A 144179-nucleotide genomic window follows, 5' to 3' on the forward strand; every position below is an offset into this window, starting at 1 on the left:
CCAAGAAAAACACAAGGAGAAAACCGCGACTCAAATTTAGTAGTTTCATAATCTCTAAGATGCGGAAAACATAAGCATCAAAAAGTCCGGAGAGACAAAAACACCCGAACTATATTAAACAACAACTCATATGGAAATTTAGCACCTGTAGTATAAGGATCCTCAAGCACGTCAACGCTATTAGACTCGTCCAGAGACGAATTAACCGCGAATAACTTGATTAATTAAATATGAATAATAATTAATAAATATAATATAATAATAATTTGGAAATGAAATTAGTACCACTAGATATATATCCATAAGTTACACGAAATGGACTACTAGAACGCGTTGGTCGGACATTGGAAGAGGGAGAAACGATGATCGGCAAATTTGAGTTTCGAAGTCGGACTAAGTCAAACTTCCATTGACCCGACTTTCGTTGACCTGACCCTCTTCTTTGAATGGACCTCTTTATAGTGAAAAGTTATCTCTTAGAGCATGCACAGTGGGCGAGTATAACCAAAAATTTGGGATGAGATCGTAACACAGTGGGACGGAGTAAAGATCAAATTCCAACCAAAGATCAAATTCCAGACCAAATATGGTCGCGACCAAATCCCAAATTCTAATATAGTCGGGCGTAAATTTAAAGTACGCTTGTTGCTGGGCGTAAATTTAAAGTACGCTTGTTAACGGGCGGAGATTTAAATTACGACCGATGAAATTTTAATTAAATAAAAAAAAAAGAATGAGACGGACTTTTAAAGTCCGCCTGATGAAAGTTACAAAGAATGGGGCGGATTTTTAAAGTCCGCCTGATGAAATTTTAATGGGGCGGACTTTTAAAGTCCGCCTGATGAAATTTACAAAAAATGGGGCGGATTTTTAAAGTCCGCCTGATGGAATTTTACAAAAAAAATGGGGCGGACTTTTAAAGTCCGCCTGATGAAATTTTAATCATGTACCGTTGCGTCACAACACGGACTAAACCCAAATTTTGGTCTTTTTTTTGATCTTTGATCTTTGGTTTTGATCGCACCACTGCAGTTGCTCTTAGTGATGTTCTAGATATTAAATAGTGTAACCCTTATTAGAGTTGAATTTTTAATATAAGTCTTTATGTATATCTTTTCTCCTTAAACTGAGTAGCTCGGTGGTGTTTTGGTAAAACAAGGTGGTACGTGTGTTTGTGGTAAAAATCAGAGGAAATGAAAGGCAAGTGTGTTGGTATAATAATGAAAAGAAAAGAGAAACAAGGAGAGGCAAGAATATGAGTTTTAGAATTATAGAAAAGAGAGTTGGAGTCGGAGAAGTTTGGTGTTTTTAATGAGAAGTGGATGATGATTTGGAGGTTTATAGAATAGAGCAGAGAGAGTGATTTGTAAGTAAGGAGAGTGATAGAATCAATAAAAGTTTAGATATAAATTGGAAGGATTCTTAGAAAAGAAAGGAATATAAGGAAAGGATGGGTTTGATGTTGATATTAATTAAGTTGATGAGTATCATGACCATATGATGATAGAAAACCATCTAATGATTAAGTAACCTTTGAAAACGATTTTATTATATGCTAATCATGATTTTATATGAAGATTGTATGTCTCTGCCCCATGTTCTCGCATGATTAAGATTGATTTAAGTATTATTTAGACGTGGTTTATAGCATGATAATATAGATTATCCTATCACCTTTTTATAGAGCCTGAGTTTGCTCAATTTGGAACATCGTGGAATTAGTGACGAATTTTCAAAGATCACCCATTGTAACCGAAAACCTTGACACAGCGGTGAGTCAGTATGTTAGTGGACTTTTATAGGTATGTTCGGATAGGAATTGGTTTCTGGTCATAATTACAAAGTCACAGAGGAGGTTCCCTTATTTCTAATATAGAGGAGGTTCCCTTATTTCTAAAGAGCTGTTGGGTGTTCAATTTGGATGAAAATTGAGTGATTTGTGAACCCCGAAACTTTGACCCTAGTGCTGTGAACAAGTAGAAAAACTTAAAAATGTCTACTATCTGTTTGTGTAATTGACTGAGTCAAATCAGTAAGTTAGTGAGTCAAACCTAGTTGGCCGTGTTGACTTGGTGAGTCAGATTAGCTGACTTGTTTTTCAGATCGAGTTAGTTGGACAGGATTAGTGGGCCGTTCCGATTCAGGCCAATGGGCCTGGTCTCAGTGACAAAAACCTTGGTTTGGATTTTTGGACTAGAACTGACAAACAAGCCAAAACCCGCGGGTTAGCCCGTGCCCGACACCGTGAAAATACGAACCCTGTGAGTAAACGGGTTAACCCGTCCCGACCCGTGAACCCGCGGGTACAACCCGTAAACCCGTCTACCTTATTAATAAGTCATATAACACTAATAATAGACCTTGTTCTTCTTTTACTCGAACTCCTTCCTGCCATGATTCTTCTGATCAGCTCAATGATCCATCTCGAGTCATTCACAACAGTCCATACTAGAGAAACAACTATTCCATCATCATTAATTCACTATCACGAGCATCTTCTTCAAAGCAAACTCCATCACCTTTTGATGATGGCAGCAACACAACTCCATAACCCATCGATGCACTGACTCTATCTCACGCTATTGCTGTCATCAGCTCGAGTAACAATAGCTCTCTTCTTGTTCTCTATGGAAGGAGAAGCTATTGATATTTATTGGTATGCTCGGTTTTCTATGGGAGTTTGGGAAGAACATTGGGTTTCTGTCGGAGTTGGAAGACTGGATTGGAGTTACTGTCGTCGATCAACATCAGTGAAGATGGGAGTAGTGTTGGCAGTAGTCACGAGAAGGAACTAATGGCTGTAGTGTATGACGGAAGTTGGTTGTTGCTTCCATTGAACTGAAGGATGGACGTCTCTGTGATGCTGTTGATGATCGTACATAGCTGTGACGGTTGGCAGAGATGATGAGATGTGGATGGAGATGAGAATGAAGATGTATAGAGTTTGGTTTGTTGCCAGTATATCTCGACAGGATGATGATGCAAGGATAACTTCAGCCCGAGTTCAACTAAGAATACATGCTCGCTGCCATGCATGTAAGTGTGTTATTGAGTCTCGGATGATTGATGGCAGTTGATGTTCTCGGTGATTTTATGAATCAAGCCATGGTAGATTATGATAGAGAAAGTTCGAATGAAACAAGAAATCAGAGAAGAGAGCTCGACTAGCAGTGATGAATGATGGTGGAGTATGAGAAAGTGAATAGAGATGTTGCAGTAATGGTGAAACTTGCAGCTAGGATGAAACTGGCTGGCAAATGGGCGGGCTAACCCGTGAACCCGCAAGTTAAACCCGTTATGGGCACGGGTTGAAAAAATGATAACCCGTGTAAAATTTCAACCCGCGGGTTTCAACTCGTATTAACCCGAACCCGTGGAACCCGCAACGGGCAATCCCCGGCCCGCCCGTTTGCCAGCTCTATTTTGGACCCCTTATGATCCGAATTAGCTTTCGGTTCCTTCTGCAAAGTTGTAGGGTTTTTTGAGGATTTCCAATGATACCCAATATGATCCCATTTGGATAAGTAGATAATTATTTATTCCCAAATTATTTATTACCAGGTTATTGAATCATTAAGAGAATTAGATACCATTAGTTATTTCACTTAACCTATAACTAGTGACTTGTATGATATTATGTTATGGGCCTTGTATGAGCCTATTGGCTAAATTCTTAGAGTGATTGTGTGATTAACAATTAGTCTATATTAATAACGATCGATTCAAAGGATGAACCAGTGGATTGAGCATTACAAGGTAGGCGTGGCTTGTCATCAAACTAGGTGGGAACTCTTGTAACCTTCTTGTAATCATTAAGTTAATTTCATCTGCGAGCATGTTGTGTAAGCATATTGGTTGTAATTCAATGGGTATGTTGTGTGATATGCATTTTGTGGTTTCTCCGCGAAGAGTGTTTGTGTATCCCCATAGCTTTTGACTAAGTTTAATAGGGCAATGCTATGTTGTTTGAATATTATTTTAGTAGGTCGGCTTTACCCCGGTTGAATATTATTTAGTAGTACGGCTTTACCCCGGTTGAATATTATATATAATTTATATTTTTGGGAAGTCACTATGTGCATATCATACTTGATTGTTCAGTCTTAGTAGTATGACTGGGTTACTATGACCTTGACTTAAGAAGAAATTCTAGGTTCATGACTGGAGATGGTCATTATTTGGAGACTCCGGTGTATCAATAATGATTGGGCCTTTTGTGAGCCTATTGTGCGGGGTCAGATCATAGTAATCAAAACCTTGTAATATTTTAAACTTAGATGCTGGCATTGGAATTTATGAGGTGTACGCATTCCACAATAATATCTTACGGTACCTGAATTCATGCTATCATTTGAGAGTGGAGTTATCCCTAACATCTTCTTCTCCATTTAGTGAGATGAGGTTAGGATAACTTATGTTTAGGTTGTTTAATTCAATTCTCGTAGATCCATCCAGTATTGGATCTTTCATGGATATTTCCAAGATGGACACAATATCTGGGGAAAAAAGTTGAAGCAATCTTCTATTTCGTGTTGTGTGTAAAAGGTGTTATTTGTTTTCTCCTATTGTTCTGTTTAAGTTTCATTTTCTTTTAGAACTGTGAAGCATGTTAGTGATTACCTGAAAGTTATATGGTTCCATTGGGAACCCCTTTGGGATGATGTGCTCACTTGTTCCCACTTCAGTTTCAGTTCTCAGAAGAAATGATGCGCGCGATGATATGACGTTTTTTTCTTTGCCTTAAAGCTTTATCGATTCGAAAGATGTTGAGTTATCTTTTATATGTATTCTTTGTTAATCTGTGAAAAACACATTATTATATTCATATCACTCGAGAGATTTACTTTAAAATAATATCAGAGTTTATTTTGATTCTTAAGACCTTCAATCTAGCTTTGATGCTTCAATTAGTTTGTAATCCTATTAGCTAAGCAGGTCTAAGAGTTGGGGGGTCACATGTAGGAACTGAGGGAACAGAAAAAGCATAAGAAAAGTGGAAGTAGAAAAAACATCATACCAGAAACGAGGCGGAACAGAAGCCATGAATAGGAGTATTAAGCCAGTTTTAACTATGTGACGGTATCGTCTTTCTACAAGACCATTTTGAGAAGATGTACAAGGACAAATAAGGAGATGTTGGGTACCATTATGTTGCATAATTTTATTAAATTTCTTATATTCAGTGTCATTATCAGTTTGGAAAATTTTAATCACTCGACCTAAGAGAGTTTGCACTTGGCGATAAAAGACATCAAAGATACCAATGACATTGGATTTTGTATGCATAGGGAAAATCCAAGTGAAACGACTAAAAATATCAATAAAAAGAATATAGTACCGAAAACCTTTATTAGATAAAAATGGAGCAGGACCCCAAATATTTGAAATAATAAGATCCAAAGGATGTTCATAAACTGTGGTACTAACTGGAAAACTAAGCTTATGAATTTTATAAGCTAAACACGACTGACACAAAAAAAATTGAAAAGAAGAAACAGGCAAGCTATGCTTCGAGACAATGGCTTTGACTATTTTGAGCATTGGATGACCCAAACGAGAGTGCCATGTTTGTAAATAAGTATGTTCACCAACAAGAGCAGAAACTGGTGAAATAGGAAGAAGAGGATAAAAACCTTCCTTATTAAGCATTCCTCAAAGTACTACTCCTCAGTTGGGAGATCCTTCATAAGACATAAAGAGTCATAAATTAAAAGAAGACATTAGTATCAAGGCAAAATTTAGAGAAAAACAAAAGAATTTTTGGAGAGATGTGGAACATGAAGAACATTAGAAAGAATAAACTTACGAGTATGAGTAGCAAGAATACCATCACCAGTATTAGAAATTGGTAAGGGTGAACCTCCAACAGTTCGAATATGATCAGGTCCATTGTATTCATAATGAGTGTGTAGGTTGCTGAGATCATTGGTCATATGATTCGTCGCACCACTATCGGGAAGCCAATCATAAGCATAAAAAAAAATTGTGAAACACAACATAAGCAGCTGGAGCATTAGAAGACGGTCGTCTCCTTTAGTAGCATTATTCTTGGACTGTGGGCGTTTGTCACGAGAAGGATAAGTCATTGTATCCAACCTCTTGTGGCAATCACGAGTATTATCAAAGGTTTTAATACAAATTTGACAAATAACAACTGTTTTTTCATCTCGTGTAAGTGGAACATCCTCAGTGCGATTCACAGAGGTAACATTAGCGAGTGGTGAAGAGATAGCTACCTGTTTTTGTGTAGTGACACGAAGATCATAAGAGAGAAGCATGGATTCAAATTCATTAGTTGTGACAACATCCATTGTGGTGATTAAAGAGCTAACAATTGATTCATATGATGAATCAAGACCCTTAAAAAGATAATGGAAAAAAAAATCTTTGTTAGAGACTTCAACACCACTAGAAGCAAGAGAATCAACTATATTCTTCACGGTCTGAATGCAATCAGACATAGTTGAGCTTCCTTTCTTGATGGATGAAAGCGACTCCTTAAGATGAATAAGATGTGCATCTGTTTTAGATGCAAAGAGAGCATCGAGTTTTGTCCAGATAGAGAAAGAAGTATCACATGCCTTAACTTTGGCTAGGATAGGAGCACTAAGAGACGACATAATCCAGCCGAGAAGTAATTTATCTATACGCCTTCAAGACAGAAACAGTGGGTTAGGAAGTCCATTAATAAGGGCCGGTGGAGATGCAAGAGAACTATCAACAAATTTTTCCAAATCATATCCCTGTAAATACATTGTGAGCTGAGCTTTCCATAGCAAGTAATTACAACCAGTCATTTTTTTCAGAAATAGCACCATGAAGTCGTTCAAAAGGTGCTTGATCCATTGACACAGAAGATGTAGCAAAAAAAGACTCTGAATATTGAGAAGATTATTGAGAAAAGATAATAGCCATGTTAAAATAGATGAAAGTAGGATAGGAGAAAAAAAAAACCCTAATAATAGGTCGGACGATGGAGCAACCTTTCTGATACCAAGACGGATTTTAGAATAAGGTAGGTTTCTCAACGTGAGGAAATCCAATATAAAATATTGTTTATATATATGTATTGATTACGTAACTTGCAATGCAGGGAATATAGCATTGACTTGGCTTACAAGACATAACAAACTAAACTAGAGTTATATACGGAAAAACAGTATTTTAATAGGAAATAAAAACGAAAACATCCTATTATCTAACGGTACTATTTTGATAGATTAACCTTTTTTTTGTACTTAGCCACACTCACGAGTGACACAAGTGGTTTACTAAGTTGTTGGGAATCGTAACGACTTGAAGCAGATGTAAGTTTTCCAAACCGTAGCAGGTCTATTTTCCTCGGTCGTAAATTCACGAGAGGCATAAGCTGTTATGAAAATTTGTTGTTATATGCCTATATCCAGTATATAGTGAATGGTAATGGTATTGCTTGATAAAAAATATTTTTATTTTTCTCGTCTAAGTGTGCTCTTGCTGTGCAGTTACTTTTCCAGGAATCCATGTTTCACTTAATAATTATAGGCTAAACATTGTCACTGGTGGCCCTTGGAAAGAGTCACAATTATATAACCTGCAAGTGCACAGGGTCTAGTATATAGAACAGGGCAAGCAGGGTCGAATCACAGAGATTTGAGTGTGTGTGAAGCTTCCTAAGCTATTTCTCTAAGTAACAGTGACAGGGCAGTGAACAAAGAAGTTACAGTGACCTAAGGCAAAGGCAGTGAGTAATGAAAGAGTGATACTAAGGTGGCAATGCAATAACCAAAGCTATAAGCTAAGGGCAGAGGAGGGCAATGCACTACATACAGTGCACAGCAGACTAGGGGTTGCACAAATTCAACCAACAATGAACAAACACTTAAAATGGCAGTAAACAAAATAGAGAGAGAGTTACAAAAAGTGACTGTAAAATGAGATTGGAGTTACTAAGGCAGCTGAGTTCACCAAGTGCCTATATCAAACAATGCAGTCAAAGTTGAGATGGAATTCCTAAGCATGCAACTAGAATGAGATGAAGAACAGCTTGCTTCTGATATGCCCCTAGAATTGATTGTCTTTTGACAGAACAATCAATCACAAGCATGCCAATGCACTGAGCACTTCTCATTGCTCAAATAAAATTGCTAGAAGATTTCTATCCTAACCATGCATTATCTAACATTACACTAGGCTTCATCAGAGCCCTAGTTCAATGCAATTTAGCTCATATCCAACACTTTACTAACAACATACAAATGTAATGCACACATAATTTCCATAAAAATCAACTGATAAGCAATTGCACACATGCACTGTTGCCAAACTGAAAATTTGGAATTAATGTAATCAAAATGTCCTGGCTAGCCAGAGCGCTTCTCTACCACACACCCATTCTACATTTATAGTGTTTACATGGAAGTTATAATTCTACAAACCCTAATTGGGATAATCCCCAAATTTGAAAATTAGGGTTTTTAAAATTAATGAAAATCACTCACCCTCTGATGCAATTGGGCTCAACCCATGCCTTGTCTTGCTTCTGCCACTCCATCTCCTGCTCCAATTGTCCTTAATCGACTGTGGTGAAACCCTAGTTTTATCTCTCTCTTGATTGTAGCACCTAGTGTGTGGGGGTGCTAAGAACGAGAAAGAGAGGCAACTAGGGAATGGGTTTATGGTGTCTGTGGTGAGGGTGGCGCAGGCGGCGGTGGCAAGGACTGGTAGTGATGGTGGTGGCAGGGAGAGGTGGTTGCAGAGCTCTCTGCACACGGTCGGGAGAAGAAGAAGGTGGGTTCGATGGCTAGGGAGTGTTTGTTTTGTGGGATATAAACTTAGGTGCTAGGGTGTTGAGCGAGGATAAGGATTTTTGATGTTTGGCGAATCTCGACCGTGGGGTGTGGAGATGAAAGATCAATCTGACGGTGAGATGAAGTGGATCCTGCAGAGACCGTTGGATTATACACTACAACAAAATTAACGACACCAGATGGAGTTAGGTACTATGATGTTAGACATGAACTTCAAAGCTAGATGTACTCTGATGAAGCGACCGTTAGATGATGGAATGGATCCAATCTGACGGTTAAGAAGGGAAACGGGTTTGGGTTTTGAATTTAGGCTTAGGAAATGGATTTGAGTTTGGGAAATGAGTTTGGGCTTGGGATAAGCTGAGCCCACTTCTTCTTTAAGAACAAGTTCTTCCTTTTTAAGCCCATTTTTATCCTTGAGTCTTCCATAACACATTCTTCACTTCTTTTCCGCTAGAGTTTCCACCGGCTTTCTCCCGTGTCTTTGCTCTTTTGGCTCCGTAACTCATCTAGTCTTTATTTATTACCTAAAAATGCAAAATTAATTAATAAAAATATTTATTCTTGAAAACAATGAAAATACAGAATATGGGATAAAATGTAGAATTAATGCAAAAAGATGAGTTAAATGCCAACAAAAAGGGATAAATATATACAATATTTGGCACTCATCAAATACCCCCAAACCTGAATTTTACTTGTCCTCAAGTAAAACAAAACTAAGGAAATCCTAACTATACCACTGTCGCTGGTCTCTCGAATGCATTTAGCGTATGCACTAAGCCTTTTAAACCACTAAGTGTCCCTAGTGGACGAGTTGAAGTCTCGTGAAGGTTTGCTTAGAACGTACCTACAAAGTTCTAGGTCAAAATATAAGCTCAGATTCCATCAAATGTGACATGTGCAAAACAGTTTAAGCTCACAGCAAAATGGAGATGTCAATCTAGCTATCAAGGCACAATCCTAGCACTGATAACAAAAAAGACATGTGATAAGAGTGTAAAGTGTATCTACACATGTGTAAAGAAAGATCTGAAGTTATGACTACTAATCACCAAGAGATAGTTTCTCAGGCTAAGAACTGAGGTCGAAATCTAGCTAGCTGTCCGGACTTTACGAGAATTGTGAATGAGTTGGAGGTATTTCACAATTACTCGCGTTGTACATCAATGGCATACACCCTCCTTGCTTATTACAAAAGAAACAACAAAAGATGACTATTTACATGACTCTTATTTACATTGACATCTCTTTTTTTTTTGGAACAAGAGATGATGGAATTGATAAATACTTGATTTTTTTGTATTTTTCTGATATTTTTTTTCTGAATATACATCGTTTTTTTTTTTTTTTTTTTTTTTTTTTTTTTGATACATAACAACAAGAAACAAAATTACATGACACTTTGCAAGAGGTAGCCCTTTTTGATGCACCCAGTTAAATTCGATGGTTGTCTTTCTTAATGTAACCTCCACCTTCTATCCCAACCAACCAAAGAACAAGCTAGTCAAGTTTCGTTCAGTATTCTAAAGTGATTGGCAATCGTAACTTCCTATCAACACCTTGAAGATCGAGGCCATACATGTATTGGTAGATCGTGCGCGTGCAAATTTCTTATCACTATGTGAATTGTGCTAGAATCAGGGTGCCTAAATATCTAGACTAAGACTCCTAATAAAATACATATTTGCACAAGAGTCAACATTTCAAGGTAAATGAGCTCCATTTTTATGATTTTTATTTTTTTTTTTTTTTTTTTTTTTTTTTTTTTCAAAAAAGATGGAGTTCGTTTTCAATTATGGCAATTATCATGGTATCTACTCTATACCCCCAAACCTAAACTAAACATTGTCCTCAATGTTTCAAAAATGGAAAGAATTATAAAACAATATATGAAGAGGAACATGCTGAGTAGAGTAAAAGGAGAGAGAATACCCGATTGTACGGCGAAGCTCGATTAAAACTCCGTTATTCAAGGCAAAAATCCATCATATTAGGAGTCACAATGGATGAGCACAAAATATATACAAAAGGAAATTTAACTAACACATTATCTACAAGAAAATTTGGTTTTTAATGGGATTGGACTTTTTGGAAAAATTTGGTTTTGTCGGGAGACATTTGGTTTGATGGGGGAAAAAGAAAAATTTTGGTTTTTAGGGAAAACATTTGGAAAACTTTTTGGTTATTTAGGGAAAGAGTGGACCAGTTTAGTCCACATAGACTGGGTCCTCCAGGTTGGTTGTTTCAATGTCGGGTGGAAATGGCTCAAGGAATGGCTTTAATCTCTGCCCGTTGACTTTGAAAACGTTCTTGTTGGAGACATCCTCCAGCTCTACAGCTCCATGAGGAAAAACTGTGCGTACTAGGTACGGACCCTTCCATCTGGAACGCAGTTTTCCTGGAAAAAGATGTAATCGGGAGTCATACAGCAAGACTTTCTGACCAGGAGTGAAGGATTTGCGTAGAATACGCTTGTCATGAAACATCTTCATCTTCTGCTTGTACAGCTTGGCACTGTCATAAGCCTCATTTCTCAATTCTTCCAACTCGTTGAGTTGAAGTTTTTTTGAATTCCAGCTTCGTCCAGAGAAAAGTTCAGCTCTTGATTGCCCAGTAGGCACGATGTTCTAATTCCACAGGTAGATGGCACGGCTTTCCATACACTAGACGATAGGGGGACATGCCAATTGGTGTCTTATAAGCTGTTCTATAGGCCCACAAAGCATCATTCAATCTTAATGACCAATCTTTCCTGACGGGTTACCGTCTTCTCCAGAATGTGCTTAATTTCCCTATTAGAAACTTCTACTTGTCCACTAGTCTGAGGGTGGTACGGAGTAGCAACCTTGTGAGTTATGCCATACTTGCGTACTAAAGACTCAAAGTACTTGTTACGAAAATGTGAACCGCCGTCACTGATGATAGCTCTAGGGGTACCAAAACGTGCAAATATGTTTTCCTTTAGAAATGAAAGTACCACCTTGTGGTCATTTGTTCTGGTTGCTATGGCTTCTACCCACTTAGAAACGTAATCAACTGCGACTAGGATGTACAATCTACTCAGAATGGGAATGGACCCATGAAGTCGATCCCCCAAACATCAAAAATCTCCACAATCAAATGGGGTTCAATGGCATCATGTTTCTCCTCGAAATGCTTCCTAGCTTTTGACAGCGTTCACAAGCAACACAATAATCATGGCAATCCTTGAACAATGATGGCCAATAGAATCCACACTGCAAGATCTTTGCAGCGGTTTTCTTGGCACTGAAATGGCCTCCACATGCTGGTCATGACAGAAAGATATCACATCTTTCTGTTCAGTGTTGGGGACACATCTCCTAATGATTTGGTCTGGCAGTACTTAAACAAATATGGGTCATCCCAAAGGAAGTGTTTCAGCCAAATTAGAGCGGTCTTGTCTCGACCAATGAGGGCATCCTACCTGCAGCAGGTAGTTAACATATCAGCAAACCAAGGAAGGTCTGAGATAGACATCAGCTGTTCATCTGGGAATGATTCTCTAATCAGCTCAATTCATCAATAGACTCTAAAGTTAATCTAGACAAATGATCAGCAACCACATTCTCACAACCTTTCTTATCACGGATTTCGAGATCGAATTCCTGTAATAAGAGTATCCATCGAATAAGGCGAGCTTTAGCATCCTTCTTGGAAAGAAGATACTTCAAAGCCGCATGGTCTGTGTATATGATGATCTTAGACCCTATCAGATAAGATCTAAACTTGTCTAATGCGAAAACGACGGCAAGCAATTCCTTCTCGGTAGTTGAATAATTGAGTTGGGCATCATTAAGGGTTTTGCTAGCATAGTATATCACATATGGTAGTCTATCAACTCGCTGTCCTAAAACAGCACCAACAGCATAATCAGAGGCATCACACATGTTCGAACGGAAGCTTCCAATCGGGTGGTCGGACTATAGGAGCGGTGGTGAGAAGGGTTTTTAATTCCTCCCATGCCTTCACACAAGCAGCATCGAAATTGAAGGCAACATCTTTGGAGAGAAGACTGCACAGAGGTCTGGAGATTTTGCTGAAATCTTTGATGAATCGCCGGTAAAAACCAGCATGACCTAGAAATGATCTGATCTCCTTCACAGAGCAAGGTTGTGGTAGATGTTGAATGAGGTCAACTTTAGCTTTATCCACTTCAATTCCTTTTTCTGAGATGATGTGTCCTAGAACTATTCCTGAATTCACCATAAAATGGCATTTTTCCCAATTTAGAACAAGGTTCTTTTCTTTACATCTGGATATCACGAGGGCAAGATGCTTCAAACATTCGTCAAACGAGGAACCAAAAACAGAGAAATCATCCATAAAGATCTCGAGAAAACTATCTATCATGTCAGAAAAAATGCTCATCATGCAACGCTGAAAAGTAGCAGGTGCATTACACAACCCGAAGGGCATACGTCTATAAGCAAACGTCCCAAATGGACACGTGAATGTAGTTTTTTCCTGATCTTCTGGAGCAATGTGATTTGGTTATAACCGGAAAAGCCATCTAGAAAACAGTAGTGACTGTGTCCAGACACACGTTCTAGCATTTGGTCAATGAAAGGGAGCGGGAAGTGATCCTTCCTTGTTACTGTGTTCAACTTCCTGTAGTCGATGCATACTCGCCATCCTGTGGTTGTACGAGTAGGGACTAATTCATTCTTGTCGTTCTGAACAACAGTAATGCCTGACTTCTTAGGCACAACTTGAATGGGACTAACCCATTTGCTATCGGGAATTGGGTATATGATACCCGCATCAAGTAGTTTCAGGATCTCTCCTTTGACTACATCTCTCATGTTAGGATTAAGTCTCCTTTGCATTTCCCTAGATGGTTTGGCATTCTCTTCAGGTTAATGTGGTGCATGCAAATGGTGGGACTAATTCCTTTGAGATCTGAGATGGTCCATCCTAAGGCCTCTTTGTGTTCCTTAAGTACTTCTAAAAGCTTACTTTCCTGTTCCGTGTCTAAACATGATGAAATAATGACAGGTAAGTATCAGAAGAACCTAGGAATGCGTACTTCAACGTACTAGGCAATGTTTTCAATTCAAGCTTGGGTGGCTCAACAATGGATGGAATGCTTGGAATCAGAGAGTAAGGGTGGTTCCACTTCATATTTCCTTTCAGTGACGTCCATTTGAGGTACAGATTCGAGCAGAGATAGGACGTCACTACAGTATGCATCATCATAGGAATCTGAGTTAAAGTTCTCCATACATGCTTGAAAGGGGTCGACGGATAGAATGTTAGTCAACGAATCTTGCATTAATCCTTCAATCATATTAACTTCATGCATCATCATCATCAAGATTCACAGGTTGTTGACTAATATCGAACACATTCAATTCTACCGTCATGTTGCCAAAAGACAGTTTCAACACTCCATTACGACAATTAATGATCGCGTTGGACGTAGCCAAGAAAGGACGTCCTAAGATGACAGGAATGTGACAGTCTGGGTTTTGTACAGGTTGAGTGTCTAAGACAATGAAGTCTACGGGAAAATAGAATTTGTCAACCTTGATCAAAACGTCTTCGACCACTCCACGAGGAATCTTGACAGATCGGTCTGCCAGTTGTAGAGTGATAGATGTTGGTTTCAACTCCCCAAGACCTAACTGCTCATAAACAGAATATGGCAGTAGGTTAACACTTGCACCTAGGTCTAATAACGCTTTATTGACCGTGTGTTCTCCTATAGTGCAAGAAATTGTTGGACATCCTGGATCCCTAAACTTGGGTGGAGTTTTGTTCAGAATGATGGAACTCACCTGCTCAGCTAAGAAAGCACGTTTTTGCACATTGAGCTTGCGCTTTTGAGTGCACAAGTCTTTGAGGAATTTGGCATAAGCAGGGATTTGCTATTGCTTCAAGAAAAGGAATGTTGATGTTGACTCTCTTGAACAGATCTAACATCTCATTGTAATGGGTACTTTTCTGTTGATAGATCAATCTTTGAGGAAATGGGGCAACAGGAGAATGAGTTGGCAAAGGGACATTCGCAGTAGAATTGTCAGATTTCCAACTTGCTCAGATTCTTTGGTTTTCTGGGGTTGTGGAGACAACGTGGAATTTGTATCAGATCATTAGGTTCGCCCACGTTGTTCTCGATGACTTTACCACTTCGGAGGGTGGTAATGGCATGGACTTGATCGGGTGAGGTTTCAGTGCAGGATGTTGTGCCTGTTTGAAATATCCTCTTTGGATTTTGTTGGGGTTGGCTCGGAAGTTTACCCTTTTCTCTCTCACATATTTGATCCATCTTTTGATCTAGATTTTTCTGACTTTGCATCAAACTCTGGAACATCCTCTAGGTGGATAATCTCTTGTCGGTATTGTGTTGAGGATATGATTGTTGAGAGTTTGATTGTTGTTGAGGGTTTCCGGGTGTTGATAACCTTGATTGTTCTGATATCCCTGATTGTTTTGATAGCTCTGATTGGGTTGAGATGGTCCTCCCTGAGTGGGTCCTTTGACCATGAAAAGTTAGGGTGGTTTCTCCATCCTGGATTGTAGGTCTGTGAATAGGGTTATGCTCTGTTTTTGAAACATGGCATGTGCCTGTTCAAGCCTAGATTCCTGGACTGCAAGCAAATCGGGACAATTTTGGAATTGATGGTTGGGATCGTTACAAGCGGCACAACAGACGAAGCGACATGTTCTCGGAGAGTAGTGGTGGAAGGTTTTGAATTTTTATGTAGTTCTAACTCTTCTAATCTCCTAACTATTGATGCCATGTTTGCTCTTCCCTCAAAATCCGCTTCAATCCTAAAAGCCTGCTTCGGATGTAGTCTTTCTGGTTCACGGATGGATTCCCACTGTTGCGTCTTTTCAGCTACTTCAATCAAGAAGTCCCAAGACGCTCAGCAGTTTTGTCTACGAATAGACCATTACACATCGACTCAACCGTTGTTCGGGTGGACACATCTAGACCTCATACAAAATTTGCACAAGTCTCCATTTTTCAAAACCATGATGGGGACATTGGAGCAATAATTCATTGAATCTCTCCAGGTATCTAGCTAAGGTCTCACCCTCTAATTGCACAAAGCTATTCAGACTTTGACGAATTGTCGCAGTCTTGTTCGGGAAAAACTTTTTGAAAAACTCCTTTATGAGGTCATCCCATGTCATGATGGATTGAGGCTGTAAAGCATACAGCCAGGCCTTTGCCTTATCTTTCAGGGAGAAAGGAAAAGCCTTAACTTTAGGGTTTCGTCGGACATTTGAGTGAAACGCAGAGTTCCACAAATTTCCTCGAATTCTCTCACGTGGTGGTACGGGTTTTCATTCTCAACACCTCTAAAAATAGGAGCATCTGTATTGTGCTATTTCAGCTCATAATGGCCATTAGCCTCGGGTAGCACAATACAAGAAGGTTGACTGGCTCTAGTTGGGTACATATAATCCTTGAGGGTACGGGGTTCTCCCATTGTTTCGATTGGTCCGGTGTGTCCTCAGAACTTGTGGGTATGTCAATTGGGTCTTTGGGTTACTCTAACAGTCTGTTTGTTGGTCTCTAGGTCACAATCATATCCTATAGAAATAACAACCACATAAGAAGAAACAGGCCCATAAGGGTTTGGTTTTGAAAGGGTTAGTGAATTTGGTTTTAAGGAGTGGTTTTGGTTTTAAAAGGGATTTTGTTTTTGGTTTAAAATTGGGCTTTGGAAAATTTTTGAACTAAACCTAGCATACATTAGCACAACCCATAAAAGAAAATAAAAACAATTATAATAATTACAAGCCCATGAAAGAAAAATAAAAGAAAATAAAAGAAAAAGAAAATACAAAAAAAAAGAAATAAAAACAAAAATAATTATTACAATCCCAAAATAAAAAATAAAATAAAAATAAAAGTAAATTAATTATTACAAACCCAATTTGAATATTTAATGAGGCCCAAGTGGGTCACTCATGGTTTTAGGCTTACTTGGTTAAGGAGGGAAGCCTAGTTAGGCTTTTGTTCCCTTTTAGTTGCACAGCCCAGTTGGGCTTTAGGATCGTCCTACACAGCTCCCGCACAAGCCCAGCAGCAGAAGGCAGGACCAGTGGTGAAGCCCAGTTGAGTTGGGTTCAGCTTAGTAGCAAGAGACCAGAAGCCCACCAGAAGTTGGCAGAGCCCAGCAGCAGAAGATGGTGAAGCCCAACTCAGAGGAGTGCAAGCCCACCAGAGTTAAATACAAGCCCAGCAGCTTCACTTCAGTTGGCAGCCCAGCTTCACTTCAGTTGGCAGCAGCAGCAGCCTTGGCAGCCCAGCAGCAGCAGCAACCACAGCACAGCAACAGCAACAGCAGCTTTGGCAGCACCTTGGCAGCAACAGCAGAGCTTGGCAGCAGAGAAGGCACCAGCAACAGGTGAGCTGCAGCAGCAAGAGGAGCAAGGCAGGAAGATAGAACAACAGAATATGCAAGATGCAAGATGCTACAGAATGCAAGATGCAGCAAGATGTTAAGTGAACTTCAAGGCAGCAGGATGCAAGATGCTACAGAATATAGAATCAGCTCAGTAATAGAATCAAGGCAGGAAGCTACAGCAGCAAGATGCAAGAATATAGAGTTAAGTGAACTTCAAAAAAAAAAAAAACAGCACAGCCAAATCCCCGGCAGCGGCGCCAAAAACTTGGTGGCCCTTGGAAAGAGTCACAATTATATAACCTGCAAGTGCACAGGGTCTAGTATATAGAACAGGGCAAGCAGGGTCGAACCACAGAGATTTGAGTGTGTGTGAAGCTTCCTAAGCTATTTCTCTAAGTAACAGTGACAGGGCAGTGAACAAAGAAGTTACAGTGACCTAAGGCAAAGGCAGTGAGTAATGAAAGAGTGATACTAAGGTGGCAATGCAATAACCAAAGCTATAAGCTAAGGGCAGAGGAGGGCAATGCACTACATACAGTGCACAGCAGACTAGGGGTTGCACAAATTCAACCAACAATGAACAAACACTTAAAATGGCAGTAAACAAAATAGAGAGAGAGTTACAAAAAGTGACTGTAAAATGAGATTGGAGTTACTAAGGCAGCTGAGTTCACCAAGTGCCTATATCAAACAATGCAGTCAAAGTTGAGATGGAATTCCTAAGCATGCAACTAGAATGAGATGAAGAACAGCTTGCTTCTGATATGCCCCTAGAATTGATTGTCTTTTGACAGAACAATCAATCACAAGCATGCCAATGCACTGAGCACTTCTCATTGCTCAAATAAAATTGCTAGAAGATTTCTATCCTAACCATGCATTATCTAACATTACACTAGGCTTCATCAGAGCCCTAGTTCAATGCAATTTAGCTCATATCCAACACTTTACTAACAACATACAAATGTAATGCACACATAATTTCCATAAAAATCAACTGATAAGCAATTGCACACATGCACTGTTGCCAAACTGAAAATTTGGAATTAATGTAATCAAAATGTCCTGGCTAGCCAGAGCGCTTCTCTACCACACACCCATTCTACATTTATAGTGTTTACATGGAAGTTATAATTCTACAAACCCTAATTGGGATAATCCCCAAATTTGAAAATTAGGGTTTTTAAAATTAATGAAAATCACTCACCCTCTGATGCAATTGGGCTCAACCCATGCCTTGTCTTGCTTCTGCCACTCCATCTCCTGCTCCAATTGTCCTTAATCGACTGTGGTGAAACCCTAGTTTTATCTCTCTCTTGATTGTAGCACCTAGTGTGTGGGGGTGCTAAGAACGAGAAAGAGAGGCAACTAGGGAATGGGTTTATGGTGTCTGTGGTGAGGGTGGCGCAGGCGGCGGTGGCAAGGACTGGTAGTGATGGTGGTGGCAGGGAGAGGTGGTTGCAGAGCTCTCTGCACACGGTCGGGAGAAGAAGAAGGTGGGTTCGATGGCTAGGGAGTGTTTGTTTTGTGGGATATAAACTTAGGTGCTAGGGTGTTGAGCGAGGATAAGGATTTTTGATGTTTGGCGAATCTCGACCGTGGGGTGTGGAGATGAAAGATCAATCTGACGGTGAGATGAAGTGGATCCTGCAGAGACCGTTGGATTATACACTACAACAAAATTAACGACACCAGATGGAGTTAGGTACTATGATGTTAGACATGAACTTCAAAGCTCGATGTACTCTGATGAAGCGACCGTTAGATGATGGAATGGATCCAATCTGACGGTTAAGAAGGGAAACGGGTTTGGGTTTTGAATTTAGGCTTAGGAAATGGATTTGAGTTTGGGAAATGAGTTTGGGCTTGGGATAAGCTGAGCCCACTTCTTCTTTAAGAACAAGTTCTTCCTTTTTAAGCCCATTTTTATCCTTGAGTCTTCCATAACACATTCTTCACTTCTTTTCCGCTAGAGTTTCCACCGGCTTTCTCCCGTGTCTTTGCTCTTTTGGCTCCGTAACTCATCTAGTCTTTATTTATTACCTAAAAATGCAAAATTAATTAGTAAAAATATTTATTCTTGAAAACAATGAAAATACAGAATATGGGATAAAATGTAGAATTAATGCATAAAAGATGAGTTAAAATGCCAACAAAAAGGGATAAATATATACAATATTTGGCACTCATCAGTCACCAACAATCTTATTATTATTCAACATAAACATTTTGCAATACAAACAAAGACCAGCTAATTCAGTTTGGTAAAATAACCAGCAATTCGTAAGAAATACAATTACAAACAGATAATAAAAGATAAACAATTGATCAGAGAAAGAAATGATCAAAAGTGAAACAATAAAGCAGACAACGCGTTCGTAGAACTTACTATTACAAAGAAGCAAACAAGTGAGTGTGATACATGATTGGTGGTGCCATGCTGATTGCCGGTGAAAGTTGCCTTTTTATATCGTTCCCGCTTACCGGCAACATAAGCACACATTAGTATTAAATGTTGGAAAAACGATTAAAAAAAATACTTTTTAAAGATTTTAATTTAATGTTTTTTTTTGTGAAGGAAAAACTTATTAGTCCCACATAGTGGAGTTTCCACTCTTTAGTTGTTTTAAGAGACTATATAAGATTTTTAGTCCCACATCGGCGAGTAGCTCTTCTTAAGTTGTATTTGTCAATTATATAAACAAATTCACTACTTTTTGTAAAAGCTATGGAAAAAAGGGTTTCTCTATATTTTAGAGAGACCCCCAAGGGAAAATATTTTATATTGCTTTCTCAATTTTCCTTAATGTTTTTTCGGAGTTTCCAAGCTCAAGTTGAGCATCTACTACATATTCTAGTAGTAGGTGTATTAGGATGTTTTATCCTGGAGATATCCGTCCTGTGAGGGCTATAGCATCACTCTTGAGTGTAGCCAGGCGCTAATGTCTTAAGGACAGCGTGTTGAACACGTGACTCACTCTATATTTCAAAGTTTTGCCTTGTTGCTATTGCAGATATATGTGGAGCTTGTTCGTTTCGTCAACGCAATCACTTTCATTATAAAGGATCTAAGTATCAATAACTTTTGCTTATTTGATTTTTTCTTTATTTTGATTATTGCACCCAAGAATCTTAAGACATTAGTATTTGTAATAATCGAAAATGGTTGGTTTTGTGAATCATGGATGTTAATTGTGGAGTGAAAAACAAAAAAGATTTTTTGGTCAGCTGTAGAGTTTCCAGTGTATCTCTTAACCTAGAAGGAATTTCGGAGAGCCCTTTTGACCAAATGTAATATGCATTCTGATAGTTACCCACGTAAAATTTTAGAACTTGTGGAGTTGTAAAAGTATTTTTTTGATATTTTACAAAACAGAGAAATGTTTCTGAAAAATTCTGACGAGCAGAAATTTGTTATTGACAAAATTATTATTTATGGGGTAACCATGAGTTTTTTGAAATGGTGATGCAAACGAAGTTTGTAAATTTAGATGTTATCTTCAAAACTCATATTTTGCTTTCCGGTTCGTAATTGTGGTTTGTGAATAAAGGTGTCTTCTGCAAGGGACATGGATAATAGGCGCATGTGGCTGAACACAAGTCTTCCAAAATTGACAAAGGCGACAACATCAAACAATTCTAAGCGTAGTCTTGAGAAGAAATGTATGTTTCGTAAAACTGAATCCGGCATTACTTTTAATTAAAGGTGATTGTCATGTTTGTAAAATTCCTGGCCACGCGGTAGTAAATTGTAGACAACATAAAAACCTTAATTAGTAGAAAGTTAATGCTAATTTAGTATAAACAAACTAGAACGAGTTTAGTGGCATGATATCGGAAGTTATTTTGATAACCAATGTGAGATATTGATGGGTGGACTTTGGAGCCACTAAGCATGTTTGCTGAAACAGAGACCTGTTCACCTCCTATTAGAGGATATGGGATGTCGAGAAACTCTTATAGAGTAACTCATCTGCAATAGAGGTTGCATAAAAGGAAAAGGTCGAGCAAAAGCTCATATCTGTAATATTATCACATTGAACGAAGTTTTCATGTTCCGATCATATGCGAAAATCTTGTATCTTGTTCTGTTGTAGATGGAAAAAGATTTAAGATCTTAATTGAATCTGTAAAACTTGTTGTAACTAGGCATTGATTTTTTAAGCAAGAGTTTTAGGACTTTGGGTATATATAAGCTTAACGGAAAAACTAATGATGTGAACATAGCTGATTCTTGTGTTTCTTTGTGTGATTGGTTGTTTTACGTGGTAGACTTGGAACCGTAAACTTTTAAGTCAATGCTTAACTGGATAGCATAGGCTGCGTACCCAAATTTAGTTTGGATTTTGAACACAAAAGTTAAATCTGTGAAGAATCAAAATATGCTATAAAACCTTTTAGCACAAATGTTCAGAGTAATTCTAAGCCTTTAGAATTAATTCAGCTAGGTCTAGTTGACATGAGTTCAACCCAATACCATTGTGGTAAAGATGGTTATAACTTCCGCAGATGATTGTACAAGGTACTATCTTGTATACATGCTTAGGGATAAGGATGACGCCTTAGAAGCCTTAAGATGTAAAAACTTGAAGTTGGAAACCAATTAGAAGCCTTGAACATAATAACCGTATCCTGAATAAAGTACCATTTTAAGGATCAGATGAAACTCCATATGGTTTATGAAAATGTAGATTACCTTCTTATGAATGCGTCAAAGTGTGGGGGTGTTTGACTAAAATTGTAATTCCTCTTCCTAAAAGAACTAGATTGTAACCAAAAATGTTGATTGCGTTTTCGTATAGGGTATGCTAAATATACTTCTACAAATAGATTTTTGGTTGTGTTTTCAGATTTTTTCTAACTTTTGTGTGAATATTATTACGAAATCTAAGGATGCTGAGTTCTTTGAACATGTTTATTCTAAACCTGTACCTCATTAGAGATGTGTTGTTGATCCCCTATTTATTTTCAAATAGTCAAAACTTATTTTAAAGGAAGATGAAGTTGATGTTGAGCCTAAGACAAGTAAAATAGTTAGACTTGAGACTTCTTATGAAACCGACTTAATAACATGCCTAGCTTAGTCTGAGCCCCATACTTGTAAAGAAGCTTTGATATCTACTGAAACCCCATTCTGGTAAGAAGCTTCATTTAGTGAAATGAACTCAGTCTGTCGAAATCAGACTTGGGAGCTTGCTAGTTTACCTCCAGTGAGTAAGACAATGGGATGTAAATGAGTCTTTAAAAGGAAACGATAGGTAGATGGAACTGTGGAAAAATATTAAGCTAAGTTGGTATCTAAAGGCTATAAATTAAAAGAAGGTGTAGATTTCCTTGATTCTTATTCACTTGTGACGATAATTACTTCCGTTGAGATGCTAATTGTTATTACTGTCATAAAAAACTTAGAGATACATTAGATGGATGTTAATACAAATTTTATAAAACCGTGAATTAGATAAAGAAATTTACATAAAACAACCTGAGGACTTTGTAGTGAAAGGTTTTGAAGACAAAGTTTGTAAGTTGAACAAATCTTTGTACTGTTTTAAAATAAGCACGTAAACAGTGACATGAAAATTTGATCATGTGATAATGAGTAGTGGATTTAAGGTAATGAATCTGACAAGTATATTTGCAAGTAACTTGTTAAGGATGTCTCTGTGATTGTATGCTTGTATGTTGATGATATGCTTATACTTGATACAAACTTAGATATAATTAATTCCACTAAAACATACACTGAATGAGAACGTTGACTTGAAAGACTTAGGCCTTATTGATGTAATCATAAGGATGAGGATTAGAAGATAATCTAACATTTATAGTGTTAGTCATTCTCATTGTGTTGAATTTGTGCTTATGAGATACAATCAGTCTTATTGTAAGCATGCCTGTACTCCGTACGATTCTTCTTGTAGACTCGAGAAAAATAAGGGTAATGGAATATCTTAACTTGAATACTCAAGAGTTATAGGATGTCTGATGAATTTAATGAACTGTAAGAGTCCATACATTGCCTATATTGTGAGTAAGTTAAGTATATATACTAGTAGTCCAGAACAAGAGCATTGGAATGCGCTTAGTAGAGTATTATGGTACCTAAAATACTCTATTACCTTTTGTTTTATTTATGAAAGGTATCTTCTTGTCCTTGAGGGACTTTGTGATGCAAACTGGATAGTTGACTCAGATGAGTCTAAATCTACAAGTGGATATGTTTTCACTCTAGCAAGAGGGTTTGTTTTTGGAAGATTTTCAGACAAACATATATTGCTCAATTCATTATGGAATCTAAGAGTATTGCGTTAGATAAAGCACGATAGGGGGCCGAGTGCCTAAGATGCTTTTCAGAAGACATTCCTCTCTGGCATAGGCCTGTGCCAGCTATATCTGTACATTGTGTTATCCATGCTATTATAGTTAAAGCTAAGAAATAACTAATCTCAATCGTCGTTATTTCCATTGATTGGATAAAGTCCAAGGAGAATTTCGCGTAACCTTTGACGAAAGGTTTGTACAAAGAGATATTTAAAAATGCATCGAGGGGGTTGGGCTTAAGCTCATATATTAAACTTGCCATGAAGGATACTCAACCTTGCTGACTGGAGATCCCATGATCAAGGTTTCGAATGATACAACTAATTTGTGGTGGGTAAAGGTAAAAACTATCAGAGATTTTCATTCTCTGTCCCTTTCGTATGGTGTAGACGTGATAGTGTGACTGCATGTGGAGGATGACTTTTTAATAAGTCTTAATGAGTTCTATAGTTTCAGTTTAAGATTGAAGTGGGGTGTAGCAGTAAACACTCTTGATGGAGTTCAACTATCTGAATGAGGAAGCAGGTCGCTTCCTATGAGAATATGAGCTGATTCTCTAGAGCATTTAGAGAAACATGATACGTCCAGGGCCAAAACAGACACAACGACACGAGCTTGGCAGCAACCTTGGAGATATCATTGCGTGGTTGTTATCGCGAATTACATCAAACGCTAGCAGTTCAAGACATAGTTCACTGTCTCTATCAAGTAACTCCGGTAACATCTCACTAAGCAAAGGTTCAAGACCTCATGGACACCTCTGCCTAAAATGGTATATCCTACGTTTTTATGTGTTTTTGTTTTTTATCAAAAATTAATTCATTTTGAGAAAATAAGTTTCATGTTGTTTTGGTATTAATGGAACTTAGGACCTAACGGTCGCTAAGGGTTCACTAGATCATTCATTTTCACTTTGGTGAAAGAAACCTTTAGTCTCACCTGTGAGAAACTAAAGATGAAAGCTCTCTATACTATTATGATTGTTTGCAATCCATAGTATGACCCTGGAGTCAACACACTGTTGTGTGAGGGAGAGGACGTTGAAATGTCTAGTATGACTTCAACATGCACGATCTGTCTGTCTGTTCAGTCATTTCGGGTCGTGAGATTGGGTTGTTGATTTACCAAGATTTATCTGTGTTTTTCACGTTTTATTGAGTTTTCATTCATGTGGGGGATTGTTGGGAAAAAGATTAATAAAATACTTTTTAAATATTTTAATTTAATGTTTCTTTTGTGAATTAAAAATTTATTAGTCCCACATAGTGGAGTTTCCACTCTTTATTTGTTTTAAGAGACTATATAAGATTTTTAGTCCCACATCGGGGAGTAGCTCTTCTTGAGTTGTATTTGTCAATTATATAAACAAATTCATTACTTTTGTAAAAGCTACGTAAAAAAGGGTTTCTCTATATTTTAGAGAGACCCCCAAGAGAAAATATTTTATATTGCTTTCTTTAGCATTCGCAATTTTCCTTAATGTTTTTCGGAGTTGCCAAGCTCAATTTGAGCATCTACTACATATGCTAGTAGTAGGTGTATTAGGATGTTTTATCCTGGAAATATCCATCCTGTGAGGGCTATAGCATCACTCTTGAGTGTCGCCAGGCGCTAATGTCTTAAGGACAGCGTGTTGAACACGTGACTCACTCTGTATTTCAAAGTTTTGCCTTGTTGCTGTTGTAAATATATGTGGAGCTTGTTCGTTTCGCCAAAGCAATCACATCCATTTTAAAGGAGCTAAGTATCAATAACTTTTGCTTATTTGATTTTTTCTTTATTTTAATTATTACACCCAACATTAAATGGACCAACACTCCATTTATTATGACCGATTATAAAATTGCTATGAAATCTACAAAGACTAACACAATTACTTCTTGCACACGACTTCACCACCACTGAATTTCCCCTATCACATTCACCACAGACGTATCTGCATGCCATTAGAAGTAGACGGATGTTCATATTAGCGTTTCAAATATCATCAGAAAAGAAGAAGAAAAATAACACAAGAAAATAAAGAACCGTACAGCTGACAGTAACTTACGCTGTATTTGCAACGACCAAAACCAAGAGAAATCCAATGAGAAAATTAGGAGATAAACCTAAATGAGCAGCTTTAGCCATGATTTCGATTTGTTGGATTGATCTTATGGAGACACATCTCTTCTATTTATAGCAGCTGCGCACCTTTGTTTCCCTGTTACAACCAATAATAATTCATAAATATCTTCTCCCGATTTATCCATCCATGCCCACTTGCATAGTTAGCGGGTTGCAGATTCCACATAATTTCTTCATTTTAGCCTATTCATTCTCTTCTCCCAAGATATATCTGTAGGGACGCATAACACCCCAAGGGCGGGGCCGGGACACCTATTTGGTGTGTGAACGGCTTTTGTCTAGTACACATTCACGGTTCCTATAGAATTACTCCACCCCAAAACAAACAACAAGTTGCTTAAATGACCTAAAAACAAATAACAACTAGCCAAACTATCCTGTTACGTACGTTAATTCGCCTCTTGAAATGAACTGCATAGACTATAAGATATGTTAGTAAAAATATTCTATTACATAATCATTCAGACAAGTGAAATAGAGATTCACATGCCTTGATATTAAAAAAAAATTATCTTGCGAAAAAGGCTGTCAAAGATAAGCGCAATTAAATCTGGGTTCAGTGTCCGTCTTGTTTGAATTCTCTTTTGTATCATGACATAATGGGGAGAGCTCTCCCTCGCTTTGTGAGGCCCGGATAGTCTTTGTACAGGACATCCAGAGGTGTAAAACATGCCGGTCCGGCACAACTCAGTCCACGAAACCACGTGCATAGCGTGTTATATGCCAAGTTGTGCTGTGCCGGAGATTATGACGTGCCGTGTTGTGTTAGAAGGCGTGTTGGGCTAGGTTGTTCCAAAAAAATAAACGTGTTGTCCAGTGCCGGGCACATTTATTTTATATATTTTCTAATATAGTATTTTTCCAAATATTTAAGTATTATACGTGTTATTATGAAAATAAGTCAACATAACGATAGTAAAATGTCAAAGATATGTATTGTACATCTATATTACCAAAAAACATAAAAAACAAATAAATATTTATTTTTTTTTTGATTCAAAAAATGATTTATATTAATTTGAGGTAGTGCTTACATGATAATCATGGTCTACCCAAGATTGTACTTCTTGAGGAAGATCACTTGAGAATTCAAAATTGGCTCCGAGAATTCTAGCTTTCTTAGCCAAATTATCTGCAGCACTATTAACATCTCTTTTAACTGAGATACATCTCCAATAACTAATCTTACTTAACAGAAATATAATGTCAAGAACTAATGCCCGATTCCTCCAATGAACATGCTGTGATTGCTCATTGATGGATTTTATTAAGACTTCACTATCAGACTCAAACACAACTCTACTGAGATTCTTTGAAACAGCTCAAGATGAAGCGTCTTTCATGGCCCTGCACTCCATCTCTTCCACTTCCACTTCCAGTCCTTCTATCATTCCTCCATTAAAGTATTTCCCTTGAGCACCAATGCATTGTTCAAAAAAATCTTTTACAGTTAGTCCAATACCACCCTGTAAAGTTTCTAACAGAAATGATGCATCAAGATTAATTTTCAGATAACCAATATCTGGTGGTTTCCATCTCAACTCCTGCAAAGAATTGTTATTAGTAGTAATATTATTAGGAACTGGTGCAGTAAGTCTATGAATATTCTCTAAAGACAACAATCTGTTGGGATTGATGTTCTGAAAAACTTTAGAACACCTATCCTTCCAGATAGTCCAAATTGTCACCATAAGAAGCTTGTTTGATTCATGTCTAGTAATACCTGATCCAAAAATAATATTGTTTCCCGCAGAAAAACCAAGATATAACCCAATTCCTAAAGGAACCATGCAGCGACATAATATTACTCACATTAACATTTAAAGCCAACCAAACTGATCTAGCATATGGACAATCAATAAGAATATGATCAATAGACTCATTAGGGTGATTGCAGAGACTGCAATGAAGTTCTATGTTTGGTTTGTATCTAGAAAGTTTATCTCTAGTTGGAACTATATCCCTAATGCATTTCCAGGAAAAAAGCTTGACTTTATGAGGCAATTTAACCTTCCAAACAGCCTTCCAAACCTGAACTGGAACAACAAGAGCACCTGCATTAGCATTAGAGGAACCAGATAAAACATTATAAGCACTATTCACAGAGAATTGTCCCTTCCTATATGGAAACCAAATAAGTATGTTAGAACCTATTGCAGGTGTAGTCATAGCTAGAATTTTACCTGCAGATTCAGGGGCAAACAAATAATGAACCAAATGCACATTCCAGTATCTAGTTCCATACACAAACAGATCATAAACATAAACATAAACATATGAGACTATGTTAATGAATCCTTCTGCTGATAAAGGAGGGTGATCTAATCCAATAACCCATCAATCTAGACAAATTTTAGTTCTAGTTCCACACCTAACAGCCCACAGACTATTACTCTTAATAGTAGCAATGCACCTACTTACACCTCTCCAGATCCAAGAACAATTATCATTAAGCTTTTGCATACGGAGTATACTACTGTTATGAGAGTAATTAGCACTCAATATTTGCACCCAAAGCTTATATTTCTCAGTAATAATTTTCCAAACCAACTTACATATAAGAGCAATGTTGAAAGTTATAGGATTCCTAAAGCCTAAACCCCCTAGTTCCTTAGGTATGTTTATGCTGTCCCATCCAATGAATTTTATGCTTTTACCAATCTTATGACACCACCAAAAATTTCATTGCAGAGAGTCAGGCTTGCTAATCAGAGTAGTAGGAATTTTAAAGCATCCCATTTGATAAGTGGGTAGAGAATTCAAAACTGTCTTAATAAAGGTGGATCTACCTGCTTGATTGAGAGTAGTACCAATATAATTTTTGAGTCTATTTTCAAAAGGTTGTGCAATTGGATCAAAAAACTTAACCTTGGATTGTCCAAGAAGTAAAGGGGCTCCAAGATATTTCTCATAATCAGACATTAAAGTCATGCTTAAAGCGTGTGCAATACTAGTACAATCATTAGGACTGAGATTGTTACTAAAATACGCACAAGATTTATAAAAGTTAAGCATATGACCTGAGAGTTTTCGAAATTCCTGAAGAGTGTGTAAAATATGATCAACATGTTGTATATTGGCTTGACCAAAAATAAGAATATCCTCAGCAAAACGTAAATGAGATAAAGGTGGAGCTTTCCTATAAAATTTAATGCCAGTAAATAAATATTTGATTCAACTATTAACAAAGATATAAATAAATATTCCATAGCCAGAATAAATAAATAAGGGGAAAGAGAGTCCCCTTGTCTGACACCTCTAGCTGGCTTAAATTGGTCACAAGGTGAGCCATTGAGAAAAACACTAATAATAGTTGTAAATCACATTGCATTATGAGATTTCAAAAATACTTATTGAAACCAAAGCTACAAGAACTTTAATCAGAAAGTTCCATTCAAGTTTGTCAAAAGCTTTTAACAAATCCAATTTAAGAGCCATAGTACCACTTAAACCTTCTTTGTGTTTCATAGAATGAATTACTTCATGTGCAATAATAATATTGTCATGAATAGATCTCCCTGGAACAAAAGCAGCTTGATAAGGTGAGATTAGTTTCTTAAGAAAAGGTTTTATTCTATTTGCTAAAATTTTACACACAATTTTAGAAGAAACATTACATAAGCCAATTGGTCTAAATTCATAGGGTTTCTCAGGGCCTTTACATTAGGGATAAAAGTAATATAAGTTCTGTTTAGACTTCTTGGCATATGGCCACTATGAAAAAATCTTTGAACAACATCTATGATATCCTTACCAACAAGTTGCCATTGTGTCTGGTAAAAACCTGCTTGAAATCCATCAGGTCCAGGTGCACTCCAAGCAGGCATATGTTTAACAACATTCTCAATTTCATGCTCATTATGAACAACAATCAACACAACATTATCAGCATCAGAAATAATTCTAGGTAATATATCAAAATCATTATCAGGAAATACAAGATTACAAGTACTAGCCACATCACTAAAATGTTTAGTAAGAAAAGTACTAATATCATTTCTATCCCTAAGCTAATTACCCTTAGAATCACAAAGAGCATTTATATTACTAGTGTGCAATCTTTTATTGACTATGGAATGAAAATACCTAGTATTATTATCCATTTCAAAAACAGATTTATCTCTAGATTTTTCTTTATAAAAGTCAGATTGAATTTTATACCAATTTTCCAGCTCACTAACAATTGACTTAACTCTAACATGTTGATCAACAGAACTAGTATCATTTTGAGAAGATTCTAAATCCTATTGCAGCTTATTGATATTCATTTGAATATCTCCAAACTTCATTCTATTCCATTGAGATAAGGTCAATCTAGAACTGTGTTGCTTTTGATATAACCTATGAGAAGGACTTCCACGTGTCTCTAAGTTCCAAGATCTTTCAAGAGTATTCTTAAAATTTCAATGATCTATCCAAGTTCTAAAAAACTTGAATGTTCTCCATAAATGTTTAGGAATAGGGTCTGCAATGAGTAAAACATGACAATGATCAGAGTCAATGAAATTTAAATGCAATATCTTAGCAGTGGATAAGTTTAATAACCAATCATTATTGCCAAGAGCCATATCAATCCTAGCTTTCCTAGTCCATGTTCCATAGGAGTTACTAGTCCAAGTTAAATCCCTGCCTTCATAACCAATATCTAACAAACCAGCATCATTAACTCTATTTTGAACCCAATTATCAGAGATTTATTATTCATATCCAAATGAAAGTTTAGATCACCTAAGATTAACCAAGGATGTTGAACATCATTACTAAACTGTCAAGAAGTTCAATTATGTTTTCTTAGGTTCAGTATAAGTTGAGCCATACATGAAGGAAATAAGAACTTGAGGTTTAGTTGGATCAAGTTTAATAAGATCATGAATGATATTATTATCACAACCAATTATCTCAATATCAATTCCATCTTTCCATATTAGGATTAAACCTCTAGCTTTGCCTACCCTATCAATGCACACATAATTATGATAGTGAACTGATTGAGCAATATAGATCATTTTAACTTCATCTATTTTAGTTTCACAAAGAAAGATGAAATCAGGTTTTTGAGTATGGACAAAATTTTGAAATTGTTGTTTAATAAAGTTATTGGCTATACCTCGCACATTCCCTTGAAATCATTTTCATTTTGAACTTAAAAGAAATTATGCAAAAAAAAAGGTTTAAATAGAATCATAAGTACCTTAGCTTCCTTTTTGTTGCAGTTTTGATTATCCCTTAGTGTGACAATTTGAGTTGTCTGCATGTTCACATGATTGTCAGAGCTTGAAGCATCATGTTCAAAAAAAAATACTTTCTGGAGCGTTATTTTTAATCCACCAGTTTCATTTCCATCATCAATGTTGGCTGCATTTACATATCCATCCTTTGGAGGCACAAATACACTTGTTTTAGCAGCATTCTTTTGATTAAATTTTGGGACTTGATCCCCCCGTTTGATAACAATCTGCTTCTTCTTTCCTTTCCTGGTTTCACCAAAAAAATGAGGATTTGCATGAGCCTTAGAAAGATAATAAGTAGTAGCTTTGCAGGCACCTTCAGTGTCATTAAGAATGAAACAATTGGGACAAATCTTGTGAGGATGCTTCTCCTATAAAAACTTAATCCACCTGGTAGACCCTGCATTAGTAATTGCCATCACACCCCTCCTCGTAGGAAAATTAACATCAACTTGTACACAAACTTTGACATAATCTCCTGCTACTGGGACTGCATCCTCAGAATCAACTTTAATGACCTCCCCCATAATATTTCCAATCTTAGTTACTGCCTTCACATTCATATGCTCAGGAAGAATCCTTTTCATCTGAATCCATAAACATTGTATCCCCCAGTCTAAATCTTGAAAAATAATTTCAAAATTGTAAAAATAAAGAATCACAAGTTGACCATTGATACTCCAAGGTAGAGTATCAAAGACTTTCTTACGAGTATCTTGATCCTTGAATCAAAATTCCATCACATTGTTATCCAGTTCAAAAACTTTTAGACCACCTTCTGGAATAAAATCCTATTTTAAAGCAATAAACTTTTCCACTGTCTTCAAACCTATCCTCCCTTTAATAATTATCTTACCAACTAAACTGATTTTCTCACTTTCTTCATCCTTATTTTCCGTATTGTCAGATTGATGATACTCCACTTCTTCAACATCTCCAAGTTCTAGTGCATCTTTCATAAATTTTGGTGCCAAGTCTGAAACTGATTTTTCATTATCCTCCGCCATTAGTTTGATTGAATTTGACATCTGAGAATCTTGATAAGTATTAAGTAAATGAGGAATGGGAAATTGAATAATTCTTTTATTATGTCTCAACCCTAGATAATCATGGGATTAACTTGAATTGAAAAAAGATATTCATCCGAGATTTTTGATTAACTGAGTATAACATTTCAGAAGGAAAGTTTGTTCAGCAAGGAAACATCACAGCTTCATAGAACACCGATAATTACGAGAGGAATTAATGGTCTCTGTTTGTAAAGAACTTTTTGAAATTTGAATTTCACTGAGGTGCGACTTTTATGTAACCCCTGAGTCACTATATCAACTCGGAAATGGAAAATCTCCAGAAAATCAAGCTTAACAATCTGTGAACACACAACTTTTGCAAACGCCTGAATCACAATTGTAAACAAGGTAAACATCATTTGGGATAATACCAACTGCACACACATTTGGAAGAAAAAATATTAGTTGAACATAATACATAGAATTTCAACAAAAGTTTGAATAACAATAAATCAATTTTATGAATTTAAAAAACTTATAAGAAAAGCAAAATTAAACTGATTAGAGAAGAAAAAGATAAAAGTAGATTAAAATCTGATCAAAATCATAAGAGAATAGATGAAGTTAGAAGACTGAGTTGACTCGGCAAATTCGCCTGATCCTCAAAGCCCCCTTCCTCCTTATGTTATGATTAACAACTGTTGCTAGTTTATAGGTTCTAGAAACTTAATTGATATTTGAAAAGTTCCATGGATTCTTAATCTTCTAGGATTCAAGCCATCCAAGCCTCTTAATTCTTATATCCAAGTCTCTAAGGTAACAACGTCATAGCAATGATCACAAACATCCGCATGAAATCACTTCATGTGGTTTGGATTAATATTTCAAAAGATACTTATTCACTAAAACCATCATCATCAAATAAAGAATTAATTACCCTCGAATTGTTAGCAGGTTGAAATTGCTGTTGATATTAATAATTTTTTAAATTCGGTAGATATTAGTACTAAGTTAGTTAAATAGGGGCTTCAAAGGAAACTTAGCAGAAAAATATTATTAAAAAAAATGTCTGAAAATTAAAATCCATAAATAATATTTAAAAGCTGCAGTAATGGGATCAAATCTTGTTCTCATGGGATTACATTGTACTAGAAATATTTTGATTAAGTAATCGACGGAGATTTACTTTGATTTGGATTATGTGACCATAATTAATGGTGTATAAATATTATTCAATTGAGATTCACTTTGATTCTCTTCTTTTGTTTTTGTTTTTCTCGAAAAAGACCTCGTAACATTATATTAGATAGTTCTGTAATTTCCACAAAGGGGGTCTCGATAACAGTTACAGATTCATTCAAAGTTTGAATGTTCAAATATATTAATAAAGCACCTAGTCTAAAGTATTTCCATGTATGTTGTAGTGCATACTTATTACAAAAAAATGAAATATTTGCTGCCCATATTACGTCAATATGCATAGCTAAAATGAAATGCTTGGCTCTAAAGTTTATTGGAAACTTGGTCTTATTTCCAAAATGTGCACTTATACGTTATCTTTGTTCCCTTGTTGATGTATACTTTTCAATCAGCAACAATAAAATAGGTTCAGACTTGCTTCTAAACGAGATAGTATGTCCACGCTTTTCTGTGGCCCATCGGAATGCCGCTTCAACCCCTTTCATCTCTAGTTGTTCCCATGTTGTACAATCTGTAGCGAGGTGTCACGAAAAAAAAAAGAAAAGATACCAAACTCGAGGTGTTCAGTACTCGTCCAAAGGGGAGGAATTTTTTTTTTTTACCATCACTAAAAAAAAAACCCGCCAAGTGTTATAGTGCCTATGGTCCATCAGAAGACTAGGGTTTTCCCCTTTTATTGTATAAATAGAATGCTATACCTATGTAATTGGGTTCCCTCTCCGGTTAATAGAAAGTTGTTCTCTGTTTCCTACTATTAGTCCAAACGTTATCAAGCACGAAGCTTCACCGCCGATCTAAAGTTGGGTTTTGTTCATTCTTCTTATTTCTTTGGATCGCAAGGAAGGAGCTCTTCCCCTTCACACGGTTCTTCAATTTATTTTATTTTTTGGATCTTTTTGTTTTTGGTCAAATACGACACATTAAGCGGAATGTGATCCTCAAAAGAGATTGAGTGCGTAGCTGATAGTGGCACCACACACACTATTTTAAGAAATAGGAAATTATTTGTTGACTTAATTCCTTATAAATCCTCTGTGACTACGATGATTGGATCATCAAAAGTGATCATCGAGCATGGTAATGCTTAAGCTTGTTGCAAAATGGCATAATGATTAAAGTCATTGAAGCTCTATATGCACCAGGAGCTAACCGTACCTTGTTGAGCTTCAAAGATATCCGTGAAAATGGTTATCATTTGGAAACTCACTGTGAAAATGGAATTGAATATATAAATGTTATATCTAATACATGTAAAATAAAATACATTTTAGAGAAGTTAATGAGTCACTCTAGTGGTTTCTACACTAATACTATTCGCATTATCGAATCACATGTTGTTACCAACGATGAACTGTTGAAAAGTGACTTATACAAGATTTGGAACGACCGATTGGGGCACCCAGGTCGTGATATGATAATCCGTGTTTTAAAAAATTAATATAGACAACCTTTATTTCGAGTGAAAAGTAAACTGAGACAAAAGATGGTTACAGTACACAGTAACAACGTCTGCCAGCCACTTCCATATAAAGAAACTCATGTGCAACATCTCTCGCATTCTACTTTGTGGAATTTGTCAAAAACACACCACTCATTTTGCAAAGCTTGTTCTTTAGCAAAGACAGGTGCGAGATCATCCTATGCTAAAGATATAAAATAAAACACTCCATATTTACAAACAATACAAGGTGATGAACCTATACATCCATAATGCGGACCATTCAGTAGTTTATGGTTTTGGTAGATGCTTTGACATGTTGGTCACACGTCGCATTATTTTCCACAAGAAATGATGCATTCACAAATCTCCTAGCACAATTTATACGTTTGAGGGATCACTACCCCGATTCCCCAATCAAGTATATCAGACTTGATAATGCTGGAGAATTTACATCTAAAGGATTTGATGATTTCTATATGTCTATCGGAATTGACGTAGAGCACCATGTACCCCACGTACATACTCAAAATGGTCTCGCATAATCTACCATTAAAAGGTTACAGATTATAGTTAGGATATTGGTTATGCGTTCCAACCTGCTTATTACTGCTTGGGGGTATGCCATATTGCATGTAATATTACTTATTCGCTTTAGACCTACTATAAGCCAACCATTTTCTGCGTATCATTTGGTAACTGAATATGAGACTGATATTTCACATTTATGCATATTTGGTTGTGATGTATACATGCCTATTATATCCCTACAGCGTACTAAGATGGATCCCCGAAGACGATTAAGTATTTATGTTGGATATGAATCCCCAACAATTATCCTCTATTTGGAACTTTTGACATGCGATCTCTTTACCGCTAGATTTTTGGACTGCCACTTTGATGAGACAACTTTCCCTTCTTTAGGGGAGGTATGGAAAAGGATGTCCAATGGGAAAGATAGGAATTGTGGTGATGTGTTCCCACTTTGTCTCATCTTGATCCCAGCACCTCACAATGTGAAAGCACCATTCGATTTCTTTAAAAGCACCATTCGATTTCTTTAAAAGCACCACCAAATCTCATCAACTACAAAAACCCAAGTGAAAATCAGCTCAATCTACTGAAAAATCAGTTTAATATACTTAAATTAAAAATCTCCAGTAGAAGAAATAAAAGAACCGCCAGCCGAAAAAAGATAAAAGATTCTGAAAAGCCATTTCAATAAACTTAAAATTACTAATCTCCAGTAAAAGAAGTAGAAGAACCGCTAGCCAAAAAAATCTTGAAAATTCGAAGAAAAAAGTACTATTACTAGATTACTGCTCGACAGTGGGGAAAAATTCGGTCGTCTAACGAAGAAGAACATCCGTTGATAGTAGTTTGCATATTGCAAGGAAAATATTGAGCAACTCATGTACCCGTTATTAATACGCAACACATGATCAATTTTGGTTTAATTTGAAGCAATTGAGGGTGAAATCGGTCGGGTTGATCCAGTTTGATGGGGTTTAATTAATATAATTGAGGACCCTAATTTTTCGATTATCAAATCAATTTTGGAAAAAGGATGATAAATACAACCGAATCTGAACAAAATTTTGTGAAATTCAAAAAAACTGTTGCGAATTGTATTTGGCACAGTTTTTTTCATGATTTTTAGGCCGTAACAACCGATAATCAATTCGAGTTTTGATCGATTTATGACGCTTACAATACTTCGAGGATGATAACTCTTTGATCATCCAACCAATTTTGGAGAAAAACTGACTAATTCCTATAAAATTGAATCGATCAAAAACAAAAACAAAAAATATCGCGTGCAATTATATTTTTAGCCCCCATAGTGAGCGTATAAAAGGACTCTCTTCCGCCTCTAATGATAGATTTACCATTTTATTTTACTTAGACACACTCACATGAGTGGCACATGTGGTTGACTAAGCTGTTGCAAGTCGCAACAACTTGAAGCAGTTGCAACTTTTGCAACTGTAGTGGTTATTGATACCGTTTTAGTCGCAAATTTATAACGGGCATTCATTGCTATATCCCATATATGCATAAGTGTTTCTTCGAGTATTATCACAATAACCCACTATATGTAAGATGGATGGTCGTGATATTAACATATTGCTAGATAAAAAATGCTCGAATAATACAAAAAAATTACATTTTCTCCATTTTCAAAAGGGTCGAATCTCAGAGGGCATGTTAACTGTATTGAGATGATGGCCATTAGACTATAGCGTCTAGTGTGCTCTCGTGGTGAAGTTTCTTTTAACCAATGTTTAATTTAATAATTATTGGCTAAACACTGTCACCAACAATCTTACTATTATACAACATAAACATTTTGCAATACAAATAAAGACCAGTGAAATCAGTTTGGTAAAATAACCAGCAATTCGTAAGAACTACAATTACAAACAGATAATAATAGATAAACAATAGATCCGAGAACGAAATGATTAAACTGATACAATTAAGCAAATAACGCGTTCATGGAACTTACTACTACAAAGAAGCAAACAAGTGAGTGTGATACATGATTGGTGCCATGCCGATTGCCGACGAAAGTTGCCTTTTTATATCGTTACCGGCAACATAAGCACATATTAGTTTGAAATGGACCAACTGTGCATTCAGTATGACCGACTACAAAATTGCTATGAAATCTACAAAGACTATCACAATTACTTCTTGGACACGACTTCACCCACACTGAATTTCCCACAACACATTCACCACGGACGTATCTGTATGCAATTAGAAGTAGACGGATGATCATATTAACGTCTCAAATATCATTCAAGGAAAAATAAAATAAAAAGTATATAAAAATAAAAAACCGTACAGATAATAGTAACTTACACTGTGTTTGCAACGATCAAAACCAAGAGAAACCCAATGAGAAAACTCGGAGACGAACTTAGATGAGCAGCTTTAGCCATGATTTCAATTTGTTGGATTGAGTTGTTGATATCTTATGGAGATACATCTCTTCTATTTATAGCAGCTGAGCACCGTTGTTTACTTGTTACAACAATTAATAATTCATTAATATCTTCTCATATCAAAAATAAAATAAAAAATCATTAATATCTTCCCCTAATTTATTCATTATTCATCCATGCCCCCTTGCATAATCGGTGGGTTGAAGATTCCAGGCAATTTCTTCATTTTAGCCTGTTTATTCTGTTCTCCCAGTCCCAAGATATATCTGCAGGGATGCATGCATAACACCCAAAACAAACAACAAGTTGCTTGAATGACCTAAAAACAAACAACTAGCCAAGCCTATCCTGTTACGTACATCAATTTGCCTCTAGAATCAACTGCCAAGACTATAAGTCACATGCCTTGATATTAAAAATAGATATCTCAAGTTCTCAACAGGTGCAGAGTTGAGATCAGTCCTAAGCTAGTTAAATAGGAACTTGTATGCTCCAAAACAAAATATAGGGACTTGAAAGAAAACTCAGCAGGAAAAATAATATTAGAAAATGTCAACTGAAAAATAAAATCAATATAAATAATATTTAAAAATGGAAGTAATGGAATCAAATCCTGTTCTCACGGGATCACAATGTACTAGAGATGCTTCAAAAAAAAAAAAAAAAAAAACAATGTACTAGAGATAATTTGAATACAAATTGATGGAGATTTACTTTGATCTGGATCATGTGACCATAATTAATGGTATATATAAATATTATTCAATGTCGATTTACTTCAGTTCTATCATGTGGTATTAATAGTGCTCTGGAAATTGGGCGTAATCTTTATCAACGTCTTAATTGGGCGTAATCTTTATCTACGCTCCACAATCAAACGAACATTATACGTTCGCTCGACTAAATATAATCGTCTACCACTACGCTACACGACGTCCTAAACTCAAATTTGATCTTTTTTTAGTCTTTGGTCTTTGGTTATTCTCGCACCACTGTGGTCGCACTGTGGTCGCTCTTATGGGGTAGAGTGTTCGTAGGTCCGTGCGGCTAAATCAACGCTCCACTCTTTGAATATCTCATTGACCAACACTTCCCTTCTTCATCCAATGCGTTCGTATCTATCTCAGTTCCATTCATTTTAATATCCCTTTCGAGATGTTGACATCAGAGATGACGTTTCTAGCCTATCTGTTTGTAATCACACTCCAATTTCTTTTGCTTTGCTTATGAGGGGAACCTCATAAGCAAGGAATGATCTTCTTCGATGACAGCTTGCAAATTGTGGATGTGGATTGATCAACTCATAATTATTGCAATCTATATATGTATTTTGCTCGTCCAATATGGACTTTGATTGAAGAAACATTGAGATACTGTCCTTTTGTTGTCAAGTCGAGATCATGGAAGCAGACTAATTAATCTTTTGTACTACAATTTATTATAGTATTGACACTATTGGATTAATTACTCTAACCAAATGAAAGCGTCAAGCTGGCGTAAACCAAACAAAACTAAAGTGTCGTGCTATGGTGATGCCACTTGCATTACTACGTGCGTTAAGGTAACTTATATCTCCGATATATATACGCAGGGCAAATTTTAAATCCAACTGTCAAAGTATCTCCACGTCATATCGTGTCAAACCACAGATTAGTCATCTAACAAGGAATGTAAAAGTACAGTAATTTAAGTTGACTAATTTACAGGCCTCTATAAATGAAACTCATGTCTAATATGTTTTTATCATCATCTCATCTTCTTTTCAAATCCCATGGCTACTTCTTTATCTTCTTCTCTTGTTCATTTTCTTCTTCTTCTTCCGTTCATCATTATCTCTTTCTCTAGTGCTCAAACACCTAAAAACGCTGGAATAATCTTCGATCTTGAAAGAGATCCATCAACTCTCCAATATATGGTCACAATCAACCAAGGAACTCCTCGACGCGAAGTAAAACTAGTTGTCGATCTTGGAGGAAAATTACCATGGTTTGCTTTTGTATGGACAATCTAAGATCCTGCGGTTTATAATTGTTTAGGGTCTATCCATTCATTGTCAATTGATTTTGAGTTTGATGCCCGTATTCTAACATGGTATCATAGCCAGGTTATATTTGTGACGAGTCATTGACCGCGTCTTATTCCGCGTCACCCGATTTATTATCCACGTGTTAGACCCAACGAGGCTACACGTGAAGGGGCGTGTTGAGATTATTAATCCCACATTGTATGGGCAATCTAAGACCCTGCGGTTTATAATCTCTTAGGACCTCTCCACTCATTCCTAATTGATTTTGAGTTGGACGCCCTATTCTAACAGATACAATTCATCATCATACCGACCAATCGGTTGCGCGTCGTCTCAATGCTCTAAGGCAGAAAACCAGTCAACACATGTCCCAACCCTTATAAAAAACATGTAGCATTTACATAAAAAACCCAGTAACTCGGTCTGTTGGCAAAGGTGAGCTCATTTCAGATATCGTGACTGTTAAACCTAACCCTGACAGCCAAGAGACACCAGTTCCTTCAAATCGCAGATTTACATTCGCTTGCGCAGCTGCAAGTAATATCTTGAGTGGACTTGCTAAGGCTTCTAAAGGAGTGGCTGGTCTTGGGCGTTCATCGGCTCTTTCTCTACCTTCACAATTTGATGCTGGTTTTCGGTTCCCAAACATATTTGCTGTGAATTTACACGACAGTATTACAGATGAAAAAGTACTTGAAACAAAAGGTAAGATTTATTTTGGAGGCGGACCTTACGGGTATTTCGGATTTAGCTGATAGAGTTTTAACTTACACTCCACTCTTGGTTAACCCAAAAAGTAAGGATGAATATTTCGTCAACCTAAAATCGATCAAGGTACATGGTGAAACTGTACCGATAAAGAAAAAATTGCTGTCCATCAACAAGATAACTGGAATTGGTGGAACAAAAATCGACATTCGAATTCCTTTTACTACTCTGCAGACATCAATCTACAAGGCCTTTATTAAGGCTCATACCGAATGGGTCGATCGCTTGAACACTGCTAATGCTGTGTTGATGGATTTCCCCAACATTACCATGGTTGCACCGGTTGCACCTTTTACCACCTGTTATGACGCGGCCACCATTATTCTTGGAGGGCCATCTGTTGTAAATAATGTTGCACCTAGTGTGTCTTTCGTTCTTCCCACGAGTGTATGGAACATCTCCTTTTTCGATCTTGTCATAGCTAAGGAGGGTGTCGCCTGTGTGGCCTTTGTTGATGGTGGCTTAAATCCTAAGACTTCCATTGTTATTGGTGCAAGGCAGATAGGATTCCTAGAGTTTGATATTTCAGGATCCAGATTGGGGTTTGAAGAACCAAATCTTAAAGAATCTGTAAACGGTTGATTGTTATCTTTACTTCCTTTGTTGTTTTGTTCACTTACGGTAATAAAATCTGTATTGATTAGTATTGTCTGCATCAATAAAACCATGGTTAACACTTTCACATCCCATTTACTAAAAACTTCTGGGTTGCTGGGCCTTCGCATGAAAGGCGACATGTGTGGTTATGAGAAGCTGGATTCTGTAGTATATCAAGTTTAGGAAGTTGAATGCAATTAAAGCAAATAGTTCAAATTTTCATTAAAGAAATTTTGTTTAGGTACACAAAGGAAAACAATCCATGCTGAATGTGTCGTGTGGATCCCTGCCATAATGACCATATTTATGTTTCCATCTGGTCGCCTCGCAATGCAGCAAAATTAAGCATAGTTGAACATGAGCGATACGAATATCCAAGGAAAAGAAGCTCTAGAATGAAACAGTATTGCTACGGAAGACATGACAATAAGCTGTTGAATACTTTTGGCTAATTCATCGAGGAGTATTTGGTTTTCTACATGCTACAATTAAAGTGAAAATGGGAATTCAGAATGTCCAGCACTAGTGGTTTAGTGGTAGAATAGTACCCTGCCACCCTACAGACAGGGGTTCGGTTCGCGGCTGGTGCAGCTTTGTTTTTTCATTTTCATTTCTATGGTGATTTCTATGTGATTTCATTTTCATTTGTCCACCATAGTATGGGTTGTGCGATGCAAGCGTAAAATCTATGTCCAACATTTATGAGTTTTTCTCTAGTATGGGTTGTGCGACGCAAGACAGGCCGGCCGGCGTAAAATCTATGTCAAACATTTATGAGATTTTTCTCTAGTCTACCCGGTATTTGCTACCGGAGAAAAACTTTGGTTTTGGTTTGGTGATTTCTCTGTGATGTCATAGGGATAGGTTTTGGTTTGGTGATTTGTCTGTGATGTAATAGGGATAAGGTAGTAGAGTGTAGCGCAATGTACGTGCGGCTAAATCAACGTTCCATTCTTTGAATATCTCATTCATGATCAACGTTCCCATCTCCATATATACATATCTCAATTCCATTCATTTTAATATCCCTTTCTCGTGGTTGACATAACAGATGTCGTTTCTAATCTATCTGTTCAAAAAAGAAAAAAATGATCTATCTTTTACAATAGATTGTTTTTCGTCAACAATACGCAGATTCTGATCCGCATCTTATGTGGACTTCTTTAGAAGTAAAATCAAGGTTTCCCTTTTGTTGTCCAATCTATTGTACTGATCAATGTACTGAGCCATGCTATGGTGGACACTACTTGTGTTACGACTTGCATCCAGATAACCTAAATATCGGGGATATATAGGGGCAAATCATTGGGTGCATGATTACCAGGAGTCACCACGTTCAGAAGAGGCAAACAACATACGTGAAGTGGCCTCTTTACAATTATTTTTAAAAACTAAAAGTCGAAATCAATCAACGACACCCATTAGTCATTCATAGCTAGATTGCTTGTTCTGATTTTTTATTCTAGAATCAAGAAAAAAAAAAGGACAAAATTTTAAGTTGACTAATTACTTAGAAGCCAGCCATCTATAAATAAAATCCATGTCTAGTTACAGAATATAATATAATCTTCTTCTCTTCAAATCCCATGGCTGCTCCGTTATCTTCTCCTGTTGTTCATTTTCTTCTTCATCTGTTCGTCTTTATTTCTTTCTCGAATGCTCAGACACCTACAAACGCCGGTATAATCATCGACCTTGAGAGAGATCCAGCAACACTTCAATATATTGTCAAAGTCAACCTAGGAACTCCACAAGTGGAAGTAAAACTAGTAGTCGATCTTGCTGGGGAATTACCCTGGTTTAATTGTCATGAGGGATACGATTCATCATCTGTTGAGCCAATTATCTGCACCTCACCCATCTGCTCCCAAGCAGAAAAACCAGTTGGTACATGTGCTGAGCCTGAGAGCGAAACATGTAGCATTAATTTAAGAAACCCCGTAACTCGGTCTATAGGACAAGGTGAGCTCATTTCAGATATTGTGTCTGTTACATCAAATCCTGATAGCCAGGCGACACCGGTTCTTTCAAGTCGTAGTTTTGCATTTGGTTGTGCAGCTAATAGTAATATCTTAAGTGGATTTGCTACATCCTCTAAAGGAGCTGCTGGTCTTGGGCGTTCATCGGCTCTTTCTCTACCTTCACAATTTGCTGATGGTTTTCAATTCCCAAATATATTTGCTGTGGATTTACATGATGGTATTACTGATGAAAAAGTACTTGAAAGAAGCGGTAAGATTTATTTTGGAGGCGGACCTTACATTCATTATTTATGGGGCATTTCGGATTTGGCTGATAGAGTTTTAACTTACACACCACTCTTGATTAACCCAAAAAGAAAGGATGAATATTTCGTCGATGTTAAATCGATCCAGGTACATGGTGAAACTGTACCAATAGACGAAAATTTGTTGTCCATTGACGACACAACTGGGATGGGAGGAACGAAAATCGACATTGGAGTTCCTTATACTACTTTGGAGACGTCAATCTACAAGGCCTTCATTAAAGCTCATACTGAATGGGTTGATCGCCTGAATATTGCTAATGCTGAATTGATGGATTTTCCCAACATTACTATTGTTGCTCCGGTTGCGCCTTTTACTGTGTGTTATGACTCATCAACCATTATTATTCGAGGGCCATCTGTTGTAAATAATGTGGCACCTAGTGTATCTTTCGTCTTTCCCACAAGTGTTTGGAACATCTCTTTTTTCGATCTAGTCATAGCTGAGGAGGGTGTTGCATGTGTAGCCTTTGTTGATGGTGGTTTAAATCCTATCACTTCCATTGTTATAGGTGCACGTCAGATAGGATTCCTAGAGTTTGATATTTCAAGATCGAGATTGGGGTTCGAGGAACCAAATCTTAAAGAATGTGTTGGTTGTTAATTGGTACTTTTTCTTTCTGTATTTGCTGTTCTGTTTACTTTCATGTAATAAAATCTAATACTGTATGGTTTGTATTGTTTTGCATCAATATCCCGTTTACTTTTTTTTGATGGAAGAAGAATATATACAAAAGCGGGAGTCACATTTACAGGAAATATATGCCAACGCCAACAAGAAAACCAAAAGAAAGAAAGTATATCCTATCGGCACGGTATTCTTTAGTATATTGGCACGGTATTCTTTAGTAAAAGGAGAAAGAATAGTTCAATTTGCGCTTACCGCACGGCTGTGTGGATCATTTGCTAAGCTGAATTGCTAGCTATACACAACATTTTTTGTGTATTGTTTTTCATCATGTCCTATGTAGGTCGACTAATTCTTTACACTGCAACTCAGATTTAAATGGAAATTACTAGTGATGGCAATTTCATTCAGGACTTGCCTACTAAAGGAGGAATAATTAATGGGCTTCCAAGCTTACAACGTTTACTCAATTATGTCTCTAAGGGAATGGCCTTCCTAATGTAACAACACTTTGAACAGTTCAATTGGGTAGTGCCACAGAAACATGTACCCTCCCTGGAACAAGTAATGACCATAGACACTCTCCCTCAATGGGGAGCTCTTAGGAGAGCACCTCTCTTAACTGTGCAATGGAGGTCGCTAACCTAAGCCAATGGACCTTCGGATCATCCATAGACCAGTCTCGGTAAGTATGGTTCTATTGTATCCTGTGTCGATTAACAGATGTGAGAACTTGGTTGTTGGTTTCTTTGTTGGTCAAAGATTATCCTTCTCAGCGGTTCAAGTTGCTGTGAGCAAACTTTGGAAATTCAAAAAGAAGGTAAGTATTTGCATGGAGATTCTTCTTTCATATTTGAATTCTTAGATGATGAAGATAGGAACTTAGTTCTGGAGACTAGATCATTTCAAATCTCAAAGAAACTCTTCTATTTGAGACACTGGACCCAGTTCATTGAAAAATCCCTCACTCACATTAAATAAGTGCCAATCTGGGTAATAATTAATGGTGTTCCACTGCACATGTGGGATTTAGAAGGTCTAACCTTAATTGCAAGTTATCTAGGTAAACCCTTGCTAGCAGATGACTGCACTATCAAACAAACTAGACTAGCTTATGCTAGAATTTGTGTAGAGATTGATGTTGATTTTACTTATCCCTCTAGCATTCCACTAGTAATTGATGGAAGGATTCAATGGATATCCCTATTGAGTATCAGTGGAAACCATCCAAATGCACTAGTTGTTTGGTTTTTGGTCCTTCGAATAAGGAGTGCACTAGAAAACGGAAGGCTAGATGGACACCCAAGAAAGTGATTAAAGGAAAGGATGATGGGGAGCAGAATTCTGAGAGAATTGTTGAGTCTATGAAATTGGTTTGTAATAGTGTCAACAATAATTTCAAGGTAGATGAAATTTTGTTGATAGAGAGTGTTATTGGGGAAAAGGGGAAAAGAACAGTGAGTGGTGCTGATTTAAAGTCTACTGCTGCAAAGGACTCCTCAGGTGTTGAGCTATCAGCACCGGATAAGGGGACAAATGTCAAGTGTTGCTTTGAGAAGAAGTCCAAAGTTACAAGTGCGGGTTTTAAGAAGTTAGAAGTGGTTGCAAAAGCATCAGTTTCTCATTCCTCTAAGTCTCTGGGGAAACAAGGAAATGGAAATGGCAATTGTAAAAGGAGTTATGATGCAACAATGCAAAAGGTGAAGTGCTCAGCTTCAGCTTCTGCAACAAAATCTCCTGGAAAAGCTCCTTCCGAGCCAGCTGTAGTGCAGAAGGTAGAGAAAGAGGTAAAGCACAACCATTTCATAATGCTCAGTGATTTTCTTTTCAAATCTTAAAGTCGATTTCCAATAGATAGTAGAAAGGTTTCTGCTGGGAACAATAGTGTGAAGGATAACAGCTCCAAGATCTCTGTTCCAGATGAAAACACAACTTGGAATGTTGTAAAAAGCAAGAACAATGTTTCTAGGATCAGTGATAATTTTGCCAAGGTGAATACTAATAACACCTTCATATTGGTGAGCAATGCGAATGATCCCACCACTCATGATAAATATCAATTTACTGTTGAATAGTGTGAGGATGATAGTGATGGGTTCTCAGATATAAAACCTGACAAGGATACTCATTACATGGCTATTGAAGAGAAAGCGAGCAAAAGAACTGAGAAAAAGCTCTTAAAGCTCCCAATGGAATGGAAATCTTCCTAATGAGAATATGGGTAAAGGTCAAAGATATGCTTGAAGGAAGCATAAGTAGTTTAAACTTGTAGATCTTGGTGTGTCTGCAAAAGTTGGGTTGTTGATTATAACTTTCTGTTGTTTGGATTGTTTTGGGTATTGGCTTTTCCACCCTCTGGTTTGCTTTCGTTGTTTTTTGGTGCTTCGACTTCCAAATTGACAGTGTGTCAACAACGTATGTTGGTCCACCCTGACTTGTCAACAATACTTGTTGATCCATGCACTGTGTCAACAATACTTGTTGACCCACGAACCAAATCACCATATCTTGGTTTAACTTTCCAACAATTTCTCCATCTATTAATTAGAAACTATCGTCTTTACAAATGATCTACAAGGCGATCAACGAGGCAAGACGTAATAGAAGTTCAGTCAGCATCCGGAGTAGTAATCTGCATTGCACCGGCACTTGTATAAATCAAACCAATGCCCAGTTAGTAATTTTCATCAGCATAGTACCACAATTCGTGATCTTCTTATTCTTCGTCTATTATTCAGTTTCTTGTTCTTTTGTTCTTTGTTTCTAAATTACCTTCCATTTCTTCTTACTCATCAACCCTCCAATATTGGATCAAATTAAACCGTTACAGGAACCATAAGTACAATAAAAATTTTCCTCTATTGAGAATGGTGATTCTATCTCAACAACAGACTCATTACTATGTGCTGCTGAGAAGCAGTACAAACTAGGAACCGAGTACCTGGGGACATGGCTTGTTGTTAAAAGTGTCATAAACTTATTGTTTTCAATGGCATGATTAAGATGCAATTTAACAAACTTAGGGTCTTTGAATAAACTATTACACCAGGTTTGCATACACACCTGAATCTTAAGATCGATTTTACGGGTAACATTGGAAGAATATGAACTATGATTTCTTCTGGAAGCCTTGACATGATGAAGGACACTTCTTTTCGAGGAGCTTTGTTCAGCATCATCTTTAACATTTGTCGAGGACGCTTATTCAACATCTTTTAGGTAATCGAGGTTGTTTTCCTTTTGCATCTTTAACATTTGTCGAGACTAATTTTTTAAACATTCACAATGAAAAACAATTAAGAGAGCTTGTTCACAATAAATATTTGAATAAAAAACTTGTTTCTCCATGATAAAGGTATTAATAAAAAATCTTCTCTTTTTCAAGTAGTAGAACTCTTGGCGTCTACTCTCTCGTTCAAACTTACCATCATCTGACCAACCGAGAGACAAGATTACCGCCGTGTGACGCGGTGTCTCTCTAGTAAATTTGGAGCAAGGTGATAAGGCCATGCAGCAGAGAAGAGCGTAGATTACCAGCAAGAATTGATAATTATTACAAGTAATGCAATTTTTGTAGGGCTCGCATGTGTTGTTTCCATCAACCAATCAGCACATTGTCCACTCTTTGATTACCAATCCAAGTGGGTGTCTCCATTGTTCAAAAACACAGATCCATTCTCTACTCAACCATTAACATTTAACAACACCCATTTGCAATACCTTGCTTGTTCAGACTTTTTTTTTCCTGATCGGTCAAACTTTGAAATCTGACTTACCGGCACCGGGCACTCTATAAATAAAATCCATGTCAAGTTACAATTATTATCGACATCTTCATTCCAAATAATCCCAATGGATACTTATTAAGACCCATATAGCTGGTCTTTTCAATAGGATCCATGTGAGCAGTCCAGTATCTTGAGACCCGAATAGTTTCTGAGACCCATTAGGTCGGTTTCCTATCTTGAGACCTGAATCGTTTGTCTCAAGTCTGTCTTAGGAAAGAGTTTTATTTTCTTGAGCCCAAGTATTGGTCTTGTATAAATATATGTTTGATCAATGAGAACAACACGTCAAATTATTATACCAAATTTAACATGGCATCAAGAGCGAGTTGAAAACCTAAAACCTAAACTCGTTCAAACCCTAAAAAGATGGGTGATGAAGAATCATCTAAAGGGAAAAAGGTGGAGTATGATATGCAGAAGAAGAACCCAGTATATCATCTGGGATCTAGTGATGGTCCGGGAATCATCATTACACCAATTGTTCTAAAAGAAACTAATTATGATGAATGGGCTAGAGCCATGAGGAGGTCGTTGATAGCCAAGAGAAAGTTTGGTTTTTTTGATGGAACCATCAAAGAACCCGTAGAACCAGATCAGTTGGAAGAGTGGATTGCGGTTCACTCAATGCTTGTTTCTTGGATTAGTAATACGTTAGAATCAGCGGTTAGATCAACTTTGGGAGATTATGATAATGCAAGTTTGTTGTGGACACACTTGAAGAGAAGGTTCTGTGTTGTGAGTGAAACAAGGATATGCCAGCTAAAAGCGTCACTGAGTGATTGCAAACAAAAGAAAACGGAGGGAGTTGCTGTGTATTATGGAAGATTGAACAAAATATGGGATGAGATGGTGACCTATATGAAGATACTCTAGTGCAAGTGCGGACAGTGCACTTGTAATATTGCAACTCAGGTAAGTACGTTAAGAGAAGAAGATTTCTTGCATTATTTTTTGATTGGCCTGGATTCTGTATACAGTTCTTTGCGTGAACAACTACTAGCTAGGGATCCACTTCTGTCAATAGATGTGGCATATCAAACAATTGTCAACTCAGAACGTCTGAGAATTGGATATGGAGGTGTGTCTACAGATGTACAAGAAAATATAATGACATTCAAAGTGCAATCTGATCAACGTCAGCTCAACAGCGCTTATGATCTTACCAAATACTGCAAACATTGCAGCAGACAAGGGCACTCCGACGAGGGCTTTTTTAAGATTATTGGATACCTTGAATGGTGGGGAGAAAGAACAAAGAATAGAACAAGATATGGCAGAGGAGGTAGGAAAGGTGGGAGAGGCAGTGCTGGTGCCGGGTCTACAAACGGAAGAGGAGGCAGAGGAAAAGGTAGCAACACTATCCATGCACACAACCTGCATGTATCATCAGCGAACCAGTTTAGTAGCGCGTCTTCAGCTGATGCTTCAGGCCTAGTGGGAGTTACAGCAGCACAGGTTCAACAGGTGCTTGAATTTTTGAATTCAAGAAAGTCCAGTTCTCATCTACAAGGTAACAAGAATAAAATATCCTGGATTGTAGACACAGGAGCAACTAATCATGTCACGTGTAAAATATGCGCATGTTCAGTTGGACTTCCGGATGGCAAATATGCGCACTCTGAGAAAATATGAAATGTTATTCTTCCTGGTGGTTTGAAACTGGATAACGTGCTTTATGTACCTCAGATAACCTGTAACTTAATTTCAGTTACACAACTTATTGATGAGATGAGATGTAATATACAATGTACTAACAATTTATGTCTTATACAGGACCGGTTGACGAGGAAGATGATTGGAGTGGATGCGAGACAAGGTGGACTATATATTTTCTGTGGTGTGCCTCAAGTTGAAGTTATGGCAGTAGGTGACAATACATATGAGCTGTGGCATCGACGTAAGGGACATCCTTTAGAGAAAGTTTTACAAAAGTTACAAGGTGTGAGTAGGTTAATAAAGAAGAATAATTATGCTTGTGATATTTTTCCGCGAGCAAAACATCATAGAAGTAGTTTTGCTAATAGTTTGAGTAAATCAAATTGTATTTTTGAGTTGGTTCATATAGATTTATGGGGTCCTTATAATATACATTCCTCCTGTGGAGCTCAATATTTTCTGACAATAGTAGATGATTTTTCAAGAGGTGTGTGGATTTATTTGCTTCAAAGCAAAACTGAGGTTGAATCAATATTTCGTAACTTTGTTGCTCTAATAATACGTCAGTTCAACAAAGAAATCAAAATTGTTAGAAGTGATAATGGAACTGAGTTTAATGCATTGCGTGGCTATTTTAATACTGATGGGATAGTTTTTGAGACATTGTGTGTGGGTACACCTCAACAGAATGGAAGAGTTGAGAGAAAACACCAACATATAATGAATGTGGCAAGAGCTTTGAGATTTCAAGCAAGTTTGCCAATACGGTTTTGGGGAGAATGTGCACTGACTGCAGCATACTTGATTAATCGTACGCCTACACCGATTCTAAACAATAAACTCCATATGAAATTCTGTTTGGGAAGTATCCTTCATATAATCAGTTGAAAGTGTTTGGATGTTTATGCTATGCACATAATCAAAGTAGTAAAGGAGATAAGTTCACAAGTAGAGGTAGGAGGTGTGTATTCCTTGGAAATCCTTTTGGTAAGAAGGCGTGGAAAGTATATGATTTAGACACAAAACAGTTTTTGGTGTCAAGGGATGTATAATTTTATGAGCATCAGTTCCCTTATAGAACTAGTATATCTGATAAGTCAGTTGAAAGTGTTCATCCAAGTAATGATGTGTGTTGGAGTGATGATGAAGAAAGGGAAGAAGAAGAACTAGTGCCGAGAAATGATGAATCACTAGATGAGACTGCTTGTGAAATTGAAGAATTACAAGAAGTCGCTCAAGAACATCCTAAAGAGAATGTGGCTGCAAGTAATGATGCCATGGCTGAAGTGGGATCAAAAGATGATCTTGGTGAGATGGGTAAAGGAAAGCGTCAGAAGATTCCTTCTAGCAGGCTCAAGGATTTTGTGAGGCACACAGTAAGAAAAAATCGTCCACCCCACACTCAATCTGCACAATCATCTTCCTCAGGTACACCTTATCCTTTGACATATTATGTTAGTTGTCATAGGTTTTCTACAGTGCATAAAAATTATCTTGCAGCTATAACTGCGAAGTCGGAGCCTAGCAGTTTCAGAGAAGCAATGAAGCATCCAGGATTGAGGAAAGCAATGGCGGAAGAAATAAGAGCCCTAGAAGAACAAGGAACGTGGAAATTAAGAGAATTTCCACCGGGAAAGAAGGCACTAGGAAGCAAGTGGATTTACACAGAAAAGTATGATGAAAATGGATAGTTGGTACGACTAAAGGAAAGACTAGTAATCTTTGGAAATCATCAAGTTGAAGGATTGGATTACAATGAGACGTTTGCACCTGTGGCAAAGATGACAATTGTTCGTATGTTTCTAGTTGTTGCAGCAATTAAACAGTGGGAAGTGCATCAGATGGATGTACATAATGCATTTCTTCATGGACATTTGGAGGAAGAGGTGTATATGAAGATACCACCGGTTTTTTCCAAGGGTAACCCTAATATGGTGTGTAGGATGAAGAAATCATTGTATGGTCTAAAACAAGCTCCTCGATGTTGGTTTGCAAAATTGTCAGCAGCGTTGAAGAATTATGGTTTTCGTCAATCATACTCAGACTATTCTCTCTTTACTATGATCAAGGGTAAGATGCAACTTAATGTGTTGGTGTATGTTGATGATTTGATTATTGCAGGTAATGATCTAGTTGCGCTTAAAAATTTTAAGACATACTTGGGTCAATGCTTTAAGATGAAAGATTTGGGAAGATTAAAATACTTTCTAGGTTTGGAAGTGGCTCGTAGTAAACGTGGTTTCTACATATGCCAGAGGAAATATGCGTTGGATATTATCATGGAAACAAGTTTATTAGGTGCAAAACCTGCAGAGTTTCCAATGGAAACGAATCATCGTCTTTCTTTGGCAAAAGGTGATTTACTCAATGATGTGGAGGAATATAGGAGACTAGTTGGTCGTCTGATTTATTTTTCAGTCACCAGACCAGATCTTGCTTACTTAGTGCATACTTTGTCCCAGTTTATGCAACGACCAAGACTGCAGCATTGGGAAGCAGCTCTTTGAGTGGTTAGATATTTGAAGAAGAATCCTGGACAAGGAATTTTGTTGCGCTCTGATATTAGTCTAAGTTTAAAAGGTTGGTGTGACTCAGATTGGGCAAGTTGTCCTTTAACTAGGCGTTCTCTGACAGGATGGTTTGTTCTTCTTGGAGATTCGCCGGTGTCTTGGAAGACTAAGAAGCAACATACTGTTACTCGTAGCTCAGCTGAAGCAGAGTAAAGGTCCATACCGGCAGCTACGTGTGAATTAAAATGGTTAAAACAATTACTTGGAGATTTGGGAGTTCATCATACACAAGGAATGAATCTTCTTTGTGATAGCCAATCAACATTATATATTGCTCAGAATCCAGTTTTCCATGAACGCACCAAGTATATAGAGGTGGACTGTCATCTGGTCAGGGATGCTATAATAAGGAAGATTATATCACCCTCTTACACTCCTACAACAGTGGAATTGGCGGATATTTTTACCAAATCCTTAGGGAAAGCTCAGTTTCATGGTCTTTTGTCCAAGATGGGCATTGGTGACCTACATGCTCCGTCTTGAGGGAGGGTATTAAGACCCATATAGCTGGTCTTTTCTTTAGGATCCATGTGGACAGTCCAGTATCTTGAGACCAGAATAGTTAGTTGCTATTCTGAGACCCATTAGGTTGTTTTCCTATCTTGAGACTTGAATCGCTGGTCTCAAGTCAGTCTTAGGAAAGAGTTTTATTTTCTTGAGTCCCAAGTATTGGTCTTGTATAAATATATGTTTGATCAATGAGAACAACACGTCAAATTATTATACCAAATTTAACAATACTCCCTTTTCTTCTTGGGTTTTTCAGTTTATTCTTCTTCATCTTATGTTGGTCTTTTTTTCTTTCTCTAATGCTCAGACACCTCAACGTGCCGGTGTAGTATCTGATCAAAATGAACCAAGGAACTCCTCTAGCCGACATAAAACTAGTTCTCGATCTTGGAGGAATATTACTCTGGTTTCCTTGTCGTAAGGGATACTACAACTCATCATCGATTCAACTAGTCAGTTGCTATTCTCACATATGTGTTAATACCAGAGCATGCGGAACTTCCACAAGTAACCCTGTATCTGGGTTTGTCGCCAGTGGTGATGTCGTATCAGATCTTGTGACACTTACATCTAACCCAGACAGCTTCGGAATGGCACAGGTTCCTTCGCCAAGCCGCTTAGCATTTGGATTTACAAATTCTAACTCCTTGAGTGGACTTGCTGAAGGTGCTAAAGGAGTGTCTGGTCTTGGACGTTCATCTGTTCTTTCTCTAGTTTAACAATTCACACTTCAATTTCGACACGCTTGCATATTTGCGATCGAATTATATGGAGGGAGTAGTACTAGAATTTATTTAGGTGGTCGTCCTTACATTCACTATGACATTTCGGATGAGGTTATGGAACATAGAGTTTTAACATACACCCCACTATTGATTAACCCAAAGAGCAGAGAAGAATATTTTATTGATCTAAAATCGAAATCGATCGTGGTACACGGAGAAACTGTACCGATAGATGCCAAGTTGCTCTCCATCAACAAGGAAACAGGAAGCGGAGGAACGAAAATCGACATTCAAACTCCTTATACTACTCTGGATACGTCGATCTACAAAGCTGTTGTTGAAGTTTATAATGAATTGGCTAAAACCTGGAATGCTACTATGGTTTCTGCGGTTGCGCCTTTTAGTGCCTGTTATAAGTCATCCACTCTGCCGTCTTGGATTGATTGGAAAAATCCTATATCACCACCAAGTCTCACTTTCGTCTTTCCCGAGATTCAATGGGATATCGCCTGGTGGGATATATACCAAGTTAATGACGTTGCACACTGTGTGCAGTTTCTCGACGGAGGTTCAAACCTTAAGACTTCCCTTGTTATTGGTGCTCGTCAGATTGAATTTGTAGAATTTGATCTTGTAAGATCACGGGTTGGGTTCGTGCAACCAAACTTTTGGGATCCGGAGTCATAGATTTAATCTGTTTTCAGTTGGCTAATTATTGTAATGTTAAAATTATGTGATCACTAGGGTGTGAACCTTTCGGAGAATACTTATTCGTACAATGTCTAGACGTAGGTCATATGAACGAGAAATTGGTTGCGTGAACGGCGAACCAAACATGTCATATGTATGGAAAGTTAAATTAACTAACAATGCCCATTTCTCGTCTACTATACATCAAATTAATTGGGCCCACCGACCAGAGGGCCCAAAAGGTCTGAAGGGAGGTTGTCCAAGAACGGTTTTTTTTTCTTTTTTTATTTTTGCACCACACCTTTTTGGGAGGCGATAACAATTTTATTTGAGGTAAAAACAATAACTTCTCACCAGTTTGTGCAAGTCTCATGTGTCATAGTTTTTTTCTTCTCGGCAAATGTACTCTCGATGTGTTAAGAAATTGACACATCCACCGAGTTATACTCCCATTCATGTAGTACAAACAATGATCAAGCTTTCCCTTCATGATTACTGGGGATTACCTTTAGAACACGATTTTCAGTGATTAATTTGGATCTCTTGGCTTCTATATTTTTGAGTGAAATCAGATTCTTCTTTATGGCAGGTACATATATTACATCCTTCATCTCTCTAACCACACCATCATGCACCTTGATACGAACACTACCAATGATAATTACCCTATATTTATAATTTTCTATCCTACGTACTTATGTATCAATATCTTCAAAGTTTGAGAACCAATCCCAATATGAAATTATATGATATATGTTGCTCCGCTATCTAACACCAGGTACCATCTGTCATGACATAAGTTGATGGTGCAACAATTAGTGAGAAATTAGATGCCTCATATGATTCTTCACTTGTTGTTGAAATGTTCACCTCCGTCTTACTGTCATCTCTTTCTCCCGTCTTAGTCTTGTTACTATCCTTATCCGAATGTCCCATGTAATGGCACCAAACACACCCATTCTTCTGTAGACGCATTCTACTCCTAAAATGTATCTACCTTTACCAAGATCATCAGTCTTTTTTATATTGTATGTCGACTGACCTCTTGCAAGAATCATATCATTGTTAACTTCACTTGAAAAGTCTTCACGGTTCATCTTTTTGAACTCCTCACTACTCATTGATACGATGAACCTAAGTGGAACTCAACTTACCCATGTCATGCATTAACCACGGATTCATACCTTGAAGGAAGATAGTTTATCCAACACAAAGCTTGTTCCTTATCCTTCATTAACCAATTTAGTAAGAAGTTTAATATATGAACCTAGGAGCTCTATCAAAGTTTCCACTTTCTTCATGTTATAGAAATACAAACGTTTCTTAATATATGTCATTGTCCACATTCTTCATCAAGTATTCCTTCTCTAACATTTTCCGGATCTCCTTAAATGAGTCTTGTGGTTAAAATTAACTCATATTAGCGCATTTAAACACCTGCGAGCAAAATAATTTATTCATATTGTTCCACTTTTTATTAGACACCTCCACTGGCCGACCTTCTAGAGCTTCCTTTGGGTCAATATGAACAAGAGCATCCATGACATTTATTCTCCACAAACCAAAGTTACTGGTTCTCGTAAACTTATTATCTTAAGTTGTGATCTATGTTAGTGAAGTATTTCTTTTTTTGTTTATTTATCTATACTTGCGGACTTTGCTGGACCTATAAGAACATTTGGTTTATCAATATGAACCATTGTTCACGAACAAACAAATATAGATAAAAAATACAAAACCTTTGAGATCGGAATTATCTCGAGCAATCTTCGGAAATATAACTTCACTTCTATTGCAATATGAATACACGTATCCAAGAGATTCTCCTTGCTCTGGAACAAATTGTTGCGCCAAAATCTGGGGAATCGTTGATCCTGCACAGCTACGATGGTACTCCAACGTTTCCAAGAGCACAATCAAACATGCACACTAGAAGAACAGGTATTTAACGAGATTGAAATCTCGAGAAGGAATAAGCAATTTTATATGTTACCGTATAGGATGGAACAATATACGAAGCCGTTAGAAGAGTAAAAAAGACTGTTGATGTGTTTCTACTAGGTATTTTATATGACCATTTATACACATTGTTATGACCGGATACATTCCAAGACAATGGTTACTTTTTTACAAATGCAGGGTTTCCTAACTTTAACTTTAGAAGACATACCTCTAAAATTGCCCGACCTTCAGATCATCTCTAAATTAGTGCGTCAAGTTGTATCCACCTACAACAGATCCATTCTTTTCAAGAACATTAAATAGTGGGGATTACTGGATTATATAAACCCACATGTAATTTTCGAATTTAAAATAAACAAAAAATCAAACTGATATCAGGAAATAATGCCCACTAGAGATAAATTCGCAATCGAGCTCACAGATATCCAAGTCACCCATGTGCTTCGAATTTCTTCTCTTCAAAATTGAGAAATTACTAATTATATATATATAGGAGTAGTATAAAAGTTGCGAAAGTGGTAAGTTGATGCGGTCACATACAGTGCACACTATTGATTCTCCCTGTTCAACTTCACTTCACGTTCTCCGTCTTTAAATGCTACCTCAAGTGGAAACTGACTTCAATTAAGAAGTGTTGTTCGCAACAAACACCGGCACTGGTCTATAAATAACAACGGATATATGCTTGCTTATCATAACCAAAATCAGATACGATCATCTCCGTATAAATATCATGGCTTACACTTGGTCTATTATTCAAATTCTTTTTCTTATCTTCTTTGTTTCTCAGCTTCCATGTTCTACCTGTCGACCTGCTAGTATATACTTCGATCTAGAGAGAGATCAATCAACACAACAATATATGATCAAAATCAACCAAGGAACTCCTCAATCTACACTGAGACTAGTTCTTGATTTCGGGGGAAAACTACCCTGGATCCAATGCCTTAAAGACTACAATTCATCATCCATCCGATCCATCAAATGCACGTCATCTATATGCTCTCTTGCCAGCAAACCAGTCAATACATGTATTCCCAAAAAAGCTTGCAGCATTTACACAAGCAACCCAGTTACTCAGTCTGTTGGCGAAGGTGAGCTCGTGTCAGATCTTGTAGCTGTTAGATCTAACTTCAAGGATGAGGATGGGATACCAGTTGGTTCACCTCGCAGGTTTACATTCGGTTGTGCAACTACTGCTAATATCTCAGGTGGGATTTCTGACGATGCTGACGGAGTAGCTGGTCTTGGGCGTTCATCTGCTCTTTCTCTAGTTTCACAATTTACAGTTGGACTTCGATTACCTCGCATATTTGCTCTTGAATTTTCAGGATGGTTTACACATCATATTTATTTTGGCGGTGGTCCTTACATTAATTTTGAATTTTCAACGAAGATTGATAAAAATCCTAGAGTTTTAGGTTACACTCCATTTTTGGTTAACCCAAAAAATAAGGAAGACTATTTCGTTGATCTTAAATCGATCCAGATACACGGTAAAACTGTACCGATAGACAAAAAGTTGCTGTCCATCAACAAGGAAACTGGAACTGGAGGAACCAAAATCGACATTCAAACTCCATATACTACTTTGGAGTCATCAATCTATAAAGCGTTTGTTAAGGTTCACACTGAATGGGCTCATGGCCAGAATATTAGCAAGGCTGCTGCGGTTGCGCCTTTTAGCACTTGTTATACAGCAGGTACTGTACCTGCTTGGCTGGACTGGGGAATCCGAATATCACCACAAACTCTCGTTTTCGTGTTTCCTAAGATTCGATGGGATATTGTTAAGACGGATCTGATTAAAGTTTTTATAAAGAATCAATCGGATTATGTCGTCTGTTTGGCTTTTCTTGATGGAGGTTCAAACCCTTCGACTTCTATTGTTATCGGTGCTCATCAGATGGGTTTCGCAGAGTTTGATCTTTCAAGATCAAGGTTTGGATTCATGCAACCACAATATATTCCTGAGTTCTAGATTTCGTTTTTCTTTTCATTCCAATCCTAGTTTCAGATAATCTGTCTGCCTTATATATTGGGTTGTAATGTTTCATGCATTTTCTTTGATAAGCAAATGCAAGCGGCACGCAGAAATTATCCATCTTTGGACCATGATGTTTCTTTCTCCATAAGTGAAGAGTACCAAGTATCTTCGTAAATGTTAAATATTACTAGTAATTATTACTGCCTTCCGAGTCCAATTTTGTGCACCCAAAAAATAAATAATCTCCTTGGCCTCTTCTCCCTCCTACGCACCTTCTATTTTAAAGATGCCTTCATCTTGATCCGATATGTCACTATTATTGATCAATTAAATCAAACTTTTTTATATAATGATAGGGCCATATCATTACACCATTCGACCATCAAGCTGAAAGAACTGAGACATTCTTTCATATATACCTTTAATGGAGAGCAGAGTGTCTTCTCTAATAGTTCATAGCCTATGTATTAGGAAATAATATATGAGAATCTATATTTAGGAGATATGCACATTAAGTTGTGAGAGTTATATTAGGAAATGTCTATGTTTAGAGTTTGATCTTAGTTAGGAAAGTACCTTGAGTGGTCGTCAAGTTTGTGAACAATATAAATAGGCTGTTGAGCCATGAAAGTTGACACACCAAGATTATTATCAATGTAGTCTTTTATGCTTCCGCGTTTATACTCTCCTCTCTCTTGCTCGATCCTTAACATGGTATCAGAGCATCATCGTATTGATCATAGTCAATCGACACAAACCCTAGTTTCACCGTCTGGTTCCACCTTGGACAAAAATTCCACGAACTTGACCTCAACCAATCAACGGAATATGACAGCAACCACCGATTTCTATTCTTCTGTTCCTCAACTTGTGACCATCTTGGCTGCAGGTTTAGGGCAGCAATATGGTACGTCAACAGCACACGAACACGACTTGACAGGAAGCAAGTTACGGAGCAGCGGAATTTCGCACAAGACGAATGTAACATCATGACTTGCGAAACCTTCAAGTTTATCGGACCTCTTCAAGCTTTTGAGAAACTCCAACGTGATCAACAATTTTTTTTTTTTTTTTTTTTTTTTTTTTTTTTTTTTTTTTTTTTTTTTTTTTTTTAAACGCGCCTTGTGACCATCTAGGGCAGTAATGGTACGTCCCTGGTCTTGACCACAGACTCCTTCTCTGTTTGAAACTCTAGCAGCTACGAACTTAGTTCGTGTTTCTACATTGATAAGGATCACTCAAGGTACTTTCCTAACTAAGATCAAACTCTAAACATAGACACTTTCCTAATATAACTCTCACAACTTAATATGCATATCTCCTAAATATAGACTCTCATATATTATTTCCTAATACTATGGCATGTAAATAATAAATTCAAGCTTATATCCCCTCGGTACTGGATAATCCAACAAGGTTTCCAAGTCAGAACAAGGTTTTCAAGTCCTAATAATTTAGTTTGATCATTATAAATTAATAAAAATGAAAGATTAAAGGGAAAGATTACTGAAGTTTGGATATTCGTTTGATGTGAACATGATAATTGTTGAATATTTAATTTTATCAGAAATGAAATTGAATCAAAACCTAGATTCAAAAATTTAAAACAAGATGAAAACCCCAAGATTAAGTTTTGGAATTGTTAATGGTACATGAGTTGATTATAATTGCCAGTAACGAAATTTCATAAGGCTCACATGCATGTGTTATTTGCATTTAATGTGCATCAACGAATTAGAAAATTGTCCTATGGCTGATTATTAGTGCATCAACCAATTAGAACATAGTCCACTCTTTGATTATCAACCCAAGTGGTGTCTGCATTACTGCATAAGTCAAATACACAGATCCGTTCTCTACTCGAACAGTTAATTAACAACATCCATTTGCTATAAAAAAAATCTCGCTTATTCATGAAATTTTAATTACTAAAAATAACCAAGTTATAAACCAAGATTACAATTCAAATGGAACCTAAAAATGGACAACCATCGCACGTCGCAATAGCAGCATGATACTTATTCATCCTCGATTTTTGTTACTTCAGCTTTTTTAGATAGACACCGGAGAATGAGCGAGCGACTTTCAACAGAAACTTAAACAAATGGAAATTAAACTGAACAATAAAAACTTACACAAACCTAAATAGCTTATACAAGGTCATTCTAGTTGATAAGAAGGTCTGACATAGTAACAAATAGATCGACCATTATCCAACGTGCTACCATAATTCATCAGCTTCTCATTCAATACAACTTGATGGACTCAAGGTAAAGGGTTCAATTGGTAATTCATCAGATGATTCATCTGTTCATAAGTCATCAAATGATTCCTCGAGTTCAGAAACACATCAAGTTTTGGCTTCATCAACACCTTGGATAGGGCTGCATCAACACCATTGAATTAAAAATTCAAGTGGGACAGCTTTTCTAAGTACGGCTAGCCATAATTTAAAATCATTGAATCATTTACGAGTTGTAGGAGTAAAATATCGCACATTCATCATGTATGCGAAGCAATGATCATCTAATATGAACGAAGATCATCGCGTATAGCCAAATTAAGATGACGTATTTGATGATGTCAGCATAGTCACGAGTAAAGTGTGAAGATCTGTGCGAAGTGTACAGTGTGCGAAGATGAAGGAATGAACATGAGCGATTGTATCGCACGAAGATTCCGAAAATAAAGGATCTATTAGCTGTCATCCACTATTCAGTACCCTATATAAAGGTAACGGCTATCATATAATGGAGAGATCTCTTTAGTGCGTGCTAGACAAGAAATTTAGGAGAGAAAAAGATTATTTGGAGAGTAACATAGGATTTTCTGGTTACTTTGTAGTCAATTGGAGAATCTTAATGAATTTTCTTGTAATTCCTATATAATGGCGCTAGAAACAGGGACTTGATATATTATGTTGGTGAATTTGTTGAGAAATCAAGTTTACATAATTTTAGATCTACTCTTTTTGTTTAAACAATCGATATTTTAATCATTTGAACCTTTCAATTCTTCTTAAAGTAGTCTTTCATTCGTTAATACAAAAAAGTGATAATGGTACGAATCAGATCTACTGCTGAACAAACGGCGACAGTTAGGAGGAGTAAAAGAATTGCTGAAAGAAGAATATGTGAAATTCCTGAACTACCGGAGATAGGAGAAAGAGAAAATCAAAGAAATACAACTCCAATTAGACCTCAGCGTATATAAGAGCAGAATAATGATATTGATTATGATCGAGTGAGTATCCATATTGCACGAATGAATTCAACCGAAGAAGAGGAACAAAGAACTGGAGATGCAGGAAGCATTAAAAGAAATGAAGAAAATATGACAATTGCATACCTTAGAAAAAGATTGATTGCACAACAACGAAGAAGGAGGAAGAGAAGACAACTTCATATTACAAGAACATAGATCAAGAAGCGCCAAAACGATCAAGATCTAGGACAAGCAGAAGTTCATCAAGACGAAGTCAATCTAATCAAAGAGGTGTTAGGCGAGAACAACCATTAGAAAATATTGATGAGGAATTACAGGTAGGTGATAATTTACAAGATCAACACGAGAATAGACGCATGGAAGAGCAACCGCGTGAGCATCATCACCGACAAGAAGGTCAAAGGAACAACAGACGTCAAAATCTAGGCGAACGACATTGCGCACGCTATGAGTCAGATAATGATGAAAAAAATTATCCAGAACAAAGGATAATTCTATTGCATGATAGAGAAATATTGAGAGATGAATATGCACGCGAAGAAGAGGATGAAAGAAATAATGTTATTCGTGAACGTATGAGAGATGAAAGAGAAAGGCATGGGCGAAGAAGAGAAAAAGCTGAAGAAAGAGAGATCCAAGAAGCCATGTGACAGAATAATCATGAGAATAGGTTGAGGCAAGTGATATTAAAAAGACCAATGCGACAGGATTTAGATCAAACTATGAGTGAAGAAATTCTCAGAGCAATGGAAGAGTTAAGAGAAATGATGACTGCGCGAAGGAATGGTGGAAGGAGACAGCTAGAAGAAGCAGTGGAGGAAGCTGGGAAAACACCCTTTTCGAGGCAAATTCAAAGTGCAATAATACCACCTAAATGAAATTGACCATTATTCACAAGTATATTTGATGGAATTACATGTGCAGTACAACACATCTAAGCTTACAGTCGATCTCTATTGCAATGGGAAGAAAATGATGCAATGTTGTCTAAGTATTTCCCTGCCATCTTGACAGAGGTAGCCTTGCTATGGTTTGAAGGGTTTCCATTATGAACCATTAGATCATTTCGTCATTTACAAACCGTATTTTTGGGACAATATATCAGTAATAATATGTCAAGACCCGGGATTGAGACAGCCTTTTGACTTCGCAGAAGGATCAATAAGAGTTTACGACATCTAACTACACGTTGGAGAACTATGTGTAGTGAAATGGAAAGAAGGTTAGATGAAATATATCTTATACTAGCTTTTATCAATGAACTTTTTCCTACAAATTTATTATATACACAGATCTTCAGGATAAAATACACTATAACGATGTCAGAGCTGCGCGAATTTCAAGAAGAATATATAGCAGTTGAGGAGAATCAAAGAGATATGGAGTCTTACCCGGTTGAGATACCCAATGTGAATAATGGTAACGCAAATTTACTCCCAATAATGACAAATATGATTGCGAGTACATCACAAGGAAGACAAGGAAAGAACGTTAACGAAGTAGAACAAAAGCTGGTGAAAATATCTAGAACAGATCAAGAAGAATTCGAAAGAGAATACAAAGGAAAGCAATTTCAAGATTGTGGAGGAAATAATAAGATTCAAAGAGTGGACAATCTACTGGAAGGTTACGGAGGCCAACAACCATATTACAATAAAAGACAAGGAACTGGAAAGGTGGTCTGGGTACAGATAAACTTGCCAAAGATGAATACTACAGTAGACAAAATCTGGGAAGCTGTTATATTAATGGAAGAAATTCCTGAACCACATAATGTAGGAGATGAGCCACCATCTGGGAGAAGGAGCAAAGAATTCTGTGTATATCATCACTTTCATGGTCACACGACAAGTAATTGTAGAAATGTGAGGAAAATCATACTGCGAATGATTAAACAAGGAAAACTGGATCATTTCTTAGCAAAGCAGTCACAGCATTTACCACCAACACTATCAGGAGGAAATGCATATGGTACATAGAAAGGAAAGAATACGTATGTAATTGAAGTTGGTGCGAAATATATTGTAATTCGATTACACATTCGTTCAAAAATATAGCAGACTTTCATGATAATATTTAAGTCGGGTGCATGCGAGAGACAATGATGGAAGGGAAATCTTTAACCTTGAGAAGGTATCACCATTAAAAGATTGGAAAAAGTAGACTATTTCGTTCAGTGCGGAAGAAACTCCAGGAGCAGGAGAACCACATGAATGTCCACTAGTGGTGAGGTTAGGGATTAATCCGAAGGCTAAAGAAGAGGATGACGAAGAAGATGAAGCTAATACTTGGGATATACACAAAATACTCATTGAACCTAGGAGTTCTGTCGATATCCTTTTTTATCATACATACAAGACTATGGGAGGGAGAGATGATGAATTAATTCCTTTAACTTATAAAATTTACGGCTTTAATGGCGCTGCGAACAAACCTAAAGGAGAAGTGATAATGCGAATTCCTCCACAAAATCTTTCAACATAAATTTTATTTTGTGTTGTTGATGTTGAGTCACCTTATGATGCTCTGATTGGGAGACCATGGCTTCATAGTATCTTGGGTGTGGCTTCGACATTTCATCAGTGCATAAAGTTCCCTTTACCTCGAGGTCTTGGCATAATAAGAGGAGATACTAATGAAGGTATAAATTGTTTGGAAATCGATATTGACAAGTGTGAAGAGCGAGAATACAACGAAGAAATTGGAAGAAGAATGCTAAAGATAGTCAAAGAGGTGAAAGATTAATGGTCGATGTAGTGTTTACAATTGGAAAAGCAGATAAGCAGGGTACTGAGCCAGAGCCTTCAGCGATTAATAATACTAAACGATCCATAAAGATTATTTCTAAAGAAGGAGAACGAATGCAGAGGCATAAGTTATGTTCTCAAGAAATGCGTGAAGTTCTTCGCACAGTGGAGATCGATAAAGTCATGCGAAGTAATGTTATGAGGAGTATTTGTGAACTTAAAGAGATGCAAAAGGTGAATGAAGAAAATGAATAGAGTGAACAAAGAAAATGTTTTTCTCCATGAGTGAGAAGTTAATAAGAATTATGCGTACTAAAGTTGCATAACTCAAGAATAATAATGGAATGAAAAATTCTATTTTCATATGATGATACCATATCAAGAGAAGGCAAAAGTAAAACCTTGAAGTGAGACCTTAATAGAAGGCAACAGAAATAAAAACTCTAATTAGGGAGGCTAGGCATCCAAATGTGGCGTGCAACCTAGTTCGCATATATGCAAGAGGCAAAAAGTAAAACCTATCGCACGTCATAGTAGGGAAAAACCTGGTAAAGCATGACTCAAGGGATATCTACATCGACCCTGGAACTTGAGTCATGGAGATTTGGGGTGAGAAAAACGAATATGCCCATCCAGGAAAGACACCTAAATCGAAAGATTGGGGTAATAAAATCTTTCCTATGGAGTGCAGAAACTCGATCACGGCGCCGAGGTACACGGTTGAGTCAAAAGTGCCTGGGGCGTACCTTTCCACTCTTGACAAGTCCTGACTATGATGCACTCGGTCCGAAGATACCCCACTTAGGGTGCAGTCTCGTAACCATAAACCTTATCGGCGGAGGGATAAGGGACTGCGAAATCAACTGGTTGTTGTATTACCGGATGGGAGGAGCCAACCTTAACCCGATAGAGGTAAGCTTCCTTGAAGGGGAAACCAGGGAGAAGATAAGGACGACACCCTCCATTAGGGAGATGAATTGTATCAAAAGACGTAAATGTCATGAGGCTTTTTACTCATGGGAGTATTAAGGCTTGTCATATTTATGCACATAAAAAACCTGAAGAGTTCATAATACAAGAAAAGATAAGGCGATATCAATGGGTCGATACATTACAGTGTAAAGACTTCCTGCGATTTCGTCGCATAAGAGCAAAGAAAATTTTGGGAAAAATAAGACCTTTAATTAGGAAGGCAAAATAAGACCTCATGAGAGAAATAAAATATATGCTAACTTTTTTTTGCAGGAAAATAAGTGTGCTGCGAATAATTTCGCATAATCTGAAACAAAATTAAGTCAAAATTCGACATTATGTTCATCAGCCTATCAATTTGTGACAACTAACAGAGGCAAGAATGGGAATGCAAACATAAGAGGAATGACATTTTTCCCCATTTGTTAGTCTCATGCATGTGCGAGAAAGAATGACATTTTGCTATGTACGAATACAAGTATAAATCAAAGGGAACATATATTAAAAGAACAAAGGTTAATACTTAAAAGATGTTCATTCCAAAAAACATGAAGATATAAAAGGGGCAGAAAAAAAATTTACAGCAAGCAAAAAATGATTAATTATTTTCATCATTTTGCTCAGCTACAGAATCACCTATTTCTTCTTCGTATTCTTCATATTCTCCCTCATTGTCCTCAATATCAGGAACATCTTCGTCGGGGGGAATGTCTGCGAATATGTACTTTGAGAGAGGAATATCATTATCAATACAAACCTTCTTAACAGCAGCATCACGAGCACGAGTGGCATCTTTGCCATTTTTTGAAACAGTGACGATATAGTTCTTCTTTAACTGCTGATACTTGGCATTGTGAGCAGATAATTGTGTCTTTAATTCTTCAATATCCACAAGATAATTTTTATCCTTCTCTGCGAAGAAAAAAATAAGCATATTAGAGTTAAAAAAGATATCATCCTCAAAAAATGACAAGTACGACAGAGCAACAAGTGGCCTTCATGATTGGAAATAATGTCTTTGACCAGTGCGGAATGTTCAGATTCAAGGCTCATGTTAATGGCTAAACCTTTCCTAGCATCATTCAGAACCCTAGCAGCCCAACTAAATTCAGCTTCACTTTCTATAAGAAGTTGAGAGCGAATTAAATTTCTTTCCTCAATAAGATCGTTATTTTCGTTCAAACCTAAATCACATTCAATTTGAACGTTAAGGATGGCTTCTTGGAATTTTTATAGTGCCTTCGCATCCTTGAGAGCAACCTCATCTTTTTCACTAATGAGTTTATTCTTCTTTGCCTCCAAAATTTGAATTGTTTCTTTATTCTCATGAAGACGACGTTTGAAGTTATTGAGTGTAGTCAATAGAGGTCTATGATCTACTCTATGACCAGTGTACTTCAGTCTTAATTCTTCCAAACTAAGATTCTATATTTCTTTGGTAGGGAAATTGTTTAAAGACGAATTGATATGTTCTAAAAGAATTTCCTCGTCGGGAAAAATAAATGCCTCCTCAGAAAGGTTATAAATGTCTGCGAACATAGAAAAATAAGAAGTGCAAATTATCATATAAAGAAAATAAAATGGAAATGATAAAAATTACATACCAATGAGTTCATCATTTCTTTCTTGGAGTTCACGAATACTTAGAGTTGGAAGTATTTTCAGCTTTAAGTTTGGTATTTTCTTCTTTCAACTTGAGAAGTTTCCTTTGGTAGTGTGAAAAAACCACATAAGATAAGCGAGATACCTGCGAAAATATAAGGAAAGCATTATATAACGAAGAGAAATAATAGAAGTAATATTAAAGAGAGTGGAAGATGTAAATATTACCGTAGAACCAAGTGTATATTGGAAACTTGGGTTTATTACAGAAGCAGCTCCGCGAAGAGATGGATCATCCAAAATGGGAGCATCGCAGACTTGAGAGACCATTCCAAAGTTGAGTTGTAATTCATCATTATTAATAGTAGACATCGAGTCAGAGAAAAGAGCGGACAAATCTTTCATGGAAGAGGCGATCGATGGATCTTCAGAAGCAAGAATATCATCATCTTCGGATTCAGGACTTGAAGAAGGGTCAACTTCCTTATGCTTCTTGGATGAAGATTTAGATACAGGTTTCTTGGGTTGATTCTTAGCTTTAACCATAGTTTTAACACCAGAAGTTTCAACCTGCGCGAATAACCAAGATAAATAACAAAGGAAACAATATTGTTAAAACAAGAGAAAGAATGTTCCTTACTTCGATATTCTGTGAAGATGACACATCGTGCGAAATCTTGGCCCTCTTAGCCGTGGTCTTTTACCTAACAACCTAGAATTTAAGGAGTGGAAAAATAAGAAATAAAGAAAATAAACCTATGTGAAGTTTATATTTATTCTGCGAAGATTTCATACCGCTTTTTTATTCTCATCTACGGACAGAGACAATTTCCAAGGATGATAAGCAGCAAATTTCTCAGGCAGTGGAAGGTCACAACCATCAGCATCTTTGCCCGACACATTTAAACCTTCTAAGATTATATGGCAGTTAAGCCAACATATGTCATTAGATCTGTGAGCAATAATATTTGATTTGTCGTTCCAATCTACGTATCGCATAATCTTCTGATCTTCAGCAATACCATCTTTTCTTCTCAAGCGAACGGCCCACTTGGTTGATTCGTTCTTCATGATCCCAACATAGTAATGTTTGAAGAAATTATCAAGAGTATAATCAGCAGGGTTGATAGCTTTGTCACGGTACAATTCATTTCGCTCCTCATAAGCATAAAAAGTTCCTAATCCTGCTGCGCGACGCAAATACTCCAAAATTATTCTAATAGCATTACCACTTAGCTGAAATATTCCCCGTTCGAACTGATCATCATACAGTGGGATAAGAAGATTATTCAGAAGTTGTCCTATTGCTACGACAATCTTCTGATTAGTTCATTGTTCGGAATTAACTCAAGATTGAGTTTGGACGATTAATTAGAATCATAAGGAAGGGAAGTGAATAACCTCTGGTATCAAATTCTTTCTTGAATCTGGTGAATTCTATTTCCATCTTTTTGCCAGCAGGAGCCACTGAAGGAATGGGAATGGCGAGTTTAAAAGTAGAAAATTCTTGATCAAGATCAAATCAGTAAAAGTGTGATCAAATTAGTGAAATTGAGATTAAGCTAGGAAGAAAAGGGGAAAAAATGGAGAATCATAAAGAGGATGGGGAAGAAACGATAGACTGTAAAAAAAAAGGTGATGAAGAAAGTTGCAGTAACAGGTGAAAAGGAAAGAAGAAGTAAAAAAAAGAAAGAAGAATACGAAGGAAGATATGTAAGGAGATTACGAAGAATAAACAGATAGGAAGAAGCGGTTATAAGGACGTGTCAGATAATGAATGGTCAAGAAAACACGCGTAAACGATGAAAACTCAAATTCCGGAAGTATGTCGGCAAAGCAGAATACGAAAAGTTGAACATGCGCGATACTTTAGGATGGGGATTTCTCATATCGTTCACTCTATGAAGAGAACGAAATGAGAAGAGGCAAAATGTAGGAGTGAAAGCACATTCATCATGTATGCGAAGAAATGATCATCTAATATGAGGGAAGGTCATCAAGTATAGCCAAATTAAGATGACGTATTTGATGATGTCAACATAGTCACGAGTAAAGTGTGAAGATCTGTGCGAATTTTAAAGTGTGCGAAGGTGAAGGAATGAACATGAGCGATTGTATCGCACGAAGATTCCGAAAATAAATGATCTATTAGCTGTCATCCACTATTCAATACCCTATATAAAGGGAAAGGTTATCATGTAATAGAGAGATCTCTTTAGTGTGTGTTAGACAAGAAATTTAGGAAAGAGAAGGATTATTTGGAGAGTAACTTAGGATTTTCTCATTACTTTGTATTCAATTGGAGAATCTTAATGAATGTTCTTCTAATTTCTATGATGTTTACTTAGATTGTGCAGTAGATTACTTTAAGGGTGTAGTTGTAGGATTTCCTGCACCTACACCAGATCTGCTCTATCAGACAAACGAGATGGATAATTTGGTTCAGCAACAAATTAATTTCTATAAAAGCTTGGGGATGATTTTGATAGCAAAATCTCAAAAGTTTTGTGTAGAGATACGTTAATGAAATTTAAGAAAGCATATTTGATGAATCGGGAAGAAAAACTTAAACATGATAAGCTAGATAAGTTTGATGAGGAATCTGAATTTGAAGATTTGGTGGCAAAAGAAGCTAGAGGTACACTTAGTAACCAGAGTATGAGGGTTTCGTCAAAGTAAACTATTTATGTTAAGATTATTAGTTCCATATTGTCTGGGCAATATAAAATCCCGCGGTTTACAACTATTAGGGCCTCTCCGCTCATTGCCAATTTGTTTTGAGTTGGATGCGCGTCTGTAACATGGTATTAGAGCAGGCTATTTGTTCCGAGTCATTTAACCGAACCTTTGCTCTGCATCACTCGATTTATTGTCCACGTCTTAGACCCAACGAGGCTACACGTGAGGGGACGTGTTAAGACTATTAGTCCCACATTGTATGGGCAATCTAAGATCATGCAGTTTATAATCCTTAGGGGCTCTCCACTCATTGACAATTGGTTTTGAGATTTATCGTCCAAGTGTTAGACCCAACGAGGCTATTGAGGGGGCATGTTGAAATTATTAGTCCCACATTGTTGGGTTATCTAAGATTCTGTGGTTTATAATATCTTAAGGCATCTCCACTCATTGCCAATTGTTTTGAGTTAGATGTTCATATTCTAACATGGTATCAGAGCCCATGTTCTCAACAATTTGTCTCCAATTGTTTAATAAAATCGTCCCTCGGAACATCAGAGGTTTAGGTTATGACTAAAAAATAACTGCAGTTCACAATGCTACTCGAAGAAAAAAAGATACTATAATTTCGATTCAGGAAACTAAAAATCATAAAATCATCCCTTGAAACATCATAGGTTTAGGTGATGACTAAAAAATAACTGCAGTTCCCAATGCTATTCGAAGAAAAAAGATACTATAATTTCGATTCAGGAAACTAAAAAGGAGTTCATTGAGGATGTGGTCATAAGAAGATTGTGGGATAATAATGATTATGATTCCATTTTTCTTTGATCAGAAATTAATTCAGGAGGAATTTTTATTATGTGGAACCTAATAAGGTTGGGAAAGATAGTTTAATGATAATTTAATGGGAGCTTTTTCAGTGTCTATAAGGTTGGGAAATGTCAATGATAATCCCATTTAAATTTTTACTTTGTTTATGGTGCAACTGATCCAAAGGATTATGTAAAATTTTGGCAAGAATTTCATACATGTAAGATTGATTATGGAGGGGCCTTGGCTATTAGGTGGTGATTGGAATTTCGTGCTTTATCAATCATAGATAGGGGTGTAAATAATACCCGAAAATACTCGGCCTGCTTGTATCCGTCCGAGCCCGCCTGTACCCGAAGTAGCTCAAAGCCGGTTATGGCCTGTCATGGACCACCCGGCCTGGCCTGGATTAATTTATTGGGCGGTCTCGGGCTTTGCGATTAATTATGATGCCCGGCCTGAAAGCCTTCTATGTGCCATTAATCATTTAATATCCTCTTAAAAGACTTAAAAGTTACAATTTTATAATTATCAATTTTGTTTCAAGAAAAATAAAATATATAATTGCTTTTTTACTTATAATTAACCTTTTCAAAACATTAATGGTAATATATTTTCTTATTAGAAAGTTTATTATACTCTAATTAATTATTTATTATAGGCTAAAATTAAATATTTGTCAGTGTAATTTAAATATAAAATAATACTATCACTTATGATATGCGATGTTGGAAAGGAAAGGATATTGGATTTAATACCGTTCATTTGAAAATTTAAACTTAAAAAAAAATCAAAATAGTGGCCTGTCCGGCCCGATCTGGCCTGCCCGTATAAAAAACGGGCTTTGGGCGGTCTTTGGATAGAAAATTATCTACTTGTGCCCGACCTGTCCGGCCTGAATTTGTTTACGGGCTCACAAATATTAAGCCTGACCTGCCCGGCCTGTCTTAGTTTTTGGGTCGGGCGGCCCGGCCTGCCCGAATTTACACCCCTAATCATAGAGGAATAGAGCTGGTGGTTGTCTGGCAAATAGAAGAAATTTCAGTATGTTTAAAAATGCAAATAATTTAGTAGATATAACTATGGTTGGAGAAGGGCCGGTTCTTAAGGGGAGCAAGGTGTGCTCTTGCACAAGGCATACCATTTGTGAAGGCGTGTTTTTATGCAGTGTTCAGTATTAGGCCCAACTGATTCACTATCATTTTTGGTTGGAATCGAACTAAAAAAATGTCAATTTTAGATTCTCTAGAAGCCAAAATCAACAGGCATCTCAGTCAAAATAAAATTGAAGCCGAGAGACAAGAGAAAATTAAGTCCAACAGGTTAGTTGCTTCCCTTCGTTCATGATTTAACGTGTTCGTTCTTCAATTTTAATTGTGATCTGAAAATTCTCAAAAATCCTCAAAATCTGGTAAGGTTGGATAGGAAGCATATTTCAGATCATGCAAATAAATGCAGATTAAGGTCTATTTCAGATCATTCTCCTATACTGGTCGACGGTAATACTAGTAGTTTTTCTGTGCCTTCTTTCAAATTTGAAATTCTTATTTAGATCATCCTGATTTTTTAGAGCATACGAGACAAGATAACCGCCGTGTGACGCGGTGTCTCTCTAGTCAATTTGGAGCAAGGAGATAAGACCATGCAGCAGACTGTAGATTAACAGCACAAATTGATTATTATTACAAGTAACGCAATATTTGTAGGGATCGCATGTGTTGTTTGCATCAACCAATCAGAACATTGTCCACTCTTTGATTATCAATCCAAGTAGGTGTCTCCATTATTCAAAAACAAAGATCCATTCTCTACTCAACCATTAATTAATAACACCCATTTGCAATACCTTACTTGTTCAAACTTTGAAATTTGACTTTCCGGCACCGGGCATTTTATAAATAAAATCCATGTCTAAGTTACATTTTTTATCAACATCTTCATTCCAAATCCCATGGCTACTATTTTTTCTTCTTCGATTATTCATTTTCTTCTTCTTCAACTTCTGTTGGTTTTTCTTTCTTTCTCCAATGCCCAAACACCTCAACGTGCTGGTGTAGTATTTGATCTGGAGAGAGATCCATCAACCCTCCAATATATGATCAAAATGAACCAAGGAACTCCTCTAGCCGACGTAAAGCTAGTTCTCGATCTTGGCGGAATATTACCCTGGTTTCCTTGTCGTAAGGCCGTATACAACTCATCATCGATTCAACCAGTCAGTTGCTATTCACACATATGCCCTATTTTATCTCGTACATGTGTTAATACCAGAGCGTGTAGAACTTCGACAAGTAACCCTGTATCCGGGTTTGTCTCCAGTGGTGATGTCATATCAGATCTTGTGATTCTTGTATCTAACCCAGACAGCTACGGAATGGTAAAGATTCCTTCGCCAAGCCGTTTAGCATTTGGATGTGCAAATTCTATTAACTCCTTAAGTGGACTTGCAGAAGGTGCTAAAGGAGTGGCTGGTCTTGGTCGTTCATCTGTTCTTTCTCTAGTTTCACAATTTACACTTCAATTTCGACTCGCTCGCATATTTGCTGTCGAATTATATGGAGGGACTAGTACTAGAGTTTATTTTGGTGGTCGTCCTTACATTCATTACGACATTTCGGATGAGGTTATGGAACATAGAGATTTAATATACACCCCACTCTTGATTAACCCAAAACGCAGAGAAGAATATTTCGTTGATGTAAAATCGATCGTGGTGCACGGTAAAACTGTACCAATAGACGCGAATTTGCTTTCCATCAACAAGGAAACTGGAAACGGAGGAACAAAAATTGACATTCAATTTCCTTATACTACTCTGGAGACGTCGATCTACAAAGCTGTTGTTGAAGTTTATAATGAATGGGCTAAAAGCTGGAATGCTACTATGGTTGCTGCGGTTGCGCCTTTTACTGCCTGTTATAAATCATCAACTCTGCCTTCTTGGATTAACTGGAAAAATCCTATCTCACCACCAAGTCTCTCTTTCGTCTTTCCGGAGAGTCGATGGGATATCGCCTGGTGGGATCTATTCAAAGTTAACGATGTTGCACACTGTGTGCAGTTTCTCGATGGAGGTTCAAACCCAAAGACTTCCATTGTTATTGGTGCTCGTCAGATTGAATTTGTAGAATTCGATCTTGTAAGATCACGATTCGGGTTCGTGCAACCAAACTTTTGGGATCCGGAATCATAGATTTTATTTACCCTTTCCATGGAGATTTTCGTGGACCTTCTGGTGTTTAGTATTTAATTCAGGGTAAGTGTTTGAACCCAACTTCTTTCGCAAATACTGGCCCCTGTTTTCAGTTGACTAATTACAGAAATTATTACAAATCCAACTTCTTTCACAAATACTGGCCCCTGTTGTCCTCTGCAGGGCTCACCGGGACCTATCATAAAAAACTGAGTCTGGTGGTTTTGTCGTAGTTATTGTAACTCCCGTAAGTTAATGATTATGACGCAGTTTAACAGTGAAATAAACTTATTGTTTACAATAATGGAGATGCAGGTTGTTTACAGTGAAATTAACTTGTTGTTCATGATTATGACTTAGTTTAACAAACTTACGGTCTATGAATAACATACAATACCTCTATGTGAAAATGCATCCTACAATGCTAAAGGTAGAGGTTGTCTTACGTGGAAGTCTAAATATCACATTTTTTATGAATGTCATTCACATATGGACAAAATAAATAAAGTTCCGATCTTTTAAGACAAAAATCACCTCCAATGCTCTAGGTTTTATCCAATAACTTTAAAATTAACTTGGAGACAAATGAATGATGTGGCCTTAGACCCAGGGTTATGGAGAAAGTCTTATTTAGACTTTCTCTTCCCCCCACATAAGCATATCACATTGACTTTGACCCTTACATTGAAGATGGAATTTTGGTGAAAAAAGTCTTAAATCTTAGGTGACATGCTTTTTTAAACCTCCCCTCCTAGCATCGGAGATACTCTTATTATAATCAAAACAAATAAAAAATTGAAAATTCACATAAATATGCATAAAAATTTTATAATGAAAACTATTTAATAGGTGCACCTATCAAGTGATGCAACCTGGGGTGGCTGGGGTGCTCGAGCCACCCCTAAATCTTTAAAAGGAAGCCAAAACTCATTTATTTATGCGTATTATTTGGGGAAAAAATATATAGCCACCCTAAAAACTTAACATTTAGCCCGTAATGGCTTTTTAGCCCACCTTGACCTCCTTTTCTGCTTCGGTGGCTGATTTAGCTCCCTCTGTTTCCGTGCTTTATAGTTTAGTCTAGTCGCTAACACGCCTTAACCCAAATACATTCCCGAATTAAGCGACACTAAGCTCTCTACGTAGGTATCTTCAAAAGACAGGCCTTCAATTGAGAGATCACCAGAATACACAACTCTACATGTTTTATGCTCAGCATCATATACAACCAGCGAAGTCTTATCTTTGAGATATAGAAAACCATCCCTGAAGTCGATAATTGTCATCATAGTAGAACACTTGACAGATCTTTCCATTGATTGAACAGAAACAGAGAACATTTTAGTCCAAGATTCTTTCACTCCGTATTCCTTCATTACCCAAATCGAAACATCACCATTGTTGTTCCTCGTTAGATCAAGATCACCACCTTGTACAATAGAAAGATACCCATGAAAAGTTCCCAAGAAAATATCAGTGGATTCTTGAAATTTAATCAAACGAGAATCATTATAGAGGATGGTCGTGTGGTCATAACTGAGTGATTCCTGTAGTTCTGGTGTAAGTGGAACTTCTTTAAAAGTGTCGTTTTCGATATCAAAAGAAATTATAACTATGGAGATGGCAATGGATAATTCTCGTCCTTGTTTAAGGCTGATGCATGAAGATCCTATCCAGTGTAAAGCTCCATTATACATCACAGGTTTAATAGACTTGCCACCTAAAAGAAGGTCATAAGGGATAATGCCTGGTATTGTTTTCCACGAATCCGATCCTAATGAATATATATAAACATAACAACCATTACAAACCCATTCGTCATTTTTGAAGTAAGTTTCTGTTTTTACAATCTTGTAATCATCGAGAATGGGACTATAACCTAACCCGTATTGGGTGGACACAGTAACCATTATGGTGGGTTCGTCAAAAGGATCAATGCTACCTGAATATATTGGTTCTGGTATTTCCATAATTTCTTTGGTAGAAGGGTTCCATAGAATAACACCATGAAATTCAAATGGATTATACATTAAAATTAAACCATCGCAAGAAGCATGAGTAGAATAGTAGTCCGCTAGATAGAATGGTGAATCTATGATCTCAACATCAGACTGCTCGTTATTATTATGTGCGGATGCTACCGGCAACGAATGGCACCAATTAACCGAGTACATGGGTACCATGGACCGTGTTGTTAAAAGTGACCTAAACTTATTGTTCGCAATAGAATGATTAAGATGCAATCTAATAAACTTTGGATCTTTGAATAAATTATTGCACCAGTTTTTGCATACACACCTGAATCTGAAGATCGATTTCACCGGTAAAAAGGAAAGAATATGAACAATGATTTCCTCCGGAAGACTTGACATGATGAGCGACAAGTCTTCCCTTATCACTTCCTGTTTAGGAGGTTGATCAGCATCCAGCATCATATTTTGGGAGGTAATTGAGGTTTTCTTTGTGGCTTTGGCCGTCTCTTATATGTTTAGGGTTTTGTTGATGCAAAGTTAGGAATAGGAAACCAGAGTCGGTTAGGGTTTATTAAGGGGGGCATTTGACCCACTTGCACCGACTTCGCTTCTCCCCTTAATTAGTTTTTTTGTAGATTTCGAACTTTTCTTTTTGTATAAATTAGGTTATTTAAAAAATAAATAATAATTACATCATTCAATAGCTCATGAACCACAAAGAATAGGAAAATCATAATAACAAGTACCGTAGGTACAATGGAGATTGTTTCATTTTAGCTTGCTCCATCTGCGGGTATAAAATACTGCACACGCGTTTTACGTGCGAAGTAACTCCGTAAGCGATAAGCGAATATGACCGCATATGTTATATCCAAGATGACGAAACAGGTGACGTAACCAAATCACGAGAAAGGTGTGAAGATATATGCGACAGTAAAGAAATCGTGCGACAATGATAAACTCTTGTGCGACACTAACGCACATCAGATTTGAAATTAGGGGTTTTATTAGCTGTCCTCCACTATGTAAACTCCTATATTAGAAGCAGAGCGCCTTTGCAAATGGGAGAAATCTTTTTGGGTGAGCTTAGGGAAGAATTTTAGGAGAGAGAAAGTAATTTACCCTCCAAGTTAGAGTTTCTTCATATCTTTGTACTTGTTCTAAGATTTTAATAAGAGTTCTTAAGTATTTCGATATGTTTTCTTAGATTGTTTTATAGATTCTATTAAGGTTGTGGTTGTGAGATTTCTCGCAACTACATTTTGGCGCTAGAAATCAGCTCGGAATAATATACCATGTTGGTGAAATTCTTTATGAACAAGTCTAAGGGTGAGGTTATTCATAACAACCTCAGTTCTTTAGTTCGTCAAGGGAAGATATTATTTCAACAAATTTGGTGAAATCATTGATTCCGCGCAAATGGATGAAAGAAGTAACGAACATAGAAAAATCCAAGAACAGATCCAACATAAGAAAAATTACAGAAGCAAGGAAGATGTTAAAACACAAAGCGAACAAATGAAAGCAGTAAGGATCATCAAAACAAAAGAAGGAAGCAGGAGTATACCGTGTAACTCAATAACAAAAACGTCTATGAATGATTTTCATGCAGGAATCACATGAAAAATACACAAGCGCGATTTTGAAGGAAGGAAAATCATGGCGGTGGAAAAAATATCTCCCTTGAAGGAGTGGGAAAGCAGAAGATAACATTCGCAGCAGATGAGATACCAGTAACTGCAGAGCAAAAAGATAGAAATGAAAGCGCGAAAGCATAAGAAGAATGGGCGATAAATAGAACCTTGGTAGACACGGGTAGTTCGGCGGATATCTTATTTTATCATGCATTCCAGGGTATGGGATACAAGGATGCGGATATGATTCCCTCAACATACAACATTCATGGTTTTAATAAAACAACAACCAAGCCAAAAGGTGAGATAACTATGCTACTACTATTGAGAGAAATAGAAACACAAATAACCTTATGCGTAGTGGATGTAGAATCACCCTAAAATATGCTATTAGGACGACCGTGGGTACATGCGACAAAAGGAGTAACGTTAACTCGTCATCAGTGCGTCCGTTTCACAATACCAAGTGGAATAGGCGAAATCAAAGGAGATAATAGGAGTGCGAAAGTCTTCAGTCAAATCGATGTATTAAATTATGAAGGACGCGTAAAGAGGCGAAAGGATAGATGGAGGAAGAAAAAAGAATTAAAGAAGGAAGAAGAACTAAGAGTATACATGACCAGAACACAACAAGGGAAAGGAATACCAAGCAAAATTCATAAAAAGAAGGTGAACCGATGCACAAAATAAAGCAGAGCCAACAAAAGACATCAACATTGGGACAAAGGAAGAACCAAGGATATTAAAGATTGGAACAAAGATGTACAAAGAAAAAGAAGAAAGAACAATCAATCTCCCGCGGGAATATAAAGATGTCTTCGCATGGAGCATGGACGAAATGTCAGGCATAGACTCTAGTGTCGCATGTTACAAGTTAGATATCAATAAGAACGCAAGACCATTCAAACAAACATAATGAAGATAGCAACAACATATCATTCTCAAATAGAGGCAGAGTTGTAGAAAATGTTGGATGCGGGAATTATTAAATCAGCAAAGTACCCAGAATGGATAGTAAATATGGTGTTCCTACCAAATAAAAATAAGGGAATAAGAATCTGCACCGACTTCAGTGACCTGAATAAAGCGTGCCAAAGGACAGTTTTCCACTCCCAGATATACAACAAATGATAGCAATGTGCATTTTGTCTTATTCTATCTTAACAAGTGTCTAGCACCGGATATTCGTGTCTTGGGGCCTGATATGTTAGTTCATCCATTCACAGAAGACGTTCACCCAAATTGGGAATTCCTCCAATCACCGTGAAAGACAATTATGGTAGAAGTAGAATGAACGTTTTTAGCATTTTCTTATAGTTGCAACCCTCACCCGTTGCATACAGTCAATTCCTAGTTTTTGGCTATGACTTTGGTGTTTCTTTCTTGTTATTCCATTACAGCCTGAGAGAAATGTAAGGCACGATATATTAGGCTAATGGTTATTTTGTGGACTTGGATGCTGCATTCAAAATCATAAACTTGTATTATTAGTAAAAAACATCAAAACCATTAGTAAATATCTTCAAAATCGTGTGAACTTGGATTTAATAGTATCACTATATCATCAGTTTAATGAGAAGGCTATATCTGTGAATGCCGATTGGTAGTTAGCCACCTAACTTCAGTATCTATTTTCTTTCTTTGGAAACTAAGAACATCAAAAATGGTTATCCGTGCGCCTAAAAATTTGCAACCAAGAAAATCAATGTTTCTTGTAAATAAACATTGTCGATCAATTTGAAGCATGGTTAAATTTTGGTGGATTTTATTCTCGAAGATCGGGAGAAATTTGCTCAACACCAATTATTTTAAATGATCATCATCATAATTTTTCTTAACTTTATCCAAACCCTACTATCCATATATAACATGACCCCAGGGAAAAACTACATTGAGCGTTTTTTTGTTGTTTAATGCTCATCAAAACTATTCCTCTCAATTAAAAGGTACTAATTGTTGTAAATAAACAGTTGGACACAGCGATCTCTTAATGATAGTAAGATACCACCCGTGGTATTGATGTATGGTTGAGAAACTAATGAGGCGAATTAATCTGTAAATGATGGTAGATGGATTATGGTGTAGACGTACAACGCGAGGTGATTAATCTTTGGATGAGTTACTTGTATGCGAAAAGACTCGTTAGATGTAAGCGGCCAAAAAATTTAATACCCAGGCAAGGTCAAAAAACTGCTTTGTAATGTTTATTTGTTAAAGTTTTTTTGTTTTTTTTTGCGAACTCTGCAAGGGAACCGAAAATGTGCAATATTTTCGTTGAGGCTAATAAACTTTATTAGGTGGATTCCGCTTGTTTATAAGGTACTAAAATTATCTGAAATGAAGTTGACATTGGAAAACAATAAAGCATTGTCAAACTGACAATTACTAAAAATAAAAAATTGTTGTGAAAGAAGAAAGAAAAAAAAATAGAAAAAAGAAAGAAGAACGATTACTTATTATGTGTGTGTATGATTACAATTGAAATGCTCTCTATTTATAGGGAAAAGAATATGAGCATTTACAATGACATTAAGGCATGCACCCATTTACTACCTATTACTACTAATGGTGGTGGTAGTGGTGGTGGTTATAAAGTAAGGAGGGAAGAGAGGAGGTGAAAGGGTGATGGTGTAAGTGTGGTGTAAATCCACAAATATGTTACTCCATAACACTCCCCCTTGGATGACACCACACTACTAGAGATTGCCTCATTAAAATCTTGACAAGGAAAACCCAGCGGGACAAAACCTTGACGAAGGAAAAAGAGTACAACGCGATAGTCCATTAAACTACCTTTTAGTATGATCCTCCCCCTGATAAGTATTTCAGTTAAATCTTGGCTTGCAAATCTTTGAGATGAGACTTCCCAATTTCGATGAACAAATGTCATGAATGCAAAAGACGGTTTGCTTCTTCATGAATAAATTGCTAGTTGATGAAGTTGTCTTTTGTTCCAGTCTTTTAATAGTAGCGTTCTCGAGTTTTCATGCTTCTTTAAATGCATTGAGGACCCGTGTCTTGAATTGCTAGCTTCTCGGAGATGATTTGCAGAAGTAGTTGATGTAGTTTCTTCAACGAAGTCCCAAGATATGTATATATTACAATATGTGAACAAAAACCGTATTTATGATTGAACTTAATGTGGTTCAGAAGGATATCCAAATTTCTAGGAGATGGTTATGTTGATTTGATCTAAGAGATTGACCTTATTAATGGTGGGAATCAACCAAATAACCAAAAATGATATAACTCCCCCTTGGAGGACCAACGTGTTGAATTAAATTGACTCACTAAAAACCTTTCCATTAAAAACCTAGTGGGAAAAAATATATATGGACAAAGGAAAAAGAGCACAATATCAACACTTTAAAAAAAATATTAATTTAACGTTCACAAGATGTGGTCTAGTAAAATGACCTAGTTAATTGTGGGAATCCACTAAATAACCAAAATTCATAAAACTCCCTCTTGGATGACCACCATGTTGAATTATTTTTCCTCACTAAAACTTTGCCCGTAAAACCCAATGGGAAAAAAATTGGACGAAGTAAAAAAAAAAAAAAGAGAAAAAATATCAACATTTTTGAAAGAAAAATAAACGTCAACGGGATGTTGCCTAGTTAAAACCTTGTCAGGAAAACCACATGGGATAAGACATGAAAACGAAGGGAAAAGAGTACAAATTTTGACGTAAATATGGATGCTTACTCAACTATATGAGTTTTACAAAAGAAAAGCATCAAAATAATAACTCTAGTTTATTTCAAAGACGAGTTTAAGCTAGCATAATTCTAACTGCAGATTTAAGAAAATAAAAATGAAATAGAACTTATGCTGCTAAAGGGTGGATTTTAATGTCTTTATATACTCTTCAAGAGACCTATAAAGTTGATAGCATCAACTAATCCGGATTTTTGGTTTCGTACCAAATTTCTAAAAACACAAAGGATTGTTAAACCAGATACAATCGAGTCAGGTGGCTACCTGGATATAATTTGAATCCTACAAGGATTACAAATTATAATATGTTCCCCGATCACATTTCTTGTGTGATTGTAATAAGAGTCCGTCAAGACTACCACGCCAAATGTATTACATAGGGAGAACAATGTAATATTGAACCAATCCTAGGGGTTGAGAATATAACCCTCAATCGCTCTTAATTTATTTCTCTTAATACGCAATATGACTAACACCAACCTTTAATTTTCAGGCTTGATAATTTTGAAGTGTTAAGTCTTGGATCCAAAATCGCATTAATCGAGAAAGTAATCCAATCTAACTTGGATTGTATGCCAACCAATCACATTTGTCAATATTCCTCTGCAGAGGCCGGGTTCACAACCACCATCATTTTATTATTTAGTATCTACTATAAATGAATATTCGACAATTTATAACTTACTATGATCCCACATAATTCTCAAATATACGCTTAAATTGAAAAATCCAGTCAATTACTGGTACCAGCGCCCGCGAGCGTTATAATCTCCTCTTCTTCAAACGAGGAGATATTAATTTTTAGAATGGAATCATATTATGATAGACTCTGTCGGAGCACTATCTGTAGTCTCTTGTAGAGCGTTACCTATCGGTTAGATGTGACTGGATATTTCTCTTCAAGAGGCAAAAGCTTATAAAAAAGCTATAAGACATATTTTCGCGCCTTTTTCAATTTGAACATAATGGGGGAGAAACTGATATAATATTCAAGTTAATTAAAACCAACTTTTACTGGTAGTGATTAGTCTCCCCCTGATTATGTCAGAAATATAATCATTTCATAAAACCAAAAAACGATTTCGTAAAGTATTATCCAATTAATTCAAGGACGTATACTTATAATAATTTCTGGATGTCAATAATATCATGTTGGAAAGTAGATACCAACTCCAGGAGCCATAAAAAAAAAATTATCCCCAAATTGTAATCTACTTGTGATACAAATTACACATCAACCATGGATTTTACTGGCACAACCATACAAATAAAATAAATATCCACAAAAATAAAATCGTGACCAATGGGGCCAATGAGATATTGATTTATAAAGAAATTAGGATAATTTCTTTATCAAAAGAAAATTAAGATCAATATAGTCACTACAAGGACTAATAATAATTGGCTAATAAACCGGGTGCGCACCCATTGATCTCCAGTGTACGGCCCTATTCCAACTACAAGTGGAACGGTTTCAAATTTTGGAGATTATTACCACCGGAAAAAATCAAAAGTTGCTAAATATCTCTTAAAAATGCAACAATTCCCCGTTAAATTGGCATTTGCAATTGACTTAACCAATAATAACGATATCTAATGAAGTCGATAGAGAAAACCAATTTCAATTGGCTGATATGATTCTTTTCAAGAAAATAAAGAGATCATAATTGTTAATCTTTGTAGAAGAAACCCTACTTTTTTTTTATGGCGATTTCTTCGAAGGAATAAAATCACTAACCAATATTGGCTAAAAGTTGAATGCCAATTTGTTTTTATTTTTTTATCTCATTAAGGAGAATTGGTTGGGAAAAACCAACATCAATTGCTTCGTACAATTAATAAAATTGTGTCGACAAATTAAAAATATTGTCGCTTTAACATCGCATAGTTAGCTGACGGATGGTTTCTTGCGCAAAAACAAATAAATAGAAACCATTAATCACATGATCTTCGTCTAATGAACAAAGATACCAATTAAATTGATCGGAGATTTTTTTCAACCATGTACATGATTAATTACCATAAAGGTATTTCAATTGCGACAACACCAATTTTGATGATTATAATTTCTTTTAGAAGGATAGAAACTATAAACCATTTATTGATGGATTTTCTTTTTCTTTCTCCAAAAAAGAAATTAGAGAAGAAAGGAGATTAATTGTATTTGAGAAAGATTGATCACCTTATATAATAATACAGCTTAATATGTAAAATAATTATAAAAAAAAAACTCAAACAAAATATTAATAATCAAAAGGAAAAATACTGTTGAGGTTTGTTAATGCATAGTGCTTGACCGTCGTCAGTGGTACTTTATTTGCTCATATATCCTTGATGAGAACTACAGTGGATCTTTGTAACCACAGAGCGCAAACTCCATCCAAGGGTAGTCTCACGGGACCTTTCGCACATCCTCCATCAAAGATTATACACATGTAAAAACAAACAAAAATTAGGTATTGATTAATAATTACAGAATAAACCATCAATAAAAAAATATTAAAAGATGGTACGGATCTCCCCGTGTTGCCTTTTCTTTTCTTTTTTTCTTTTTTTTCTAAGCATCTCCCCATGTTGTTGTTGTAGGTGAAACATCCCCAAAATCCATCTAAATGTATATTTATCTCTAATTTTTTTTTCAAAGTTACATCAGTTGGTAGAAACTACGTGTTGATGACGTGTTGTGAAAGAAGAAAGAAAATAAATAGAAAGAAAAAAGAAGAAGGATTTCTTATTATGTGTGTGTATGATTACAATATAAATGCTCTCTATTTATAGGGAAAAGAATATGAGCATTTACATGAGCATTTACAATGACATTAAGGCATGCACCCATTTACTACCTATTACTACTAATGGTGGTGGTAGTGGTGGTGGTTATAAAGTAAAGAGGGAAGAGAGAAGGTGAAAGGGTGATGGTGTAAGTGTGGTGTAAATCCACAAATATGTTATTCCATAACATGAATTTCTGCGATAACATCAAATAACTAATAACTCAGCGTAACAACGACATCATAGTTGCATTATCTCTTCTTTATAGATATATTTGAATATGTACTTTACCGTTGATGTTCTGTTTATGCTGATGGCGTATGGTGCACGAGCATTATTGAGCTTCATGTTTATTTTAGCTCCCATTGATTTGAAAAAACATAGAATTATATGCTATAATTTTTTTCATGAAGGCATGCACCCATTTACTACCTATTACTACTAATGGTGGTGGTAGTGGTGGTGGTTATAAAGTAAAGAGGGAAGAGAGGAGGTGAAAGGGTGATGGTGTAAGTGTAAGTGTGGTGTAAATCCACAAATATGTTATTCCATAACATGAATTTCTGCGATAACATCAAATAACTAATAACTCAGCGTAACAACGACATAATAGTTGCATTGTCTCTTCTTTATTGATATATTTGAATATGTACTTTACCGTTGATGTTCTGTTTATGCTAATGGCATATGGTGCACGAGCATTATTAAGCTTCATGTTTATTTTACCTCCCATTGATATGAAAAAACATAGAATTATATGCTATAATTTTTTTCATGAAGTGTTTAGTTCTATATCATTCTTGGTAGTCCAGTAGATTCTGCAACATCATTGATGGATATCTATATAATGGCAGATTCACTTTTCCATTCGAACAACGGATTGAAAACCCAGGTTCATTAATTTTTTTAGACTTCTGATTCTTCTACTCGTACCATACAATAGCCTGATATTTAGGGCATTCATATGTTGGAAAGCCAAAGTTCCATACCGTGTTTCCTGATCATGTATAAAGAAATTGGTTAATAACAAAACCATGACTTCATTTGCCAGTGAAGGTAATCAGGCACAAATCTTGGAATTTGTAATTCATTTAGGTTATCACTCATTGGCTGATTCGGTTCTTCCGGTTGCATCCTACGTTGATGTCGTATAGTTCGCATATTTTTGTTTTGCATTCCAAAAATAAAACGTACATCTGATAACACAAAAAATTGCATAAGTTAAAATTCAAACCATTAAACATTAATTACATGCACTACTCAATTCTAGATTCTAATTATGCACATAATGTATCACCATGTACGATTCCTTACACTCTCATTTCTCAGATTTAAAAGGTTCACTTTCGAACCTGGAAAAAAGTTTTGTGAAGGTGATATTTTGAAATGTAACATCTCTTTTTTTAATCTTATTGCTTGATTCTCATTCTGTCGTACATTTACTGGAAAATTAATATCGTTGTGTCACGATGATGTGAATAGTTGTAGACACAGAAGTCCATCTCGCCACGTGGTCGAACGAGGTTAAACCAAATACGCGAAGTAAATCTTAAAACAGAAGATCTTTTATCAACCCCGAGGAAAATGTCAGTGATAAGTCAAATCAAGTGTTAGAGCTACTTTTACGAATATCAGATCTACGAAGTATAAAATCTACTATGGATATTATATCTGCGAAATAAATACCGATAGTCAACAAGCGAGATAAGTACAATCGAACGAGAAAGTAATTAACGAAGTGATAGCCCCACGAAGTGAACATTGAATTCATACGAAGATGGATTGTTGAGAAAAAAATGGGACAGTTGTACCGACAGGTTACCGAAGTTATCGGTGAAAAGGCTGGGATAACTTTATTGAAAATGGCTTGGGTGAAGTAAAAAGCAGAATCTCGTGAATTGTATGATTATTTGTGAAATAAAATGAGCTGTACTCCACTACTCAGTTCTGCCTATAAATAGAGACCTTGGATGATTGTATAAGGGGTTGGATATTTTGTATTGGGAGAGGTTATGTTAAGGGAAAGTAAGTTAGGGTTCTTGACTGTTTATATTCTTGTATCATCATTATCTTAACTAATTTACAAAGAATTTCTATTTCACGAGCATTCACAAAGGAAGAACTTGATCTTATTCTTATTACCATGTCTTAGATTTAGTATATTTATAATTTGGGTGTGCTACTGGATTTCCAGTAGTTACATTTTGGCATCCAGAAACAGAGAACTTAAGTTGAGAGTTTACTCTCACTTAAGATCTTGAAAAGAGGTTGAAACTGTTCTTGAGTTTTCTTATCCTTCTCTGCGAATAACAAATAAGCAAATTATAGTTAAAAAAGATATCATCCTCAAAAAATGACAAGTACGACAGAGCAACAAGTGACCTTCATGATTGGAAATAATATCTTTGACCAGTGCGGAATGTTCAGATTCAAGGTTCACGTTAATGGCTAAACCTTTCCTAGCAGCCCAACTAAATTCAGGTTCACTTTCTATAACATTTGAGAGCGCATTAAATTTTTTTCCTCAATAAGTGTGTTCTTTTCGTTCAAAGCTAAATCACGTTCAACTTGAACGTTAAGGATGGCTTCTTGGAATTTTTCTAGTGCCTTCGCATCCTTGAGAGCAACCTCATCTTTTTCACTAATGAGTTTTTCTTCTTTGCCTCCAAAATTTGAATTGTTTCTTTATTCTCATGAAGACAACGTTTGAAGTTATTGAGTGTAGTCAATAGAGGTCTATGATCCATTCTAAGAGCAGTGTACTTCAGTCTTAATTCTTCCAAACTAAGATTCTCAATTCCTTTGGTAGGTAAATTGTTTAAAGACGAGTTGAGATGTTCTAAAAGAATTTCCTCGTCGAGGAAAATAGATGCCTCATCAGAAAGGTTATAAATGTCAGCGAACATAGAAAAATAAGAAGTGTGAATCATCATATAAAGCAAAGAAAATGGAAATTATAAAAATTACGTACCAATGAGTTCATCATTTCTTTCTTGGATTTCGCGAATACGTTTAGAGTTGGAAGTATTTTCAGCTTTAAGTTTGGTATTTTCTCCTTTCAGCTTGAGAAGTTTCCTTTGGTAGTCTGAAGAAACCACATAAGATAAGCGAGATACCTGCGAAAATATAAGGAAAGCATTATATAACGAAGAGAAAGGATAAAAGTAATATTAAAGAGAGTGCGAAGATGTAAATATTACCATAGAACCAACTGCATATTAGAAACTTGGGTTTATTACAGAAGCAGCTCCGCGAAGATATGGATCATCCAAAATGGAACCATCGCAGATTTGAGAGACTATTCCAAAGGTGCGTTGTAATTCATCATTATTAATATTAGACATCGAGTCAGAGAAAAGAGTGGAAAAATCTTTCATGGAAGAGGCGATCGATGGATCTTCAAAAGAAAGAATATCATAATCTTTGGATTCAGGACTTGAAGAAGGGTCAACTTCTTTACTCTTCTTGGATGAAGATTTAGACACAGCTTTCTTGGGTTGATTCTTAGCTTTGCCCATAGTTTTAACACCCGAAGTTTCAACCTGCGCGAATAAACAAGATAAAGAACAGAGGCAACAATATTGTTAAAACTAGAGAAAGAATGTTCCTTACTTCGATATTCTGTGAAGATGACACATCGTGCGAAATCTTGGCCCTCTTAGCCATGGTTTTTTACCTAAAAACCTAGAATTAAAGGAGTAGAAAAATAAGAAATAAAGAAAATAAACCTATGCGAAGTTTATATTTATTCTGTGAAGATTTCATACCGTTTTTTTATTCTCATCTGCGGATAGAGACAATTTCCAAGGATGAAAAGCAGCAAATTTCTCAGTCAGTGGAAGGTCACAACCGTCAGCAGCTTTTCCCGACACATAATAACCTTCTAAGATTACAGGGCAGTTAAGCCAACATGTGTCATTAGATCTGCGATCAGTACTATTTGATTTTTCGTTCCAATCTACGTCTCGCATAATCTTCTGATCTTCAGAAATACCATATTTTCTTCTCAAACAAACCTCCCACTTGGTTGATTCGTTCTTCATGATCCCAACATAGTAATGTTTGAAGAAATTATCAAGAGTATAATCAGCAGGGTTGATAGATTTGTCACGGTACAATTCATTTCACACATCATAAGCATAAAAAGTTCCTAATCCTGTTGCGCGACGCGAATATTCCAAAATTATTCTAAAAGCATCACCACTTAGATGAAATATTCCCATTGCAAACCGATCATCAGCCAGAATTTCATAGAACAAGGGAATTTTTGGGTTATATAGTGGCATATGAAGATTATTCAGAAGCTGTCCTGGTGATACTATAATCTTCTGATTAGCCCATTGTTCGGAATTGATTAACTCAAGATTGAGTTTGGACGAATAATTGGAATCAGAAGGAAGGAAAGTGAATAACCTCCGGTATCAAAAAATTCTTTCTGGAGTCTGGTGAATTCTACTTCCATCTTTTTGCCAGCAGGAGCCATTGAAGGAATGGGAATGGTGAGTTTAAAAGTAAAAAATTCTTGATCAAGATCAAATCAGTAAAAGTGTGATCCAATTAGTGAAATTGAGATTAAGTAAGGAAGAAGAGGGGAAAAAGTGAAGAATGATAAAGAGGATGGGGAAGAAACGATAAACTTTAAAAAAAAAGGTGATGAAGAAAGTTGTCGTAATAGGTGAAAAGGAAAGACGAAGTAAAAAGAAGAAAGAAGAAGACGAAGGAAGATATATAAGGAGATTACGAAGAATAAACGGATAGGAAGAAGCGGTTACAAGGACGTGTCAGATAATGAATGGTCAAGAAAACACGAGTAAACCAAGAAAACTCAAATTCCGGAAGTATGTCGGCAAAGCAGAATACGAAAAGTTGAACATGCGCGATACTTTATGATGGGGATTTCTCATATCGGTCACTCTATAAAGAGAACGAAATGAGAAGAGAAAAATTGTAGGAGTGAAAGCATATTCATCATGTATGCGAAGAAATAATCATCTAATATGAGCGAAGATCATCCCGTATAACCAAATTAAGATGACGTATTTGATGGCGTCAACATAGTCACGAGTAAAGTGTGAAGATATGTGCGAAGTTTAAAGTGTGCGAAGATGAAGGAATAAACATGAGCGATTGTATCGCACGAAGATTCCGAAAATAAAGGATTTATTAGCTGTCATCCACTATTCAACACCCTATATAAAGGGAAAGGCTATCATGTAATAGAGAGATCTCTTTAGTGTGTGTTAGACAAGAAATTTAGGAGAGAGAAAGATTATTTGGAGAGTAACTTAGGATTTTCTCGTTAGTTTGTATTCAATTGGAGAATGTTCTTGTAATTTCTATGATGTTTACTTAGATTGTGCAGTAGATTACTATAACGGTGTAGTTGTAGGATTTCCTGCAACTACACCAATTCTGTTCTATCAGACAAACGAGATGGATAATTTGGTTCAGCAACAAATTAATTTCTATAAAAGCTTGGGGTTGATTGTGATAGGAAATTCTCAACAGTTTTGTGTAGAGATAAGTTAATGAAATTTAAGAAACCATATTTGATGAATCGAGAAGAAAAACTTAAACATGATGAGCTAGATAAGTTTGATGAGGAATCTGAAGATGAAGATTGGGTGGCATAAGAAGCTTGAGGTACACTTAGTAACCATAGTATGAGGGTTTCATCAAAGTAAACTATTTATGTTAAGATTATTAGTTCCATATTGTCTGGGCAATATAAGATCCTGCAGTTTACAACTCTTAGGGTCTCTCCACTCATTGAAAATTGGTTTTGAGTTGGATGCCCGTCTTGTAACATGGTATCAGAGCAGGCTATTTGTGCCGAGTCATTTGACCGCACCTTTTCTCCGCGTCACCCGATTTATTATCCACGTCTTAGACCCAACGAGGCTACACGTGAGGGGGACGTGTTGAGACTATTAGTCCCATATTGTCTGGGAAATCTAAGATCATGCGGTTTATAATCCTTAGGGGCTCTCCACTCATTGCCAATTGGTTTTGAGATTTATCGTCCAAGTGTTAGACCCAACGAGGCTAATGAGGGGGCTTGTTGAAATTATTAGTCCCAAATTATTGGGTTATCTAAGATCCTGCGGTTTATAATCTCTTAAGGATTCTCCACTCATTGCCAATTGGTTTAAGTTAGATGTTCATATTCTAACATGGTATCAGAGCCCATATTCTCAATAATTTCTTCTCCAATTGTTTCATAAAATCGTCCCTTGGAACATCATAGGTTTAGGTGATGACTTAAAAAAAACTGCAGTTCGCGATGCTATTCGAAGAAAAAAGATACTATAATTTCGATTCAGGAAACTAAAAATCATAAAATCGTCCCTTGAAACATCATAGGTTTAGGTGATGACTAAAAAATAACTGCAGTTCGCAGTGTTATTCGAAGAAAAAAAGATATTATAGTTTAGGTTCAGGAAACTAAAAAGGAGTCCATTGAGTTATCCGTCATAAGAAGATTGTGGGGGTAATAATGGTTATGTTTCCATTTTTATTCCATCAGAAATTAATTCATGAGGAATTTTTATCATGTGGAACCCATTTATTTATAGGCAAAATAGTCGATGCATTTTGGATAGCATCCACCTGCGGCTAGCCATGACATGAACTCAACAAACAACAATGAAATGTTAGTGGCTAGCACGTAGTCTGATTTATTTTCTTTTCAATACAGCATTTGAATTGTATTTCTGTATAATGTGTCCGGTAATTTTTTATGCATTTACATTATCTGCCAGTTGGATAATTTTTTTTTACTTTTTTTCAATTTGTAAAGCTCCTTTCAGGGAAGTTGCCTAGCACGATTTATTATTTTTTCCAAAAGAAGAATTAATATATAGAGTGCCTTACGCATGGTGTATAGTTTATTCTCAGCTTGTTCGCAATACGGTAAATATAAATCCCAACTGGAAAATTCAAATACGGTAAATCAGTTTACAAGGAATTTGTCCCTGGGGCACTCCCCGAGTTGAAATCAATTAATCAAATTGTTCATACACGGGCTAACTACAGCTCTCTTTTGAGCTCCTAGTCCTTCAACTTCAGCCATCTTTACCACGTGCGGTCCAAGCAGTTTCGATCCTTCCTCCGTCAAGGATTGTACAGTTATGAACTTGAGGAAGGAGTTCAGAGACACCCCACTATACATCCTTGAATATCCAAAAGTTGGGAGAAAAAGATTGGTTCCACTTACATAATCTCCTGTGCTTTCACTGGTCCAAGGGCCTAAAAATATCAAACCTGCAGTAGATGCAGAAAGATGTTGAAGGGAGTTGTTGTATTAGGCAAAAGTTGAGCTGATCTTATATGAAAATTTATATCCAACTACAGTATTTCACAAGCTGCAGTTTAGGCTTTTCATGGTTTTGACTGCTAAGACTAGATTTTTGCATGCAAAAATAGGAGTGGTGAAAAGCTCGAGTACTAACTGATGTAATTACCTGTACTTTCGATAAATTCCTCCCACTTCTCTGCATATTTTACATTCATTATCGGATGCTCTGGGCATAAAATTTGAAAAGGAGATGGCCTGGAGGTTTATCATAACCGAGATTTTACTCCTAAAATAACATACACGTTGAAGAATGCAAGTCTCCAGTTTGTTCTACTCAAGGGTATGTAAGCAATTAGGATCTAAAACGAGCTGATAATAAATTCTAACCTCAACCATATCACGAGCAAACACAGTGAAAGTGTGAAACTCTCGGCAACTGCTTTTGCAAAATATACCCTAGGAAGACTCTGACACTGCAAGCTGATTTCCTTCTCGATGGCTTCCACATATATACCATCTCCAGCAATTAAAAGCACAACCTGACTGTCAGGAACATGCTCTGCCTGAAGCAACCAAAAGCAGTTTAAGGCTTACGCAAATGACTAGAAGATAAAGCGCAACACTCAGTGGCCTATTAGAGATGGAATACTTTGATAAACAGATTTTTTTTGCACAGGACAAAGATAACGTAGAATTTTCAATATTTTGCATAAAGTTAACAGTACCAACCAAATGAAAATCCAAAGGTATCAGGTCAGCTATAAACACCTGAGAGAGTAAATCAGCTGCAATATGAACTGGGATGGCATGTTTATCAGCAGTAACCCAAACTTCAAGGCTATCACTTCACCGTTCTGCATCGAGGAAAATAAGAATGTGAGAGGTACAACTAAGCTTCAAGGGATAACAATAAGAATTGGATACAGACAAAGCACATTTAAAAATGAAGACAAAAAAGTTTGGCATTAAAGGAAAAAGTAGAACTAGAAACGGTTACGGAAGTTCACAGTGCTTAAATAGAAGGGATGACAAGAATACCTGGAGAATCATTTTTGCAGCTTTGACATACTGATTTCCAAGTCCGAAAATTTCTCCACCTACAAAATAAATAAGAAAGTGACTGTACAGATTGGTCTCTGATAGAGCAACGCCGCATCAAACTACTAATGAAAGTGCTGGAGAAAATTAGCACCTTAGGACAAGATGAAGTTCCCCACGCCATGGCTGAAATGGCCTGCATATATAGATAAGATCGATATTAGTTTTTCTGTCCGAAACTGAATGTCTATGCAAAATAGAAGGATGTAGTGCTTGATAAAGGTTACGGAACCAAACAATACCTGAGCTCCCCCGGCTTTTAGAATATGAGTCACACCAGCTTTCTTGGCACAAATTAATAAAAGCGCCTCCTAGAGAGAGAAATAAATAGGTAGAGATTTTTTTTGAGCTTATATAATGTAACTAGTGACATAATTCACAAGAGTATATTGGTAGGTAAATAACCTTGCAGATGCTGCCATCTTTTTCAGGGGAGTAGCCAGAACAACTATTTTGCATCCTGCAATCTGTGGCTGTGCAGGCTGGGGCAGAATAAACAAAATGTCCACCCATCTAGTAACTGAAAAATGAAGGTCACCATAGAGCATATAATAAGAAAAAATTACCACTGCAAGCATGAGTGCTGTTGAAGGTAAAACAACAGTTCCCGCAATAACATAAAAAGCCACAGAAGTAATGCACCTTCATACTTGCTTGAATCAGAAGCCCAAAAACTAGTGATATGTGCTACATTCAAGAAAAAATCCAAAAACATGTCCATTTAACTATTGATTTTTCTACTAATCCATTATAAGACTGCAATTTTATACATTTTAGAATAAATTGTGGTTATGCAAAGTAAATTCATAGGAAAATGAAATAAACACAGAACCTTACCGTACCAAAACTAAAGAGAAATCAATACGAGGGCGAACCATAAGGCTATCAACCTCAGTGTTTGACAACTCTGACACCCTATAAGACTTCATTGCAGACCTTATAGCATTATTTTTCGGTTCTGCCACAACAAGAACAACCTAGTTATCTTATTGATGTCCAAAGGCCTATAAAAATTCCCATTTCCCAATATCAACAAACAAAGTGAGACATGTAACAAATACCCACATGGCAAAAAACAAGTTTTCCACCAGTGGAATGAATTAACAAACAGTTGAACGCACATTTGAAATTTACACATTGTTCTTTCTCCATCACTTACTATCTGGAAATCTCAATATCTACACTCTTTAATCTAATATTACCACTGAATTAAGCTAACTTGTTTGTCAAAAACAAATTAACAATAACACTAGAATGTCACTCTAAACTGACTACATCAGGAAACACACTAATTTCGTAGCTAAAAATCAAAATTTTATAAAGAGATTACTAATTATTTAAGTTGGGAGGCTCATAATAATTTCCATTTCCCAACATCACCAAACAAAATGAAACATGCAACAAATTCCACATGAAAAAACAAGTTTTCCACCACTGGGACAAATTAACAAACATTTTGAACGCACTATTAACATTTGAAAATTGTTCTCCCTCTACCTCTCACTCACTATCTCTACATTCTTTGCCCCTAACATGAACACCGGAATTAAGCTAAGCTGTCTGTCAGAAACAAATTGAACACTGAAGTGCCATTCTAAACTGACTAAACCAACAAAAACACACTAAAAATCGAATCTATATGATAATGGGTTTAAATGACGAAAAAGAGATTGCCACTTACTTGCAGAGAAACGGAGAAGATGAAGTTTTAGATGAGGACCCAGAGAATTGGGGATTCCAAATCAAGAAATTGGTCCTCGCTCTCTCTTCTTCTCGCTTTTTTTTCTTTTTTATTTTCTTTTTTCATTGTACTCCCAAGCAATTGGACATACAAGTAGATTATTGGTCACGAGGGAAATTTAGGTCCGAAAACATTTATAGAGTCAAAATGGGAGATTAAAGTCTTAGTATCAGGTGGCTAATTTAACTCTGAGTCGCGTAAATCCTTGAGCCTTGTTAGCTTACGCATGTGCTTGCAGTTATATGTTTAGGTACTCTTGAACTGGTGGACTGTTAAATTAGGCTGGGGGTAATTTTTTAAGTACTCAAATAAAATAAATGTTTTTCCCAACACAACCGACATCACGAGCTTTATAAGAGTAAGTCTTATAATGAAACAGGAAAAGATATGGAATGTCAAGTTTAATGGAAAAAAATTATTCTGAATAGATGAAAAACATTATTCTGAATAGCGTTAAAAAAATGCTACTTAGTTTTTTTTTTCTGAAACCTATTATAGGGGCTCAAATAAAAGAGGTTTGAGGGATTCTAAGGATTCAAATATCCTACCATGAAGATAAGGGAACCTAATTTATAAGAAAAATACTAAAATAACCTTAACCTATTAAATATTGAAACCTAAAACTAATTTGTTTTCATTCCTCTCCTTTTAAATCTTCCATTTTCTTTTTCTCCATCGCCTATTTTTTCGATTAATCATCAATACAATTCATTATTGGTTAACACCACTTGATCCAACCGCAATGACTTTAATAAGGTAAAAATCAAAAAACCCATCTTATTTCATTAGTTTTTATGCATGGATAGGTCGGAATTGATCGAATTAGGTTTTTGTAAAAACAGTTTCAGAACTGTCTACGGTGGGGTTTCCCAACCGAACGCGCTGTCTACGGTGGGGAAACCAAACCGTAGACAGTGCATATGGTCATCTACGGTGTGGAGTTACAAACTCCAAACCGTATATTCTAGGTTCAAATATACTACGGTTTGGAAAAATTATACTTCCATACTGTAACTTGTGCGTACGGTTCGGAAGTATGAATTTTCCCAACCGTATGTTAGCTTATAGTTCGAATTTGAGGGTTTCCAAAAGCAAAAATAAATAATGGGTTTTCTTAATTTTTTCTTTTTGTGATCGTCTTCTTCAACGCGACGAAGAATAAGAATAGAGAAAGAAGAATAATAGGATATTTTTATGATCCTCATTTCATCGTGATTTATTAATGAAAAGAGAAGGAGAAGATAATAAATTTAATTTTTTTGTATATAATCATCATCTTCATCATGATTTATGAATGAAAAGAGAAAGATAAAATAATAAATTTAAATTTATAATTCATGGAAGGTGATTTAGCCACTACAAAAAATAGTTGGATATGGGATTTTGTTGATTACTATTTCATAACCCGATTTTGTCATCTTCTGAGCCCTCAAAACCCAATATTTAGAGCCTCTATAATAGTTTTTTTTTTTTTTTTGTCTTTTAGCATAAGTCGGGCACAAAAAAGTCACTATTAATTTAAACCATGCAAATATATCCTAGTCAAATACCGTTGACCAAGTCAAACACTATTCTTTTTAGCGTTTTATGATTCCACCATAAGACTTGAGCTTTCATGAACGATTCGAAATGTTGATGTTGCATGAAAAATGGAAGATGGAATTATTCCAACAGAAAACTTGCTCTAAGAGGAGTTATACTGCGGAATGACAGATTCACGAAAGAACATAATAGCTTAGGAATTGATCAGAAAAATATACGATGAAAAGATCGGACAAATGATTCACGATAGAATGACTTTGGAGGAAAAGATCGGACAAATGATCGACGTAAATCCAACGGTTGCATCTAGTTGATGATCAAAAATTAAACAACATAAACATTTAGCAATACAAACAATTAAACGTCCACACTAGCTAGTAATGGAAACCTGCTTGGTTATAAAAGGCACAGCGATACAAAAAGATTACAAACATGTAATTAAAGATCAACAATTTATTTTATTATTACGAAGATATGATCGAGAAGTCTACATGATTGGTGCCATGCAGACCCTAACTGATGACAGAGCCGGCAAAGTTGATGTTTATATACTTACCTGCAACATGCGCAGTAATATCCGGTAAAAATATAACCTCCATCAAACTGGCACTCAGTGTGACTGACTAAAAAATTGCTGATATCTTTAACCATGATTTCAATATGTCGGGTTGAGTTGATATCTTTTCAATTTATAGGCATTCCGCATTCAAACTGATTAATGTGCCATTTATATTTAAATGCATTTATTTGTGGTTCAGTCAATCTCCCAGTTGGCCATGACATGAACTCGATAATGAAATGATATTTCCTTTATATGCTCCTTTCAGAATTTTCTTTCAAATTTATTTGTGGTTCAGTCATCCTTGATCGTCCATTTCAGCAGCCATTGTTTACTTCTGGTTAAAACCAATAATTCACAAAAATCTTCTTCTCATCCATCCCCCACTGGCTACTTGCATGGTTTGTGGGTTGCAAAATTTCTATTTCTTCTCCCAAGATAATGTGTTATATATGCAAATGCGCACACACAAAAACAAGCAACAAGCTGCTTGAATGTATAAAGAAACCAACAACAACTAGCTAAGCAACATCTTAAGTCATTATTGAACTATCTATTCTAGAAAAAAAAATGAATAAAATCAAAACACACAACAACTAGCGCAAAATCTTCCCTACAAAACGCTAAATGTCTAGATTTGACTAGCTATAATATCTACATTGAGTTCTTAATTAATATCCACATCTATAGCAAGGAAATGTGACGTGGGCAGATGTGATGAAGGTGAATTGACATGTAATGAAGTAATTGTGAAAGACAGTCCTCTTTCTTTAGGTGACTTACAATTTCTTTAGGTGAATTAATATCCACATCTATAGCAAGGAAATTTGATTGACATCACTCGGTTGGTATATATGTGAACTGCATTTTGGTGACTTACAATTCCTTGATACTTTTGCAGCCACAAGTTTTGCAATCAGTAACAATTGCAGATCAAGGTTATTTCCTAATATCTCATGAAAGTGTCAATCTACTACTACATAATTAATAATTAAAAAACCAAGTTAAAAAAAGGCAACAGAAATACCCCAATCACAAGATAAAGACAGCATCTAGCCTTGGTACGTAGCTCCATCGAAAATAAATCTAGCCCATGTAGCCAGTCCTCTTAAATCGTTCCCCTCATACCCCTCTTGACTACACTTGTATTACCCTTTCGAACTCCCAGTCGCCTGGTACACAATGGGGAGATATTGGAAACCTTGTGGACTCCTTGGTGTTTCGATTGTAATAAAAAATGCTATCTGAAGATCGAAGGAAAATTAGATTTGTCCCTGTAAGAGCTTGAAATTCAAGGTTATCTCTTGTCCCATTCCAGGGGTGAGGCACATCGATAACCTCTTGAGTCCACTCAATGCTACCATCTGCATCTTCATGAAATGTCCATAGAGAAATTTCATGTTCCTCTACGCATCGTACTTGTAACATAGCTATGCGTCCATCCACTTCTGTTAGTTCAAAATGTAGAAGCCACTCATTTGGATCAATGACGAAATCAGGAATTGGAATAACTTGGAACTTTTCGGTTACAATATCAAATCTCATCATTATTATTTCTTCTTTACCATTTCCCATTCTCACAGAGAACTGCCAGTATAAACAACCATCTACGTATAAAGGTCTTTCAAAACCTTCATCAAACGGTAAAGCCATTGGTGGAACTGTATCGATTCTTCTCCATGTATTTCTGCCAACATCATAGACTTCAACAACTTGATTTGAACAAGGTTTATTACTTGATATCCAGATGACCTTATGTTCGCCACTCTGTGGATTAAATCCAAAGCCAATGCAACTATATTTCGTCTTTCTAGTTTCGATCCAAGGCGATCTTTCTCCAGTAATAGGGTTATATACGAAGAATGCGTTATACCTGTTGGTCTGAAAACATAGCAAACCGCTCACAGTTTGTCTTGGTAATAAACTTTCTAAGTCCCTACGCATATAACAACCACGATCTAATACTAATCTGTTCATACTTACTAATCCTCTATCTGGTGAACCAATTTTAAATTCAAGAATTCCTCCACCATTTTCTGACTCTCTCTTGGACACAGGTTCTATAATTTCCATAGACAGTAACAGTCTATGATTACTGGTATCAATTCCTTGACGATGCAGTAAATCTTTCAAGTACGCCCATCGCATATCTAGGTACATCCGCTGTTCCACTTCGTTTTTTTTCTTCCACAACTCATGGCTCGAAAGCGCCCAATTATTCCACCTCCTGTCTAACTCGTCTTGCCTCCCTTCACGCCACTCGTCCATCTTACTTTTCGTAGCTTTGCTTCCATCTTTCAGTAACTTTTCTAAATCACAAGCGTTGATCGCTTCATCGTTATTAAGATATCCGCTTCTATCGTTTACATTAATGAGGTTGATGCAACAAGGATGAACCCTTGGTCGTCGTCCTTCCATTAATCGAATTTTAGGAGAAAACTTCTTCATGATTGCTGCCGCCATTCTTTTCTCTCTGTCGAGCACCCTAAACCCTAAAAAAAAAAAAACAGTGTGACTATAATGTGCGCGAGCCTTGCCCAAACTTTAGCATGTTATGCTGTATCATGGATGTTTAAGAGGCAAACCGTACGCAATGGAAGTTCAGTGAGTGACGCCACATCTTGCCAGATACCCGAGGGGAATTTGTTATGGGCTCTGTACTATTATCCTAGTTTTTAATAACTGGGCCTGTAGAATAAAAAGAGGCCCGTGTACATTGCTTGCACCAAGATCTAACCCGAATACGTTATGATAAAATAAACTAGTTACCATATTTACGGTACAGTATACAGTAAAATAATTAATCCCACATTAGATACAGTTTTTTGGTTAATTAGACCTTGAACTTGAATTCCCGGGTAAAAAGACAAACAAAATGTGATTCAAATAGTCAGGAATTCAAAATTCATGGTCCAACTATCCTTTCTTGGGTAATCCTCCAATAAGTTGTTATTGGAGGATTGTTTCCATCGATTATGAGGTTATTGAAAGACTTAAGCGAGTTCTTTAATTCAAGAGTTGCTGACTTGTTGTGGCTGGAAAATTAAGAACGAAAGATAGGGTCGATTGGTTGTTTGCCGAGAGAGTATGAGGAGAGCTAGAGGCCATGAAACAAATGGTTTTTGGCCGGGTTGTACCTGGGTGTATAATCCATGATATTTCTGAAAAAAATAGTTTCGGCCTAAATGCACCCGAGTGCATAATGTATTTTTTTTCTGAAATCTTTGTTGTTCATCTTATTTATTTTTCTTTACACTTGTTTTTGGTTGATGATTTAATGGTGAATGTGATGGTAATAATTACGGATTTGGATTTATGCTCGTGACCATGAACCAGTGATTTTGGTTGTGTACAATATATTGTAAGTGATTGCCAGGATAAACCTAGATTTTTCCACGAAATACATAAGATGCACCCAAGTGCATAATGCATATTTCTTATAAGAAATAAGTTTTGACTTGGTTGCACCCAAGTGCATAGTACATATTTTTTTTTTGTTTCTTGTAAGAAAAACGTTTTGGTTAGGTTGCACCTGGGTGCATAATGCATATTAATATAGAAACTATATTTTGTCCAGGTTGCACCTGGGTACATAAGCTTAAAAGGATAAACACCTCCGAGTTTTTCATCAAAACTCTAAATTTGATATTTTTGTTTGTACTCATCACGTAGGCTTCTTTAAAATCTTTTCAACGAGATAAAATTTGTAAAATTTCAAGACACAGATTTTTAGATATGTTATATTCTAGTTTGCTTTTCAATTATATCCCTGAAAAAATAGAATATATAAGGAGTTATAGTAATTGGAATAAAAAGGAGGGAAAGTGTTGTCCTTTCATCGTTTAACCAAAAAAAATTGGTTACACCAAATCGAATCTTTTTGTGCCAAATTGGAAAAAACAAAAAACAAAATCACCTTAAAAGAAAGATTTGACTAAACTTTAAATCGGAGAAATGGGTGCTCCTCCAATGAAGAAAAGGGGGTATGAAAGAAAAAGAGAAAAAAAAGACCATTGTAGACTCACAGGATTTAGTTTCATCTTAATAGGTAGAAATTGAGCAGATGAAATCTTTAGTGTTCCATGAAAAAGCAGCTCAACTTTGTATTTGAAGCAGAGGAGGAGGGTTTATGGCAAGATCAAATCATTAAGGAGATCTCTAAAAGAAACTGTCTTCACTCACTCGCTTCATAATGGCATGATCTGACTCAGTATCTGATTCTGACTTTAGGCCATTTGTTTTTCACAAGGCTTGTGTTTTTGAGATGTTTTAGATGATTTTGTCAGAGGGAGAGCAACATGTGAAGAGCAAAAACCTAATTCATCTCGCTGACTAGGTCCGATTCTACATATTTTTATCATCCAGACTGAAACACCCTTACTAAACGCACATGCCTGAGAGGCATCAACAAACAAAATTAAAGTTCCCGTGAACACAACTCATCTTTTTCTATCGCCGCCGCTTAATTACGGTTCGTGTTCTCCTCAAATCAGTCCCTCTGACAAAAATCTTTTGGATTATGTAAAAATCTTATTTCCGAAGGCAGGGTTTGATATTGTTGATGAACTGAGCTTCAAAAAAACATTCTCATTAAAGGTAGATTAAATTCAAAAACAACATAAAATAATCACAACAGACTTCGTTTCTTCTTTTACCACAAAAAATTTAGTAATGTGCAGTAAAACCCCTGCACCAAAAACCAACCGTTAGGTAAAAACTTGATACGCCGGACACGTTTTTAACGGTTCTGTTCTGGTTAAGACATCCTAAAGGCTCTTTTTTGTTTTGGTTCTATTTATGGTAACTGGGCCTGTAAAATAAGCTAGGGCCCTGTAATGAAAAGGAAAGGGCCGTGTATACATGGCACGAACCAAAAAACTAGCCCGAACAGATCAAGGCAGTTAAAATTACCATATTTAATAATCTCACACCGGGAAAATCAATTAAAGTAAATCGGTTTATAAGCAATTCCTGCAGGAGTAGATATTGCCAGTGGCGAAGAGTTGGTTGGTAAGGGTATAAGGAAAAGCTCTGTCCGTCGACGAGTATGAGATTAGCTCTGATTTCCAAGAGACCCTGGTGTATTCGTCATTGGCTTTTTTTGGATCCAATCACAACTTTTCTTTTTACTCAGGATTCTAAAACCATTAATAGCAAACAGAATTACAGTGAAAATAAGGGATGAATTACATTTACCATGATCTCATACTGGGACCCTTGCTTCAATATCTTGGAGTCTAAGCGTTACAGCTCTCTTTGTGAGCTTCTAGTCCTTAACTTCAGCCATCTTTACCACGTGCGGCCCAAGCAATTTCAATCCTTCCTCGGTCAAGGATTGTACGGTTATGAACTCGAGGAAGCAGTCTAGAGACACCCCGCTGTACATCCTTGAATACCCATAAGTTGGGAGAACATGATTAGTCCCGCTTGCAAAATCTCCCATGCTCTCGGGGGTCCAAGGCCCTAAAAATATTGAACCTGCAACAGATACAGAAAATTGTTGAAGTAAGCTATTATATTATGCAGAAGTTGATTCTACGAAAATTCATATCGAACAACAGAATTTTACAAGCTGCAGCTTGGGATTTTCATAGTTTTGACTGTTAAGAAAAAGTTTTTCATGCAAAAATAGGAGGAGGTGAAAAGCTCGAATACCAATTAAATATAACTACCTGCATTTTCGATGAATTCCTCCCAGTTCTCTGCATCTTTGACATTCATTATCAGATGCTCCGGGGCATACAAATTTGAAAAGGGGATGGCCTGGCGGTTTATCATAACCGAGATTTTAGTCCTAAAATAACATACACATTGAAGAATGGAAATCTCATATTCTGCAGTGAAAATAACATATCTGCTTCTCCGCTAGATTTCCATACGAATATCATGTTTCCAGTTTGTTCTACGTAAGGGTATGTTAGGATCTAAAAAGACATGATAAAAATACTAACCTCAACCATATCACGAGCTAACACAGTGAAACTGTGGGCAAGTGCTTTTGAAGCAAAATCTCCCCTAGGAAGACTCTGACACTGGGAGCTGATTTCCTTCTCGATGGCCTCAACATCTACACCATCTCCAGCAATTACAAGCACAACCTGACTGTCAGGACCATGCTCTACCTAAAACCACCAAAAACAGTATAAGGCCTACGCAATTGAAGAGGAATAGTAATACTAGAATATTTCGATGCAGAGGAATTCGCAAGATAAAGAAAATACTGAATAATTCGATTATTTTACATGAAGTTCACAATACAACTTAAATGAGATACTGAAAATAAATGTATCTATAAACACCTGGGACAGTAAATCAGCTGCTATATGAGCTGGGCTGGCATGTTTATCGGCAATAACCAGAACTTCAGATGGGCCCGCAGGCATGTCTATGGAAACCATTGCTTCACTGTTCTGCATCGTAAAAAAAAAAACAGAATGGATAGGTACATCAAGCTTCAAGCAACAATAATAAGAACTTGACGTAGATACAACAACAACCACCATGCCTTTAGTTCCAACCAAGTTGGGGTAGGCAACTTGACGTAGGTACAGAACATTGAAAATGTGAAGAAAAAAGTATCCACTGCCGCACTGCGCATACTCAAGACTTCTGCAGCAATATCTAATGTTCTTAATTGCACAACCATTCTGCAGCTCATCCATGAACATAATAGCCTCTCAAACACACAACATTTTAACACCATACAATTTAGCACAGCTTATCCATGAACTAAGCTGCAGTAACTACACTTGATCTTTCACTTCTTCAATTGCAGAGAGTTCTTAGCTCAATTAGAAACTAATCATACGAAATTTGCAAACCTGTCTAGCAAATCCAGAATCAGATATATCTGTTTCCCCAAAAAATCAAATTCCTAATCCTTAATTACTCTAAAAAATCAAACTTTCAACTGACTAAATAAAACCCATCATAAAAGAATTCTTTTGAAGCAAACCCAACTTCAATTATGAAATAAGACACACTAAGGTTGGGAAGTCACTATCTTTGACCAAGAAACAAAAAAGGGAATACAAGAAGCAAAGCTAAGTGCAAAAATAAAAAACTGACGTAGGTAAAGAAACTAGAAATGGTAATGGAAGTAATGAGTGCTTAAAATGAAGATATCACAAAAAGCACCTGAAGAATCATTTTTGCAGCAGTGACATATTGATTTCCAGGTCCAAAAATTTTCTCCACCTGCAAATCAGATAAAGTGACATACAGGTCAGCTCAGACAAAGGAACACCGTGTCAAACTTTTCCCCAATCTAAATTCCTTCAAAATTAATCAAAATGTTGGAGAACAGTAGCACCTTCGGACAAGATGAAGTCCCCCACGCCATGGCTGAAATAGCCAACGTATATGGAAAAGATTGATATTAGTGTTTCCATCCAAAACTGTATGTATATGCAAAATTACAGGATCTATTCCAAATGTATTGCTTAATAATGGTTATGGTTAGGAATAAACTGAAAACCGAAGGTTGTTGATCAAAATACTACCTGAGCTCCCCTGGCTTTAAGAATATGAGTAACACCTGCTTTTTTGGCACAATAAAGCACCTCCTAAAGAGAGAATGAAATTGAAACTGTTATTTGCTTAGCTTATGGTGCAATTAGTGGTATGATTTACAAGAGTAGATAAGTAAGTAATAACCATGCAAATGCTGCCATCTTTTCCTGGAGGAGTAGCCAGAACTACAATTTTGCATCCTGCAATCTGTGCAGGCTGGTGCAGAAAAAACAATATGTCAGCAGACCTGGTTACCGAAAATTGAAAATCACCAAAAAGCATATAGGGTAACAAATAAGGAATTTCCCTTTTAAACAGAAAATAGATAAATTACCACTGCAAGCATGAGAGCTGTTGAGGGTAAAACCGCAGTTCCCCCGGGAACGTAAAGACCCACAGAAGTAATGCACCTTGATACTCGCTTGCATCTAACACCCTGACCAAATAAAGGTCAAACTGATATGAGCTTCATTCAAGAAAATAGTGGAAGACAAGTTCATTTCATTATCAATTTTCCTACTAATTCATGACAGGACTACAATTTTCACTTTTTAGAAATGGACTAAGGTTACGCGATGAGAACATCCTTAGAAAAAAATAATAATTAGGTCTTGGACCATCCCCGCGTATACACGAACGAGGGTCTTCAGAGCTCTTTAAATTGGAGTGTTCTATCCCAAGTTTGCTAAAGTGATAAAAATAGGACGAGGGCTCGTGAACTTCACACCGAAACCCATTGGCATTCTTCCATTTCAGAGTCGTCGTTTAGCTTGAAACACAATTATTTGATTGTCGATCACACTAAAAAAATGTGAAACAGGAAAACAAGAGGAACGACGAAGTGATATTCTACTTACTTTCATGTTCTCAACTTTCTCTGGGGGAGCCTTTTGAGCATAATGAAATGCATAGATGTTATCGTAAGCAACATCAAATGCCTCTTTAACAGCTGGATCAAGCTGTGTCCACATCAAAAGAAATTGCTTAACCTTAGTCTTGTATAGCTACTCAGAAATGAAAATAAAATTGGTATTCAGCTAGCTGAGGATCAGGAAGATCAGCAACTCGCTCAATGATTTTATCAAGGGAAACTTTGTCGAACCTTGTGGTATACCTACAAAATGAACAACAGCCTGATCAAATTGCGATAGTCCATACGTTGAGCTCCAACATAGAAAAGAAAAGCCTTCACAAATCAGAGAGAGGCACACAACATAACAAAGAATTAAAAAAGCACCCACTCTGTAACTGCAGCATCGCCTCTGTTACGCACATCATCTACAATAGGTTGGACCTAATCCAGTACAATCACCACAAATCATGCAGGTGGTTAGTAAGATCATATCACATAAAGTAAATCTCCTATTAAACCTATGGGAAAATGAAAGGAACATAGAATAACTTTACCGTAATAAAAATGGAGAAAAAATCAATGCGAGGGCGAGCTTTAAGGCTATCAACCTCGGTTTTTGACAAGTCTGACAACTTATAAGATTTAATTGCACACCTTATAGTATTATTCTTCGGGTCTGCCACAACAAGAACAACTCAGTTACCCCTTAATAAGTATTAACCATTTCCCAACATCAATAAAACAAAATGAGGATGTAATAAACAACTTTTCCCAGTGAAACAAATTCACAAACACCTTGAATACACTGTTCAAATTTGGAAAGTCAGTATCTATATTCTTCTTTACTGTATCATGAACACTGAAATTTGGATTAATTAAGCTAAATACTGATTGAAAAAATCAAACTAACCCTACATTTCCAATCATATTTCTTGAATGAGTATTGCCAAAAATCGAAACTTTATAATAATGGGTTTAAATGGAAAAAAGAGATTACTACTTACTTGCAGAGAAACGGAGAAGAGAGTGGATTGATGAATATTTTGAGAAGGACCCAGAGAAATGGGGATTCCGAATCAAGCAACTACTCCTTTGATTAAGAGAAACAATTTGAATATCCATCCAATCAGCTCAATGCAAGAGACGTAATGCTTTAAAAAAGAAAAAAAATATATAACCACCAGGTTTTATGGTGTTCCCAGTCAGCAAACCGTGGCTTCAAGGGTTTATTCCTGCTCGGAAATTTCAGCAGGAAGAGCTTAAGAATGGGCAACAGTTGTATGTTTTGATAAATTATAAAGTAAATAATGATTAATCATTTCTAAATTAAGTAACTTACTGGGGTCCATAGAGCAAAAACTATTGCACTCATTTTAGTATGATTTCATATACTCATTCCGTTCCACTATTAAGTGACCTAGTTTAAGTTTGCACAATTTTTAAGACAAACAAGGAAAATAGTATTTTTAAGCATTTTTTAATATTATACACAATGTAGTTAATCTCGGCCGAGATACCGCCGATATTGACCGATATTTCACAGGTATTCACCGAAATATCGTGTCTCGGTACTCGACCGATATTCACCGAAATCCGATATTGACTACATTGATTATACCCTTATGGATAATAACTAGTGAAATTTAGAAATAGTTTATCTCTCAAAATACTCCACGGATGTTCGCAAACTTCATACCATTGAAAAACATTTTAAAACACCTACGTAACAAATATAAACATGCCTATCAAATTATGCATATTTCATATATATTTTTTATAATTAATTAAAAAGATAATTTAGAAATATCTCATTGATTAGTGATACAGGTCACTTATTAGTGGGACAAAATCTAAAATCGAATAGATCACTTAATAGTTGGACGGAGGGAATATAATTTATCTATAAAAACCAGCATATTATTTTAACACGGAGAAAGCATAATCTAATATTTTTTGTCTAAAAATCGTATAACTTATTAGAAAACGAATAGTCATTATTTGTTCCCATTTTAAAGTTGTATAAGTGGAACCGGGAAATAGGAAACGAACAATGTCCAATTTTGGGACATTTGTTTTTTTCTTTTCTGAATTTTTTTTCATTATTAAGAAACATTATCTATACACAAGAAAAATGTTGGAAATCTAGCCACGGGCTGAGCATCAACTCCTTTTTGAATTACAATTCTTATTCAAGTAAAAAGAGCATTACCAATCTTAGAATTGACGTCATAGCTGGCTAAGCAATTAGATTAAAAAAATTCAAAAGATTAATTAAATTAAAATAATAAAAATATTAAAAAATTAAAAAACAATGAAATCTTAGCAAATAAAGACATGTATATTAGTTCCACATCGCCCATTTCATAAACTGCAATAAAGTTTATCAGATTTTGTGCCCGTGCTATGTACCGGGCGAATCCGAAACTATTTTCCCTTGCCCCGTCCCAATGCATATTTTGATTTTTGTGTATCTCGGCTTCGCCTCACCCGATCCGATGCATACTTAGAATTTTTATTTGATTGGAACCGCAAATTACAGAGACGAGAAATAAACACTTTTCATTGGAACCAAAAGTGGTTGGTACATCGTCTAGAGTTTTGCTAAAATGAAACCAAAATCATACTGCAAATTACAGAAAAACCTTCATGTGTTACTATAGTTTTTTGGTTGTATTGTGCTCTGAGCCTGATACTACAGCGTCTTTTTTCACTCGTTATCTTGCAATCGAAAATGTTGAAGAAACGTGCTTTGTTTAATTTTGTGTAAAAGTTGTTGTTTATTTTTTTACCAAAAAAAAAGTAGTTGTTTTGGCACTTCAATTGCAATTTAGTGACGGGTCTCTTCTATTGTGTTGCACAGGTACATCTAAGGATTCACATAGGTTGAGGTCACCAAAACATTTTTAAGGCCATGCATCATGCTACATATATAGGATCTCCAAATTGTATGGAGTTTCTCGTGTATTTGCATTAGCATATTGTCTAACCTTTTTTAGGTATGGAATTGATGAAAACTCAGAAATAATCCTATAATTCTTTAAAGTCAAGCAAAGCAAGGTTTTTCAATTCCGCATCACCAAAATCTATATTTAGGTTGTTCTGTATGTTTTTCAAAACATCTGGAGCGTGCCCTGCAAGGGCAGTGTTATGAGCCAAATTAATAGGTTTGCAAAACAATTGTTATAATTAAAACTCTTTAACGGAAATAAGACATTTATGGGCTGGGATTATAATCTCAGAGCAACCACAGTGGGCGACTATAACTATAATTTTGGTTGAAAAACATGACGTAACGGAGCTGACTATCGATCAAATACTATACTATAACCAAATCCTAGACTAAATTTAGTCTTTAGTTTGTTTTTGATCGGGCGTGATTTATGAATACGCCCGACGTGAGACGCAATTATTAGTTACGTCTCTTTTCAGACGCAAATATTAGTTACGCCTGTATGAAACGCAAATATTAGTTACGCCCTATGGGACGTATTTTAGAATTGCGCGTGATATCAGGCGGGACGCTGGAATTGCGTCTCAATCAGACGAACTTTACAATTACGCCCGATGGGACGTAAATATTAGCTATGAAGCAAAACGCAAATATCAGTTACGCCTGAAAATAGATGGGACGTAGAATTGAAATTACGCCTGACGGTTGAAGAGGCGTAGACAGAAGTTACGTCCGATATGGAAGAGGCGTAGCTGTAGGTTACGCCTGGAAATGTATCAGGCGTAGACAGAAGTTACGCCTGGAAATGTATCAGGCGTAGTTGTATGTTACGTCTGAGATTATATCAGGCGTAGACAGAAGTTACGCCTGACACCATATGGGGCGTAATTTTAAACTACGTCCCATACTTCCACCAGTTTTACGAACTTTGTTTCAACTCCAACGGTCTTAAATGAAATTGAAATTTCGAATTTCACTGAGTACCGTTGTACAAATTGGAACGTTGAAACTTTTGGAACGTTGGCCATGACCGTTGGAAACTAAAACTGATGCCTATAAATACAGACGAGTTACAATCTATGTATCACAAAACAAAAAGAGGGAGAAACAGAGTAAAAAACAAAGTCATTGTTTTCAAAGCAGTATTATAATTTTTTTCATTTAACTCATTGCATTTTCTCTCCAATTAGTTTCGGATGTTTTTCATTTTACTAGGTTAATGGCACCCAGAATTCCTCGAGGTCCTAATTTTACAACAATAGAAGATTTAACCATGTGTAAAATTCATTTATCAATCTCTCAGGATGCTGGTGTTGGAACTGATCAATCAGAAGCGGAATTATGGAGTCGCATCAAACATGATATTGAACAATTATTACCTAAGAAGCCGAAGCGGCCTTGGGGCTCATGGCAGAAACGATATCAGGGGTTAAGCAAAGATGTGGCATTGTTCTCTGGAAAAGTGGGGGAAATAGAAGGTGGACATCATGCTGGATGGGGTCCTGAAAGGAAAGTAAGTTTTCTACAATTTTGCTCCCTTTTTTGTAGAACTTATTTTGTCGCATAACTTGCACATGAACTAAAATGTTACCGAAAAAAATAATAACTCGAAGAAGCAAGGCTGCGGTTCAAGGATTGTAATGATGGGAAGCCATTTAAGCATGAAGAGTGCTATCCAATTATGTTGGATAATATAAAATATAATCGACGATCAACATTTGTGTTCGACACGACGCACGATGAAGAAAATTATGACAATGACGAAGAGGATGAGCAAGGACATGATGAAGGAACTCAAGATGATAGTGAGATAGGAGACATAGAGAAAAGACAACGCGGTAAATATTTGGGTAAGAAAGAAGAGAAACGACTAAAGAAAACAGGGAGAGAAAAATCAAATGCCCAAAAGGAAATGATGAGACAACTTATTCAGGAACAAAAAAATTTCAATGCCCATTACGAAGCACAATCAAAATTCAAGATGGAACAAAGAGCAGCCGAGTTTGCGGCAAAACAAGCTGAGTTTGCGGCAAAACAAGCTCAGGAAGCGGCAGCTGCTGAATTACGCATTATTTTGACGGATCTCGATAAATTGGATCCCGTACAAAGAGAGTACTTCAAACTTCTAAAAGCGGACATTGTGCAGAATAAGAGAAACCAATCTTGGGCATAGGCTTATTATGTCTAATAGGTTTAGTAGAGTAATTGTGTTTTAAAATTTACTATTATTCTTGCCAGTTTAGATTATTATGTAATATTTGGATTTTAATATTATTATCGTTCGAATAAATTAACTTTAAAACTATTTTAAATTACTTAGAAGTAATTAAATTAAAATATGACGATGCATACATAGAGAAGAGATAACACATTTAAAGTAAAAAAGAAAAGAAAATGACATACCCAATAATTTAATAAAAACAAAGCAATGAGTTACACTTATCCTTGTGCCCAAGTTTTTAACTGTCCCCATATTCTGATCATATGTGTTCGATCAAGTCATCACGCAAGTTGGTATGCGTTTGTTTGTTACGCATTGCACGAACACGCTGCGCAGCTCTAATTGGGGAAAGTGCTTCACTGTTTCTCTTGATATAGCAACTGGTGATGGGTTCCTGCGCTGTTCATATACATGTGGCCAGTCACCGGGTAGACGCTCATCCTGAACTATCATATTATGTAAAATAATACAGGTTTTCATGATATAGGAAATCACATCTGGATTCCACATTCTTGCAGGTTGTTTGATGATTCCAAATTGTTGTTGCAGAACACCAAATCCCCGTTCTACATCTTTCCGCGCACCATCTTGCATCCCAGAAAATTTTATTTTGTTTCTCCCCTCTGGATGTTTAATGGACATAATAATAGTAGCAATATCTGGGTATATGCCATCACCTAGATAATACGACATATCATATGAATGTCCGTTTACCACAAAGTTCACTGGTGGTGATTTTCCTGTGACAAGACTACGAAGAACATAAGAACGGTTCATCCCATTAATATCATTGTTTGAGCCGGGCATACCAAAAAATGCATGCCAAAACCAGAGGTCATACGACACCACAGCCTCCAACACAATACTTTCGCTCCCTTTATACGCTGTGTAAGCCCCTGATTCTACCGAGGGACATTTATCCCATTTCCAATGCATGCAATCTAAACTACCCAGCATCCCTGGAAATCCCCTGCTTTTGTTTTGTTTAAGCAGCAGTTCAACATCACCAGCAGGTAGTTCACGCAAATATTCTTTGTCATACAAGTGGACAATAGTCATACAAAACCTACGAGTAGCTTCCAAAACAGCAGTTTCTCCAATGCGTAAGTACTCGTCTATTGCATCAGCCGCATATCCGTAAGCTAACATTCGAATTGCTGCAGTTACTTTTTGATGAGGGTTCGATCCCATAACTCCACATGCATCAGGCTTTTGAACAAAATATCGATTTACTCCCACAACGTCAGTAACTATTCGATTAAACAATTGTCTACGCATTCTAAATCTTCTACGAAATACATTTGGTGGAAAGGTTGGGTTCGGGCAAAAGTAGTCTCTCCATAGAAGTTCAGCTCCCTCATCCCGATTCCTCCATAATTTGATACGAGTTTGAGGCCAGGGAGAATTTGTAACAAGGATTCCCAAACTAACAACCATGTTAGTTTGATGAATTGCTACTGCATCATCATCGGAGGAATAAAAACTATTATTAGAAGAAGAAGAAGAACTTGAAGAACAATTGTTTGAGGTGATCTGGTAGTTTTCCATTATTAACTGAAAGAAAAGGTGTGTTGGTTTGTAGATACTGAAGACGAGGTGTTTTATTTATAAAGAAAATCCAAAAGTAAATAATAATTAAAAAAACATAAAGTTTTGTTTTGTCTGGCTATACATTAAATAAAAAACAATAAGATAAGATAAGAAGCATTAAAAGAGTAGACATACTGAAAGGAGTAGACATTGAAAAGAGTAGACATACTGAAAGATTCGTCTACACACTCAGAAGGGAGATGACCAATCACTGTCACTCTAAGACTATACGCCAAAGAGTAAAAAACCCACACATCAACTATCAGTCTAACTTGTCACTTTATGAAATGACTATACACTGTAACTTGAAATTAACCGTTCATATCATCTGTATTCTCCTCCATAGGTGCCGAGCGCGGATGGATAAAAGGCATATTGACTCTCGAAGTGGGATTAACTGACGACGTTGTTGAAGCTGATCCCATACCCATTGATGAAGCTGATCCTTGTGCCATAGTCATCCAAACTGATGGTGGTATTGTTTGGGAAAACTGACCGAATCCAAGGGGAATTTGTGGTGCCAATCCCATATGAGAGAGTTGTACCTCCAACATGTGGTTATGATGTTTTAGTCTTTCTATTTCCGCAACATTCGCCCTCCTTTCGTCCAATTGATCTTTCGTTTGATTTAATGTGAAAGTACGTAATTGATGACCAAAATCAGCATGCTCTTGATAAAATGAATAACATTCTTCCTGTCACATAAAAATAACATGAGCACATATTTATTGTGAAATTAAAAAAAGTTAATAGGTATACGTATACTTACGGGGGATATTTGATGTTGAGGAGGAATAGGTATATGTTCATCCGGCTTTTGAATCGTGTGATTATGAAGCTCACCGTCATACCCATATAATGGAACATCCCAATTGGGATATGTTACATAACCTTTAAAGTTAGTTACCTTTCGCCAATATTGCATATACATATCATACGAAACAACTTTCACAATATCCTCTGAAGGTACCCAACCTTTCTCGAATAGGATTTTTCCTTGTTTGTCATCAGTATCCCCAACAATTGTATGTCGATCTATGGGAACACCATACGTGGGATGGTTTTTCCTCCAACACCTTTCTCCAAGGTACATGTTATGCTGTAAAATTAGCAAAGGAGTATGCATGGAGTAAGTATGCTATTATCATAACGGTGTTAAACACAGTATTTATTAATAATGCTCTCATAAAAGCCATTAAATGTAGTGCATTATGAGAACTATGATATGTATAGTGGTAACAGTACTGTGAATGTTGATAAGAGAATCTTGATGTTCCCAATTTTGAACCTAGGAAAGAACTGAAGTATGCTGCATTATAGAAGAATATTGTTGTGGATAAAATTTTCTCTAGAAGGATTGAGCAAAAGGACAATGAATAAATAGATGATCAATATCTTCAGCAAGGTTAGAATAACATATATCACAATACTTACCATAACTATCCATATAGTAAAACGATCTGGATTTTGGTGGTAGAGAATTGTGAATAACCTTCCATGGAAACAGTTGATGCTTTTGAGGCATTTTAAGCTTCCAAATTTTCATCCAGAACCGAGGAGACATATTCAGAGAAGCATTGGAAATACCATCATTTTCACATAACATCTTATAAGTTGAAGAAGCATTGAACATACAAATGCAATATAAGGCTAAATAAAAACATCTTGCTAATCTAACTGAATAAGGATAGTAAGTATAGAATTTACATGATCATCGGTGAAGAGTTGACAAAAAAGAGGGATATTCCATTGTGTTGAATAGAATCAATTAACTGCAACACCCATTGATAAACACTAAGATTCAGTTCATTCCAATCTTGTAAAGCAGTTGACTCAGAAGGAATCCAATTTGAGGTCCAAATATTAATAGTAGAGCCATTTCCAACTTACCATTTAGCATATTTCAAAATAATTCTAATATAAATACAAATACTTTGCCAAATCCATCTAAAGTTAGTATCATCTTGAGGAGAAAAGAATTGAAGATCATTATGGGGAAATTGTTTACCTTTTAAAAAAAATTCACAGTTTGCATCATGATTATGTAGAAGCTTCCAAGCTAATTTAGCCAAAAAAGATAAATTATAGTTACATAAATTCCTAAGACCTAAACCACCAAGTCTTTTTGTTAATCTAAATACTGATAAGAATGTGTTTTTCTAAAGTTATTAAACCAATAATTCCTTTGAATTTTATCCATTTGTTGAATAGTGTTATCTGGCAGTTTAAAAAGTTGCATCTGGTACATTCTCATGGTGCTTACTAATGCATTTAACTTGGGTAGTTATGCTTTCATAATTAACAATTTTATTATGCCAACCCTGAAGCATGTTATTCATGTTGTCTAGAATTCCTTTACACATATGTTGTCGAGACTTATGCATAAGCAAGGGTATTCCTAGATATTTCTCTCGTAAGCCCATTTGTTTCGTATTCATGATACCTAATAGTATATTTATTAGATGAAGAAGTGTGCTTACCAAAAAATATAGTGGATTTTGGCATTAATGACCTGACCAGAATCCTCACTGAGCACATGAATAATCTGTTGAAAATGATGTATCTGAGAAGTATTAGCCCGAAAGAAAAGCAAGCAACCATCTGCAGAAAAAAGATGATTAATAGAAGGAAAATATTTGTTAATCTTGAAACCTTGAATCAAACCAGCATCAATATTACTTTGTAGTAGTCTCAAAAAAGCTTCCATGATAAACAAAAACAAGTAAGGTGACAAAGGGTCACCTTGTCGAATACCAGGAAAAGTATTACTGGACTACCATTAATAAGCAAAGAGATATTACTGGTTGATATACACAATCAAAGTTATCCAATCAGAATGAAAATCCATCTGCCGAAATATAGATAACAAAAATGGTCATTCTACCATGTCAAAAGCTTTCGACATATCCAGTTTCATACCAACAAGAGCCTGATTAGTCTTTTTGGTTTTCATAGAGTGAATTAATCCATGGGTTATGATGATATTATCTTGAATGCGTCTACCTTGAATATAAGCAGTTTGAGTAGGATAAATAATTTTTGACAAAAGAGGTTTATCGAAACACGAAAGTTTAAGTTTCTTCTTTTCTCAAAGTGTCTGGTGGAACATCGTATATAATAGTAAGTTTGGGATCCTGGCATCGCTTGAGAGGTAGGTCATGCCGGACCATCCACAACCAATTAATGCACCAATTGCAGTACAATAGAGTCGTAATTCACTACTTATTCCAGACTCTGTCCAAATATGAAAAAACCCATAGGTTATTTGTATTCATTGGAAATCACCCACCAAAGATGATGGGACCATTTGAAGTGGTAGCAAGATTTTCTATTGCATTTTCCATATCCAAATTCTTTTCATGTTTCATCTTGGCCTGAAATTCCATGAAAACATCAACATCTAAATATGATATGTGAATGAGTACTTTCCCAGTGATAAAAACTTTCTGTTTCTGAATGATTGGTTGTGTGGGGTCTGAATGGTTCTCATTGGCACATAGAGGATTTGGGTGGTTAAGAATTCTTTATGCTACGCAAAATTTTATGCCATTCAAGCAATAATGCTGAGTTGGACCATTTGGTTTATGCATCATTTTTTTATGAACGCAAGACAAACCAGATTCAACATCACTACTCCAATTGGGTTGAAGTAAAAAACAATTACAGTCCATCCTTATTGGGGGATCAGAATACAAAATTGTACATTTAAGTTATATCAGAATCAGTTAAGAAAGATACAGAGAGTAAGTACTGCTTATATAGCATATACTGGACAACACAAAACAGATTGGTTACTGAGTAAATAATTACTGCTAATAATGACAGTGACAGTTTTCGGTTTGAAGAGCTGTACACTAGGACAATTGGACACAATATATTGGTTAGCATATTGACTGGTGGAGGTGTTCTTACAAAGTTAACTAAGGCGGACACATACGAGATATGTATATAAAGGAGTTGCAAGAAGAGCAACATCTTTCCGGTTATACCAATTTACAATTCATTATAAATCAAGTACACGACGGTGTTCAATTAGCCGAGTTTTACTCGATACTCATGCAATAACGCAAATAAATACATGGATTAAGAGATGCGTGTGTATATATATATATATGAGATAGTAGAGGTGTAATTAATGCGTATTCTGCCAGCACGTTAATTACACAAAATAATACACTAAAGTTTAAACACAATACGCACGACACATCTCACGATCTGAAACAAACATGATGCCTTAGTGGCTTAGTGCGGACCAGCAATTCATTTCCTAATCAAACGATATGTGATAGACACATTTTTGTGTCTAAGTTGTCCTCAATTTTCTATATTGTTAGACTCGGTTTTGTACTTATTGTGTTATTTTATGTATTTGTAGATGTTTTTTGGAAAAATAAGCTCTTACGGCGAATTTGGCTCGAAAAGTGGAGTTTTATACCCCAGGATAAAGTGCTAAAGGATCCCCGGAAATGCGCTAAAAGCAACCGGAAGAGTTGTTAAAAGCACCCAAAAAAATTATTATTTCCACTCCAAGGCATGTGCTAAAGGGACCCCGGGAATGGATAAAGGGGAGGTCTCTTTCTTCCCAAATTTGAAACTGAATTTTGGCGGGAAATAATGGTAGTGTACAAACAGATTTAGGTTTTGATTTTTGATGGTGTTCTAGAGATATTAAATGGCTGAGATTGAACAGGATGACTTGATTGAGCATAACATGCACGATATAATTGATTGTTTCTATTGAAATTGGCTAGATAATCCAAGGGATGGAAACAGGGGCTCATGCATCGAAGAGATATTTCACGGGACTGCATGAGTTCGGAAGAAGTTTTGAACGTGTTCTTCTCATGTCTGATGACTCGAGCAGCATTTAGGAACGTGCAGAAACCAAGTTAGACTGTGTCAGCTGAAGATTATCGCATGGAGAAGCAATAACAGGAAAATATTCCCGTAAAAATAATTTTCATTAATTGAAGATTATTCGCATTAAACTCGAGATATTTGGATATTATTGGGATATAAATATGTGTTGCGGGTCATACGAAAGGAGGGGAGAGAGTTGAGAGCAGTTCAGAGTCAATAATCGAGTTACAGAGAGTTAGTTTTCTGCTGCTGATGTTTATTCAAGAACACAGAGAAAAAAAGCCTTCAAGAATGGTCACGGAGCTACAATGACAACGACAGTTTCTTAACAGTCCTTAATGTTACAGTGTTTGCAGCAGTTTACTTCTATCGTACTTTGTAATGGCTCGGTTTTTAATGATTATAATCGTTACAAACCTGGTTTTCAACATTCTCTCTCTTTTCATCAGTTGTAAACACTTTTGAGCATAAATAAATTATTTGAGAGGTTTTCCAATATGATGAGAGGCTAAATACTTGGTGACTGAGGCAACGGAGGATCTATTCACTCATGTGTGATTGATAATTTCTTTTTACAATTTTTTTAATTATTTATTTTATTTAATTCACTTGGAACAACAAAAAGATAAAAATGGTTTTCTTAATTAGTTGTGAATCAATTTGATGTATTATGCTTAGAATTAATTCTTTGATAATTCATGCTTAAGAATTACAATTCAATATTTGAACACCTTATAGATTAATAAGTGATTTAATGAGAAAAGAGCTTAATACTGATTTCTGAAATATTATTATAACCAATCAACCTGAAGTAATAGTGGAATCCGGAGCCTTAGTCCATTTAAAATCTTGATAGATTTAATTGAGTTTGTCATATTTTCTAATTTTAAAAAAATTAAGTCTAGAATCTACTTTCACAAGTCTTAGAAAAATATTTTACCACAATCTACAACCACATCAACATGCACCACTATAATATAGCAAAGATAAGGTGAAAGTATACTAGTTGCTACGAAACTTAGATAAATATGATTGAAAACAATCAAGATAATAAGTTGTAATTGATAGTAATAATATTGATAATAAGATGTTTTATCTAAACAAGATAGCTTAGCCTTTATATAGGCTTAGGTGAACTTACTAAAAGAAAATAATAGGAAATCTACGTAAACCAGGAAAGTAAAGGACTTGAAAAGCAAGTAAACTATAAAAAACGTAAAGGGATCAACAATCATAGTTGATACTAACGCAAGGAATCAACCAACATTTTTGATACTAAAACAATGGATCAACAGGAAGAGTTGATACAGATAAAAATGTACTACATCAGTCCCCCCTTCTTGAAAGAAACTCTTCCTCGAGTTAATGAATAGAAAGAACTTCATTCTCTCCATGAAATGTAAAAATTTCTTGTACATTGAAGATATTAGAGATGTTCCAATTTGATGGAAGATCAATAACATATGCATTATCACTGATTTTATTAAGAATCTTGAATGGTTCATATTTCTTCATATTGGTCTTGTTATAAGTACCAGCTGATGGTTTTTCAAAGTGTTGTAGTTGTAGTGGTAAAAAGGGGTCTTTTCAGACTTGTGAAGGAAATAATTTTTAGATTCAAAAATAAAAATATATACAATATGTCACAATATCAAGAGGAACCGGGACTCAGGATTCCACTGTGTTTCATATTCAAGTGGCTCAGAAATTAATCCTAGGCGATTATAGCTCAAAATAAAACAAATATTAACTCTATCTTTGCCAAAGTAGATTCCATAGAATATTACTTGTATATTATAAGCATGACACATCAAGAATCCCTAGGACTAAGCATGTTCCATCAAACAAAATCACAAGTAATTAATTGAAATCATAAATCAATTAAAATCGGTGCAAAAAGTGAATTAAGAATTATTTAAATAACCACATGGATGAAAACAACTTCCTCCATCATCCCAGTATTGGGGTTTAGCTACTCATATCAAACACACACTCAAAATAATAATTCATAGCTCACAAGGTGTTTAAAAGAGTAAAAAGAATAAAACAGTGAATCTACGACCCACAAAAGGCGTCCAGAAACAACATAGATGCTTACTGCTGTAAAAGAACGATACTTCATTGCTGCTGTTGACGCTGTTGAAGAACGACAGTCTTTGGCCGTCTGTTTTTCGTGTTTTTCTTCTTCTTCCTCAGCAGCAGCAGGAAACTTTCTGCAGCCTCTACTCGACCACAAATCTCTTCTAAAACTTTCTAACCCTCTTTATGACTTGAACCAACTTTTATATATCCCACAAACCCCAAATATCTCGTATAAATTCAAGATTTCTTCTCCGTGCAGTTAAGAGAATATCTCTCTTCAATCCTCCATGTACGCGTCTTCTGACCTCTCTGAGTTATCTAAACTCTCCAAACTCCAACTAAGACTTGAACAGGACCAGGTACATCCATATCCCGGCGTAAAACTCTCACAAAATCTTTGAAAATAATCAGAAAAATACGTATCCCTGTTGAACTCTGTTTTACTTCTCCCGGCCATTTCAGCCCAATTGGTTGGGTCCAATCAATCTCAACGAACCTTATATGCTATAACAGGCCCAGAACAATCGATTCCAGTGATTGAATCTCTTAAAATCACGAACAATAATTCAAACCAAAATCTGGTTCGCTGTAACATGCATTGCCGCCATTTTCTATTTCAAATTATAAAGATGATCTCCCCCTTATCCAGTTCCGGTGTCCCTTTAGTACATGCCCTGAAATGGGGTGCCCATTATCCAAATTAGGGGTGCCTTTAGCAATTCTTCTGGGATGTTTTCCGCACTTTTTCCGGGGTTCCTCCGGGGTATTTCTGGGGTGTCTCCGGTACGTCATCTACGGAGGTTCAAATGCCACATTTTTAGCCATTTCGCCGCAAAAGCTTATTCTTCCAAAAACACCTACAAAGAGATAAAACACCAAAATAAGTACAAAAATGGGCACTAATAATATACATAATTGAGATATATTAGACACAGAAATGCGTCTATCAAATACCCCCAAACTTATTATTTGCTAGTCCCGAGCAAATAAAAACTACAAAATAAAATCCTAACTCACTAGGTGTCCCTAGTGACCGAGTTAATCTCGGGAGGGTTTACCAGAGGTGTACCCACAAAACCTTTACTCCAGACCCTATCTATCTACGCAGAACATTTGAAAGCACTAAAGAACCTCCTTGGTTGGCATACTTATTGATTATTGGAAGAAGTACCCTGACGCGAAATTCCAATTGTTGTACACGAGTTTACACTCAAGCATACTAAAATTCATATAAGTGACAGAGCTCTACTAAGACAGTTTCACTATGGACATCATATTCGGAGTCAACAAATCATATGGATAGATTAAGAGATGGATATAAAAAAACATAGATGATTTTGATGTTAACTAGGTGAACGGTGTTTCTCATATCTGTCTGAAGGCCTCTGCCAAGATGAACCTAACCTAAATGACTGAGTTACCGGTCTGACTAATATCAACATACTGCATATACAAGGGAACCAGTGGTCAATAATCCTAACTCTAGGTCAACACAACTGGCATATACAAGGGTACCAGTGGTCGACTTTATTGAATTTTATTCCGTTTGGTCTAATGGTCTGGTCTCAATTTTTTTTTTTTTTTGTATCTCAATCACTCTATTTCACCCTAGCAATGGTAACAACTTGAATCATGAGCCCCACCTAATCACTTAGAGAAACATAGTTTAAAATGAAAAAAAATAAAAACAGAAGTGAAAAGGACTCAACGAGATACGGTGAAACTATCGTGTTATTTCTAACACCTGAGATCTGTTTTTATGAATAGACTCTTTAGATGTTTCCATCTAGTCAAATTGGTTCCTCAACTCCTAAAATCAAAATGCTTCCATACACTTAGATTGGTTAGTGCTGTCCTTAATAGGCATAAATTTCTAGGCTTTGGAGTTTATTTATTATGCAACTAAAAAGTTTCCCTCATACCCCCAAACTTAAATCTAACATTGTCCTCAATGTTCTAAAGATGAAATTAAAAGCATGAACAAGGAGAAACTGTTACCATTCGAAGCAAAAGAGTTAAGGAAAGATATTACCTGGTTGCATGAGAATGGGTTACCTCCCAAGAAGTGATAAGTTTAAAGTCTTCAGCCAGACTAAGAAAGGATCAGTCACCTCAAATCATAAAGTAACCGTCGAAATAACTGTGGGTCTTCAAAACCAAATAGAGCTGACCAAAGGAAACGACAATAAACCAAGAAAGTGAACAAGACTAGCATGCCCTTACCTAGTTTCCTGATGAAGACAAATACATCTAGCTGTGGTTCAGGTTCTATAACTGGGTCTAGATAACATATTTTCCTGGGTTACATTTCCTCAAAAGTTAGATCCGAATGTTCAGGTTCTAGAGTCTGGAAAAACTCAAATAAAAACTTAGAAGCACATAATAATAACCTAAATAATTGTGGATCCTCTAAGTCAATTGGGTTTGACTTACATAGTTGACCACAATGAGAGTACTGGTCATTCTTAAGAAAATGTGTCGATTCTATTTTCCTAAAGCATTTAGGTTTAGTCTCACAACTTAATATTCGATACATTTGGAATATAAACGTTCCCACATTCGGAAGAAAACTATTTGGTGGGAAAACAAAGTCAACCTGAGTATCATAGCCTGGGCAAACCACATCAACCAGAGGATGGGTTTCTAACGACTGAACTTCTTCCTTGATATCATTAGGTTCGGGAAAGCGAGTATGAAGGTAATCTTGTAAAATGGTCGAGGCAGAGATATCAAGTCCTAAGTGAAGGGACTTTCTGAGAGTTAAAGGTAAGGCACTATGAAGGTGATAATCACCCCCAAACTTAGAGTTTTCAGTGTCTCTAGATAGACCTCTAATTATTTCTTGAATTTTCGTATCTTCAGAGTCTTTCAAATATTCAAGAAATTCTTCTAAGTTATTATCAGGTAGTGCATCTTTACTCATCTCTACGGGTATATCTTCTTCGTCTAAGACTATTGTTTCTAAGTCGCTAGACCCTAAAACATCATTTTCGGAATAAACCCGTTCCTCTAAACCACTATCAGCTTCATAATCAAAAGGAAAAACTACATCGTCTAAAACGGTGGTATCCCTAATCAAATCCTCGTCCTTTTGAATAGGTAAATAATCATAAAAATTATTTGGATTTGAACTAGAAATAATATAATCATTATAAAGCTCAAATGGATTAATAGATTCCTGATTACTATGCCAACATATTTCAGATTCTTCATTACTACTATCCTCATCATCATAATAGTATGAAGATGATTGAACCTTATCTAAACAAGCAGTGTCTTTTATTCTAACCTCGTCCTCTAAATCAGGAAAATATTCACTATTGATATCAAAGGTAAAATTGGAAAAACTATTTTGGAAATTTAGATTATTTCGAGCAATACTTTCGTTCGTCTCTAACTCAAATCTACGTGTTGACTTAGCTATCCTCTCAAGGGTCTCTTCTAAAGAAAGTTCCCTTAGGGTTGGATCTAAGTTTTCACTTAACCTACGGAGGATATCTTCCAAGGAAGATTCAGTCGTTGCTGCAGTCCTTTCATCCATAACTACGTTGTTCACCTCATCTAATTTATACGTCGATTCAGCTAACTGACGTGATGACTGAGCTAAATTCCTGAGAGACTCTTCTAGAGAAGGAATAGGAACTGAAGGATCATAAAAAGGACTACTTTTCAATAGTTTGATTGCATCCTATAAAGACGAAGAACTAGTATTATAATCTTCTTGATCGTATGACTGATGCGCGTGCGGATAGTAATTGGGCTCACCATGGTATGACCCAAAACCTTGAAAAGGTTGGCGTCCCTAACCACTATTCCCACCATGGTCATAAAACTGATGATCTCCATATTCAAATTCAGGTCGATACTCATTGTATTGGCTTCTATCGTACCAGTTCGACATTCTTAATTGCAAGGGAATTCTACACAATCACAAACAAGGCCGACTCGACCAAATCAAACCTATAAAATCTAGCAAACAAAAAGCATGATGGCTCCACTTAGATTGTTTCTAGACCAGCTTCTATCTTTCGAAAAGGAATTCGTTGAAATTTGAGCACACCCCTCTGGAATCAATCTGAGCTAATGTAAGTGAAACAAAGGCGAGGGAAGCTCAATGGAGCTTTGATACCCAAGGCCTCACCGACATTACAATGCGACACGTTTCAACTTACAAGAACCTTCATGAACTTTGAAGAGTGCTTAAAGAGCAACCAATATTTTTCGAACGAGTTTCTTACTAAGCTCGTTACCCTATCGGTCTCGTTCTATTCCAAATTTTAAAGCTTAGGTTTGCGTTCGGTTTCGTTTTCCTAAGGCAGGAAAGAAGAGAGCGGTGATGAAATCCGAACCCTTATCTTGTATTGGCCAGACCTTGCCCTTTACTAGGAATTTAAAGAAGCCGGTTCAGTCCTCAACATATAATCACCTTAAGGCATACAGTAAACCCGCTTGCAGGAGATTCGCGGGTGATTAGAATTTTACCTCCCGTACCAGACGGGCGGAGAACCGCTGAAGTCGACTCGGGCAACGACTCCTATGTCATGTACGAACCCGAGGGGCTGAGACGATATTGTAATCGTCGTCCTTCCCTGCAAACAGTTTATATTTAAGGGTACCCTTCCATAGGGTATAAAAAATAAAATGAAATGTCCAAAGTTCACAGCCAAAGTCCAAAGTAAAGTGCAAAAATAATTAAAAAAAATTACAAATAATTTCCTAATACAACTCTAAAAAAGAATATCCAAAACAAAAATAATAATAAATAAAAAAAATATTTGTCTTCTTTTTTTTCTTCTCTTTTAGCTTTAAGCTTTGTTCCAAGTCCTTAGTATCCAACTTCAAACCTGTAAATCAAAGACACACCCAAAGAAACGTAAAGAGGAACAAATAAAAATAATAAGAAAAAAAATCTAAAAATGCTACCTAAACACAAATCCGCGTCGGCGGCGCCAAAAATTTAATGGTTTTTCAAAGTGTTGTAGTTGTAGTGGTAAAAAGGGGTCTTTTCAGACTTGTGAAGGAAATAATTTTTAGATTCAAAAATAAAAATATATACAATAAGTCACAAGATCAAGAGGAACCGGGACTCAGGATTCCACTGTGTTTCATATTCAAGTGGCTCAGAAATTAATCCTAGGCGATTATAGCTCAAAATAAAACAAATATTAACTCTATCTTTGCCAAAGTAGATTCCATAGAATATTACTTGTATATTATAAGCATGGCACATCAAGAATCCCTAGGACTAAGCATGTTCCATCAAACAAAATCACAAGTAATTAATTGAAATCATAAATCAATTAAAATCGGTGCAAAAAGTGAATTAAGAATTATTTAAATAACCACATGGCTAAAAAACAGCTTCCTCCATCATCCCAGTATTGGGTTTAGCTACTCATATCAAACACACACTCAAAATAATAATTCATAGCTCACAAGGTGTTCAAAAGAGTAAAAAGAATAAAACAGTGAATCTACGATCCACAAAAGGCGTCCAGAAACAACATAGATGCTTACTGCTGTAAAAGAACGATACTTCACTGTTGCTGTGGACGCTGTTGAAGAACGATGGTCTTTGGTCGTCTGTTCTTCGTGTTCTTCGTCTTCTTCTTCTTCCTAAGCAGCAGCAGGAAACTTTCCTGCAACTTCTTGTTCTTCGTCTCTGCAGCCTCTGCTCGACCCCAACTCTCTTCTAAAACTTTCTAAACCTCTTTATGACTTGAATTAACTCTTATATATCCCACAAACCCCAAATATCTCGTATAAATTCAAGATTTCTTCCCCGTGCAGTTAAGAGAATATCTCTCTTCAATCCTCCTTGTACGCGTCTTCTGACCTCTCTGAGTTATCTAAACTCTCCAAACTCCAACTAAGACTTGAACAGGACCAGGTAGATCCATATCCAGGCGTAAAACTCTCACAAAATCTTTGAAAATAATCAGAAAAATACGTATCCCTGTTGAACTCTGTTTTACTTCTCCCGGCCATTTCAGCCCAACTGGTTGGGTCCAATCAATCTCAACGAACCTTATATGCTATAACAGGCCCATAACAATCGATTCCAGTGATTGAATCTCTTAAAATCACGAACAACAATTCAAACCAAAATCCGGTTCGCTGTAACATGCATTCCCGCCATTTTCTATTTCAAATTATAAAGATGATCTCCCCCTTATCCAGTTCCGGTGTCCCTTTAGTACATGCCCTGAAATGGGGTGCACATTATCCAAATTAGGGGTGCCTTTAGCAATTCTTCTGGGATGTTTTCAGCACTTTTTCTGGGGTTCCTCTGGGGTGTCTCCGGTACGTCATCTACGGAGGTTCAAATTCCACATTTTTAGCCATTTCGCCGCAAAAGCTTATTCTTCCAAAAACACCTACAAAGAGATAAAACACCAAAATAAGTACAAAAATGGGCACTAATAATATACACAATTGAGATATATTAGACACATAAATGCGTCTATACCACCAGGGAATCATTCTTTTCTGAGATGAAGCAAAACTAATTCCCCTTCACTAAAATTCTTAAGTCTTCGATGTTGATTTGCATCTTCCTTGTACTTGTTGTTGGAATGTGTAATATTTGCTTTCACTTCTTGATAAATTAGTGAAGCTTTCTCAAGAAAGTTATCTGCTTCAGCATTTGATTATCGCATCTTTGGAAGCATTACCAAATCCAAAATATGGTTAGGAACTTTAGAATAAACAATCTCAAAAGGTGTTTTACCTGTTGATCTATTGACTGAGGTGTTAAAAGAAAAATCCATATTAGGAAGGAGAGTGTCTCATTGTTTTTGTTTGGATCCAATAATTTAGATCAAATCAGGTTAGCTAAAGAACGATTGACCACTTCAGTTAGTCCATCTGTCTGGGGATAAGGAGTTGTACTATACTTAAGTTTAGTTCCCAAACGCATCCACAAAGATTTCCAAAAATAGCTAAAAAACTTAGTGTCTCTATCTGAAGTAATTTTTTTAGGAATTCCATGCAAACGAACCACTTCTTTAAAAAATAAGTAAGCAATACCAGAAGCATCATTTGTCTTCTTGAAGGATATAAATTTAGTCATCTTTGAATAACGATCTACTGCCACCATAACATAATCATTCCCCTTGGAAGTACGTGGTAATACAAGCATAAAATCCATGCTAGTATCCACCCAAGGAGCATCTGGAATTAGAGATGGAGCATACAAGCCTTGTTTTGGGGTATACACGAACGTTTAAAAAGAAAACCATTTTGAATAAGATAATCATCAACACTTCCTGTTCAAGAACCACATTTTTCTCAAAGAATTTGAAATTTTTTGTCTTCATTATAGAGGTATTTTAAGAAGTCAAATGCCAAACTCTCATGTTTAAGAGTGATAAGAAGATAAGCTCGTCTACTCAAAGCATCATCTACTTGATTCAGTTTTCCACTCTGATGTTTAATAGAGAATGTATACTGATTGATAGTAGACAACCACCTATCATGCATTCAATTGACCTTAGCTGAATTTTTAAAAAATTAAGAGCCTGATTATCAGTATTGACTATGACATCACTGTGAATGAGATAAAGATTCCATTTCTTAAGAGCTTGAACAAGTGCAATTAATTATAGCTCATAAGTGGACCACTTCTTTCTTGTATCTGAATTCTTTTTGCTGTAGTAAGCAACCAGATAACCTTCCGAAGATAACATAGAACCTATGCCAATAATAGAAGCATCATAGTAAATCTCAAAAGGCTTCTGAAAATTTGGCATAACAAGAACATGAGCGCTACACAGTCTTTCCTTGAACAGACTAAAACTTTTATCTACTTACTCAGTCCATTCAAAAGTGTCACGCTTCAAAAAATATGTTAAACCAGCTGCAATGGTACTAAAATATCTCACAGATCTTATGTAGTTAGAAGCTAACTGATAGACACATTTTTGTGTCTACATTGTCCTTAATTTTTTGTATTGTTGGTACTCGATTTTGTAGTTATTATGGTGTTTTATGCGTGTGTAGGTATTTTTGGGCAATAAACAATTTTGGAAAAATCGGCTCGAAAAGTTATCTAAATGCACCCAAAGGACATGTGTTATACGGACTCCTCAAACGGATAAGGCCGACCACTGGTTAAGGGGCAACCCTTCTTCATCATCTGAAATCTGTGTTTTGGTGGGAAATATTCATGCCGCAAATAAAAGACTAGGGTTCGATTATTAAACGTGTTCCAGGGAAATGCAATCACCGGAATTACTTTGAACGGGCCTGTTAGGCATATACAGGGATGGTATGGGTGATTTCTTCGATCCAGTTGGGCTGGACAATCCAGTCAGAGCAAAACAGGGAAGGTGTATTATCCGACGAGGTAAAACTCGAGATATACTGTGATTTCATGTGGTTGCTGGAGATTTAAATGAGATACAACGAGTTTGAATCAATCTATAACGTGTTTGGAGTGTGATCCACATCAACAGAAGCGCGGAAGAGGAATTGAAGGAAAGAAAATCCCGTATTTCTCTGAAATAGGAAAGAAACTATCCCGAGTAAAAAAATATTATTTTGGATTAATGGAGGAGATTCAACGCGTGTTTTTGGTTTAAATAGGTTTCCTGGGAGTCCTAGAGAGGGTATTGTGAGTTTGGGGGATGAGGAGAGCCAGAGAAGAAGAAAGTTCGAGTTTTCCCAAACTCGGTTTCTGCTGTTGTTGATGAACATCAAGAACATTAGACGCACAGAGGACCGTCGTTCTTCAACAAAGACACCGATAACAGGGTGAGTTTCGTATTGCTACAGTGACAGCAGCACTACACTTGTATCGTTCTTTGGAACAATGATTGTGCAACACTTTACATGCATCGACGTTGATACTATTATCAAGTCGACGTGCTTGGTACGTACCTAACTATATTTCTCATTTGTTCATATCCATACACAAATGTACTCGCAACATCTTGCGAAAATTAATGCCATCGTATGCAGACTCTAATCCTGGGAGGAACAGACACAGTCATGGTGAGTTCACTGTGGGCTCTAACCTTATTAGTGAACCATCCAGACGTACAGGAAAAAGCCGAAAATGAGCTGATCATGCACGTAGGAAAGGAACGGCAAGTGGAAGTGTCGGATATAAAGAACCTCCTGTATCTACAGGCCATTATCAAGGAAACTATGAGACTATACCCACCGGGTCCACTATCAGCTCCTCGCGAATCCATGGAAGATTGTACTATCGCTGGATACCACATTCCTGCCGGAACCCGTTTAATTGTCAATATTTGGAAGGTTCAACGTGATCCGCAGGTGTGATCAGACCCAGAAGATTTCAGGCCGGAGAGATTTCTGACAGGTGAGCACTTGAATACAGGTATAGGACCTCAAGATTTCAAGCTAATGCCATTTGGATCCGGCAGAAGAATTTGTCCGGCAAGCTCGTTCTCGCTGCAGATTGTGCACTTAACTCTGGCTCGTTTGGTACATGGCTTCAAATTTAAGACGCCTTCAGATGCACCTATAGATATGACTGAGAGTTCAGGATTAAATAATGTTAAAGGCACCCCACTGGAAGTTCTTATCACCCCAACCCTCTCTTCTAACCTCTATCAATTATCATTCTGATTAAGAAAAATTGCTAATACTCTACTAAGTCTAAGTAATCCACTAAATAATACTGCATCGCTTGCTTTTCAAGCTATTCAGTTATGGTTTCCGTTAAATTTATCAACACAATATGCAAGTATCTTAAGTCATCGTCAAAAAAGAATTAATTGGTTGTCATTTAATTTGATGATGTATGCTTAGCTTATGTGTTTTGATACATCATGCTTAGGATTTACAATCAATGTTTCGAGAATCTACTTTGGAAAAATAAGAGTCCATATATTTTATTTATTGAGCGATAATTGTTGAGAATAAATAATTGAGCCTAATGTTATGAAAATTGGCCGAATCCTTAGTTCCATTACCTCGCACCCTTTGTAATATTTTTGTATATAATTTTATTATTTTTAAAAACTTTAAGCTCTACAAGTCCGAGTGAACGACAACCTATTTACTACAAAAATTAAAAATTTTATTACTAACCCATGAAAACTACACACCTCACGTACATATGTTGGAGTAGGACAATCAACAATTGCTTTAATCTTTGAGTCATCCACTGAAATACCAGTATTTGAGACAACATAACCTAAGAAGGTAACTTTGTTTGTAAGGAACGTGTACTTATTTAAATTCACATACAAAACATTTTCTTGTAATGCCTTAAATACCTGAGATAAATGTGTAAGATGTTCTTCTTCATTGTTGCTAAAAATTAAGATGTCATCAAAGTAGGCTATGACAAATTTCCCAAGAAATGGCTGCAAAACTTGGTTCATGAGACGCATAAAAGTGCTAGGAGCATTTGATAAACCAAAAGGCATTACTAACCAATCATATAACCATTCTCTAGTTTTCAAAGCTTTCTTACATTCTTCACCTTCACGAATACATATTTGATCATATCCACTAAATAACTCCAGCTTTGTAAACATCTTAGCACCCAAAATCATGTCGATCATGTCATAAATTTTAGGTATAGGAAACCTATTTGGTATAGTCACTCTGTTTAATGATGTACAATCTATGCTCATACGATGTCCTTTATCTTTCTTGTCTACTAAAAAAAGGACTAGCACAAGGAATTTTTCTTATCCTAATCAGTCTTTTTTGTAGCATATGATCAACTTGACCTTGTAATATATCATGCTCTTTTGGACTCAGTCTATAGCTATCTTGATTAGGAATAGATGTTCGAGGTATAAAATCTATTTGATGTTGTAGATCTCTCAGTGAAGGTAAGGAACTAGGTAATTCATCGGGAAATAATTTTTCAAAACAAGATAATAAGTGTTGAACCTTAAATGGAATCTCCACCATAGGTTTAGTTGCTCCATGAGAACTCATAGTATGAGTTTTTTGTAAAGACATAGCAATGGTAGGAAATACAACAGTTGTCTTCTTATCTATTGGTTCTTTGACTGATGTTGAAGATTGTAGTGGCCACAAAACTTTAGTAAAACCTTCATGAACAAAAGTATAAGTATTCTCATAGCATTTATGAACAACACGAATGTCATATTTCCATGGTATTCCAAAAATTAAGATTGCAACATTCATGTTAATAACATCACATAGAGCATAATATTCATATCCACGGAAATAAAATTTCGTTAGACAATGATGAGTGATTTGCTTAGTTGATGAACTGTTTATCCAACCAACTGAGTATGGATTTGGATGAAGAGTTATAGGTAAACCAATTTTCTCAACCAATCTTACATACATATAATTTTTTGTACTCACACTGTCAATGATTATGATATAAAACTTCTCTTCAATGAAACAATGAGACCTGAAAATACTATGTCTTTGTGTAAGACATGGTTATGTGATTAGAATTGGTAGAATTACGCCAAGAAAAAATGCATCATAAGTCTCATTCTCATGTAGAAAAGTAAGTCCATCATCCTCCAGTGCATCCTCTTCTTGTGTTTCTTCTTGATTTTCAATAATATAAGTATGAAACTTACTAAAATCACTAGAAATATGGTCAGTTTGATTGCACTTATTACACTTGTATCCTATAAATTTAGAATAAGGGTTGGGATGTTGTGGTAATGGTGGGAACTGCTGCTGAAATTTATTACTTCTAGTATTTGGAGTAACATCTCTTTGGTGTCTAACCTGTGGTGGCTTAGCAGATGAAATATAAATTAATGGTGCATTCTCTGCAGGAAGAGGTATTTGGTTGGAAGTAAAATTGGTTTCTTGTGGTTTTGAAAAGGTCGACCATAACTTCACTCTTGTTCATCTTGGTTACCATAATAATAAGGTTTTGCAACTCTGTTATAACTTTGATAACAATTTTGTCGTGGTGATGCTTGAATGGAACTGTTATGCATAAGCCTCTCTATCTTGATAGCTTGTTGAATATCCTGAACCATCGTATGCACAATTGAGTCATTCCTTGATGAATAAGTATGTTTAACCCTTCTATAAAACGTGCAACTAACTGTTCTTCATTTTCATTAAGTTAGTTACATGTAACTAAATTGTAAAATTCAGCTACATACTCTTTAGCAAGTCTAGCTCCTTGTTTACAATTTTGAATTTTGATAAATATCTATTGCCTATAATCTCTAGGTCAAAACGTATCTCTTAATAAGTCTCCCATTCTTTTCCAAATACATATATGAGGGTTTACATACATACTTCGATATTCACAGAGTTTTTCCCACCAAGCTGCATCTCCACCTTTTAGTTTATACGCAACCAGTTTCACTTTAGAAGAATAGGGTACTTCCATGAAGTTTGGGTATATCATCTTTCGACTTATATTCTAGTAAATTTCCATAAAGATTCATACTATATTTTAATCTTTTATGCTTTATCCATCATTTTTCTTGATCGTCTTCTAACTTTTCCTTGTCCTCATAACTATCGAGATCCACAATTGCATGCTTTTTATAAGGATTGTTAAGATAGTTCTCAAATTGCTTTTGGATCTTAAGAAGCTGTGAAAATTCTTCAGGGATAGAACTATTCTGAACAAAAGAACCTTGCTTAACTTTTTTTTGTTTCATCGTCTTCTTTTTATACTTTATCATCAGACAACATGGCATGCCTTCATCATCTAGTACTGCGTGTTTTAATAACTTGATTAGAAAGTGTTCATGTACTTCAAACTTATTCTCTATATCATCAAATCTCCCAAGCTTCTTTTAAAAATTATCTGTAATAGCCTTGATACTTGTTTCAAATTTGGTTTTAACTTTTGTAAGTTTGATCAGCCATTGAAACTTGCTGAAGAAAAATACTAAAAGTTGAAGAAAAATTTAGGGTTTTGAGTTTGCGGAAGAGGTTGAAGGATTTGTCTTTAGATAAAAATCTAAAAACGTTGGTTGTGGTACCAACTAATGTAGCAAAGATAAGGTGAAATCAAACTAGTTGCTGGGGATGCGAAGAGAGTTTAAGTTTCGTTCAAAACCTTAGATAAATATGATTGAAAACAATCAGATTATAAGTTGTAATTGATAATAATAATATTGATAATAAGATGTTTTCTCTAAACAAGATAGCTTAGCCTTTATATAGGCTTAGATGAACTGACAAAAAGAATAGGAATAGGAATTCTATGTAAACTAGGAAACTAAATGAACTGCAAAGCAAGTAAACTAAAACAAACGTAAAGGGATCAACAGTCATATTCGATACTGACGCGAGAGATCAACGAACATTGTTGATACTAAAACAATGGATCAGCATGAAGAGTTGATACATAGAAAGATGTACTACATCACACTAGTACTTGCTTTCCATTCATCAGCAACCTCCGAGAGTGAATGGTAAGAAGACTCTCCTTCGTTTATAGCTTCACTCATCAATATTTGAAGTTGTTTAGCTTTACTTCTCAAATTGAAACCCACCTTATGAGTTTCGTCTTCATTTCCTTCATCCATTAAAAGACTAATTAATTTTCCAATCTCTTCCCTACCCACAACTCCATTTTCGTCACTCTTAACTCTCACGGCAACTCCAATCTCTTCTTCAAGCATTGCAGCATTACTCCGTTGTTCCGCGTATAACGGCCACGCTATCATGGGCACACCATTGCATAGGCTTTCTAATGCTGAATTCCAACCACAGTGACTTAAAAACCCACCTACTGACGAGTGACTGAGTATTTCCATTTGCGGTGCCCACGTAGGGATCACCAAGCCTACTCTATTGATCCTGTTTTGGTACTCATGAGGTAAGTATTCATCAGGATTGTTCTCTTCTTCGTTACCCACGCTGAAAAATGATGCTGAAGCGTCCGCTTCTACCGGTTTCCGAATGACCCATATGAACCGTTTTCCACTAAGTTCTAACCCCCAAGCTAACTCTTTCATCTGCTCAGCTGATAATGTCCCACCGCTTCCGAATGATACAAAAATCACGGATTCCTCTGGTTGCTGGTTAAGCCATGCCATGATCATATAATGCTCATCTTTCACTTCTACTTTTGCCGATGATGGCTTAATAAGTGGACCAACTGGATATACACGCGGAGTACCTAGTTGTCGTAAAATTGGGTCTTCTCGCAATGCTTTAATAGTCTTAGGCTCAAGATCATAGCTCGTGTTCAAAAGAATTCCATCAGCCAGGGGAAACCGGCTTGCATGGTGTAAGAACCAGTTGTACCCATCAGTCTTGCGATTCCTGACCGGATCAACTAGGTCCCTTGGTTGAAGCAGCTTACAACCAGGGACTTCAATCGGCTCTTTGAGATCAACGAACTCACCTTGCACTTGGCTATCAAGTATGGGCAGATATATCATGAAGGGGAGCAAGTCAGCTGCAGGGCAAAAGAAAATATATTTCGGTATGCCCAATTTGTCGGCAATATCAAAACTTCCCGTAGCAAAGAAATCCGCAATGAGAACATTTACGGGTCTGACACTAGTATTATTATCGTGAGAGCTAACAATGTAGGATTCGACATCAGGAAGAGATTCACGAACGATTATACAGAGACGAGTTTGAATATCAGTAGAATCTGTTACGAAAGGAGAAATGTCTCTGGATGGAAGGTGATATACATGAAGAGATTTGGGAAGAGGATGTGTGTTAAGGTATTGAGATTGAGCAGCAGAAGCTTCGGTTAAGTATACGAAAAACGTCACTTGGATGCCATGAAAGTTGCATAATCGTTTAGCTAACTCAAGATGAGGAATGAGATGACCCATTCCAGGACATGGAAGGATAGCAATGTGAGGGGTATCATGATCACGCTCTTGAACATTATTGTTAATCTTTTTTCGATCTTGGGTATTTTCCATGAAAAATGGTTGGTTAAGTTCTTCGTTTGTATACTTGAAAATTAGATATAAGTTCTTCTACTCTTGTGTATGCACTTATATGAAAGAATTTCAAAAGATTTTAGTTTGGCAGCTAAACCATATCTAGGAAACTGTAATAATTAGGAAAAACTCTATTTAACAACTTGAATCGTAATACAATGGTAAAATCATTGGCTCATGATACCATACTCACGATTTTTGTTATGTCTAAAGTCAAGATCTCCCTTTGCTCTCTCTGTAACAAAAATCTTTTACCCCAAAAAGTGCCAAGAAAAATCTATTAAGTGCACACCATTATTTCCTTTAAGATAATGCCCAAATACGCACAAGGCTATACAGAGCATTGTGTTCTTTTGTGCATATAAGGACGATTCAACTTGAACAAATAATGAATTATCGTTGTGCATTTAGGCACAGTAAGTGTGACCACAAACCATATGGCGGGTTTTCACATGGGATGTAGACGTAATAATCTGGAATTCCACGACTAAAGCAATGTACATTGATGGGATGAATCGTGGTGATTCGATAGTTTGTGACATCATTGCTTCTGTCATTTTTATCAAGTACTAGTGCCATAATGATATAAATTATGTTATGGACGAGCAGGGTTCCTTTTTCACTTCTAAATCGATCGATCGGTGAATGATGTTGATTAATGTGGTTATGCATCATCATCATCTTTGATGAACACAAAGATAAACCAGATTCAACATCAGTATCTCCAATTGGGATGAAGTAAAAAAGCAATTGCAGTCCATCCTTATCGAGGGATCACGAAATTGTTCATTTAAGTGAAATGCTTTCAGTTTCCCGTCGTTATCAAGAGATTGCATAAAATTGGATTGATCCCAAGCAACCAAGCTAAAACTCGTGTAGAACGGTTCTGTATTTATTTATTTAACCGGTATCATCACGCAATGACTTTACCACTGTATAATATTCTTTCTCTTGGTATAGAAAGTGTGACGAGCCAGTCTGCTTATTGATTTAACTTGTGAATCCTGTTGATCTTACGTCTAACTGCATCATACTTGTATCTACCACCACTAAGTTGTGGGGACTGAAAAACTTAAACACTAATTAATCTCTGATAGATAATTCCACTGTGCACAATGTCAAACATGATTTGTGAACACTAGTAGCTCTATAAATTCAAGACGCCAGAGTTGCTATCTCGGATATACTAGCTGCTATGGATCGATTTAGCTGTTGATCCCTTTACGTTTGTTTTAGTTTACTTGCTTTGCAGTTCATTTAGTTTCCTAGTTTACATAGAATTCCTATTCCTATTCTTTTTGTCAGTTCATCTAAGCCTATATAAAGGCTAAGCTATCTTGTTTAGAGAAAACATCTTATTATCAATATTATTATTATCAATTACAACTTATAATCTGATTGTTTTCAATCATATTTATCTAAGTTTTTGAACGAAACTTAAACTCTCTTCGCATCCCCAGCAACTAGTTTGATTTCACCTTATCTTTGCTACATTAGTTGGTACCACAACCAACGTTTTTAGATTTTTATCTAAAGACAAATCCTTCAACCTCTTCCGCAAACTCAAAACCCTAAATTTTTCTTCAACTTTTAGTTTTTTTCTTCAGCAAGTTTCAATGGCTGATCAAACTTACAAAAGTTAAAACCAAATTTGAAACAAGTATCAAGACTATTACAGATAATTTTGAAAAGAAGCTTGGGAGATTTGACGATATCGAGAATAAGTTTGAAGTACATGAACACTTTCTAATCAAGTTATTAAAACACGCAGTATTAGATGATGAAGGCATGCCATGTTGTCTGATGATAAAGTATAAAAAGAAGACGATGAAACACAAAAAAGTTAAGCAAGGTACTTTGTTCAGAATAGTTCTATCTCTGAAGAATTTTCACACCTTCTTAAGATCCAAAAGCAATTTGAGAACTATCTTAACAATCCTTATAAAAATCATGCAACTGTGGATCTCGACAGTGATGAGGACAAGGAAAAGTTAGAAGACGATCAAGAAAAATGGTGGATAAAGGATAAAAGATTAAAATATAGTATGAATCTTTATGGAAATTTACTAGAATATAAGTCGAAAGATGATATACCCAAATTTCATTGTGGTTTACAAATAGAAGATTTGTTTGATTGGTTTTATGAAGTAGAATTGTTTTTCAACTTCATGGAAGTACCCTATTCTTCTAAAGTGAAACTGGTTGCATATAAACTAAAAGGTAGAGATGCAGCTTGGTGGGAAAAACTCTGTGAAGATCGAAGTATGTATGTAAAGCCTCATATATTAAGAGATACGTTTTTACCTAGAGATTATAGGCAATAGCTATTTATCAAAATTCAAAATTGTAAACAAGGAGCTAGACTTGCTAAAGAGTATGTAGCTGAATTTTACAATTTAGTTACATGTAACTAACTAAATGAAAATGAAGAACAGTTAGTTGCACGTTTTATAGAAGGGTTAAACATACTTATTCATCAAGGAATGACTCAATTGTGCATAAGATAGTTCAGGATATTCGACAAGCTATCAAGATAGAGAGGCTTATACATAACAGTTCCAGTCAAGCATCACCACGAGAAAATTGTTATCAAATTTATAACAGAGTTGCAAAACCTTATTATTATGGTAACCAAGATGAAAGAGGATCAACAGTCAATGTTGATCCACAAGAGAGAAGTTATGGTCGACCTTTTCAAAACCACAAGAAACCTACCTCTTCCTGCAGAGAATGCACCATTAATGAATATTTCATCTGCTAAGCCACCACAGGTTAGACACCAAAGAGATGTTACTCCAAATACTAGAAGTAATAAATTTCAGCAGCAGTTCCCACCATTACCAAAACATCCCAACCCTTATTCTAAATTTATAGGATACAAGTGTAATAAGTGCAATCAAACTGGCCATATTTCTAGTGATTTTAGTAAGTTTCATACTTATATTAATGAAAATCAAGATGAAACACAAGAAGAGGGTGCACTGGAGGATGATGGACTTACTTTTCTACATGAGAATGAGACTTATGATGCATTTTTTCTTGGCGTAATTCTACCGATTCTAATCACATAACCATGTCTTACACAAAGACATAGTATTTTCCGGTCTCATTGTGTCATTGAAGAGAAGTTTTATATCATAATCATTGATAGTGGGAGTACAAAAAATTATATGTATGTAAGATTGGTTGAGAAACTTGGTTTACCTATAACTCTTCATCCAAATCCATACTCAGTTGGTTGGATAAACAGTTCATCAACTCAGCAAATCACTCATCATTGTCTAACGAAATTTTATTTCCATGGATATGAATATTATGCTCTATGTGATGTTATTAACATGAATGTTGCAATCTTAATTTTTGGAAGACCATGGAAATATGACATTTGTGTTGTTCATAAATGCTATGAGAATACTTATACTTTTGTTCATGAAGGTTTTACTAAAGTTTTGTGGCCACTACAATCTTCTGCATCAGTCAAAGAACCAATAGATAAGAAGACAACTGTTGTATTTCCTACCATTGCTATGTCTTTACAAAAAACTCATACTATGATTTCTCATGGAGTAGCTAAAACTATGGTGGAGATTCCATTTAAGGTTCAACACTTATTATCTTGTTTTGAAAATTTATTTCCCGATGAATTACCTAGTTCCTTACCTTCACTGAGAGATCTACAACATCAAATAGATTTTATACCTCGAACATCTATTCCTAATCAAGATCGCTATAGACTGAGTCCAAAAGAGCATGAGATATTACAAGGTAAAATTGATCATATGCTACAAAAAAGACTGATTAGGATAAGATAAAGGACATCGTATAAGCATAGATTGTAGAGCATTAAACAGAGTGACTATACCAAATAGGTTTCATATACCTAAAATTTATGACATGATCGACATGCTTTTGGGTGCTAAGATGTTTACAAAGCTGGACTTATTTAGTGGATATGATCAAATACGTATTCGTGAAGGTGAAGAATGTAAGAAATCTTTGAAAACTAGAGAATGGTTATATGATTGGTTAGTAATGCCTTTTGGTTTATCAAATGCTCCTAGCACTTTTATGCGTCTCATGAACCAAGTTTTGCAGCCATTTCTTGGGAAATTTGTCATAGTTTACTTTGATGACATCTTAATTTTTAGCAACAAAGAAGAAGAACATCTTACACATTTATCTCAGGTATTTAAGGCATTACAAGAAAATGTTTTGTATGTGAATTTAAATAAGTGCACGTTCCTTACAAACAAAGTTACCTTCTTAGGTTATGTTGTGTCAAATACTGGTATTTCAGTGGATGACTCAAAGACTAAAGCAATTGTTGATTGTCCTACTCCAACATATATACGTGAGGTGTGTAGTTTTCATGGGTTAGTAATAAGATTTTTAATTTTTGTAGTAAATAGGTTGTCGTTCACTCGGACTTGTAGAGCTTAAAGTTTTTAAAAATAATAAAATTATATACAAAAATATTACGAAGGGTGCGAGGTACTGGAACTAAGGATTCGGCCAATTTTCATAACATAAGGCTCAATTATTTATTCTCAACAATTATCGCTCAATAAATAAAATATATGGACTCTTATTTTCCAAAGTAGATTCTCGAAACATTGATTGTAAATCCTAAGCATGATGTATCAAAACACATAACCTAAGCATACATCATCAAATTAAATGACAACCAATTAATTCAAATCATATTTTAATTTTAAATTAATGCAAAAGTTTTAAAAAGAATTAATAAAATTACCCAACTATGAAGTTTGGCCTCCTCCGTCGTCCCAGTGTTGGAATTATCTCATCATGTCGAAAATGCTCTCAAAATATTTTTTAATTTCTCAAAAGTAGTTTACAATGATGAAATGGGAGAAATGATTACAAACAGGATTTTGTGATGCATGTAAAGTGTTGCACAATCATTGTTCCAAAGAACGATACAAGTGTTGTGTTGCTGTCACTGTAGCAATACGAAACTCACCCTGTTGTCGGTGTCTTTTTTGAAGAACGACGGTCCTCTGTGCGTCTAATGTTCTTCGTGTTCTTGATGTTCATCAACAACAGCAGAAACCGAGTTTGGGAAAACTCGAATTTCTTCTTCTCTGGCTCTCCTCATCCCCCCAAACTCACAATACCCTCTCTAGGACTCCCAGGACACCTATTTAAACCAAAAACACGCGTTGAATCTCCTCCATCAATCCAAAATAATCTTTTTTTACTCGGGATATGTTCTTTCCTATTTCAGAGAAATACGGGATTTCCTTTCCTTCAATTCCTCTTCCGCGCTTCTGTTGATGTGGATCACACTCCAAACACGTTCTAGATTGATTCAAACTCGTTGTATCTCATTTAAATCTCCAGCAACCACATGAAATCACAGGATATCTCGAGTTTTACCTCCTCCGTTAATATACCTTCCCTGTTTTGCTCCGACTGGATTGTCCATCCCAACTGGATCGAAGAAATCACCCATATCATCCCTGTATATGCCTAACATGCCCGTTCAAAGTAATTTTGGTGATTGAATTTCTCTGGAACACGTTTAATAATCGAACCCTAGTCTTTTATTTGCGGCATGAATATTTCCCACCAAAACACAGATTTCAAATGATAAAGAAGGGTTGCCCCTTAACCAGTGGTCGGCCTATACTGATAGATAAATCTACTGAGGAACCATAAAATATGATATTTGATATCTTAATCAGTGAAATAAGGCATGAGGTCTATCTCTAGTAATTTTCTTAGTTGAGTATGCATACAGAATTCTTAAATCTACCGGAGAACCATAACTTCTGATATTTTACATCCCCAGGTCTGCAGAATGAGACATGAGGTCTGTCTTTAATATTCTAGTTAGCTGAGTATGCATACTGGATCACTAAGTATAATGGAGAACCATAACATTTGATATATTTTACATCTCAGGTCAGCGAATGAGACTTGAGGTCTGTCTTCATTAATCACGTAATCTGAGTATGCATACCAAATCGTTAAATCCACTAGAGAACCATAACATCTGATATATTACATGTCAGCTCAGCGAAATGAGACTTGAGTTCTATCTGTAGTAATCTTGTAAGATGAGTATGCATACCAGATCGCGAGTGACCTTATATATCAGAAGAGAATGATCCACAAAATAAACAAGTAAGAGTCGGCATCTGAATGACTTGTCCGCGAATTAGATTCAACATCCATGTTTGGAGATAATACATAAAATACATTATTAAATCGGATAATTCAATCGAAGTTTTTATTTGTCTCATTTTCAGTTTTTTTTTGTTCGAGTTACTTTTATTGATAGATCGGCTCGTGTTATTGTTACTTCTATTGATAGATCGGCTCTTTTGTTTGGGTAACTCATACAACTCAAACCGGTGTCACGACCTCTTATAGGACCAAAAAGATTATCCATGTATAATGGAGTCTACATCCTTTCCTGAATGTCGTCAGTGTTTGCTCTTTGTTTTTAGTAGACATTCTTCAAATTAGTGTCAAGTGGAAACCGAGAAAAATTTTCCAATTCAATTTTCATTATGCTGGTTTATTCTCATTCTGCCGACTCATTTTCATTTTATATACTCTTTGAATATGTGTCTATACTGATAAAAATAATTGGATTCTTAACCTTCGCAGTTTTTCGAACTTTTAAACCATTAAATTTGGTGTTTTCATTATGTTTTCTCTTTTAACTCTATTACTTTACTAAAAAAAAATTCCAACTATATCTACATTTTTTTCTCTTATTTTTTTTTCATCCATAAATAAACCGAGTTTTTTTTTTGCGTAGTTAAGCTAAGCGATGCCTCTAACTCAATAAATTGCTTTGTGCCTCCAGGTACAAAATTTATCACGTGACCAAAGTTGCACCTTGACCAAGACGATTAAAATTTTCAAGGTTTTGAAAAAACCCAGAGACCAACTTCATTTTAAATCATCAGAAAATCAAGGTTTTTGAATTCTTTCTCATCTCCATTTTTATTTTGTTTGGATCACCAAATTAGGATATGAATGGTATTTTAGGTGGCACAAAAAGGTGTAAATTACAAAAAAGAAAGGACTATGATTCTAAAATTGTTTATCCGGTTAATATAAATCCTAGAGTATTTAACAATAAGAATGATTAAATAATTTCGATAATTGTCATCGGCAAAAACATCGGCAAAAATCAGTATAAAAGGATATGTGAATGAACTCGAGAGTTATCATCGACAAAAACATCGTTTGGATTGAACAAGTAAAAATGTCAACGAACCAATCGAATAAGAATTGATTAGAAAATGAGAAAGATTGGGAAATATCGTTATTAACCTTCGATCCAACTAAAAATCAAAAATAAAAGTAAAGATACTTTACTCCAAAAAATAAATTTTAGTTCACCCATGATTATACAACGATTTTATTTGAAAATTAGATTAGGTTAGAGTATTTATTAATTTCCCGCGATAAGATTGAATTATATATGAAAACACATGAAAATCACCTACATATGGATGTACGAAGAAGACACAAATCTACTTAAAAGAAAAGATGACAATCCGTATGACATTAGTTCTACCAAGAGAAAAATAAAATGTATAATCCAACGGACATTAACTCATATGCCAAATTCACAAGGATTGACTATAGAAACATGACCTTGGTGGGCACATGTGGTCAAGAAGTGCTCTCCAGAAATTCCATGACATGAAAAATAAGCTAAACCTCATCCATCGATTTCTATTCAATCCTACGGCTTAGATCTGTTGCTTCTCATTCTCACCGAAAAGAATAATAAAGAATTACAAATGAATGTTCATTTTTACTTTATTTTACAGGATTTAAGTTTTTAGCTAGTAAATTATTATTTTATTTTTTTCAAGCATGATTAATTTGTGTATTGTTTTATTTTTGCGGACATTTCTTTTACATCCATTAGTAGGGAAAAGTGGAGTTTCAAAGATGGTCAAAATCAGATAAAGAAACGAGATTGTATTTTATTTAATTTTTGTAAAACAAATTGTAATTTTTTGAGTAACAAATGATGTTGTAAATTGAATTTACTTATAATAAATTAAATTAATTTTGGACTTATTAATTTAAATTTATCTTTTATTCTTCCGATTTAAAATTGGCCGGAAGCCTTTTAACATACCGGAAATTCGTTGTTTACTCATCGGAGTAAAAAATGGTCGGAATCCTTTTAACTTACGGGAACATTCCCTTTTGATGAAAAATTAGGGCAACTCATTTCAGACAAGTTCAAAGTTTGTACCGACTAAAATCTCTCACTTCAGAAACCCTTAAGCGACCGATTATTTTTCAATTTAGTTGGTTGAGGCTTATGTCATCTTAACATATTACTCACTGGGATGGTTGGAAAAAAATTAAAGTAATGATATTGGTTACCCGCTGACTGTAAGTTGATGCATATTTAGAGCGAGTTGCTTGAAGATAATTGGAATAAATTCAAAGCAATGATAATAGTTGGCGGGTGTTGGTAGTTTAACATATTTAGAGCAACTCATTTTAGAATAATTGGAATAACTTTAGAGCAATGGTATTGGGTAATTGCTGATGGTAGTTGGCAGGTCCGGAAAGGTGTCTAAAATTGATGAAGATGATGACGGGCCTACAGTAATACCGCAAGTGCACGGTCGTCAGTTGTAGCTCGTGCTAGTACGGGTCGATCCACAGAGATCGGGTGTGTTTCGGAAGTGTTTTAGCTAATTGGGTTCCTAAGTTTGCTTTGGGCTTAGATGCCCTTTGGAAGTGTTGGGCTTAATGTACTATTGGGTTTGTTCTCAATAAAAGGAACTGAGCTTGGGCTCAGTTGGTCTTTGAAAAGCAAATTGGGCTTTGGCCTTAAAGTGAGTTCAGGTTTTTGGGTTAAGCCCACAAATTAATTGAATTGGGCTTTAGCTCTAACCTATCAATACACTAGGCTTTGGTCTTAATGAAATTTGGGCTTTTGGTTTTAAACAAATGGGCTTTGGTTAAGCCCACAGGTTGGCTGAATAGGGCTTCAGTTTGAGTTGAGCTTTGGGCTTTGACAGTGAACCAGATTGGGCTCAGCTGGCTTTGGCAGGCAGCAGGAGCTAACAGGAGTGCACAACAGAAGGGCAGCTGCAGGAGAAAGGAAGCAGCACCAGGTAGCAGGCCTAGCAGCAACAGAAGCAAGAGGGGAGGCAGTGCAGCAGCTGCAGGAGAAGGAAAGCAGCAGCCTGACAGCAACCTTGGCAGCAACAAGAGCAGCAGCAGCTTGGCAGCAGTGGAAGTGGCAGCAGGGCAGATAGTGATGCAGCAGGAACTGCAGGAAGGCAGCAGCAGCAGCTGCAAGGGGAGAAAAGCAGCAGCACTGCAACAGCAGCAGCAGCAGTAACCTAGGCAGAGGCACACAACAGCAGGAGCAAGAAACAAAGCAATAGCAAAATAACAGCCAAACAGTGAACAGAAGCAAATGAAAATTACAGTGAACAAAACAGAATAAAAGCAAAATAAAAAAGACACAAAGGCAGTTAGCCTAAGGCAGGGGAAGAAGGTTAAGCTAACATGGAACTAAACTAAGGCACTCTTTTAGAATGGGAAGAGAGCTAGCTTGCTCATTGTCACTAGTGAGCACTAGTTTCTTCCCACTACTCAATTAACACTATGCAGCAAGGTTTATTCCATTTAACAGAACTAACTGAACATGTATCACACTGAATTCTTAGCTACCATCATTCTTTCACCCCTAGAATCAGTTGTCTTCTTACAGCACAACTGATCACAGATGCATTCATTCAAGTAGATATCATCAGTTCTATGACATTTAAGCACTTACAAGAACATGAACATAAGCATAACAGGAATATGAACATAAGCATTACACATTAACAGGAAACAAGCATAACATGACATGAAACTAAACATAACAGGAATACTAAGCAGTGAAATTGAAAATGAAACTAAGCAGCAAATTCAAAATTAACAGGAGACAATATTAAGCAGAACACAATGAACATAAAATTGAACTGAGCAGTATACTGAAAATTAACAATTAACAGAACTTGGGAGTTCTGGATGTTGGCTACTCCAAGCATAACTTTCTAACACAACCCATCAACCTAATTTATACACAATATCTTTTTCCCCCAAAACAGTGAACTAGGGTTTGGTAAAAATTGAAATTGGGTGTTACCTAATCACTGATAGCACTCAATAGCTTCGACCCATTCTTCTCCTCAGTCTCCTGCTCCAATCCCATGCTTCAATTACGTATTTCTAACTCGTCCTATTTTATTGATTTCTTCCCTAGGTTTTTAGAGAGAAATTAGGGGAGAAATCTATACAATAGGAGGCTAGAACAAAGGGGGTAATGATGGTGGAGGATAGGTGTGATGATGGTGGAGGTGTGGTGGTGAAGCGGCAGTGGCAGAGGTGGTGTTCTGGTGGTGGTGTACGGTGGTTCTGCTGTGGAGAAGATGGTGGAGAGGGTATGGCTCGATGGTTTGGGAGAGAAGGGGGTGTGTCTGGTTAGGTGGGTGGTGCTCGGTCACTAGGGTGTAAGGCAGGTGTATCTAGTTTCGATGTTCTGTGACTCTGAGCTGCGAGATGCGAAGATGGTTGGTAGATCGGACGGTGATGCGGGGCAAGCGATGAGCGACCGTTGGATTATATGATACAACAAAATCAACGATGCCAGATGGAGTTAGGTGTTGTAGTGTTAGGCGGAGATATCAAACTTTGATGCACAGCAAGGGAGCGACCGTTGGATTCAACTACCATCTAATCTGAAGGCTTGGAATTTCAGCGCTGTGGTGCGGCAGAGACATCAGATTTTGATGATCTATGAAGGAGCGACCGTCGGATGCTTCTGAGAAATGATCTGATGGCTGAGAACGGAGGCGCTTTTGTGTGTAGAAAATGAGGTTGTGCGCACCATTCTTCGCGGCTTCCTTGCGTAATTTCTCCCGGCTTTTCACTACTTTTCTGCTCTTTTCGCTCCGCGACTCATCCGAACTTTATTTATTACCTAAAAATGCAAAATTAATTAATAAAAATATTTATTCTTGAAAACAATGAAAATACAGAATATGGGATAAAATGTAGAATTAATGCATAAAAGATGAGTTAAATGCCAACAAAAAGGGATAAATATATACAATATTTGGCACTCATCAAATACCCCCAAACCTGAATTTTACTTGTCCTCAAGTAAAACAAACTAAGGAAATCCTAACTATACCACTGTCGCTGGTCTCTCGAATGCATTTAGCGTATGCACTAAGCCTTTTAAACCACTAAGTGTCCCTAGTGGACGAGTTGAAGTCTCGTGAAGGTTTACCAGAGGTGTGCCTACAAAACCTAAGGACAAAATATAAGCTCAGATTCCATCAAACGTGACATGTGCAAAACAGTTAAGCTCACAGCAAAATGGAGATGTCAATCTAGCTATCGAAGGCACAATCCTAGCACTGATAACAAATAAGGACATGTGATAAGAGTGTAAAGTGTATCTACACATGTGTAAAGAAAGATCTGAAGTCATGACTACTAATCACCAAGAGATAGTTTCTCAGGCTAAGAACTGAGGTCGAAATCTAGCTAGCTGTCCGGACTTTACGAGAATTGTGAATGAGTTGGAGGTATTTCACAATTTCTCGTTGTACATCAATGGCATACACCCTCCTTGCTTATTACAACAAAACAACAAAAATAATCTTTACATGACTCTTATTTACATTGACAAATCTCTTTTTATTTTTGGAACAAGAGATGATGGAATTGATAAATACTTGATTTTTTTTGGTATTTTTCTGATTTTTTTTTCTGAAATATACATCTTTTTTTTTTTTTTTTTTTTTTTTTTTTTTTTTTTTTAAAGATAAGGAAACACTTTTGATACATATACAAAAGGAAACAAAATTACATGACACTTTGCAAGAGGTAGCCCTTTTTGATGCACCCAGTTAAATTCGATGGTTGTTTTCTTAATGTAACCTCCATCTTCTATCCCAACCAACCAAAGAACAAGCTAGTCAAGTTTCGTTCAGTATTCTAAAGTGATTGGC

The 144179-nt window shown here is 36.3% G+C and overlaps 10 protein-coding genes, 1 long non-coding RNA gene, 1 other non-coding gene and 2 pseudogenes across 12 annotated transcripts; 7 read left to right on the plus strand and 7 right to left on the minus strand.

Moving 5' to 3' along the window:
- Positions 1–36881: 36881 nt before the first annotated feature.
- Positions 36882–37500, minus strand: LOC113340191. The gene is made up of 2 exons (XR_003355371.1): positions 37369–37500; positions 36882–37253 (listed from the first exon to the last, which is right to left on the minus strand). It is a non-coding gene; the product is annotated as an uncharacterized LOC113340191 (long non-coding RNA).
- A 2658-nt stretch (positions 37501–40158) lies between these two features.
- LOC113276140 (basic 7S globulin-like) lies at positions 40159–40827 on the plus strand. The gene has a single exon (XM_026525720.1). It carries the CDS (start codon positions 40159–40161, stop codon positions 40825–40827), a length of 669 nt encoding a protein of 222 aa, XP_026381505.1.
- Positions 40828–42428: 1601 nt separating this feature from the next.
- LOC113276146 (basic 7S globulin-like) lies at positions 42429–43733 on the plus strand. The gene has a single exon (XM_026525726.1). The coding sequence runs from the start codon at positions 42429–42431 to the stop codon at positions 43731–43733; it is 1305 nt and encodes a 434-aa protein (XP_026381511.1).
- A 551-nt stretch (positions 43734–44284) lies between these two features.
- On the minus strand, positions 44285–44450 carry LOC113345319. The gene has a single exon (XR_003358068.1). It is a non-coding gene; the product is annotated as a U1 spliceosomal RNA (small nuclear RNA).
- A 500-nt stretch (positions 44451–44950) lies between these two features.
- On the plus strand, positions 44951–45967 carry LOC113276155. The gene is made up of 2 exons (XM_026525731.1): positions 44951–45544; positions 45833–45967. Exons 1-2 carry the CDS (start codon positions 44951–44953, stop codon positions 45965–45967), a joined length of 729 nt encoding a protein of 242 aa, XP_026381516.1.
- Positions 45968–53120: 7153 nt separating this feature from the next.
- LOC113276163 lies at positions 53121–53693 on the plus strand. The gene has a single exon (XM_026525734.1). It carries the CDS (start codon positions 53121–53123, stop codon positions 53691–53693), a length of 573 nt encoding a protein of 190 aa, XP_026381519.1.
- Positions 53694–56391: 2698 nt separating this feature from the next.
- LOC113276171 (basic 7S globulin-like) lies at positions 56392–57639 on the plus strand. The gene has a single exon (XM_026525742.1). It carries the CDS (start codon positions 56392–56394, stop codon positions 57637–57639), a length of 1248 nt encoding a protein of 415 aa, XP_026381527.1.
- A 4550-nt stretch (positions 57640–62189) lies between these two features.
- LOC113276178 lies at positions 62190–62849 on the plus strand. The gene has a single exon (XM_026525751.1). It carries the CDS (start codon positions 62190–62192, stop codon positions 62847–62849), a length of 660 nt encoding a protein of 219 aa, XP_026381536.1.
- Positions 62850–71631: 8782 nt separating this feature from the next.
- On the plus strand, positions 71632–73210 carry LOC113340197 (basic 7S globulin-like). Its single transcript, XM_026585409.1, has 2 exons — positions 71632–72942; positions 73063–73210. Exon 1 carries the CDS (start codon positions 71638–71640, stop codon positions 72877–72879), a length of 1242 nt encoding a protein of 413 aa, XP_026441194.1. The 5' UTR covers positions 71632–71637; the 3' UTR covers positions 72880–72942; positions 73063–73210.
- Positions 73211–73976: 766 nt separating this feature from the next.
- On the minus strand, positions 73977–75062 carry LOC113276184 (F-box/kelch-repeat protein At3g06240-like). The gene has a single exon (XM_026525758.1). The coding sequence runs from the start codon at positions 75060–75062 to the stop codon at positions 73977–73979; it is 1086 nt and encodes a 361-aa protein (XP_026381543.1).
- A 14807-nt stretch (positions 75063–89869) lies between these two features.
- LOC113276193 lies at positions 89870–92302 on the minus strand (annotated as a pseudogene).
- Positions 92303–99912: 7610 nt separating this feature from the next.
- Positions 99913–104825, minus strand: LOC113340204 (annotated as a pseudogene).
- Positions 104826–109010: 4185 nt separating this feature from the next.
- On the minus strand, positions 109011–109900 carry LOC113276201. The gene is made up of 2 exons (XM_026525775.1): positions 109336–109900; positions 109011–109150 (listed from the first exon to the last, which is right to left on the minus strand). The coding sequence occupies exons 1-2, from the start codon at positions 109898–109900 to the stop codon at positions 109011–109013; spliced, it is 705 nt and encodes a 234-aa protein (XP_026381560.1).
- Positions 109901–130596: 20696 nt separating this feature from the next.
- Positions 130597–132152, minus strand: LOC113276211 (UDP-glycosyltransferase 72B3-like). Its single transcript, XM_026525790.1, has one exon. It carries the CDS (start codon positions 132124–132126, stop codon positions 130597–130599), a length of 1530 nt encoding a protein of 509 aa, XP_026381575.1. The 5' UTR covers positions 132127–132152.
- Positions 132153–144179: the final 12027 nt, after the last annotated feature.

This window comes from Papaver somniferum, chromosome 1, assembly GCF_003573695.1.
Source record: "Papaver somniferum cultivar HN1 chromosome 1, ASM357369v1, whole genome shotgun sequence".
NCBI classification, from domain to species: domain Eukaryota; kingdom Viridiplantae; phylum Streptophyta; class Magnoliopsida; order Ranunculales; family Papaveraceae; genus Papaver; species Papaver somniferum.

Coding starts and splice junctions, on each gene's coding strand:
- LOC113340197 (XM_026585409.1), top strand. CDS start 71,638: ATGGCTACTATTTTTTCTTCTTCGATTATTCATTTTCTTCTTCTTCAA.
- LOC113276155 (XM_026525731.1), top strand. CDS start 44,951: ATGGATATCCCTATTGAGTATCAGTGGAAACCATCCAAATGCACTAGT. Junction 45,545..45,832: donor TGCAGAAGGTAGAGAAAGAG/GTAAAGCACAAC, acceptor ACTGTTGAATAG/TGTGAGGATGATAGTGATGG.
- LOC113276178 (XM_026525751.1), top strand. CDS start 62,190: ATGTCAGAGCTGCGCGAATTTCAAGAAGAATATATAGCAGTTGAGGAG.
- LOC113276184 (XM_026525758.1), bottom strand. CDS start 75,062: ATGGTACCCATGTACTCGGTTAATTGGTGCCATTCGTTGCCGGTAGCA.
- LOC113276171 (XM_026525742.1), top strand. CDS start 56,392: ATGGCTTACACTTGGTCTATTATTCAAATTCTTTTTCTTATCTTCTTT.
- LOC113276163 (XM_026525734.1), top strand. CDS start 53,121: ATGGAACATAGAGTTTTAACATACACCCCACTATTGATTAACCCAAAG.
- LOC113276146 (XM_026525726.1), top strand. CDS start 42,429: ATGGCTGCTCCGTTATCTTCTCCTGTTGTTCATTTTCTTCTTCATCTG.
- LOC113276211 (XM_026525790.1), bottom strand. CDS start 132,126: ATGGAAAATACCCAAGATCGAAAAAAGATTAACAATAATGTTCAAGAG.
- LOC113276201 (XM_026525775.1), bottom strand. CDS start 109,900: ATGTTAGCTTACGGATATGCGGCTGATGCAATAGACGAGTACTTACGC. Junction 109,151..109,335: donor ATTTTCTGGGATGCAAGATG/GTGCGCGGAAAG, acceptor GTATATGAACAG/CGCAGGAACCCATCACCAGT.
- LOC113276140 (XM_026525720.1), top strand. CDS start 40,159: ATGAAAAAGTACTTGAAACAAAAGGTAAGATTTATTTTGGAGGCGGAC.